This window comes from Pan paniscus, chromosome 7 (genome assembly GCF_029289425.2).
Source record: "Pan paniscus chromosome 7, NHGRI_mPanPan1-v2.0_pri, whole genome shotgun sequence".
NCBI lineage: Eukaryota > Metazoa > Chordata > Mammalia > Primates > Hominidae > Pan > Pan paniscus.
In genome coordinates, this window is record NC_073256.2 from 55,934,032 (window position 1) to 56,078,210 (window position 144,179).

The 144,179-nt window shown below is 43.3% G+C and overlaps 2 long non-coding RNA genes across 4 annotated transcripts in view; both read right to left on the bottom strand.

Annotated features, from left to right (window-relative positions):
• Positions 1 to 25,944: 25,944 nt before the first annotated feature.
• Positions 25,945 to 116,067, bottom strand: LOC103783680 (uncharacterized). 3 transcript variants are annotated; one of them, XR_010112926.1, is made up of 6 exons: positions 115,626 to 116,067; positions 98,090 to 98,260; positions 43,572 to 43,800; positions 34,789 to 34,915; positions 28,846 to 29,169; positions 25,945 to 28,150 (listed from the first exon to the last, which is right to left on the bottom strand). It is a non-coding gene; the product is annotated as an uncharacterized LOC103783680 (long non-coding RNA). The 3 variants fall into 3 exon arrangements; XR_010112925.1 differs by lacking the exon at positions 34,789 to 34,915 and adding an exon at positions 95,316 to 95,451 and having other exon boundaries at positions 28,846 to 29,182; XR_010112924.1 differs by lacking the exon at positions 34,789 to 34,915 and adding an exon at positions 95,316 to 95,451 and having other exon boundaries at positions 28,846 to 29,240.
• A 24,297-nt stretch (positions 116,068 to 140,364) lies between these two features.
• The window catches only part of LOC103783679 (uncharacterized), a 5,223-nt gene continuing 1,408 nt past the window's right edge, over positions 140,365 to 144,179 (bottom strand). Inside the window, exons 2-3 of the long non-coding RNA XR_008626375.3 lie at positions 140,762 to 140,915; positions 140,365 to 140,659 (exon numbers count right to left, since the gene is read on the bottom strand). This is a non-coding gene — a long non-coding RNA (uncharacterized LOC103783679). The remainder of the gene's footprint in view (positions 140,660 to 140,761; positions 140,916 to 144,179) is intronic.

The following is a 144,179-nucleotide window of genomic DNA, read 5'->3' on the forward strand; positions in this document are numbered from 1 at the left end:
TGATCTGCTTACGGACTGATTTGCTGTACTTTTTCTTCTTTCTCTGGGGTTCTTTCCCAGAGGGTGGCTCAGTCACAGGAAACACAAAAACGACAAACCTCACCCAATGACATGCCCCACCTTGTTAGCCAAAGGCTACTTCTCTGGGCCTCTACTTTCCAATCTCCTTCTAGCCAAGACAGCAAAGAGCAATGTGAAACCTGTTCGTAAGTATCATGTGGCTGGGGCAGTGGAACCACTTTGACATGACAGCATTAAGCACCTAGAACATGGCACCTTGCAAAACTCCTGGGCTTCATGCTGTTCATCATCACTTCGGATGGCCTCTACCTGTGCTGCGGGGGGCATAAGAAGAGGGCCCAGGGCAGGGCAGGATCACATCAGAGCCTGAGGGTACAAACATGCTCCACCTGAGTATCAAGAAATTGATTGTTTAGTAAGTTCCTATGTCATAAAAATAATTCTTGAGGATCAAGAGAAGGAGCCTAGTATTTGCATCAGATAGATCCTGTTCTTAAACCCAGCCCCATCACTTACTGGCTCAGTGAACTTGGGCTTTTATTTTATGTCTCAGAGCCTTAGTGTCCTCATAGGTAAAGTGAGAATTACAACAAATAATGTTTGTACGGTGCAGGCCAGACTAGGCCTCGATAAGGTGAATTCCCTTCTTTCCCTGCAGCTACGTGTGTTGAATACTCTACTTTATATGTGTAAATTGTCTCTATTTTCTCATGGGATGGAGTAGGTAGAAGAGACAATGGCCACCTGGAGAATAGCTCATCAACATGTAACTGACTCTCCCTGCCATGGTGCAGTGATGGATTTCCTGGAACCATTGTATGTAAACTGGGTTGTGGAGAACTGAACTGCATTTCACAAGTTTGCCATGTCAGTGAGCCTTGTGCCATATCATTCCCTAAACACGGAAGCAGACAGCACTTCTTATATCTTGGATGCTGTATTAGTCAGGGTTCTCCAGACAGACAGAACCAATGGAATCTATATATATGTGGAAGGGAGTTTATTAGGGAGAATTGACTCACACGATTACAAGGCGAAGTCCCATGATAGGCCATCTGCAAGCTGGGGAAAGAGAAAAGCTGGTAGTGTCTCAGTCCAAGTCCTAAAGCTTCAAAACCAGGGAAGCCAACAGTGCAGCTTTTAGTCTATGGCTGAAGGCTCAAGAGCCACTGGTGCAAGTCCCAGAGTCCAAAGGCCAAAGAACCTGGAGTCTGATGTCCAAGGGCAGGAGGGGAGGAAGCATCCAGCCCAGGGAGAAGAGAGCCAGAAGACCCAGCAAGCCAGCTTATCCAAACTGCTTCCACCTGCCTTGTTCCAGCCATGCTAGCGACTGACTGGATGGTGCCCACCCACACTGAGAGTGGGCCCTCCTCTCCCAGTCCACCGACCCAGATGTAATCTCCTCTGCCAGCACCCTCACAGACATACCCAAAAACAGTCCTTCACCAGCCATCCAGGCATCTCTCAGTCCAATCAAGTTGCCACCTAATATTCACCATCACTGATGCAAATTTTTCTTGTGTACCTGAAAACTGAAGATGTGGTCCATGAAAAGAGAGTTCAACACTGATCACAGTGGGTTCTGCTCAGAAATTTCCTCCAGGAGACCCCTTCTCCACTGCTGAGCTCAAGGAGGGCCTAAAGGGCATTTGCTCTAAGAGGCTTATGGCCACCTGGAGTAGGGTGCAGCGCCACCCCAAGTAGACCACGCTCCCGTTCATCCTCACAGCCCCTGCTCCTGACCAGCTCCCTTCCCCTGAAGGCCTGGACTGGCCTCCTTCCTGCCTGATCTCTGGTTTCCAGTTTACTCCCACACCTCTCCACCCTATGCCTTCCACCACATCCCTGCTTCCAAAGGATTTCCTGTAAGCACAGGTCTGATGGTGACATGCAAGGCTCAAAATATACTCGATGCCCCATTGCCTACAGGATAAACACGAGCTCCTTAGGAAACATTGAAGAGTTTTCTCCACTTATCCCCAGGTGACCCCTATAGCTCAGCTTCATGTCTCTCCCCTAAACCCACCCACATCAGCCATGTCACACTCATATCGCTATCATTTCACTCTGCTGTGTGCTCTGCCTCCACCCCCTTCCTACCTTGCCCATGTTCACAGCTCCTTGTCTGCAGAGCTTCCCACATGCCCAGAAGGAAGTGATCACCTTCCTTCTGAACTCCGCAGGTTCATTTATTCTTCTCTGGTGATACCTAGACCATTAGTAACTTGTCTGTGTGGCTTTTCTCCTCGACTAGTCTATAAACTCCGGAAGGGCAGGGACCAAGTTATATTCATGTTTGTTTCCCCCTCAATACTCAGCAGGCTGGGGAGAGATGAAGTTTGTGAGCTCATGTATAAAGCAGAACCCCAGAAGACGAACAGAAATTTTGGTCCTTTGAGATCTAAATGACTTAGAGAGGCAAAGAAAGGAATAACAGTGTCTGAGTCACACAGGAGAACACAGGGATTCTAGGGAGCTGGCAGAGCTGAGAGAAGCCCCGCCCAGCCCAAGGAAGGGAGCCTGGATTTGGATCTAAGAAGCAGGAATCCATTTGGGGAGAGCAAGTGAGATGAAAGGGTGATAAAATAGACCCTGGGCTGGGCATGCTGGCCACATGCCTATAATCCCAGAGGCTCAGATTCAGGAGTCCGAGGGAGGAAGATCCCTTGAGCCCAAGAGTTCAAGACCAGCCTGGGCAACAAAGCAAAACCTTGTCTCTACAAAAATAAAATTAGCCAGGAGCGGTGGTGCATGCCTGTAGTCCCAGCTACTCAGGAGGCTGGGGCAGGAAGACTACTTGAACCCAGGAGTTTAAGGCTGCAGCAAGCTAGGATCGTGCCACTGCACTCCAGCCTGGGTGACAGAGTGAAATCTTGTCTCAAAACAAAACAAAACAAATAAACCCAGGCATCTGATTCATCCTAGATATTTATAGACTAGCTCCTCTAAAATGAAGAAACAGTATGTAATCTCCCCAGCTCCCCACTCGTGCTCCTTCTGAGAGGCCACAAGTGAAAGGTCCTCAAGCAAGTCCACGCTCTCCCCGGCCTTTACCTATATCTCCCTCTCTTTCCTCAAATCTCTTTCTGTTTCTAGGCAACGGAGCTGCTGTCTGGTCTTTCTGCAAAAAGTCCATAATGCAGGTGCTGGACTGGGTGTGTCACGTTCCACCAGCACCGTGACACTGGAGCACAAGCAGAAGCAGCCCCTGAGGACCAGGAAGCCTCTCCATGGGCCTCCTGCAGCTCAGGACCCCCGCCCTGTTCTTGGGGAGACCGTCTCTCACTTGTTCTTTTCTCTTCCTCTTGAGCCCCTCTTTTTTCTCCCCACCCTTTTTCCACCTTTCACCAAACAGATGTAACTATTTATTCCTTATGTCCTAGTTTTCCTGTAATTTCATAAAGTGCAAATTTGCTGTCCTGCTCCCAAATGCCGAGTCGGTGGTTTGTCATAACAGTCATCAGTAACTGTCGCTTTCTGCCGCGGGCTTAATTAACCCACTCTCTCATTAGCATGTCCGTGCACTTGTAAGGAATGAAAGCCTGATTATTTTCTACAACAGTCGCAGCCAATTACTGCATCCAAATGGAACCACATTAATCAAATCTTTAGTACGGTGGCAAATTCAGAGATATCAGATTGCAAAAGACTGCAAAACTAATATGTCACTGTCAGCGGGGCTGCGCAGGCATTTAGCGAATTGCATTAAATAGATGGCTTCGCTGAAGCCGCATGAATTTAATATGTGATGGGATCTGGAAGCTATTAGTGTGACATGGCAAAGGAGTGGGAGCTTTGGCAGCTCTGGACTTTATCCATGAACTCAGGAAACTAATATGAAAACTTCTGTGTATGTGTGTGTGTGCACGTGTCTGTGCATGCATGTGTGTGTGTGTGTAGGCGCACGCCCCAGCTTCAGTGCACGCATGCGCTTCCTGGGGTGTGTGCAACAAATAAGAAGTCTTATAGGTTGTAGAACAGCAACCACTGTTTTATTTGCTCAAGCTCAAATTAAAACAGAAGAAATGTAGAAGAGGACTGAGGTGACAGCAAGTATGGCCCTGATGAAGTACTTTCAACATCACTTGCAAAGCGGCGTCTCAGAAGTTCAGACCACAGGCTGCTGAGTCCCAGGGCAAGAGCATAGACTAGAAGCCAAGACTCCTGGTGTGGTCCTCGTTACTGCCAGGCATAGGGCCATGGGACCCTGGGCTGCCACTGAACAGGCCTCAATTGTTCTATCTGTAAAAGTGAAGAAAGGTCATTAGGATATAGCATACAGCTATATTAGTATTCAGCATATAGTATATAGTCCATAATATATAGTATATAGCTGTTGACGGAAAGCAGCATTATTCTCAGAAAGCAGGAACTTTCTAAAGTGTCAATCAGCGTGGATTCATTCACCTCCCTCTCTCCATCAGCTTAGTGCCTCCCCGGACTTCCCAGCCACTGTGCTCATTGAAGTATTCACTCACCAGCACAGTGCCCACACTGCTGTAGAACTCTTACTGCGGAGATCAGGAAATACCAAGACACAAAGGATACCTCCTCCCCAATACAACTAAAAATAGTAGACTTGGGTTAGCTTTTAAGAAGGTCCTGCCCTAAATACACAACAAAAGAAAGGGATCTCTCTGTAAGGCTATTGAACTTGGGTTAATAAAGAAAGTGACTCTCCTGTAAGAAATAAATCCACTTATTTAGTAAGTAATGCTGATCATCAGAAAAGTTACGTCCACCTCAATGACTTGAGCTGCTCCCAAGAACCGTGACAGCCATAGCACTCAATCTTACATCAAGTACCTATGCACTTCTTAGGTGTCAGAAGGACTCACTTCACAGGTAAGAAGATAAAGGCAATTCCCTCACTATAATCACCACAACTTCATCATATATTTGTCCATCTTACTAGTATTTACAATTACACACAGTATGGTATAAGAGGTGGACTCATATACTTTATCTTGGAGTGGATTTGGAAAGGTTAGTAGTTGTTGTTGCTTTTAAAGGAAGAGAAGGGCCAGGTATGGTGGCTCATGCCTATAATCCCAGCACTTTGGGAGGCCAAGGAGGGAGATCTCTTGAAGCCAGGAGTTGGAGACCAGCCGGGACAACAGAGTGAGACCCTCTCTACAAAAAATATAAAACTTAGACAGGCTTGGTGGTGTACACCTGTAGTCCTAGCTATTCAGTGAGCTTAGGTGGATGACGGCTTGAGCTCCAGAGGTCAAGGTTGCTGTGAGCTATGATCACATCATTGTACTCCAGCCTAGGTGACAGAGAGAGACCCTGTCTCTAAAAAACAAATTAAATTAAAAACTGAAAAACAAAGGAAGGGAGGTAGAGTGGGGGTGTACAATGAGACTTTATTTAGTGTGTACCTGAGTGCGTGTGTGTGTGTGTGTCTGTGTATGTGTATATGAGTGCATGTGTGTCTATGTGTGTACGTGAATGCATGTGTTTCTGTGTGTCTGTGTCTATGCGTGTGTGTGTGTGTGTGTGTGTGTGTGTGTGTGTGTGTAAAGGGAATCAAAGAGGAGCAAAACCACAAAATTGAGTCAAACACTGGAGGGGAGAATTCAAGACTAGTAAAGAATGGCTTTTTAGACACCAACCCTTGTCACTGTATATACCAGTAACATGTATATCGTTAATGTTGTGTCTAGATCAGAGAACTGGAAGCTGAAAAGGCCTGAAGGCCACGTGAGTCTTCACACACTGCCTCCTGCACCTGCCAGCTCCCAGAGGCATGGGCACACCGTGGTTTCCAGGGAGGAGCTCTTGTGGGTTTTTTTTTATTTTTATGGATACATAATAGTTGTACATATATATGGGGTACACGTGATACTTGGATGTGAGTATACAATGTGTAATGATCCAGTCTTGGTAATTGGGATATCCATCACCTCAAATATTGATCATTTCTTTGTATTGGGTACATTCCAAATCTACTCTTTGAGTTATTTTGAAATATACAGTAAATTACTGTTAACTATAGTCTCCCTATTGTGTGGCTGATCACTAGATCTTACTGCTTCTGTTTTTGCACCCGTTGATTGAGATGTTTACCAAAGATGAGTGGTGGTCAAGAAGGGTACCTCCCACTTTTGCTACCACTTGCTCTAGGAAGGCTCTCACTCTCCGTGGCTCCAAAGGCACATTGGAGAGGTAATGTCTAGGCCAGGTCATTCAGCAAATAGAAGACAAGCAAAAACAACAGACCTTATCAGCGCCTCTCCTAACTCCCCTGGCCTGGGAAGCTCTGCCTCTGAGGCTCAGTGAGCCTGGATTTGCATGGAGGAAGGAGGAAGGGAAGGGAGGGAGCCACAAGGAGCCCAGGGCAGCTTGCCTGCTGCACAGGCAGCCAGGGAGAAAGCGACAACAGAGACAGATGAGCCCGGCAGCTATGGCCTGCTCTTACACAAACTGCCTTCATCAGTAACTTGCCGCTACCATCAGTCAATCCTCTTGCAAAGGTACATTTGTACATTTCCTTTCCCAGTAACCTAATCTACCATCTCCTTTATGCATACATGCTCTGAGATTTTTTAGGGGATGGCACTGGAGGTGGTGTACTCACCGGGAACCAATCTACCCAGCTATGTACTACAGCTGAATTTAAATATAGGAGGATTCCTTGCATTAGACACAGTGAAAGAACACCAGCCAATCCTTCCCTCTCATCCCCTCTCTTGTGTAAAAAAAAAAAAAAAAGAGGATCAGCAATACAAGGAATTAAATGGACTCAAAATTAGATATAGGTGGATATGTAGATAGAGACAGCCTATTATTAGAAATAATATGTAATTAATTAAGACATATACAGTTTTTCTGCAACTGTATAATCTCTAGATAATTTACCCAATTCATTTTAGTTCCAACAGAAATAGAACCAGAAGGGTTGTGGGGTGAAAGACATCTCTCTATTTATAACCTGCCTCCAAACACACAGCACACAACACACACACACACACACACACACACACACACCTCTTACTAAATGTTTTTGGAATAGGTCCGATCCTGCTAACTTGCATTTTAAAAAAAAACTATTTGGTGATAATATTTTCTAATAATGAAAATCTTTTTCTGTTCCCAGACTACAAAGACAGATTTTTGAAGCTGACTGAGACAGGCATATTGGCAAAAACATGAACACAACACTCATTCATACAAACACAGACCTCCACACTCCCACGCAGCCACCCACCCAGCCCCACGTGCTCCATGTGCCCAAACAGAAACAAAAAGATACAAACATGCTGACATCACCAAAAAGACTAGGATGTGTTTCCTACAGTGTTAACTGCTGTGTCCTGAATGTTTCCAATCTTGGAATTTTCTAGCATCCTTGGGCAGATGAAGAATTTCTGTGGGATTTCTCTGCTGACCAGGGGAAAGTAAGCATAGTTAGGTACGAAGAACTGAAATGGGAAGGGCAGATTGACTGTGGCCCACCCTCCTCCTGTAGCCCAAATTCCCTGCAAAACACATCTGTCCTGAGCCCCATTCCCTCAGAACCCTGTGTTAGCTGACTGATTGCCTACCTAAACATGGTGAAACCCCATCTCTACTAAAAACACAAAAATTAGCCTGCATGGTGGCATGCTCCTGTAAACCCAGCTACTCGGGAGGCTGAGATAGGAGAATCCTTCGAAGCTGGGAGGTGGAGGTTGCAGTGAGCCAAGATTGTGCCATTGCACTCCAGCCTGGGCAACAAGAGCGAAACTCCATCTTAAAGAAAAAAAAAGAAAAGAAAAAAGAAAAAAAGAGTTAAGAAGCTGTGCATAAGCATCCTACTGAACACAAGGGCCTTATGCAGAGAGTGTTTTAATGCAAAAAGGAAATTTTCATACCAGAGATTTTAAACCACATCAAAGGTCTTTGGGAGGAGATATTTTTGGTGGATGCTGCATCTCCTTCTGCATCTGTGGTCTCCACCATATAACTTCGCAGTGTTCTTCCCCGCTTTGGATCCTATTTTTCCACTTCTTGGCTTGGCCATGTAATTTGCTTTGGCCAATAAACCATTAATATTTCCATTTGTTGTACCCTTGCTCTTTGGGCACTGCCATGAGAAGGACATGTCCAAGCTAGTCCACTAGTCGCAGGAGGAAGATAAGAGATGTTAGAGCAGAACCGAGGAGGCCTAGCCCCAGCTAACCCCAGAACTGCAGTGTGGTGACAATAAGTGATGGTTCTATTAAGCCACTCATTTGGGGTGTTTATTGCACAATGTTTTTTGGCATTGGCTGACCATGGCAAGAGCCTTCTGGTATCTTTCAAAACATACCCCAAAGGTGGAGTTCACTATCCTACAAGCACGATCAGCCTCAAAGAGCCCACCTCCTTCCGCAGTGGCATTCCACAGTGGAAAGAGACAGCAGGTAGCCAGCAGGCCCTGGGCATCCAGAGAGAGAGGGAGCTGCAGCAGGAGGATTTAACACAAGACAACTTTTGCATCTATATTTCTTGCTACAACCCTTACCCATGACCCACATGTAGCCAGAATCTAGGAACCTCATGTACCCGTCTCCCCAACCCCCATTTACATGCATGGCTCCTGGAAACCATGCAAAACTGAGTCCAGGCCAGGTGAGTCACCCTTCTCACCACACCCCTCAGTGTATACCAGGAGCTAGGATCTTTCATCACTGGGTCCTGTTGTACCAGACCACACCTGCCTGTCCCTCAACACTACCCGCCTCGAGATAGAGACAGGACTAGGGCCAAGAAGAAAGAGAAGCTCAAGTTACAAAACCAAAATCTGACCTGAGATAAATCCCCTGGCCAGCCCTCCCTTAGGGGCATGGTGGAGGTGAATTGCCCCCAATTCCATCCAGAATTGTGCAGAAATCCATCCAAGGTAACATCCTTGTGAAAGGCACACAGTGGGTTTCCTATAGCAGCAGTGGGATGCCCAGGAGAGGAGGGCCCTGTGGCACCTGGAGCACCAGCCCTGTCTTCCAGACTCAGCTCTCAGGGCATGCATCTGGCCTCAAACTCTTTTTCCTCAACACTTAGGGCCCCATCTGCACACACCAGCAGGGCAAGGGCAAGTCTTCACTAGGGACACCGGAGACCCAAGATGGTTTGTCTTCTCTGCTCTTTTAACTTAATCTAACAATGTGATGGCAAAAGAGGGATAAGGGGGCTAGGGGTCCATGTTGGAGGGAAGAGGAGTCATTGCCAAGCTCCTTTCAGCTGGAGCCCTTCTCGGTAGGCTAACCCCAGGGGCTAGCAGGTGCAGGGAGGCTGGCTCCTTCTTTCTACCCCACCCTCCTGGGCCACCATGAAAGGGATAAGGATTTTCTTTCTGGTGACTGAAGCCAGCTTCCCACCTTTCCCAAAGGGATGCAGCCACATCAGCGGTCAGCTTGGCACAAGACAAGCAGGGGCCATTCAAAAGATCAGGGCATTATTTGAGATGAGTCAGTCAAAATTGGACTCCAATTAGCAGGGCAAGCCCAAGAATGGAAAGAAAGTGGCATTCAAAGGGACTTCAGAGGGACTGTTCCCCCTACTTATAGACTGAATGCTTGGATTCCCCCACAAAATGCATTTGTTGAACCTCCACTGTGGCTATATTAGGAGACGGGGTCTCTAAGGAAATAACTAAGGTTCAAAGATGTTAAAAGGGTGGGCACTGATCAAATAGAATTAGTGTCCTCATAAGAAGAGACATGGAAGAGCTCACTCTCTCCCCCATAGGAGAAGCCAGCAAGAAGGCAGCCATCCACAAGCCAGGAAGAGAGCCCTCACCAGGAACCCCATTTGCCCACACCTTGATCTTGGACATCCAGCCTTCAGAACTGTGAGAAACAAGTGTCTGTTGTTTAAGCCACCCAGTCTGAGGTATTTTGTTATGACAGCCTGAGCTGACTAATACACCCACACACCCCCAAATTCCATGTTTTGCTTTTTCTTTGCGCTATCTCAACACCTGAATCCTTTAGCCCTTTGAGTTCCTTGTTTTGACCAGACCAAAAAAGCTCCAGCAGCTCCCCTGCAAACTGCTTACAGGACCTTCAGAAATGGGATTTGTCCAATCTTAAATGAAAAAGCTAGAGGAAAACCTTGAAAATGAGTATGAGATTCTTAATGACAAAACAAAGGGTGTGCTCTGGCAGAAGATATTGCAAGTTTGTCTAAAGACTGGCCAGACAGCACTTTCTAGAGCAATGAACACACCAGAGAGAAAGTTTCTTTAGAACAAATACTTGGAGAGAAACAGTCAGCATGGCCAAACCTGGCCAGAAACTCATCTGCAGTCTGTCTTGTGGGAAAAGTGTCAACTTGTCTTCAACAGAGTATGGTTTTGGTCTTTCTGTATGCTCCAAGATACAAGTGTCTTTAGATGACTCAACTAAATGAAGCCTTTTTTTCCCAAAAAAAAAAAAAAAAAAAGTAATGAGTATTTACATGGCTTACAAGAGATGGATTTTGTGTTTTAATTTATACACTAGATTTTGTAACAAGGACATAACAATATTTTATAAACCAAAAGATACAAACTACTATCCACAGGCCAAGACCATTCCACTGTCAGTTTTTGCATGACCCGTGAACTGAAAAATAGTTTTCCTATTTTTAAGTGGTTGGGAAAAATCAAAATAATACACTTTGTGACACGCAAAAATTATGTGAAAGTCACATTTCACTGTCTATAAATAAAGGTTTATTGGAACATAGCCCTGTTAGTTCATTTGTGCTTTGGCTATGATTGTTTTTGCACTATCATGCAGTAATTGAATAGCTATGAGAAACACCGAGTATGAATAATCCTTTTCTAAGGTGAACAACTCTAGTTCACTTTGGCTCTTGCATTCTGTTAAAATAAGGTATCCCTGTATTTGTGACTCATTTCCCATCCACAGTGACTGGATAGAGTTTGGCTCTAACCTATTGGGAAAGAAGCTTGGGTGCAAAATCATTGTGTCTACCATCTTTGCAGTAAAGATCAGCCCTGCGTTCCAGGTAGGGAGTGGAGAGGGAGTTCCTGGGTGGTCATTCACAAGAGCAGTAGTTGTTAAGTGAAATGCACCACCCATGCCTGCCTTCTTGAATGTCAAGAAAAGGAGTAACATCTGTTGAGACTGTTTGGAAATTCATCATGGTAGAATGGAAAACACACCTGCTCTGTAGTCAAGCACATCTAAGTGCCTCTTCCGTCACTTACTGTCTGCATGACCATAAGTCAGTCTGTCTGAGCCTCAGTTTTCTCATCCACCAAATGAAAGTAACACGTGACTCATGGAGTTGTCCTGCTGATGATATAATGAGATGAGGTATGTGAATGAAGCACATGGTTTATTAAATGTGTCATGGCAGTTTCATTGTCTTGGGTGGTATGGGAAGGTAGATGAGAGTCCAGGCTCCAGGACAGACAGAATGGGTTCAGCTCTGCCACTTACCGGTTGTATGACCTCAGGCAAGCCACCCTGCCTGTCTGTGCTGTAGTTTCTTTCTTGGTGAAATGAACATGATAATGGATCTACTCTCTAAGTTGACTGTAAAGATTTAGTGAAGCAATTAGGAAGTGGTAGGCCCAGAAAAAGTGTTCAATAAATATCAGTTGTGATCATGACCTTTTGCTGGGGTTGCGTAGATGATGCTCTGGTTAGCAGGAATACACTGGCCCTGAGTGGAGACTTCCAGCTCCCCCGACCCTGATACATCAAAACAAACTCACTTATCCAAAGGGATACTGCCCACCTTGACCACAAACCCTCAGGGTCTCCTTCAGGAGGTCAGACATTCACAAGACCTTCTTCTGGAACTAATGAATTGGCAGATAGGTAAGACTCAATAGAACTTCCTATTCTGTCTGCTCCTTGGACCCTTGGATTTGAAGAACAAGGTCTAGGCAACTGAGCAGCTAGAGATTTACTGGTATTTAACTCAACTTCTGCCTGCCTGTGACCTTACCTAAGAGCAAATAAGAGAATATTTTGACCCTTATGCCATCAGGACCAGTTTGACTTTCCCATACACTAAGTCATTCAGCTCTCTCTTTGTTCATGCTGTGCCACCTGCCAGAAATGTCATCCCCCATCTTCTACACCTGAGACAAAATGCTATTCATCTTTCAATCCTCAGCTTAAATAGTATCCTGCCCTAGAAACCTTCCCTCTTTCTTCTATAAGGCATCTCCTCCTCTCCTACAGAATTTTGTTCGGACTTTGATCCTACAGTAGTTTTCACATTGTGCTAAAGTTAAGGGAGTTTGTGTCTGTGTCCTTCATCTACTCAATGCGCCTTAAGAGCAGGACCAATTTGTTCTTTGTTATCAATCTCAGCACCTAGCATAATGCCTGGCACATAATAAAGATGCATCAAACATTTGATGATTAAATGAACCTATGCATGAACAAAACATTTATTAGCAAGCAACTGGGAAGAATGTGAAGGCAATTTTTTTAAATTCAGTATGACCGAACATCTCTTGGGTACCACACAGGGATCAATCTGGTTTTAACATGCTTCCTTGAAACCTCATGCCTTCAAGATGGGTGTGTTGGCTGTTTGGTTTTTGCTTCAGGTCCTCATTATCGGCTGCCCAAGTCACCTGGCACTTCCAACTTAGACCTGGAGCGTTTCCCCATCATGCTCCCGTTAATGTAAATGATCTGTCTTCTTGACCAGCAAGGTTAAAGCAAGGTACCTGCTAAAAGAAGGATATGAAGAACCACAGAGTAGCATGGAGAGTTCAAGTACAATTGTTTTATATGAGAGGTCATGTTCACCTTGTGTCGGGCACTTGGGCTAACAGTTACCGATTAAAAGAGACAATACCATAAATTGTGCTAGCTTTTAAACTCCTGTTATGCCTCCCACTCCCCACCCCCTTTGATCTTAAAAACTTATCTAGACCTCTGAGAATGTGGACTCCTTTGCAATTTCTTCTTTTGCCACACAGCACACACTGTGTTGGGTGTTCTTTCTGATTCTGCCAAGTGCTTCCCTAATAAGGTTCATCTGCAGACAGCAGCCTGGGTCCACCCCAAAGGTGATGCGGTTTTGTTGTTGTTTTTGTTTTGCATTTCCTATCTTGAGAATAGAAAAAAAAAAAAAAAAAAAAAAAAAAGCAACATAGCTGCAGTGTGCCTCTGGGCCAGAAGGGGGAGGCTGAAGGAAGTGGATTCCTGTAGGTCTGCAAAAGAAGTACATTATGGCGGGAGAAGGCGATGGTGAGGGGAGAGGGGTGGTTAGAAATGCAAAGGGGAGAAGAGAGAGGTGGTGAAATCAAAATAATTATAATAAAATAATAATTGCAGCTATCATTTTAGTGTGCTCAGTGCTTTACATATGTAGCTGCATTTAATCCTCACAACAACTCCAGGAGGTAGGTACTAACATCCCCATTTTTCAGATGAGGAAATCAAAATGATAAAAAGGAAACCCTTCAAACTTCCAATTTGTACACTAATTTTCAGGCAGTTGGATTGCTGGGCTATAACCAAGTCAGTTCATAAGTAAATACTGGCGGCTTGAGTTTTTTTTTTTTTTTTTTTAATATTCACTATTCCGGGCCCCAGGTCAGTAACCGAATATGTGGGAAGCCTTTAAAAATACCAATGAGAGCATTTGAAATAGCACAGCTGAAAACCACTACTTTTCACACTGGGCTCCATTCAGAGTTCAAGGTTGGACATTTCTCTCCCACACAAATTCAACAGAACAAGAAACCACAAGAATTGAGTGTTTTCCAAGTCAGAACTGGGGAATATGAACTTCAGAAAAAGGCATGAAGATAAATTTATTTGAAAGCACTTCTCTGAATACGTTTGCACCTCAGTTTCCTGGCTTCAAGGCCCTTGGATAGCCCAAGATATTTAACATAGACCAAATCACTGATGACATTCAGTAAATATTCAACAATATGCAGATTGTGGTCAATTTCCTGGTGGGGTCTAACACTTGTTAGAATTTTCCAGATGGGCTGGGTGCGATGGCTCATGCCTGTAATCCCAGCACTTTGGGAGGCCGAGGCAGACAGATCATCTGAGGTCGGGAGTTCGAGACCAGCCTGACAAACATGAAGAAACCCCGTCTCTCCTAAAAATACAAAATTAGCCGGGCATGGTGGTGCATGCCTGTAATTCCAGCTACTCAGAAAGGCTGAAGCAGGAGAATTGCTTGAACCAGGGAGGCAGAGGTTGTGGCGAGCCAAGATCGCGCCATTGCAATCCAGCCTGGGCAAAAAGAGTGAAACTCCGTCTCAAAAAAAAAAAAGAATTTTCCAGATGACTCACTTCTGTTTTATCCAGATTCCATACCATCACCAACTCCATATCTGCCTTCCCAGTGAACTCCATGGATATTAGCTGATAGGTTAAACTTTCTTAGAATGTCCCAAACTGTAGTCATTTTTCAGTCTGATATATCTCTACTACCCGATTGCATGTACCCCTCCATCCAAGGTGTGTCCGACAAAGATTCTCATATGGTAAGGATGTATTCAGTGTTGCTGAAAGAAAAAAATAAATGAACTTCAGCAAACTGTCTATCTCTGTATTTAGATTTGCTTTCAGCAGGAGGATTCGGGATTTTTTTTGGAGAGGGGGGATAGGAGTTTTTATCCTTTTTTCCCATTATATTTCCAATGAATTTGTCAAGAGGCTTAGAGTTTTATTTTTCCAACATGAATCATTGATGATCTAACAAATTAATTACCCATCCATCCTGCCTTAGTGGGTGAGGTCATGGGAGAACGGATGGGTTCAGCTGACCTCCCCTGGACTGTAGTGTCATGGCCCCCATTTAAGAACTTGAGTTCAATGCCAAAATTGCCAGTTTAGGTTAGATTCAGACCTAAATGTATCTTATTATACACAGAGGCACACAAATGCAATATGTCATCTTTAATGGTTCAGAACAAAGCCTAAAAAAAATAGTGTCCTAGCACAGATGAATTTTATAACCTTTGATATATGGGTTTCATTATTAACAATAATTTCTGTAACTGCATCCAAATTCGGGAAGACACCCAATGAATATTAATTTTATTTTTGATTTATTTTCTCCTCCTGGTTGTTCCCTCTAGGGCAGACCTGCCTTCCCAGCGTCCCTTTGGCCCTGTGATCTTACATCCTCCAGAGTGAAATTCTCATAGTTCTGGGGACAGCCTGATTCCAGGAATATTGCACTTGAGGTTTTGCTATTCTGCTGGAAAATAAGGATTTTTTTCCCCATTGCATTTTCTTACCTCTTTATATTTTACAAAGATTTCCCCCACACACCCTTTGTCATTATATTTAAACCTAATTGCAAGACAACTCTCCTCACCTAAGTCATCAACAAAGCCCAATTATTTCTAATGCATGCAGAAGGGGGAAAAGTGCCAAACAATAAAAAGGCATGCAGTAACCTAAGCCTTTTTCACAGTCAGGCTTCAAGTTCACATGTGAATTTATGCCAGTTTTGACATTAGCCGAAAAAATTAACAGTTCTCAAAAATGAAACTCTCACAAAAGGGGTTTTGTGTTTCAAGCAGAATAAATTATAGTGTGATGTTATTAAAACACTTAGTTGTTAAGTTGCCAAGAAAATCCAGTATATTCACACAGACTCGAGGACCTGTCTCCATGCAAAGTAATTAAATTAGATTTATGGGCTGCATTACATCAGTGTTTGATAGTTCATTTTTCCTTTCTTCATATTTTGCCCTGCTTTGTTAGAGCATGTGACAGATGGTAAAAATAGTGTGAAGTTTCTTGGCCCTGTGCTAAATCCCCTTTCGGTAGTATATCTCTCTTCTGTCAGTTCTCCCCAGCGATGATAAATTAACCTCTCTCTTTGTATCCCAAGTGTGGCAGTAAAGCTCTCTTTGACACAGCACTATCACTTTATCTTAATCTGTGCTGTTTCGAGGGGAGAGGGAGATGATGCAATCGCTACCCTGAGTTTAAAGAGAAGATTTATTGTGTCAGAAAAAGAGAGGATGATTAATATAATATGCATCATTATATTTTTCATTTTGTCTCATTTGTCGTCTTCTTCTCTTGGAAGGCAAGGAGTTCGCCAGGGTGGGCCAACCTCTGCACCGCCTTTCACCTGGAGCCAGCTGAACCCGGGGGCTGGTAGGCTGGGGGAGGTCGGTTCCTTCTCTCTACCCCACCCCGCCCACCCCACCCCTGGGCCACCATGGGAGGGGTGGGGTTTTTCTTTCTGGTGACTGAAGCCAGCTTCCCACCCTTCCCAAAGGGAGGCAGCCACACATGGATGGGGTCAGCTTGGCATGGGACTCCCCTTTGGATGGAAGATATTCAAAAGGTCTCAGGGCACGATTTGAGGTGGGTCAGTCAAAATATGCCCTAAATCTAAATAGAACTTGGGGTCATCCAGCCCGCAAGAGACACTGTTGGCAGGACCAGAAGTAGTGCCATATATGATGTTTCTGCAGGAAGGGACATATTACTATGATTATTTCCCTCATTTATAATAAAGCTATATTCTCCTTAAGCTGCTCCTTGGCTATGAATTTCTTATATCTGGGAACTGACTTTATTCATTCTGCTCAATAAGCATTCATTAGTATCAATACGTAGCAGGCATCAGATGGATATAACGGTGTCTAGAGGACCTATCCCTGCCCTCAGAAAGCTCACATTCCAACCAGCAGGCAGCCACTGGCCAACTGCGATGAGCATCTCTCCCTCCTGGGTCCTCCCAGCATGGAGGGTGCCGGGCCTGCGTTGGGCCTTGGGTTGGGCCCAGGGTGGGATCCTGGATCCCACTAAAGGAAGGTCCCCAAATTAAGGGTGCATTACAGGTAAGATGGGCATAATTAGAAACCTAATGGGAAAGCGTCACTGAGAGTTGAAAGGGATTGTGGTATATCTGTTTCACGAAGTGAGTAGTCACAAGCCAGTTTCTCTGCTTTCAAAATTGGGATTTTTCAAGAGTTACCGAAAGTGGGATACCCTATAGAATCCAAACAACTGGAGTCTTTTCACCCAGTTTTCCTCACAGACTCTGAAAGAAGCAAATGGCAGGTGGCCTGTCCTAGCCATTCTCACTCACCTGTTGAATTCACTCTTTTTCTCCTTTCCTAGGACTGACCCCAACTCCCTCGCCACTCCAACCCTCCCACCCAGGAGGGGCACCAGCAGGCATGTCTGTGCTTACACAGTGCAACCCCACAGGTTCTCTCTCTCCTAGGAATTTGGAATTGAGGTGGAATAACAGCCAGTAGACTGGAAAATGAATGAGAGCACTCAAGATGCTGCGGGCAACTGAAGAAGTTAGCTCTGCAGAGGAATGAAGACAAGAGATGCTGTGAGAACTTCCTGGATCCAGATGCAATTTTCCATGCACCACTGTCCTTGAGGCCCATGACATCCCTTTATATCCTTCAAATAAATTCCCCTTTTTTCTTAAAATAGATCAGATTGGTTTTTTTGCTCCCTACAACCAAAAGAGTCTTAAAACACCTCTACTTTCTACAACTCCGTAACACAGTGCTTCTATTGAAGTCAAGCTAATTTCTTTTGCTGTCCTGCAACCATGAGCCTTGCTCATTTCTACATTGTTACATTTGCTCCAGTTGATTCTTTCACCTGAGATGCCCTCTCGATTCCCGTGACCTATCCTCCCCCCAACACAAGTGCCTCCTTCATCATGAAAACTGCTCCAGCCCTTCTGATAATCTCTCCCTTGGGTTTCTCCTTATATTCTCTGCCAAAAAATTTAGCAATCAATTGTATTTTGTCATGTACGCAACACTGTAATGCTAATCTTATCTCCGCAAAGAGATTGTGAGCTCCTTGCGGGCAACAACATGACTTCTAAGACTTTCTCGTATCTCTTAGTACCAGCACTTGGTTTAACTGAAGCACCTTTCCCCAGATGAACCCATGACCATCCAGCAAAGCTGAAGAGACGGACTGAAAGAAGAGGAGAACCTAAGTTTAGACAGAGCCAGAAGTGTTTCTTGGTTGCTGCTTCTCCCCAGCATGGTAGAGGTTCTTCACCGTCTTGGACAGGGGATGGGACCCCATTTTCAGCAGGCTGAGAGAGGAAAAATACTGCCCTGGGATGTAGAAAAGGTGATGCCATTTGCAGGACAGCCAAATTTACTGCTGCCAGAAAAAGTAGGGTCAACTAGCAGAGATATGGGATGATGTGTATCAACCCAAACTTTGGATGAACTAAGCATCCTTTCAACTTAATTTTGGAAATCTAAATATATGGAATGCATTAGCTGATTTTATTTTTGGCAGCAGACTTAACCATTCTAATCATGTTTTGCTCTAGCGAATTTTAAAATTAGTTTGCATTTCCTAAGCACACATCAGCTGGGTGAGGGCTGAGGGAGGGAAAAGAGGGAGAGGGAGATGCTAGGAGAAAGCTTGGTTAGGATTAAAACTTTCCTGGCAGATGCTTCATTAAGTGGATAATCCACATGCAGATACATGAAAGCTGACTAACATTGAGTCCTGGGGCCTAGGAGAATGTGGGAGCACAAACAGGCACCTGCCCACCAAGCAAAGATAATTATAAATATGATGCAGGAGGTAAAAAAAAAAAAAGAAAAAAGGAAAGAAAGAAAGAAAGAAAGAAAGAAAGAAAGAAAGAAAGAAAGAAAGAAAGAAAGAAAGAAAAAGAAAAGAGCTATTTATTTACTGTTTGCATATTTTCTGGGAGAAGAACATAGCTGCAAAAACAAAATTTCTGAGTGATAGTAAATTTTCTCTACTATTTGTAGAGTTGGTCAATATGTTATTAACCAACATGGTGGCAATATTAAATGACAGTGAAATCCTGGCATCCTCTCAGGGTTCAGTGTGCTTTGCAAGCATCCTTTCTTTCTTTATCCTCAGCTGGATGTGGGAGGTGACTATGGTCTCCACTTCTTAGGAAAGGTGTACAAAGGCTTTTCCAAAATTCGCCCTCACCCTCAAAGATATAATCATCATAGTGATTACAATTTGTGGGATCCCCTACTATGTGCTAGAAAATTACACATGATATATGACATCTTCACCACAACCCTGCAAGTTTGGTTGAATAGATATTCCCACTTCACAGATGAGAAACAGAGTCACAACATGGTTAAATAAATTGGATGTACTCACACAGCCAGAAAGTGGCTCAGCTGAAATTGCAACCCAAGGTTCTGTTCCCAGAACCTGCGTTTATTTGACAATGCCACCTCTCAAGAAATACAAGACCATGCTTCAGACTGAAGAGTGAATCAGTAACAGCTCACTGTCCAATCCCCTTCTAGGTGAGGTGGGGGTTGAAGAATGCTGGGGATGGCACACCACCCAGGGCTCCTGGGACTTTTGTACTAGTCTTAGCCAAACTGCCCTGGGTTGTCAAAAAATACTGCCCTCGATGGGCCACTGTCCCTTGATGGGAGCACAGCTCTCTGGGATCCAACAAAGGGCTGATGGAGTCCAGGCATGCACAGAGCTGTTCTGGCCTTGAGCCTGAGAGCCACCACTGCCCTTGCTCAGTAGCCAGTTTGGAGGGAAAAAAGGAAATATGCAAGCGAAGACACTCTGGCCCTTGTCTCCATTAGATTCTGCCTTAACAGATAGGCTTTGGGAATCTGTAAGCCAATGGTGGGCAGAAGTTGCTGGAGGACTGAGAAAAGATAGTCAAAGTGGCTCATAAAGACAGAAGATCCTATAAAGAAATTATACATGATAAAACCAACATTAAATTAAGGACTATTTAAAAGAAAAAGGCAGTAGCTGTATCAGTCAGATTCTCCAGAAAAACAGAACCAACAGAAGGTAAGGGTGTGTGTGTGTGTGTGTGTGTGTGTGTGTGTGTGTGTAACTAATATATACATATACATATGAAATAAAGATGTTTATTTTAAGGAACTGGCTCACACAATTCCAAAATCCAAAGACAGCCCAGGAGGCTGCAGCAGGAGCTGATGCTGTAGTCTTTGAAAAAAAATTTTAGATTCAGGGAGTACATGTGCAGGTTTGTTACAAGAGTATACTGCCTGATGCTGAAGTTTGGGCTTCTATTGGTCCCATCACTCAGATAGTGAACAGAGTACCCAATAGGAAGTTTTTCAACCCTTGTCCCCCTCCCTTCTTCCCCCTTTTGGAGTCCTATCTTTATGTCCATGTGTACTCAATGTTTAGCTCTCACTTATAGGTGAGAATATGTGATATTTTGTTTTCTGTTTCTGCATTAATTCACTTAGGAAAACGGCCTTCATCTGCATCCATGTCAATGCAAAAGACATGGTTTCATTCTTTTTTATGGCTGTGTAGTATTTTATGGTGTATATGTACCAAATTTTCTTTATCCAATCCACCATTGGTAGGCACCTGGGTTCATTCTATGTCTTTACTATCGTGACTAGTGCTGATGCTACAGCCTTGAGGGAGAATTTCTTATTCAGGAAACCTCAGTGTCTTCCCTTAAGGCCTTCCAGCTAATTGGATGAGGCCCACCCCTATTACCCAGGGACCTCTCCTTTACATAAGATCAACTGATGGAAGATGTCAACCACATCTACAAAATACCTGCACAGCGACATCTACATTAATGTTTAACTAAATCATTGGCCAAGTTGAAATAAAACTGAATATCATATTAGGATTACCCTAACACAATTATTTTCACTCTTTTGTGTTCTCTACTACTAATTACGTATTTTACATAGTTATAAAAACTATATTACAAGAATTTACTACTTTTATTATACATATAATACATGTTCATTATAGAAAATTTGTATACATAAAAATTTGCCATTCTAATTTCTTAGGTAAGTTGTAAACCCTTTTTCATGTTTATAAGGCTATCTCCTCCATGGGATTACAGGAACCATAAGAACAGAGGCCAAGGTCCCATCTGTGTTTTTATGCCTGTCATTAATTATGGTGCCTGGCATATGTTAGGTGCTCAATATATGTTGTTTAAAAGAATGGGTTTTCTTTTTTTAAATATATTTTCCACCTTTTATTTCCGTCAGTATCATCCATTTAAAAAGAATAACAGGAAGATTCCCATCAGTCTAAACTGGACCACCCATGCTTTATGAAAAAGTTGGAGCATTTCAGCCGGCCCCACATGACCCACCCTGCCTTCAGTTAGAGGAGCTTCTAGTGCCTTCTGGAAGGGAGGAAAAGTCTCAGATCCACCTGGCACTCAATCCACTCAGCACTTGGCTGCTGCTGCCGTCCTGGGGCCGGAGGGAACTCCCACTGAATGCACTTCTACAGAGGAGTGTGTGGTGCCGTGAGGACAGTTACTGCTGGAGCCAATACACAGTGAACTACATACTTTTAGAAAGAGCCTCTGTCACATAGATAGAACCAAAAGAAAACCCAGAAAAAACCTTGAGAAAATATATTTAAATCTCTGATAGGTCTTTTAGCTAGCAGTGAGTTCAGTATGACAGCATAGAGTCTAAAAATATTAATTAAAAATAATTTGCTTTGGTTAGCATTTAATCCTTCCCCAAGAATGGGTTTTCTTACATAACACCAACACTAATTATTTGTGATAAATACATAAGAGTCTAAGTAATATACTAAAATTATCCCAGTTCATCACCTATTATTAAACATTCAGGTTCTTTTCAGGTGTGGTTTTGGGGGTTTTTTTTCTATGACAAGTTTTACTGCTAGAGACTTCTTTTTCAAATAGAATTTTCTCTTATTTGAATAATTCAAAAAAACTTATTTACACGTTTTCCCTTGGGGCATGTTGGCCTTAAATGATCACACTGATTAGTCAAACTACTAATTAATTTAGAAGACAGTATAAGTCAAAATGATTGTTTGGCAGGTCCATTAAGACTTGAACAATAGCCTCATAATAATAGCTAGTAATATGTAGCTCTTTACAAAACTGCCCCAAGCCAAAACTGAGCTTTGTTAAGCATGGTCCCATAACTTCCCTCTATAATAATGGGGCTGGAAGTCTGAAAACTACATTTCCCAGGTCTCTTTGGCAGTTGGCTTCCAGTTAAGTTTTGTCTAACTGGCAGGAAAATCAAGACAAGAGAGGAAGGGAGATGTCTTTGTTTTTCTCTCTCTCTCTCTCTCTCTCTCTCTTTCTCTCTCTGTCTCTGTCTCTCTTCTCCTGCTTCTCTCCTTTCTTCTTCCGATAGTGTTTCTTCCATCATCTCAGCTTTTTACTTCTTTTGAGACAGGGTCTTGGTCTATCACTCAGGCTGGAGTGCAGTGGTGTGATCATGGCTCACTGAAGCCTCAACCTCTCCAGGCTCTAGTGATCTTCCTATCTCCGCCTCCCAAGTAGCTGGCACTACAGGCACATATCACCACCATCATGCTTTTGAGGCTGTAATCCACTTTCTGTGCTCTTAGGTTCTGGAAACCCCATCACCATTCTTTTGTTCCTCCAGCCCTAGATAATATCTGATTTACCTTAATTTCCCCTTTTTTGCTCTTTGACTGCCTAAGATCTTTGTAGCCTATTTCCTGTATTAAATATCCTCTGTATGAAATACATAGGTTGGTTTCTTTTTCTGACTAGACTGTGATTGATACAATAAAAACAAAATTTTTTAATGAGGAATTGCTCATCTTACTTGGTTTTTGCCCACTTTGGTCTCCAAAATCTAGACTTTTGAAGTCAATCAGGGTACACTCATCCAAAATATCCCTATATCACTGTATTGATTGTGTTTTTGTATTTTTTACATTTTATGATGTTTTGACATCTTAAAAAGCTTTCTGACCAAGGGGAGACTGTTCCTTCCTGGCCAGTCCCTTCTTAGTCTCAGTAAAAGACTCAGCAAGGAGTATGTTTCGTATGTACAAACAAACCAATCCCACATCTCTAGCCTCAACCACCTCCTTCTCTAACTGTCACATATCAAGCCAATATTTCCTCTGTCTTAAATCATCCCAGCGCCAGGTACCAGGCAACTAGAGACCACTGCTATAGCTCAAAGCCCACCAGAATTATTCAAACTAGTCAACCCTAACCTGTCCACTCTGCCCTGCCTTGCGTTTCCGCAGAAACCCCAGCTCTATCTCAGGCTCTCCCCGCACTCTTGTCTTCTGCCACCTGACCCAAACCTGGTGCTTCTCCTGTGGCCCAGTATGGCATGTGGCGAATTCCTCTCTGGGATCTGTGAGTATAATCAACTTTTTCTTTTCAAGCTTTATTCTCATTCCCTCTTGTGGTCATGCCAACTTTACCACACCATAGCCCAAATGAACATTCTTAGAATAATAACAGTGTTTCCTAAGCTTTATTCCTCATATTATTTGTGTCCAGAAGGATTTTAATAGATGCTCATTAAAAAAAAAGATTTCATAGTTAGGCCGGGCACGGTGGCTCACGCCTGTAATCCCAACACCTTGGGAGGCCAAGGAGGGTGGATCACTTAAGGTCAGGAGTTCAAGACCAGCCTGGCCAACATGGTGAAACCCCGTCTCTACTAAAAATACAAAAATTAGCTGGTCATGGTGGCAGGCGGCTATAATCCCAGCTACTTTGGAGGCTGAGGCAGGAGAATCACTTGAACCCAGGAGGCAGATGTTGCAGTGAGCCAAGATCGCACCACTGCACTCCAGCATGGGAGACAGTAGTTAAATGAATTTGGGGCATGCTGGGTTAAAGTTCAACAAGCTTCTTCACTGAAGGACTTCTCAGAGCCTTTAATATACAAATGTGCATTTTGAATCTCCAAGAGTGTTTCCCAATTTTTTTAACCAACTAGTCTTTTATCACACAAAGTACAGTTATATATCTAGAGATGATAGTCTTTCAAGGAACACTATTTGGGAAGTGCTAGTCTACAGTAATATTTCAAAAATTATTTTAGTGTCTTTATGAAGAAGATATTAAGAGGTTAAGAATGGCTAAAGTCATATTTTGTATAAAAATCAAAGAGTACCAAAATATTGATATGCATCTGACTATACAGGTTACAGAATTATTATATGTCTTCAGCTGCTCTTCTTTAGGGATGTGGCAATAACCTTTATTCTACCAGCTAAGGGAATGGTTATGGTCCAGGAAAAATGTTCTTCTGCTTTTATTCCTTGCTGTCAGGCTAGAATGTCAAGCCTCTTATTACAAGAACACTGTTACTAAATCTCAGCCTTTGCTTATTCCCTGTGAATATGGCAGTCTTTAAGTAGAAAATAGTTATCATTCTACTTCGTTTTCTTTCTTTTCTCAGGAGATTAAAAAGGGATTAGCTGTAAGAATATAAGCGGAACCTTAAAAGGAAGTTCATGGAAACCCACAAAGTAGAACACTAGCTCAGCAAGGCCTCATAGGAACTGGAATAGAGAACTCAAAGGCATCGTGAACTAAGTGTGTGCCCTCTTCTCCTCCTTCTCTCTGTCTCTGTCTCTATCTTCCTCTGTGCCTCTCTCCCTCCCTCCTCATGCCATATCTACTTCTTTCAGATGTTACTGCCTTGTTTTCCCCTCCCCACTGCCTGGGCTCTGTTTAACCTCAGCATGAACATGGATCACAGGGGCTGTCCCTGTCTCAACTGGCACAATTGCCACCTGCGGTCCCCAGGGGCCCCATCTCTCAGTTTTATCACTGCATGATTTCTATGGGCAGTTTCACTTCCTCCTGTGCTCAGCAAAATGCTGACTGTGAGCTGTGTGATAATAAAACTCTCCTTCTCAAACCTGAAGTTTGCATTTTCTCTCTGAGGAAAAGTATTCTGAATATTGGATAATGGGAGGAGGGTTTTAAATCTCTTTTTGCAAAAAGAGAATTTTCCTTCCTTCCTAACAAAAGTTGGCTTAAAGTCCAAAATTATAAAGGCTTCTTGTTGACATGATCTGTCCCTGCTTCACCCCTTCCCCAACCTCAGACTCTCTAAGGCACCCCTCAGTCTTTCTGGCCCACCTACCACAGCCTTGCTGCATTCTCTTAGATTTGCACATTTACATATTCTGCCCTTTCTACCTGGAACTCACTCTCCCTTTTCACCTGGTTAATTCCGACTCATCCTTGAGATCTCAACTCTATTGTCACTCCCCTAGGGAAGCTCTGCCTGACCCCCCTAATCATCTCATCATCACACCCAGTCTGAAATTGGTTGGTGTGGTTATTGTACAAATTCCTTTCTTACTTATTAGTATGTGAGTCCAGAGGCCATGTCTGGTTTTGCCCATTATTGTATCCCCTGCATCAGATAGCAGAGAGCACCTGGTGGGCTTTAATAGAAATTTGACTGAATCCATTCTGTTCCTTAGTAATCATATGGTTCATCTTTAAGCTCTTTAACTAGTCTCATATAAAACAATTTTGGGCTGGGTACAGTGGCTCATGCCTGTAATCCCAGCACTTTGGGAGGCCGAGGCAGAAAGATCACTTGAAACCAGAAGTTTAAGACCAGCATGGGCAGCATAGCAAGATCCTATTTCTACACACACACACACACATACACAATGTTAATTAGCTGAGCATCATAGCATGTGCCTGTACTCCTAGCTCTTTGGGAAGCTGAGGTGGGAGGATTGTCCAGGAGTTCAAGGCTGCAGTGATCTATGATCACGCCATTCACTGCACTCCACACTAAGCAACAGAGTGAGACCCTATCAAAAAAAAAAAAAAAAACTGTCCTTGTTTTATAATTTCCTATTCTTGTTTCATGCACATAATGCCCTCTTTTATCTATTTAAAGATATTAAATATAATTGCCTTTCTTTTAAAGGCCTGTGCTGATGGCTCTATTATCTATGTTTCCTTGATTATAAGAACTTGTCTTGTTTATTTCATTTTAATGGGTTTCCTCAGATGTTTGGCAATTTTTCATTGAGTGTTCATGTTCTCTGGCGGAAGATTTTCACATGTGGCCTGAGAGGCAGCTTTCCACTGTAGTCTCAGGACAGAGTCACTGTTTACTCACTTCACGCTTAAAATTTTGTAACATTTTTTTCTGACACGCTTTACTTCAATTTGTCTTGACAAAAACTCTAGATGGTAGACAGAGCATGTAATATCATTATCTTTATTTTACAACTAAATAAAATTCTGAGAAATTGTGTCTTCCCCAAAATGATGCAGTTGATATAATATCAGAGCCAAACTCAGACTCAACCATCTGATTGCCTATCCCAGCATCATCACACCACACCACAGCTGCCCCTCACGTGGGTCTGCTCAGAGGTCAGCATTATAGTCAGCGTTTCCAGTTCCAAGCGACAAAAACCCAGCCCACGCTGTTCACTTGTGTTTAGGAACTTGTTTTTTTTGTTTATTTCATTTTGATGGCTTTCCTCAGATGTTTGGTGATTTTTCATTGAGTGTTCATCTAACAGAAGCAAGCAAGCAAGAAAGGTAAAAAACTTAAGGACGGTAGAACTAGGCCTTGACAATGGCTGGACCCAGTGACCTTCAGGCTCTCAGGATTCTCCTTCTCCATCTCCTAACTCTGCTTCTCTGTGTGCTGGCTCCCTTCTCTCCTTCCGCAGGATGTATTCTTTACATGGTGGAGGACAAGCCTTCCAGGATCCCTGGATCCACATCCCAACAGCTCTGCCTACCCACCACCTTCATCCTGTTCCCCAGAAGAAAAGAGAGAATTTTTCTCTCCTACCTTCAGTTTCTAAAATCCTCAAGAAGGACTCAGGTTGGGCCAGCTTACCTGCCTGACCCTCCCCGCTGGACCAGCCACTACAGTCATGGAGATAATCATCATTGGCCTGATCTAGGTTATGGGATCCCCTCCGGGGCTGGAGAGCAGGGCCTAAATGTCAGCCCACCAACAAAATTACAAATAACTTCTCAAAAGGAGAGTACTACTGTTCTACCCTTATTACAGGAAGCCATCTAGTACGGCTTGTGGTGAATGGCTGCCCTGTAAGGTATGCACACACAAGAACATTGGTTAGCAAAAGATATGGAGACATAGTTGTATGTTATGAACACTGGCCATGCTTCAACCTAATGTGGTGAACAGCATCTGGACTTAGGAGTCAGATAGATTCCAGGTTCAAATCCCGGAGCTGTTGTTTAAGAGCTGTGTGACCTTAGACAATATACTTAACAAGAATACTAGAATATTTGTTATTCCCTTGGGCAATATATTTAAGTTGGCAGATAATAAGCACTCAGTGGTTGCAACTATATCTCTCTAACAGCTGTACTAAGTGTGTTTCCTTCTCAACTGTCCAGAAAGCAGGGATTCTCAGCCAGGATTTTGTAGAAGCTCCAGGAAAATCTTCACTTACTTCAAAATTTGTCACAAGCATCTCAAAATAATTTTTAATAAAAATCAGTTTTGTTCCTTTCACTTAGAAAGTAATTCTATTCATGAAGTTCTTTAGGAAAAGGAAGGCATGACACCAAATAAACAGAATCAAGCAACCAAAAAGGGATTTTATGGGCTGAACTGGATTGCCCCAAAATTTATATGTTGAAGCCCTAATCCACAGTACCTCAGGATGTGACTGTATTTGGAGTTAGGGCCTTACAATATGTAATTAAGTTTAAATGAGGTCGTATGGGTACACTTCAATCCAATAGAACTAGTGTCATTATAAGATAAGGAAGAGTCCCCAGGGGCACACATGCAGAGGGACAGTCACGTGAAGAGACAGCAAGAGGACGCCCATTTGAAAACCAAGGAGAGAGGCTTCAGAGGAAGCCCAACTCTGTCGTCACCTTGATCTTGGACTTCCAGGCTCCAGAATTACAGGAAAATGAATTTCTGTTGTTTAAGCCAACCAATGTGTGGTATTTTGTTATGATAGCCCAAGCTGACTAACTCATGGGTATCATAACTCTACAAAAAAAAAATGTACGAGTCACTACCTTTGCTCAAGAAGGCCATCTCTATGCAAACTCTGTCACCTTGAAGCCAGATTCTGCCCTTCGCTACCCACCAAACCCATTTTGAATTCTTCAGTTGCAGAAAAAATTACAATAGCAGGCTACCTAAGCTACATGTGGCTTCCTCCATCCACAGCCAGGTGGCTTCAGAACAGCTCCTTTTCAACTCTTCTTGTCCTCGCCTTGTCTTTTCAACACCCATAGAGGTCTTTCCCTACAATGTCATGGCCAAGGAATTGCCCTTCAGGTACCAGGCCCAAGTCTCTTTACCAAGCTCTAGCAAGCTGCTGCTGTGCCATCAAGAGCCCCGGTGTCTTGAGAAATGTAACTCAGGGTTGCCGCTCTTCCGTTTGCTCATTCAATTCTCCTAGAGGTGAGTAATTTGAAAACAATGCAATTACTTGGTGTTTCTGTGTGTGTTTTACATCCATTCAACTTGAGTGACATGAACTGAATTGGCAGCTTCTGCCGGGTACATAGAGATGAGTGGTGCACCCTCTCACCGTGCACCCCAGCCCTTGGGCGGGGGCAAAGCAGATTTGCTCCCCTGTCACATCCTACTTTCATTAGGATGGAACTCTGAAGTGTGAGCTTCTGTTTACAAATCTGTAAAATGGGGATAATAGTATTTCTTTTAGGCCGGGTGCAGTAGCGCATACCTTTAATCCCAATACTTTGGAAGTCCAAGGCAGGAGGATCACTTGAGCCCGGGAGTTCAAGACCAGCCTGGGCAACATAGCGAGACCCATCTTTACAAATAAATAAATGAATAAATAATATTTATTTTATACAATTGTTATGAGGACTAAATAAATATGTGAGAGACCTAGCAAACCTAATGTTTAATACAAACCAATTCACTTCCCATCGGTTTCTTCATCTGACAAAAAAAAAAAGAAGAAAACAAAAAGAAAAAGAATAAACCCCCCACCATTGCAAAACGATCCAATGACGTCATATGTGGGAGATATGTATATGCATAATATCATCTGCATGGAAAGTTTAACGGTGATCACTTTTATTTATGTAATCAATAGACAGCACTTACCACATAGCACTTACCATGTGCCAAACGCTGTTCAAAGCACTTTATAAACATGAATTAATTTAATTCCCACAACAACCTTGAGGTGGCTCCTAATCTTAGACCGTTTTTACAGATGAGGAATCCTGCATGGAGAAGTCAAGTGATTTTCCCAAGGTCACATGGCTAGTAAAAGGCAAAGCCAGGATCCAAGCGCAGTCCCAGAAAGTTTCCACGTGCAGACATGTGACTGCCTAACCCCATTGTCTAAGTCCCGCTGGGAGGTCTGGAGGTGAAGGCTGCTTCTTTGAGGAGGGTCTTCTGCTTCCTCTCCTGGTCTTCTCCAGGCACTGCTGAGGAATCTGCAAGGAGAAACTGTGACCCTGTCAGTGTCCTCAGCTGGGCTGCCATGAAACCACAGCAAGATGGGCTACTAGGGCCGCAGCAGGGGAGAACAGGAGAGGGAAAAGTTGGGTGTGCCACCTGCCAACGCTGCCATCAGTCAGAGACCCTTTCCCTCTTCCCTTCTCAACCCAAGCTCAGCTTTCAGGCACCCACTGGGGCCTCTCAGCCCCGAACCACAACTAAACAGCACCACATTTGTCACAGGCAGGGAGATCATTGCTTCTTGTTGTTGCTCAAGACTGTTTTCCCCAGGCCTTTGTTCTACCAGTCAGCATGCAAGAAAGAAGGGCAGAGTGGGAATAGCTGCTGTTATTCCACGTACTACTTCCCTCCCTCTGTGCAAAGGTGTGAGCACCCATATGCACAGAGGGCTTCACATCTGCAAGAAGAGAAACGAACACAAGAGGAGCACCAGGGCAGCACAACTGAAAGGGTGCTGGAGTTGAAGTCCAATTTCTTTTACTGGTTTGTTTATTCATTCACTCTGCAAAGATCTACTGAGTCTATGTAGTGCCAGGCCCTCCTCTCAACCTTACAAGTGTGGCAGTCAACAAGATACAGCCCTTGCCTTCCTAGAGTTTATCATTCTTAAACAAATAAGGGAATCTCAGAGAGCAATGAGCACTACAGAGAAAATAAAGCAGGCCAGGTGTGAGTGGTGTCTCATGCCTGTAATCCCAGCTACTTAGGAGGCTGAGGCAGGAGGATCAATTGAACCCAGGAGTTCAAGGCCAGCCTAAGCAATACAGCAAGACCTCATCTCTAAAAGTAAAGTCTGTGTGTGTGTGTGTGTGTGCGTGTGTGTGTTTGTTTTGTTTTTTGTTATTTTTTTTTAAAGGAAAGAAAAGAAAGTAGAGCATTGGCTAGGTGCGGTAGCTCATGCCTGTAATCCCAGCTCTTTGGGAGGCTGAGGCTGGTGGATCACTTGAGGTCAGGAGTTCAAAAGCCAGCCTGGCCAACATGGCAAAACCCTGTCTTTACTAAAATTACAAAAATAATTAGCCCGGCATGGTGATGGGTGCCTGTAATCCCAGCTACCCGGAAAGCTGAGACAGGAGAACTGTTTGAACCCGGGAGGCAGAGGTTGCAGGGAGCCAAGATCATGCCACTGTACTCCAGCCTGGGCAACAGAGCAAGACTCCTACAAAAAAAAAAAAAAAAAAAAAAAAAACAGAAAGCAGAGCATTGAGACAGAGAGTGACTGAGGAGTTGCCAGGTGCAGCCACCTGAAGACCTAGAAAGAAGAGTGTGTCAGGCAGAGGTAACTCCAAGTGCAAAGACCCTGGGCTGGAAGCGCTAAGTATGTTCGAGAGATACTGTGGTTAGTGTAATTGTAGTTTAATAAACAACGGGGAAAGTCCTAGGAGATGAGGTCAAATGTCCATCTATAGAAGGCATCGAAGGCCTTTTGGTCTATAGGTGTTTGCCAGTTGGTAAATTATTTACATTGAAAAATAATAGAAAACTGTTGTCCCCAGTCCTGGAGCCAGTGTGGTGGAGTGGGAAGAATTCCACACTGGGAGTCAGGAGGCTTCTAGTTAGTTATCTGGTCAGATCAATTAACATCATGAGCCTTCATCTTCTCATCAGAAAGTGGAAAAAGGACCCTGCTTTAGAGGTGCTGGTGAGAATCAACTGCAGCAGTGGCCAGGCGCAGTGGCTCATGCCTGTAATCCTACCACTTTGGGAGGCCAAAGCGGGTGGATTACCTGAGGTCAGGAATTCAAGACCAGCCTGGCCAACATGGTGAAACCCTATCTCTACTAAAAATGCAAAAATTAGTTGGGCATGGTGGTGCAAGCCTGTAATTCCAGCTACTCAGGAGGCTGAGGCAGGAGAATCACTAGAACCTGGGAGGTGGAGGTTGCAGTGAGCTGAGATCCAACACTGCACTCCAGCCTGGGTGACAGAGTGAGACTCCATCTCAAAAAAAGAAAAAGAAAAAAATGCAGCAGTGTACACAAACAGTGGCAGCATATTATTTGGCACATGAGGTGGTCAAAAACTGAGGGGTGTTGGTATTTCTAGCCTGAGCATTATGGGACCTTGGGCAAGTTTCTTAAGAAAAAAAGGACCGATATCATCTATTGAGTAGCTACAAGGGGCAGGCCCCTGCACTGGGCAGTGTTCATGGGTTACACCTCCTTCCCGATTTATGCTGTGAGGGGGCAGGGCCCGGTGATACCCAAGATTCCATAAGCTTAGACATTTTCCATGCGACCACCAATCCAGGAGAGACAAAGGATGTCATTCCAAGGAGAACCAGGACAAGAGCAGTGCCAGGCAAGGCCTGAGGAACAGGGATCTGCAAGAGTTTCCAGAAGTCCACAGGGCCTCCATGCTGGTTAATATGAGGTGCTGGCTTGACTGGATTGAGGGATGCCTAGATGGCCGGTGAGGCATCGTTTCCAGGCACCTCTGTGAGGGTGTTTGGGAGGAGATTGGTGGGCGAGTCAGTGGACTGAGAGACAAAGACCTGCCCTCAGTGTGGGGGGCAGCATCCCATAGGCTGTGGGTCCCAGCTGGTAGATCGCAGGTGAAAGAGAGGGAATACTCAGCTCCCTCTTGCTTCCTCTCTGTGTCTCAGAGCAGGATGTCTTTTTCTCCTCCTGCCTTTGGACATCACACTCCAGGTTCTCAAGGGGATTCAGTGCATCCTGAGCTTAGGACAAGAAAAGACCTTCACCTTCCCCTCCTAGCAAAATGTTTTCTTGTTTGTGAAAAAAATGTTACAAACTCAGCCCAAGTCATTAGCCTTCATTCTGTCTTTGTCTTTCCCGCTGAAGACAATGCTCCTGCCCCTGCTGGAAGTCCTGAAACTTTCTCACCAGAAGAAATCATTCCCTTCTTTCTTCCCCGCCTCTTTCCTTCTTCTTTCCCTCCCTCCCTCTCTTTCTTTCTTCCTCCCAGGCTCCCTCCGTGTCCTCCCCCCGCCGGAACTCTCCTTGGCTTCATCTCTACAGGAAACCTGGAGGTTTCCTGCAGGGAAATTCTTCCAGCGGCTCTGCTCTCCTCAAACCTGGGGAGACTGATTTTCCTCCTCACCCCTCGAGGGCTTCTCTCCTGCTCTGGCACTTCCCCAGCCTTCACAAAAGAGGCTGCGGGTGAGGGTTTTTCCATTTAATTTCATTTTTCATCATTTTTACCCTTTTTGGATGGTTCACATTTGAGGGTCTCGGTGGATTAACTGGCCAATCAGATTTCATTATGAGCCCAAGTAGTTCTTATCATTAAACCTGTAATTTATTTCTTCTGTGTTTCATAAAATGTGAAATATTACCATTCTCCAGGAGCTTGAAGAGTGCAGAGATGCTCCATTAAGTTCAACACTGCTCCTCCATAAGAGGCTGTAATTATATGCGGATTTTTTTTTAACAGCTAAGTTTCTACTTGCAGATGCTAACAAAAGAAATAAGCTTTTAATCCAAACATAATTAATATGAATTACCTCCCTGGTACACCCTGGCTTTGCACTATTAAACTTAATTTTTGTTTTGCATGATAATTGTGTTATCATTACCGTTTATAGGAGAACTCAGGGACCCTCACTTTGTTTTCAGTCAAGACCAATGGGACTGGGAATGACTTCCCTCCCCTCTGCCAGCCAGACGCCTGTCCACCAGCCTTCCTGAGCCATCCCTCCCAGCCCCTGTGGCCTAGGGAGGCTGGGGTCACGGGCTGCATTGCCAGCCAGAGACCTTACTCCAATGAAAAAAGGAAACAGATTCCTACTTACACATTGGAGGATTTGCCACCCTAGAGACAGGCTCAGCCAGAGCTGCTGCTTAATCATCAGCATCAGCAGCATCATCATCATCATCATCATCATTATTATCATAATTGCTATTATTGTTCCTAACAGTAATGAGTACTACACAATTTCTCTGCAGCATGCTCCAGCTACCCTGCTAGTGGTTATTTCTCACAACTATCTGGGGATCCTGGACTCTGGATTAGTTAAGCAAAGCCCCAGAAAATCTTAGATTGAGCTCCAAACCCTGGGTCTTATTAAGGATTCTGTTCAGGACTCTGTTCAAGACCAGTTGATTCTCTCTCACCTCTGTGTGCCTCAGTCTACCTCTTTGCCTCCCACTCCATGAAAAACATTTATGGTTTTTGAATCTGAGAAGGAAACTGAAAATGATACTCTTTCTTTAATCAAAGAGTTATTAAATACCTATGGACTAGACAGTAGGTAGATAGATGGATAAATAGATAGATAATAGATATAGATAGATAGGTGATAGATAGACGATAGACAGACAGATGATAGATTAAAGATTGATAGATAGCTATAGATAGATAGACATCCCATGACCCCTGTCATCTAGGAATTTACAATCTAGTCGAAGGAGGAATATAGACACTCAAATGTTTAAGAAAAAGAGGAATTAAATGACAACACAAAACAATACCAATAATGACAAATGGAGTGCCTGAGAGTGTGAGCACTCATGGAAGAGGAGATTGCAAAAGTGCTCAGGGAAGACTTGGAATAGGAGCAAGAGCTTGGGCTGGACTCTGTGCACGGGGAGAATTTATGGAGGTGACTCCGTGGAGCAGAAGCTGCGGGGAGGGTGAGCACAGGCCTGGAAGAGAGAACACTCTGGGCACAGCCTTGAGGGAACCAACCCGGCTACAGCAAGATCTCCCCGCAGAGGCACAGGAGATGGGCTGGAAAGGTAACCTGGAGTCAGAACATGAAGAGCGCTGAGTGCCAGACCAGGTCATGGAGAGACATGGAATAATCTCAGATGACAGGGAGGCCTTCGTGGAAGTGGTGTCATCCACTGGTCAGCCTGGGGCACGTGGCAGGTGGGTTAGACAAGGAAGAGGCCTAGGCTAGGAAGGCAGGAAACCATGGCAACCGTGGGCAGCAATGAGGGCTCAACTTGTGTGGGAGAAGAGGACTAAAAAAAAGAAATAGCTAAAAGAGAGTCCATGGTACTTACCAAGGGAAAGGAAAGAGAGAACAGAGGATGGAATGCCTGGTAACTCACATTATTTAACAGAAATGATCACTCTAGGTGCTCTGTGGTACAGAGCACTCAAAACATAACACTAGGTGCCTAACACAAAGTTAGCACTCATGACTACTGGCTCCTGCTACCTGTTAGTATTAGTATTAGTATTAATGATAATTAGTATTAATTTGTATTATAATAATTCAAATGCTATACTATTTCGTCCTCCCAGTGTCTCTGCACAATTGTCCAGGATACTGTCTTACATACATTATATAGTTGGGTAAAGGAAATTCACTAAGAAATTAAGGAATTATCAAAATGTGATTTATTTTTCAGTGGCCAAGCGACAACCATGGGTCTTCAGATTCTTTCCTCAACAATGTCACTTAAAAAATTAGATGATAATAATAAGCAGTGCCCAGCCCAGGCCCCCACATCAGTCACAAAGCCAAGAGAGTTCTCCTACATGGGAATTACATCACTCAAGGGCCCTTTGTTCACAACCCTCTCTCCCTCCTCTAGGGGGTGAAAGGAGGAATTAAAATATTTATCATTTTTCAAGCACGCTGGACCCTGAGGAGCTGAAGGCTACTGTTGAAGATCCTTTACCATGATATTGGCCCCATTTTTCCGGTCAATCTAGCCTCCAGCAGCTTGAATAGTGTATTGCTTGAAGAGAGGTTTTGCTGTAGCAAAGACTCTTCTATGAAATCCAGTCTCACCAATGACCCAGAAACTGTAAATAGGGAATAAATTTTAATTAGAAGATCAACTCGGCAAACTGGGCTCTTGGTCCAAAATAGACCAAATGAAATTTAGTGATACAATCAGTATAAAGTTTTAACCCATGAGGAAGGGAGATATGATACCATTAAGTAAATGGATAAGAATAAAAAAGTAGAAAAGCATGAAAGAATAAAATCTAACAGGAAGAGACCCACAAAGGCAGAGTGAATCACAAGGTAAACATGAAGGAGCAGGAAGAGCCAAATGCTTTGCAGTGTGGTGGGACTGTGCCTGCTATGTGTTGTGTCTTTTGAAAACAGTCAGCATGAGGGTAGAATGAGAAACTATGGGCAGGCAACACAACAGAGACCCAGCAAGGAACCATCCCATGAGATTCGAGAGTTGGCCCCAACTCGGCACTGCACCCTCTGTGGAGCCAAACAGCTAACTTGGAAATGTGAATGGAGAAGTGATACAAAGAGTTGGAGAGGAGGGCCTATGAAACAACTGCAGGGCCCAGAATTATTTAGTCCAGAGTGGGAAAGTCTAGGAGAGAGGCTGAATTGATTTAACTGTAGGCTTCAAGCCAATGGTAGGCTGTCTTGACCCCCAAGAATGGTGCCAACTGGTCCTCTCCAAGTCACTTGAGGATAAAAGAGCAAGGAATGGACATGCCAGCCCCAGATTTATCTCTTTGTAATCCTTGGCTTTAAAACCTATGATGGTGGATGATGGGAGATTGCTTGGTGGGTACCATGTGCGTTGCTCCAGTGATGGAGGCACTGAAGGCCCTGACTTTACCACAATGCAACATACGTGTTATGGTTTGGATGTGTGTCCCCTCCAAATCTCATGTTGAAATGTGACCTCCAATGTTGCATTGAAGAAGAGTGGGCTTAGCAGGAGGTGGGCCTAGTGGGAGGTGTTTGGTTCTCGGGGGCAGATTCCCCATGAATGGCTTGGTGTCCTCCCCATGGTAATGAGTGGTAATGGATGATTGATGAGTTCACAGGGGTGCTGGTTGTTTAAGAGAGGCTGGGACCTCCCTCCCCTCTCTCTTGCTCCCTGACTCACCATGTGACACGTCCACTCCCCCTTCACCTTCTGCCTTGAGTAAAAGCATCCTGAGGCTTCCCTGGAAGTCAAGCAGATGCTGGTGCCCTGCTTCCTGTACAGCCTGCAGAACTGTGAGCCAAATAAACCTCTTTTCTGTGTAAATTACCCAGCCTCAGGTATTTCTTTATAGCAGCACAAGAACAGACTAACACAATATCAGTGTAGCAAAGTTGCAGTTGTACCCAATAAAGATATACTAATTTTAAAAAAGAAAAAACAAAATAAAATAAAACCTATGAAGAGCAGCTTCTTTGCTCCTGTTTCCTTAGCCTTCCTGCCTCTGTCTCTCACACCCAGGAGTAGCCCATTTCTAGATGGTAATTTGGCTAGCCACATTCTTCCGACACCTGATATCCAAAACATCCCAGAGTACAGAGGATGGAAGTGACCTTGAGTGGCCCTTTAGCTCATCCTCTGCCTCTGGGTACCTCAAGTGTATAAGCAGGTTTCTAAACTTACTTGATATTACCAGGTAGGCATCACAGCCCATCTAAAGTATAATCTGGTCCAAAAACATCATTGTGAAAGACACCCTACAATGGCCTCTTATAACAACCTCTTAAAGAAAAATTTAAAACTAAAAGGTGTATAAAGAAACATTTAAAAAAAAGAAAAAAGAAGATGTTCTGGAAGAAATATACAGAATTTCTCACCAGAGTCCACAGAAACAGCTAGAGAAGCAAGGCTACCTCTTGGGCCCTTGGAGGCCAGAAGTGGGACTCATACCCCATCCTCCTCTAGTCTGCACCCTCTTTACCTTCTCGCCTACTAGAAGATATGGCCAGAGGACATGAGGGGCCTGTGTGGTTCCAGCTTACCAACCCCAGAGGAAAGGGTTCTGTCACTCTCACAGGCAAGAATGGTTTGGGATCTAGGTTAAATCAGCAGCTGTGAAATCCTGCCTGCTGATGTGGTGGAATCACTGGCTCCCTAAGTAGGAGGCAGCACTGGGTACTCATCAGAATCTGGTCTCTAGAGATGGAGGACTTGGAACTGAGCATGTCACCTAACCTCTCTGTGGCTAAGTTTACTCATCTGTAAAATGACAGTGATCATACTACCTACCTACCTCATGCAGTTGCTGAGAGGATTAAATAAGTTAATGTGTATAAAGTGATCTGAATAGTGCCTGGCACACCTTTAACTATTAGCTGTTTACTAGTTCTTAAAAGACTCTTTCTTTTTGGTTGTCATGGAGTAGGCTGTTCCCAAGTCCAAATTCACACTCTGAAATTGTCATCACGGTAGAATAAATACTATTATTTATTACATAGTATTAACAGGCCATCAGACTCTTATCAAATATCCTACTGGGTTATATGGATATTTTATCCATTAGGCAGAAAGCGCAAATTCTGAAACTTATACGTTATAAACTGCATAAAAATACAAACTTATTTAGACCAAGACCTTTATAAAATTATTTAATAAAATAATCTATGCATAACAAATAATTTCTGGCAGATGCATGAAAAAAGAAAGATTTATTAAATAATCTTTTTACGTCATTGCTACCCATGGTCTCTACTTGAATTTTGTTATATTTTTCTTCCAGCTATTTCTCTATATTCTAGTGGAATTTTAACCTAATTATAACCATTCTATGTGTCATCATTTCCCAAAACTTTCTCCCGCAGAACACCAGTGTTCAAGGATGGTAATAGATGTTGGTTGGATAAAGGACTCCAGAGTGAAACAAGTTCAAGAAGCAATAGGTTAAGCCACAACACTTCTCAGAACCTTCAGTGCTGATGAGCATCATGAAGTCTTGAGAGGGGCGTGTGAAACCAAGTATTTCCAAATATATTTGACATGGGAATAGTGTTCCAAAAAACATGCTTGGAAAAATGCTACTCTACAATTTTGTATTCTTCTTATCACAAACATTTCTATATTTTTTCATAAACTTCCTTCACTTCTATATTAGTCCATTCTCAAGCTGCTAATAAAGACATATTCAAGACTGGGTACTTTATAAAGGAAAGAGGTTTAATTGACTCACAATTCAGTATGGCTGGGGAGGCTTCAGGAAACTTACAATCATGGTGGAAGGGGAGGCAAACACATCCTTCTTCATATGGAGGCAAGAAGGAGAAGTGCCGAGCAAAGAGGGAAAAGCCCCTTATAAAATCGTTAGACCTTGTGAGAACTCACTCAGTATCTGGAGAACAGCAGCATGGGGGTAACCACTTGTATGATTTAATTACCTCCCACCGAGTCCCTCCCACGACAAGTGGGGATTATGGGAACTACAATCCAAGATGAGATTTGGGTGGGGACACAGCCAAACTGTATCAACATCCTTTTAAATCACTGCATAATAATCTACTAAGAAGATATGCCATTAGTTATTTAACCATTCTGCTATACGTAGACATTTCAATTAATTTCAACTTTTGGCTAATATAAATAAAACTACAGCTAACATCTTTTGGCATTGTAGGTTTAAAAAAAATAGACACGTGTTTAGGTTTGATTTCTTAAGACAGACTCCCAGAAGGAGAATTACTGGGTCAAAGGGTACAAATGTTTTAAGTTCATGGAACATAATTCCAATTTGTTTTTCAGCAGGTCCATATCCATTTTCACTACCCGGCAGCAGGTGACAGAGCCCACATGACACACCCAGAGCAAGGCAAGTGGCCAGAAGGCTAAGAGTGGGGCCCCTGATGGCTACTTTCAGCAGCCTGTGCAGCTGTCAGAGCAAGTGCCAACCCTCTCCTCTCTTTCACCTGTGTCTCTCTCCCTCAGTTCTTAAAACACAGACTCATCAGGGGCTCCAGTTTGTGAAATTTCTGAGCTAATCCCACAGAGTAAAGCACACACCAGTGTCCCTTGTCACTAAATCTACAGGCCACAAAAAGAGGTCCTGCTCCCAGTGGAGCACTGGTAAATGTTTAACACCCAGCAACTCAAGGGGAAAAACACCCTGATTTGTAGCATTTGCCACTTCCTGTGGTGTAAATACTCTCATCACAGCTGGTTTCTAGCTAACAACTTACCAGCATAATGTCACAGAACTTGGAACTGGACAGACATGTGCATAACAGGCTCTTGTAAGCTAGTGGGGCCAGCCTCAGACATCACTGCCTGTTTGTCTCCGGACCATTGAATTTTTCTCTCTTCTCCTCCATACTTGACTCCCCCCACCCCCCATATGGATTCTCCTCCGCATCTGACCACATGCAAGATCCAGAATAGCAGAGGCCTGCTCTGGGTGCTCCCATATCCCTGAACCACAATACTGTCACACTCATACGACACTTTTGCTTCAGCTCGATTCACTAGAGAGGTCAGTGGGATTGAAATGCCAAGTACCCTCACCCACAGACAACTTAACCCCGTGGCATCAACTAAGGCTGCCCTGCTGTGCAGCTGTTCCCCCTCCTCCAGCCTCTCTGTTCTCACTACAGAGTCTTAGACTGTCTTTCTTCACACCCCTGCTCGCTGGCTTCTCACCTTCCACTCCACTTTGAGATTTACCAAGCTCCTGATCTTTCCTTTGCCTCCAGTTTCCCAGCCAGCATTCACCCCATGGATCTGACGACAAATTCCATTTTCACATGAGTGAACAAAATCGGGTGAGATTTTAAAATTACTCTTTTTCTCTCTGGCTATTCCAGAAACTCCCTTTGCCAACCCCCTGAAACCCCATGAACATGTATTCACCCACGGAGGATTGAACAGACCCTCCACTCTGTGAGTGAGTGGACTCTGGTACCCTGTCAGCCCCCAACCCCAATACCAGATACTATTCACTGCATCCTCCACTGAGTATGGTCAGAGATTCTTCACTTCCAGACTTGAGTCTATCAGATGCCCAAACTGAACTCTTGGTTGGAACATCTTGCTGTGTGTTCCATCCATCTGACTCGATCACCCATGCCACCTATTCCAAAATCACAGCTGGGAATCACTCTGGCCCCTTGGGAAATCCCAGCTGTCACCCAAGCCATGTCCTGTGGGACAGGTGGAGCCTGCCATTCCTAGTGTCAGGAATCTCCATGAGAAAGCACCCTCCGCACTGCATACACACAATGTTGTCCTGAGTGCAGCTTATCTGTCCCTACTGCTTCCTTTCCCTCTCACAGTCAGTAGGGACAGCCTTATTGTTCTCTTGTGTCAGTCTCAGCTGGGAAGAGGAAGCTGGGATTGCAGAAGAGGGCAGAAGCGAAAAATGCAACAGGAAAAGGAAAAGGAGAAAATGCTATGGCCAAATGGAAAGGAACCATCGAAGGTACTGGGATGATGGAATGTGCTATGGTCTCCAACATTCCATTGGGAGTTGCGGACCCTAAAGAACATAAATGATGTCTTTTACCTAAAAACAGAGAAATCAACAGATCACTTTTAAGATCCCTACCAGGATCTTAAGATTCCATTCCAGCTAAGAGTGTTGTTGCCCCATCCAAACACATGTATGAAATAGTTAACAGCAGTATTCTCGAGTTAAATCAGGGAGGATGCCTCACAGTGTTACAGGGAAGCATATGGATCCCCATATTTTTTACCCAAGGCATTCTATTCTAAGCTTGGGCTCAATCTGGAAGTTACTCTTCCCCCAAAATGAGTCTAGCTCAAACACCTTCACCCTATCAGAGTGTAGGGCACTGTGGTGAATATGGGGCAGCTGTCAGGGAGTAGGCATCAAGAAACAGAAAGCCAGGATCATTCAAATCCAAATCCCTGGAAAGTAAAGCTGGCAGTCGGGATTTGACTGATCAGATTAGAGGAAGCCCTTTCCTACGTATCCCAGGTAAAGATTCTTTACTTCAAGAAACCTAGAGGATTTACTTAAACACAGATAACTTTCTGTGGTTAGTAAGGAGGACCTTGATGCAAGGAACGCCATATCCCAACCAGAACCACTGGAGGAACAAATACATCTTGCTCATCCTGTGCACAAAGCACAGGAGAAAAAAACAGCCTAATGTGGAAGAAGAAAAATACAGAGTAAATCATAATAAAAACGACCCCCTCCTCCTCCTCCTCACCCCAGCCACACATGGTTTGGTTAATTCCTTAATGAGGATGGAGTGTAATTAATATCGGAACTCCACAGTATAATTACTGCATGTAATTATGCTGGAGTTAACTGTAAAGCAAATCATATATAGTTTGCATTCTGTAAGTTTTCAGTTCATCTTTTTGGGGGGAAGCTGGGGGGGATTTTATAATATTCTTCAATAAAGAACACCTCTAGGAATAGATATATCAGATGAATCCCTTTGGACATTTCATTCTAGACTGAGATGCCCAGAATTGCCTAATCTAGCAGCTGCACAACCTACAGAATTCTGCCTTTAAAGGCTTATTCCTGCCTGGTAGACCAGCCCAGGGAATGAGCAGCTCACAGGGACACATAAGCGACGACAGGCTAATCGGAACCTGCCTCAGAATTAAGGTCCCCTCATGGTGGCCCGGCTGCTGAGTTCTTGTGTGGCCTCTGCAGGCTGTGTCTGTGTATCCCTGGCCCTTCACCTCAAAACAGTGCATGTCCTCAACCTGGGTGTTTCTCTGTTGTCCCAGGCTCTCCACCCATCCCCAAGGACCTGAACGCTCTTTCTACTCCCTTCCTGGTTCTCAGAGTATAATCTATTACATTCAATAGAGGAAGGAATACAGCCCTCCAACTGCTCTAAAATGCAAACCACATGTGGTTAATGAAACTAGGCCTCCGTATGATGCACTTTTCGTTTTGTGCAAGCGAGTGAGAGAGACAGAGAGACGAAGAGACCTGGATGGTGGTCTATAGAAGAATCCTAGAGAATTTGGGATGGAGAGAGTTAGCCAAATTGCAGGAGACATTTTCCCCGGCTCCCACTTTCTTCCCACTAACCACCCCCGCCACGCAGGTGCTTCTTATGTGGGCCCTTTCCACAGTCTTGGAATATCTGCTCACTCCACCAGGTGCTGCTCTCACTCCCAGCACCACCCACCCCTCATCCCCACATTCCATTCCCTGGAGTGGCTGCAAGAATCTTTTCCAGGAGCATAAGCCTTTATCTCAGGTGAGAAGACTGCTTGAAAGCTAAACTAATTAATTAATGTTGAAGAAACCTCTAATTCTCCCTTATCAACTCAACTCAATGTCTGAGGGCCCTTCCTTTCTTTGCCCTCGGAAGTGCCTCTCCCCTGTCCATCATTGGACCCTTCATCCATGAGCTTTCTTGCCCCAAATCCCTCCCTCCACTCCTGGGCTTCCTACAGCACTGGGTCTGAGTGGCTGAGCCTTTAAGCTCAGATGTCCAGGCCTGCATCTTCTGCTGCTGATCAGGAACCCAAGCAGTGAACTCCTGACACCTTCCCTCTAGCCTCCTCACCTCTAGAACAGGGTCTAAAGATTTGACCTCCTTCAAGAATCTCTCAGGCAAGCAGTGCCCCCTCCCACACCTCAAACTCTGCAGGGAGTCAAGAGGGCTTAGAGGGCAGCCAGGTGCACTGCTCACCTATGCAGCCACCACTCCCTCCCCTCCAGCAACCCCTAGCACCTCCACGAGGACTTACCAGATCCAGAGAAAGGGACAGAACCATCCCCATATGCCCCGCAGTCCCCCCGCCTCCTGTCCCCGCAGTCAGCCTTCAAAGGCCACCCTTAGCCAGAGTAAGTGACACTAAAAACAATGATCCCCCAGCTTCCACACGCCCCCCTCCCCCGCCTGCCCACTGATAATAATGGGCCAAGACACTTTTATTATCATTATTAATTAGCACTTTCAAGCAATGGAATTAAATCAATATGGTGGACTGAAACTAATTTTAACAAGCCATTGAGATCAATCATTGGGACTTTTATCTACATAAATGCCACTAAACTCAGCTCGTTAGTGTAACATTAGCTGGGAAGAAAAAGAAGGGAGACTGGCGGGGTTTTAATTAGGAAGACATAAACTGAGCCACAATTTTTCTTCTTTGATTTGCTTTTAATCTCGTCTGCAAAGCTCTTCTGGTGCTGCCCAGGCTGATTCTCAGTCCCAGGCCACTTGGGCAGAAAGAGGAGGGGATGAAGTGATGAGAGTTGAGGGGTGAGTGGCTGGGAACACTGAAGATGCCCTGTTCCCCAGGGGCACCCCAACATGAGTGGGGCTATCACCCTGCTGACCCTGAGCCCTGGATCCTCACAGTCAGCGCTGACCACTGCTTCCTTTATATTCACCTTTGTTTAGCATTTATTCATTTATGCATTACATGAAATTTATTTATGTTTATTGATTCATTCAATGAACAACAGACAAGCACTTAATATGTGCCAGCCACCCGCTCACTGTTCTCAGAGAATTAAAGTTAAAATGAGCAAGACGTGGTTCTACTCCCACAAAAAACCTGCAGTCTAGTCTTATTTGCTCCTAGATTGACAGGCTGGAGAGCAAGGACAATGACTCATCTGTCTGTGTGCCCCTCCCCATCTGGCTCTGCAGAAGCCCAGAAATGCTTGGGGTGTGTGGTTAAGAAACCTCCTTCCCTCCCCACCCTTCATTTCTCTCTGTGCCCAGCACCCTGCTCCCTGCTGCCACACCTTCCCTGTTTTGTGGGTACCCAAGCCTACCTACCTCTGGTCTTACTCAGTCTCATAACATTTTTCCAGCCTGATTCCCTGACAAGCTGTGGCTTCTTATTCTTCAAGACTCCATTCTAGGGCCACGATGTGGAGGGAGCTGGGTGGCTGGCTGCATGGGCTTCCTCCCGGCTGCTCATTTCTGCCTGTGGGACAGCCATCCCCATGTGTCGCTGTGGTCTTCTGTCTGGTCCTGCTGGCCTCCTGGACCAAGCTGCAAGCACCTGGAAGGCAGGGACTGAACGTGAGCCACATTTCTGTCCTCAACATCTCCTAGGATGCCTGGTGCAGAGCTGGTACTCAATTCAGACCTGTAGACAAGCATGACACCATCTATGTTTACCAAAGACTGGGATAAAACCCCAACTCAGCATCTGAGGTCCACCCTGAGCACTGGAGGTTCTCCAAGTACTTCCTCCCTCTGCCTCTCAGTACAGATCACGTCTTCTAGGTGTGCTATGCACATTTCATCACCCACCTTCTGGCTCATCGCACTTGCTCTGCTTCCGGTGAGTCTCACCTTCCGAAATCCTACTCATGCATCCAGGCCTATCTCAAGCCTTCCTCATCCACTAATGCAGACTTCTCTGATTCCGTGAGCCTTTCCTGCCCTCTTCTTGCTTGGCCACCCATAGGGGCCTTATCACAAACTACTTTCTGCCGCTAGCTATATGCTGCACCCTGACTTTTCCCTCTGAATTTGGAATCGAAATCTTCCCATGTGGTGCTGCCTATGGGAAGCAAATCAACCCTCAGTGGAGCAGAGTGCCTGGGGTCAAATTCCAGCTCTACTGCTTATTACATTCACCGCCTTGGGTAAGTTGCTTAACCTTGCTATATCTCCGTTTCCTCACCCGTAACATGGGAACAAAACAGTACCTGCTAGGATTACTGTAGAAATTAGATGCAATAGTTCACATAAATCATTATGCCTGGCACTTAGTAGTTGGTCAGTGTGTTGGTCATTACTACTATCAGGGCTGTAATTGTTACTACTATTACCAATTCGTGTGCTCTGATTTCATCTCCATCAAGCAAGCTATTGATTATAATTTGGCTTCCCTACAAGAAAAGACCCTGCTGATCTGTTAAAAGGAGGTTCAATCTACTTATTAGATGTTTCTCATTATAAATTCATAAATTGACATCCTAGATTGCATCTATCAGTCTCTTATAAGTTAGATTTAGATTAAATTAACTCATAAGTCCAGTTCACACTTGTGTATACTAGCAATCAAATTTCTGAGGCTGAGGTCCTAGATCTTGGCAACCAAACCAAGGTACCGCCAACTTGGGGCTTTGTCTGTGCAGCCAGTGTGGCTTCAGGGGCCATATGTCCTTTAGTCTCATTGTTTCACCTCTGTAAGCAAGTTACTGAAAACCTCCAAGCTTCAGTTTCCTCATCTGTAAAACATAGAAAATAGAAAAACATCTGCATCCAATGGATGCAGGTAACGGTTAGACAAACCAATGAATGGAAAGCACTTGACCATTGCCTTCACAGCTAGGTGCTCAATAAGCATGAACTCTAGGCACACTTAATTATCCTACTGCCTCACCATACATTTTTTATGCTTACAGTTTAAACAGTACTTTCTATTTACAAAGCCCTTTCACAGGTGTTATCCTACTTCTCACGACAACCACTCCCACCTAATAATAGAGAAGGAACTAGGAACAAACTAAGTCACTTTCCTGAATGGTGGCTGCCAGGGACTGGGGGCAGGGGAAGGGGAGATGTTGGTCAAAAGGTACAGAATTTCAGTTAGATAGGGTAAGTTCTGGAGATCTATTGTACAGCATTGTGACTATAGTTAATAATAATATAGTGTATACTTGAAAATCCCTAAGAGAGTAGATCTTAAATATTCACACCAAAAAACAAAAATAACTATATGAGGTGTTAGGTATGTAAATTAGCTTGATTGCAGTAATCATTTTACTATGTACACATACATGAAAGCAACATGTTATACATTATAAATACATAAAATTTTTATTTGTCAATTATACCACAATAAAGCCAGAAAAAATTGAATAAAGTCACTTTGTTAAGATCACAGTTTGTAAGTTATGAGACCAGGACTCACACCCAGCTCTTCCAGGTCTTCTTCCCCTGTCTAGTGTCCTCTCTTTATAAAATATCTGCCTATTCAATAAATGAACAACAACAAAACCCCTCTGTTTTGTTTAATTACACTTTAAAACTAGTTTGAAATTTTGGCATTACTCTAAAGTCCCTTCCGTGTCCTGGCATCTGTGGCCTTATTAGTCATACTAACAAGCTACCCTAGTTCTAGAGGCCCTGGACAAAAAAAAAAAAAAAAAAAAAACTAACTGATTCACTTGCACTGTGATGACTATGAAATGTGGGCCATGAATCTGAGAACAGACCAGATTTTCTACATCCTTTGGGCATTTTGCTGGGTGCCTCGCCTTGGGGTCATCCATCACTACAGCATCTCCTGACGAACAGCGAGACAGGTTGTGGGAGAACAGAGGAGCCCCAGGCCCCAAAGGGAGCATCTGGGATGCCTCCCTTTGTCTTTGCGGCTGCTTGTCTGTCTCGTGTAGTTAGACAAGTTCTCCAGCCACAGAAGCTTGGGGGAAAGCAAGTTTACTTCATATTTCATAGTCACAGATCTGGTAGCCTATGTACTGTGAAGTAGCTTAAACTAGAGAATTTCCTTTCTGGAGAGTCCCTACATCTGGCAGCCCCCGAAAACACATGGTGGAAGGTGCAGGCCTTGATGGTAGAATCCTTGAGACAGGTGGGACTGCAGCCCCCCAGTGCTCCAGCAAGCTGTCCAGGCACACAGATCCATGGGAAGTCCCATCACTGCCTTGCAGTTCCAACTTTCATCCCAGCACTGTATTTTTACTTAGAAACTAGACGTTTCAATTGCCCTCAAGACTCAAGACTTCTTCTTGAACCAAATTTCTCACCATCCCAATCCCTCATCATCTCCCGGCCCCAAACAAAAATGTCCTGACTTCTTAGTGTCTAACAATGAAACCACCATTCTCAGGGTCTCTCAGACTCAAGACCCTGCCATTGTTTTTTTAAATTCCTTCACCATAATTCTCTAAACTCAAAAAAATAGCTGTAGATGTAGACTAGGTACTAGGTATAGACCTCAGTCACGGCTCTTCTCATCTCAGATTTGGAAATCTACAGCAGTTCCCAAATTTGTCTCCTCAATAATAGGGTCCTCCCTGATCAGTTCTACTAAATCAGGGGATGGCAAACTTCTGGAAAGGGAAAGATAGTAAATATTTTAGGCTTTGTGTCTGTACTACAAATATTACAGGCTCTGTTGCAACTACTCGGTCAGGTGTTGCAGTATAATAGCAGCCAGAGACATAAATGAATGTGTGTGGCTGTAGTATAATAAAGCTTTATTTACAAAAACAGGTGGCAGGCTGGATTTAGCCCAGGGGTTATTATATGCCAACTTCTGTTCTATATTATTCTCATATTAATCTTAAACACCATAGTCACTATCATTTTGTAGTGTTTGCATAAGTGTAATTAGGTCAAGAAATAAGACACAAACTCCAGTCTATAGCAGACATTGTTGACACCTTGCCTCATAGTCCTTAGTCCACTGCTGAGTTTACCTGTAGCCTCGGGGTGCAGCTCCCAGGAGTACTGAGAGCTTCTGAGCTATACCCACACTCTCTGTTTCACTGCCTGAGGGCTTTCTCTAATACCTTGGAAACTGCTCAGCTCCTGTGCAAGGCAGGCCAGAAATAACCAGGAATTCAACACCATCAAGAACACCCCTCACCAATAGGAAATGTGAACTGGTGTATACATATTACACTTCCCCATCCCTTAGGAAGACAATTCTACTTTTTAAATTTTTTTAGTTTATTTATTTATTTATATATATATATTTATTTATTTATTTATTTTTGAGATGGAGTCTCGCTCTGTCACCCAGGCTGGAGTCAGTGGCGCAATCTCAGCTCACTGCAACCTCTGCCTCCCGGGTTCAAGCAATTCTCCTGCCTCAGCCTCCTGAGTAGCTGGGACTACAAGCATGTGCCACCATGCCCGGCTAATTTTTTTGTATTTTTAGTAGAGACAGTGTTTCATCATATTGGCCAGGCTGGTCTCAAGCTCCTGACCTCGTGATCCACCCGCCTTGGCCTCCCAAAGTGCTGGGATTACAGCTATGAGCCACCGTGCCCGGCCCAAGGAAGACAATTCTGAGGCACATTCTAGATGGATCCACAGAGAGTCCCAGCAGGGTTGAGAATCAATCCCAAAGCAGAAACCTGTTGGTTCAGGTATCCTCCTCAGCTTCTCTTCCACAGCTGTCACATTTTCTCACCCCCTCACATGCTTCCTAACAACGAAACCATCATTCTCAGGGTCTCTAGGAGATTTGTCTCTGGGTCTGAATTCAGGGTAACTAAACTAAGACCTCTTCTGACTGTTAATCCAGGACTCCTTTTTTCCCTGTTAACTTCCTTCAAAGAGTCTACAATGGCACTTTTACTTCTGATAATATAGCAGGCTGAGCATTCTGAAAATATCTTCTGATCCTAACATTTAGGTACTAGATAAATCATGCAAACACTTTTAAATACATTTCTGTGTTTTCAAGGAAGTAAGGAAAGTCAACAAGGGCCACATACTTACATACACAAGCAAAGAGTGAGTGGAAACAGGAGTGGTAAGTGATACCCTGGAAGCAAATGTCAAAAACCCAGAGTTTTGGAGATTAATGTGTGTGATGGTTAGTGCCGAGTGTCAACTTGATTGGATTGAAGGCTGCAAAGTATTGTTCCTGGGTAGGTCTGTGAGGATGTTGCCAAAGGAGATTAACATTTGAGTCAGTAGACTGGGAAAGGCAGACCCACCCTCAATCTGGGTGGGCACAATCTACTCAGCTGCCACCATGGCCAGAATAAAAGCAGGCAAAAGAACGTGGAAAGAGTAGACTGGCTAAGTCTTCTGGCCTCTGTCTTTCTTTTGTGCTGGATGCCTCCTGACCTCAAACATCAGACTTCAAGCTCTTCAGCTTTTGGACTCTTGGACCTACACCAGTGGTTTGCCAGGGGCTTTCAGGCCTTTGGCCACAGACTGAAGGCTGCACTGTCAGCTTCCCTACTTCCGAGGTTTTGGGACTTGGACTGACTTCCTTGCTCCTCAGCCTGCAGACGACCTGTTGTGGGACTTCACCTTGTGATCGTGTGAGTCAATACTCCTTAATAAACTCCCTTTCATATACACATCTATCCTATTCGTCCTGTCCCTCTAGAGAACCCTAATACAATGTGGCTTTGATGTGAATGGGAAATGGGAGGCCAGGCTTTGGCCTCATGCAAGGTCAAGGAACTAAACTTACTAAGTCCTCCGCATAAATATATATCCTCATTGAAAGGGTTAACTGAAAAAAAGCAGCCTTCTAACAAAGGAAAACTGTCTCTGTGGTAGCTCTAGATAGAAATATATATAAATAGTCTTCCCTTATAATGTGTAACCTAGATCTGTTCTCACTGGGACATCAGAAGTTTGAATTTGTACTGCTCATAAGGAAAAAAATGCCAATCTGAGAAATTGAAGTCTACCTGGTTTAATAGTGCTCCAAATTTCAAACAGAAGCAGATTTTTTGAGGGGAAAAATAAAAACCACAAAGTCCTCAAATCAGATCCCACAAATTACATTCAATCAAACAAGAGCCCAAGTAAAAACTTAAGAAATGAAAAAAGTAAAAAGCTAACAGAAGCCAGCATCAGTAGAAATGGAAAAGATTAAAGTTATGCCCACCAACAGATTTGAATACTGGGTTATCAGAGAGTGAATACAACTAATTATTAAATTATTTAAAGAAAAGAGAGAAAATTGGGAAAATGGACAAAGTGCCAGAGAGTATCAAAACATGGCAAGACAAATTTTTTAATTAAAATGAAAGATACAATCATTGAAATTAAAAACTCCAAGAAAGGTTTTAACATCATTTTAGACACCCTTGAGAAATAAATTTATGAAGTGGAAAAGAGCTGACAAGTTATATAGAACTCAGCATACAGAGGTAGGGGGTAGAAAATAGGAAGGAAGGTGAAGTCAAGAAACATGAAGGATAGAATTAGAATTTATATAACACATATGTAACTGAAGTTACAGAAATAGTCAATGGGATAGAGGCAATATTCAAAGGAATAATTGAAAGAAAAATAATAAGAAATTTCCAAAATTTGTGAAAGATATACATTCATATAAAAAACAAAATTATATGAAGTAGTATAAATAAAATATAATGCACTCCTATAAACTTTGTAGTTAAACTGCAGAAGAGCAAAGAAAATAAAAATATTTTTAAACACACAAAAGACTGATTGCCAAAAATAAAAATGCAAAAAAGAAATCAATAACTAGACTAACAACAGACTTCTCACTTGTGACAATGGAAGTCAGAATATAATGGAATAATATCTTCGATGTGCCAGGAAAAAGGAACTGTCAACTATGGACAGTCTATCCAGAAAACCCACATTTCAAGTTCCTATCAGATTAAAAAATAAAATAATAGTTTACCACAAAGATATCCTCACTAAGGAATTTAGCAGAAGGTTAGCAATGCAGGAAGAAACTATGAACAATGAAAATGTAACATGTATATAAATCTAACAAATATTGACAAAGTAAAACAAAAGTAATAATATCTATTTTGTGTATTTAAAAACAAAATAACTGGACAATGCTGAAGAGGACAGGGGTAATACAAAATAAAGCATTCCAAGATCCTTGTACTTGAGAAAATTGTAGTTGATTCTAATAGATTTTAGACTGTTAAAGTGCACATAATAAAATGTAAATGTTTATCTTTAAATAAATATTAATGGAGTGAATAATTTCCAAGCCAGTAAAAGGAAACCAAAATGAACAACAAACAACCCCAAAGAAGGCAAGAAGGGTGGCGGAGAAATAAAACATAGAAAAAGTAAGGTTAATAGCCTGAAACAACAGGGAGAAATTAATCTATATATAATTTAAAATTATATGAAACTTAATATATACATAGTAAAATTAAACCCAAAGGCAAGAGAATAATGAATATATAATTCAGAATAATGATCACTCTTGGGGAATAGGAAACACAGAATTGGAAACATATGGAAGAGGAACACAAAAGGAATTCAAAAGTATTGGCTATGTTCTAATTCTTAAGTGGAATAGAGAGCACACAGGTGTTTGTTTTATTCTTCATTTGTTATATTCACATATATATGTATGTTTGCATAAATGAAATATTTCATTAGAAGGTTTTACATTTTAAACAATATCTGCAGTATTTCCATGTTGCCCTATGAAGCTTAAACTCATGGGCCTGGCATTTTAAGTCCTCCACCAGCTGGGCACACCTTCTTGCTCACTTCTGCCCAGCACGGAATGTTCCCTCTCACAGGAATTCTTTGTTGTCATTTCTTTGCTCTGCATTTCCACTACCAGACTCACTCACATTTCCAATATTTTATTCATTCTGTTCCCCTCATCTTTCCTTCAATCTACAAAGCAAACGCTATAGTTCCTAGAAGGAAAAAAATAATAAAACATTATTCTCTCTTGGATGAAGACTACCTGAGTTTACCTCAGGGCACAGTTATGTCACAATGATGTGAAATATTCCCAGGACTAGTGAACTCAGTCAGCTACTGGTGTTCACTGTAGGAGGTGTTCATTGCAGGGGGAGAGGGAGAGTCTTGTCCCTCAACTAGGCAATAAGCTCTTCGAGAACAAAGGCAGTGTCTAAGCTTCTCTTTATCTCTCACTACCTCTTTCCTAGCACCGAAGTCATAAAATGCACTCAAACAACAGCCACTGAAGAAAGGATGGCATGAGAAGAATTCTAAATTCTCATGAACAGACCTTGAGAACCTGGATCTTGAGTCTTTCAGTTGTATCCAGCCATGCATACCTTTCCTACTTAAGCCATTTTTCTTCTTAAGCCTGTTCAAATTGCTTCCTGCTACTTTTTAGCCATACAGTTCTCATTAAGAAATGTGTATCCGAGACTCAAGGCAGCTCAAATTCAAGCCTCAACAAAAATGACAAATTATATCACACACCATGCACCTTCAAAGTTGTTCACAAACAATAAATCTGTGAATGGCAAAGATGTACTGGGTTGAATTAGGTACTCAAGACCCACAGTTAGATCTCTGCATGGTCAAAACTGGGATCTAAGTCTCTTGACACTCCAGGGTTCTTCTCACTCCCCTACATGCTCAGGGATGTTGCTATATAGAGGTTATAAGGTTATCTTCTCTGCTGGAACCTCATAAAGAGGTTCCTGATAACATAGAAAGAGTTTACACAGAACATGGTGGGAAGAGGCTGTTGTCCTAAAACACCAAATTGGTGGGAACTGAAAAGAAGAAGGTGAGTGTGAACTTGAGGTGGAGGAAGATCTAAAAATTCTTACCATGGCCCACTCCAAGGAGAAAGTGGGAATTATTCTCTGCTAACTCTAGATGTCCATGTGGTCCTAATGACCAGATTATCCATTAACCAATACCTTTTGCCAATAGATAGCTGGAAACCATGGCATTCGATGAAAATTTATTGAGTGTCTACTATGTGTCAGGCATTGTCCTAGGTACTAGGGTCATATCAGTAAACAAAACAGACAAAATCTGCCCTTATAGGGTTTACATTCTAGTAAGGAGATACTTGACAATGAAGTAAACAGGTCAAATGTGTGTTTTTTATTTGCTTGTTTGTTTTCTATTTTTTGGGGGGTTTTTTTGAGACAGAGTCTCATTCTCTCACCCATGCTGGAGTGCAGTGGTGTGATCTTGGCTCACTGCAACCTCCGCCTCCTGGGTTCAAGTGATTCTCCTGCCTCAGACTCCCAGGTAGCTGGGATTACAAGTGTGCACCACTTCGCCTGGCTAATTTTTGTTAGCCAACAAGGTTTCACCATGTTGGCCAGGCTGGTCTTGAACTCCTGACCTCAGGTGATTCACCCACCTCAGCCTCCCAAAGTGCTGGGATTATAGGCATGAACCACCGCACCCAGCCCAAATGTGTTTTATATCAAAAGTTGATACATGCTATGGAGAAGAATATGGAAGAAAGGACATTAGGAGTGTTAGGAGGTCAGGGTAGACAAATAAGCCTTCCTTAATAAGACAATACTTGAGCACAGGCTGAAATAAAAGAAACAATAAAGAACAAATGCAAAGCAAGTTTCCAGTAGCTCCTAGACGGCCCTCCACACCTGATTTGTTGAGCTTTTCCTTAAACCAAGAAGATAACAAAAATGAAGAGCTGGCAAGGCTCTCTACCAAGGCAAAGTCACAGGACTGGCAGAACCTGGCATTAGCAGGCTAAAATGGTAGCTAACAAATCCTGCCTCTCAGGAAGGATAAAGGCCTCCAGGGCCAGAACTCCCCACTTTTAGAGCAGAACTTGAAATTCCTTTGATTCTTTCTTTCTCATATAGATATCACACACTACATAACACACACACACGCACCCCAGTTTTTAATGGAATAACTGACAACAAAACACTCCCTCACTCCTTTTGGAAGCTTGGAGGCAAACTCTTAGAATGTCTATGATTTCACCAAGTTACTCATGGGATAAATCTATCAAAGCCAAAGAAATTGGTTGGAAAGTGAAGGTTTGAACATAAGCAGTATAACACTCTCTTCTACTGAAACAAAAGGTTAAAAAAATAGTCCCATCAAATTAGCTAGCCATTCTCAGAGTTAAGTCTGTTTCTGGAAGTAAGCCAGATCCCTGTGATGCCCTTAGGAAGTTCGAGACACTAATGTGACTGTGATATCTCACCTCTCATTCATCCTCTGAATCAACATGGGCCTCCTCTTGTATGTTCTATGGAAATAGCAAGGGGTTTTGGGGTTAGATATGGGTTCTGGGTTCAAATTATCCCAGCTCTGTATTTTACAGAAACTTGCTTTTTGGCTTAATTTTCTTATTTTTTCTTTCTTCACTCACAATCTCCCCCACCTAGTGCATATCCCCAAGAAAAGATCTGTTTTTCTTGGATGTATTATTCTATTAACCTCCTCATGAGACCTCCAAGGGACATTCTGGAGTAACAGTGGATGGGCCCACACTGTTTTATAAGAGCTTCCTGTTCCTCTGTCTACCCTTCCTTTACACAGCTTTTAAAACCCCGTCCTCCCACGAAATTCAGCTCTGCCTCAACTTGTATAGCATGTTCAGCAAAACAGAAGACTCAATAATTCTACTTCCATATCCTAGCTAATGACGTCCACTCTCCAGGCCATCTCAGGATCCAAGACAGCTGTGGAGCTCAAGCCATCACATCTGTATTCTAGGCCAGGAAGAGAAGAGGCAGCAAGACAAGAAGAGTGCCTCCAAGCTGACCCACCTCCCTTCAAGAAGCCTGCCCAGAAGCCCCACACAATATTTCCACTTACATTTCACTGGCTAACACTTAGTAACAAGACCACACATGGCTGCAAGAGAGACAACAAAAGTGCCTTGTAAAACATGAGGACCTGTTATTACAAAGGAAGGCAAGAACAGATGTTTTGGTGGGCCACAAATGGTCTCTACCAAAAGAGTATAACAAAGAGAACAGGCATGGACATGGGAGATCATCCAGATGTGGATCCCACACAGAATGAGGATCTCACCCCTTCCTGCTGTCATGGCTTTTCACCTTTGCCCATGCCCACCACCAGCCTGGAGGCTCTTCTGCTCTTCTTTATACTTTTTTTTAAGATGCAACTAATATGACAACTCCAGGAAATCATCCTTCACCATCACCCAGTGCCCTACCCCTCAAACCTCTGTGTTTTTGCATATTATTGTGCTTTTCTCACTTCTTATAATTAGGTCTTTACTGATTTATCAGAATAAGATCTAGAATAAGACTACATCCTTGCACTTTATTAAGTGCTACTCATTTATTCCTATTATTTCTCTTTTTTTCCTTTGTCTTTCTTACTGTCACTTTTCCATATTTTTCTTTCTCTCATTCCCTCACCTGTTCATTGGACCTAACAGGAACATTTAAGGTAGGTCACCATTGAGCTCCACTGATGGTCTATAAAGTCAAAGAGGATTCTGATCTTGAATCTATTATATTAAAGGTTCAAAGTTAAATGGGTCGTTTAGGTCCATTAGACCTAAAAAGTCAATACTGCTCCAAGCTGTCTTAAGATACTCTTAGGAAATAGTTAATGCTCTAGGAGAATCTGGTCCAAATTAAGCCATTTCAGTGTCCTTGACCCTAAGAAATGACAGAGCTCCCCTTATAGAATACTACGACAAAGAGTGTGGCAAGGCACAAAAACATCTTTTGCAGGGTGTGTGTAGATTTATGTGAGTTGTGTGAGTTCTCGAGTTACATTAAGATAGCTTTTCCTAACCGAGTCTTCGAGATCACACCCCCATGGTTGGGGAAGATTGAGGAACTGGGAAGACCCTAGTCAGGAGGGAGCAGGTGGGATGCAGGCTTCCTTTCCATAAGCCCTTTGTATCCAAAGGTCCCTGCTTGTCTCTCAGCTTCATATCTTGGAGGTGGGCTACAACAGGGATTGTGGCAGAGGTGGTAAATGCATGGATGAGCTTTCTAGGAGATGGGAGCTAGCTTCAGGCATTCCACAAAAAGGGCCAAGAAGCATGAGGGAGAAATTCCCGAAGAGCAAGGCCTAAAGCCATGGAGTGCAAGCCATTTCTTACAAAGCAAATTATCAAATTTCTTATAAACTTTTAGATTGATCTCCTTTTTATGATCTTCTGTTTTTTAGTAAAGACATGTTTAAATGTCCCATATGTACCTTTATGGGCTACACAGTATAAAGAGAGACATCGCAGGTCAACACTTGCCCCAGGGGTTAAAAAGAAAAAAATTTCTTCTTCCTCCTTTTCATCCTTCCTGTTCTCAGTAGTAGCTGAAATTATAATTGCCAAAGAGACAAAAATAATTTACTTTTTCTATGAAAAGGTAATATTTAAAGTATAAGAAAAATTTTTAAATTTCCTGCCAAAAAAAAAACTAACCAGGGCAAAATGGGAAACATCTAACATTTCGGGCTTGGACTCCTGTTCTGCCAAATACTGAGTGACCCCAAACCAGCCACTTAATGTTCCCAAACCTCAGTTTCCTCAGCTATAAAAGAGAGATCTTAAAATTTACTTCACAGTAATGTCATGAAGATTGAAGATTTTAGACTATAAATATAAATTGCATGTCTTGCATTAAGAGTAGATATCAATAAATGCTTTTCTGAATTTGGCAGACCCTAGAAGGCAAATATCAGAGATTTATGTTTCTTTCCCACAGCCAGATACCTTTCCCTCTATCTAAAAGAGCAGTCTGTCTTCCACTCACCCCACAAGTTAGTTACTTCTCCTAAATGCTTCAAGAAATTGGCATGGTTCACAAAATTACTACCAATAAATTTGTATTGAATAACTAATACTAAAGCACTCCCCCAAAGGTTAGGGAAAAATGGAGTCAGCTAAGTGAGGTTTACCATTCTCTGGAGCTTCCAGTTTATTTGAGGAGACAAGACTAAACCACAGAGATGGTTGGCAAACAATAGCCCTCATTCCAAGTCACTGGATATATCTATGCCATTTATATATTCTGGAGCTGGTTGGGGAAGGACTACAGGGAGGGTCTATGGATCCACTGAGTCCTGTAGGAGATGAATTTGTTCCAACACTTCATTTATCACCTGATCACCAGAAGTTCCCACTTTGATTAGTGGCTCACAGCAGCATTTGGGGTCCCTAATGTCAATTCAGAGCCAATTCAGTATCTAGTAAATCCCTGAAAAGTCTGAAGATTTCCTTTCCCCCAGTGCACAGTAACCCTAGTAAATAGCTAAAGGCACCTTTGGGGAAGACTCGAAGGAATATTTACAGAATATAGTTATAGCAGTGTTGCACGTTCTTACTCAAGGGAGCCAGCCTCCCCTTCAATCAAGGGCCTCAGGTCTATGATCTGGCTTATGCCTGGACATTAATTAGGAAGCTAAGACACTCCACTGTGTCCACTCAAATTAAGATCCTAGACATCAGACCTAGAGTATTTCTGTCATGCAAAAGAAGTAATATTGTAATAGGCTGCATATTTATTTCATTCCCAATAATACAGTAATCAATTAGGCACTGCCAAAGATCCCAGCAGGTCATTCCACTTACCTCTTCATCCTTGCTGTCCATTACAGTAATTGTGTTGACCTTGCCTCTAGTGGTAAAGAACTACTCTTAGCCACTAACTTTCCAGGATCCCCATGGAAATCAGGAAGCACAACTAGTAGCTGCGTCTCTCTGTGTGTATAAAGGAAGTCACCATAATGCTTTTCAAAGATGTTGATGATCCCTAATATGGTTTGACTCTATGTCCCCACCCAAATCTCATCTTGAATTGTACTCCCATAATTCCCATATGTTGTGGGAAGGACCCAGTGAAAGATAATTTGAATCATGGAGGTGGTTTCCCCCATACTGTTCTCATAGTAGTGAATAAGTTTCACATCTGATGGGTTTATCAGGGGATTCCACTTTTGCTTCTTCCTCATTTTCTCTTGCTGCCACCATGAAAGAAGTGCCTTTCACCTTCTGCCATGATTCTGAGGTCTCCCCAGCCATGTGGAACTGTAAGTCCAATTAAACCTCTTTTTCTTCCCAATCTTGGGTATATCTTTATCAACAGCAGGAAATGGACTAATATACTCCCATCACTAATACATACTATTTCCCAATTTTTCCTCTTAAAAAAGGTACTATGTTCTAGGGCTTTTTGGTGTATATAAAGGGGATGGGGAAGAAGGGTATACAATTTGCATATGATAATTCCATCCCAATATTCCTATCTTGTCAAGTCTTGGAGTTAATCTTGAACATTGTGCCTCAACCTCACTGAATTCATGAATTCAGGCCATGTGGAGTCCAAGTTTCAATCAAGCAACCAGGCAAACTAATTTTCAGAACCACTTCTAGCATTAGATCCACCATCTCTGGTAAGTACACATACAAAATCAGCTTGGCTCGATCCAGTTTTATATTCTGTCCTTTTTGTTCTAACAGCCTTAGAATCCAATCCCACACGTTTCCCCCATATTTGTGCTGAAAAAAATTAGCAACATCTTGCATTTATTTTGAAGTATAAACTTTTTTTTATTCAGGTCAGACAGAGACAACCAAGGATGGGGACTTAGAAGCTTGAGAAAAATAGGCATCCCTTCACAAGGGAGCTGGTCTAGGTGGGGTTGTTACTGGGAAATAACAGAAAGAGAAAACTAATATCATCAGTTAGAGGGGTTGCTTCCTCTAGCAAGGGAGGCTTTAGGCTTTGGAGTTCAAGATGCTCAGTTTCAAACAAGTCAAGGTGAAGATGTGGTATGTCTGTGAATTTAAATTGTTGTCATTCTGCAACCCACACACTTAATTCCAGGTTTAATTTTCTTTTTTAATTTTTTACTTTTAATTTCTGTGGGTACATAGTAGGTGTATATATTTATGGGGTACATGAGATGTTTTGATACAGATATGCAATGCATAATAATCACATTATGGAAATGGGGTATCCATCCCCTCAAGCATTTATCCCTTATGTTACAAACAATCTAATTATCCTCTTTTAGTTATTTTTTAAATGTACAATTAAATTATTATTGACTATAGTCACCCTATTGTGCTATCATATACTAGATCTTATTCATTCTTTGTAACTTTTTTGGTACCCATTAAGCAACCCCACCTCTTCCCCATCCCCACCCCCACTACCCTTCCCAGCATTTGGTAACAATCCTTCTGCTATTTCCATGAGTTCAATTGTTTCTGATTTTTAGATCCCACAAATAAGTGAGAACATGTGATATTTTTCTTTCTATGCCTGACTTATTTCACTTAGCATAATGACCTCCAGTTCCATCCATGTTGTTGCAAATGACAAGATCTTATTCTTTTTTATGGCCAAATAGTCCTCCATTGTGTATAAGAACTATATTTTCTTTATCCATTTCTCTGTTGATAGACACTTAGGTTGCTTCCAAATCTTGGTTATTGTGAACAATGCTGCAAAAAACATGAGGGTGCAGATATCTCTTCAATATACTGATTTCCTTTCTCTTGGGTACTACCCAGCAGTGGGATTGCTGGATCAAATGGTAGCTTATTTTTAGTTTTTTGAGGAACCTCCAAACTGTTCTCCATAGTGGTTGTACTAATTTATATTCCCACCAACAGTGTAAAAGGGTTCCCTTTTCTCCACATACTTACTAGTATTTGCTATTGCCTGTCTTTTGAATATAAGCCATTTTAACTGGAGTGAGACATCTCAATCTCATTGTAGTTTGGTTTGCATTTCTCTAATGATCAATGATGTTGAGCACCTGTTCATATGCCTGTCTGCCATTTGTATGTCTTCTTTTGAGAAATGTCTATGCAAATCTTTTGTCCATTTTTTTAATTGGATTATTAGATTTTTCCTATAGAGTTCCTTGAGCTCCTTATGTATTCTCGTTATTAATCTCTTGTTGGATGAGTAGTTTGCAAATATTTTCTCCAACAACTAATTTTGTTGATTGTTTTCTTTGCTGTGAAGAAGCTTTTTAACTTGATATGATCCCATTTGTTCATATTTGCTTTGATTGCCAGTGCTTATGGGGTATTACTCAAGAAATTTTTGCCCAGCCAGTGTCCTGGAGAATTTCCTTGAAGTATTTTTTGTAGTAGTTTCATAGTTCGAGGTCTTAGATTTAAGTCTTTAATCCATTTTAGTTTGATTTTTTTATATGGCGAGAGGTAGGGGTCTGCTTTCATTCTTCTACACATGGATATCCAATTTTCCCAGAACCATTTGTTAAAGAGACTGTCTTTTCCCCAGTGTATGTTCTTAGCACCTTTGCTGAAAATGAGTTTACTATAGGTGTGTGAATTTGTTTCTGCATTCTCTATTCTATACCATTGGTCTATGTGTCTGTTTTTATGACAGTACTATGCTGTTTTGGTTATTATAGCTCTGTAGTATAATTTGAAGTCAGGTAATGTGATTCCTCCAGTTTTGTTCTTTTTGCTTAGAATGGCTTTGGCTATTCTGGGTCTTTTGTGGTTCCATGTCAATTTTGGGATTGTTTTTTCTATTTCTGTGAAGAATCTCATTAGTATTTTGATAGGAATTGCATTGAATCTGTAGATTATTTTGGGTAGTATGGACGTTATAATGATATTGATTCTTCCAGTCAATGAACATCATCTTATATTAGGATGTTGAATTTTATCATGCTTTTTCAGCATCAATTTAAGTGATCATATGGTTTTTGTCCTTCATTCTATTGATATGATGTATCACACTGATTAATTTGTGTATGTTAAACCGTCCTTGCATCCCAGGGATAAATCCCACTTGGTCATGATGAATGATCTTTTAAATGTATCATTGAATTTGGTTTGCTATTAATAGTATTTTGTCAAGAATTTTTGCACCAATATTCATCAAGGATATTGACCTATAGTTTTCTTTTTTTTAATGTGTCTTTGTCTCTTTTTAGTTTCAAGGTAATGCTGGCCTCATAGAATAAGTTTGGAATATTCCCACTTCCTCTATTTTTCAGAATAATTTGGGTAGGATTGGTATTAGTTCTTCTTTAAATGTTTGGTAGAATGCAGCAGTGTATCTACCATCAAGTCCTGGGCTTTTCTCTCCAGGGAGACTTTTATCATGGCTTTCATCTTTTTACTTGTTATTGGTCTGTGCACGTTTTGGATTTCTTTATGGTCAATCTTGGTAAGTTGTATGTGCCCAGGAATTTGTCCATTTCTTCTAGATTTTCCAATTTATTGGCATATAGTTGTTCATGGCAGCCACTAATGAGCCTTTGAATTTCTGCAGTATCAGGTGTAATGTCTCCTTTTTCATCTCTGATTTTATTTATCTGGATCTTTTCTCTTTTTTTCTTAGTCTGCCTAAAGGTTTGTCAATCTTGTTTAACTTTTCAAAAAACCAACTTTTTGTTTCATTAATCTTTGCATTGTTTTCTTCTTTTCAATTTATTTATTCTCTAGTCTCTATTATTTCTTTTCTTCCGCTAATTTTGAGTTTGGCTTGCTCTTGCTTTTCTAGTCTTTAAGGTGCATTATTAGGTTATTTATTTGAAGTTTTTAATTTTTTTTGATGTAGGCACTTATAGCTATAAGCTTTTCTCTTAGTACTGCTTTTACTGTATCACATAGGTTTTGGTATGTTGCATTTTCTATTATTATTTGTTCCAAGAAATTTTTCAATTTCCTTCTTAATTTCTTCATTGACCCACTGGTCATTCAGGAGTATATTGTTTAATTTCCATGTGTTTGTATAGTTTCCAAAATTATTCTTATTATTGATTTCTAGTTTTATTCCATCGTGGTCAGAGAAGATGCTGGATATTATTGCAAATTTTTTAAATGTTTTAAAACTTGTTTTGTGACCTAACATATGGTCTATCCTTGAGCATGATCTCTATGTGCTGAGAAAAAGAATGTTTATTCTGCAGCTGTTGAATGAAATGTTCTGTATAATATCTATTAGGTCTACTTTGTATATAATGCAGATTAAATCTCATATTTCTTTGTTGATTTTCTGTCTAGAAGATCTGTCCAATGCTGAAAGTGGAGTGTGAAAGTCTCCAGCTATTATTGTATTAGAGTCTGTCTCTCTCTTTAGCTCTAATAATATTTGCTTTATATATCTAGGTGCTCCAGTGTTGGGTGCATATATATTTTAAATTATTATATCCTCTTACTGAATTGACCCCTTTATCATTATATAGTTACCTTCTTTGTCTCTTCTTATAGTTTCCATCTAGAAAGCTATTTTGTCTGATATAAGTAAGTATAGCAACTCATGCTCTTTTTCGTTGCCATTGGCATGGAATACTTTTTTCCATCCCTTTATTTGCAGTCTGTGTGTTTTTATAGGTGAAGTGTGTTTCTTGCAGGCAACAGATCAATGGGTCTTGGGTTTTTTGCTGGTGGTGGTGGGTTTTTTTGTTTTGTTTTTTGGGTTTTTGTTTTTTGTTTTTGTCCATTCAGCCACCCTATATCTTTTGATTGGAGTATTTAGACTATTTACATTCAATGTTATTATTGATAAGTAAGGACTTAGTCCTGCCATCTTGTTATTTGTTTTCTGGCTATTTTGTGGTCTTCTCTTCCTTCTTTCTGTCATTCCTGGCTTCCTTTTAGTGAAGGTAATTTTCTCTGCTGATATGATTTAGTTTCTTGTATTTTTTATTTTTATCTGTTGTATGTTTTTTTGTTTGAGGGTAACTTGAGGCTTGTAAATACTATCTTATAGCCCATTATTTTAGGCTGATAACAACTTAACACTGCTTGCATAAACAAACGAACAAACTAATAAAGATGCTATGCCTTAACTTTGTCTCACCCCCCACTTTTTTAACTTGTTATTGCTTCTATTTATGTCTTATTGCACTGTCTATGTCTTGAAAAGTCATTGTAGTTAATATCTTTAATTGGTTCATCATTTAGCCTTTCTACTTAAGATGAGAACAGTTTACACATCACAGTTACAATGTTATAATATTGTGTTTTTCTATGTACTTACTATTACCAGTGAGTTTTATACCTTCAGATGATTTCTTACTGTTCATTAATGTCCTTTTCTTTTCGATTGAAGTACTCCCCTTAGCATTTCTTGTAGCACAGTTCTGGTGTTGATGAAATCCCTCAGCTTTTGTTTGTCTGGGAAAGTATTTCTCCTTCATATTTGAAGGATATTTCCATTGAATATACTGTTCTAGGGTGAAATATTTTTGCCTTCAGCACTTTAAATATGTCATACCACTTTCTCCTGGCCTGTATGGTTTCCACTGAAAACTCTGCTGCCAGACATATTGGATCATCATTACATGTTATTCGTTTCTTTTCTCTTGCTGATTTTGGGACATTTTATTTATCCTTGACCTTTAGGAGTTTAATTATTAAATGCTTTGAGGTGGTCTCCTTTGGGTTAAATCTGCTTGGTGTTCTATAACCTTCTTGTACCTGGATATTGATAACTTCCTCTAGGTTTCGGAAGTTCTCTGTTGTTACCTCTTTGAATAAATTTTCTACCCCCATATCTTTCTCTACCTCTTTTTTAAGGCCAATAACTCTTAGATTTGTCCTTTTGAGACTATTTTCTATATCCTGTAGGCATGCTTCATTGTTTTTTATGATTTGTTCTTTTGTCTCCTCTGACTGTGTATTTTCAAATAACTTGTCTTCAAGCTCACTAATTCTTCCTTATGCTTGATCAATTCTGCTATTTAAAAAACTCTGATGCATTCTTTGGTGTTCTAATTGCATTTTTCGGCTTGAGAATTTATGCTTGATTCTTTTCAATTATTTTAATCTCTTTATTAAATGTATCTGATAGAATTCTGAATTCCTTCTCTGTGTTATCTCAAATTTCTTTGAGTTTCCTCAAAGCAGTTGTTTTAATTTTTTTCTGTCTGAAAAGTCTGTTATCTCTTTTTTTCTAGGATTGATCCCTGGTGCCTTATTTAGTTCATTTTGTGAGCTCACATTTTCCTGGAAGGTCTTGATACCTGTAGCTGTCCATCTTTGTCTGGGCATTGAAGATTTAGATATTTATTGTAGTCTTTGCAGCCTGGGTTTGTTTGTACCCATCCTTCTTGGGAAAGTTTAGATACTTGGAAGGACTTGGGTGTTGTCATCTGAGCTGTGTCTGCTTTAGGGGACACCCTAAGCCCAGTAATACTGTGATTCTTTCAGCCTCATAGAGATACTGCCATGATGGTCTTAGACAAGATCTGGAAGAGTTCTAGTTTGAACCAGTTTTGCTTTCTGCTACAGTAGGGCAGCACTGGGTTCAATGCCTCATAATTGCTGCACTCTCCCTCTCCCCGGCACATAGAAATGCTCTCTACACCACACCACTGCTGCCTGGGGATGGGGGAGGGGTGGCATCTGTGATTCAAGCCTGTTTTTCTGACCTCTTTAGTGCCTCTTTCAGTGAATGAAGTTAAAACCATGTACTGTGAATGCTTACCTGATTTTTGGTTTTTATGAAGTTGCTTTTTTTGTGTAGATAGCTGTTAAATTGGTGTCCTTCTGGGACAGAAAATTGGTTGAGGCTTCTGTTCTACCATCTTGCTCTGCCCCCTCCTTCCAGATTTAATCTTTATCAAGATTGTTCCCGTACATTGAAAGAGATTCTTCTAAGGTCTCTGTAGAAGCACCTTAGTCGTCTGAACATTGAGATGAAAGTTTAAAGACTTGATCTCATTGTCATCTGTTTCAAGTTCTCCAGTGTATTTAGAAGCAGCCATTGCACACCAGGATTCTTGTAGACATTACTATTATTGCCATATTCATCAACTACCGTAGCTATTTGGTTCCCAAAGCATTGGTACAATAAGTAGTTACCACAAGCAATCATAGGTGACAATTTGTCATGTTACCACTGCATGCTATGAATTAGCAGTAGCTCATTTGCCATTGGCAAGGAGTTCAGCATTATGTTCAAGGGTCCAAAGAAAACTAAACTAAGTCCATACAGTTTTGAGGGTCTTTTTCCTGTGACTACTTCCATTCTCAAGTATTGTACCAGTCAATGTCCAATCAGGAAAATAGACCATGGTAGGTATATCAGCAGAAAAAGATACAGACCATTGGTTATACAAGTATTGAAGGGCTAATGAAGAAAAAAAACAGTGAACTATCATAGAGATAATAACTATAGAAAAACAGCTACTACAGCAAGAGCTGAAGGAAAAAGAGAAGAGTTTAAGGTTACCAGAACTAAAAGCTTAAAGTATAAATCTCAAGATGCAGGGCTTATACTATGGAGGACAGGGCATACTTGATTGCTGCTAGTTCCTTAAGAGTTCATAAGAGGAAGCCCAGAGAGCTGAGACTTATGCCTCAGAAAAGGGGTCATTTCCTAGCTGCTGGTGGTACCTCTGATGGGTCATAATGAGCTGGTTTAGGGATGCTGAAAGAAGCTGAAGGATAGAACTAATTGCTGCATCCAGGGTGAAATATTCTCAATGAGCATTATGGATAAGTACAGAAGCAAATAAGAAAGCAGAAGTACCTTCTTCCCTCCTGTCTTCCATCTCCTTCTAGAGTCCCCAACTGCAGAACCCACCAGGAGGCCAGACAATAAAGGAGAAAGATTGTTTGCAGACTCCCAGCACTGGCAGCACAGAGCAGAAGCTACAAGGATGTACTTGAAAATAAAAGGCAAGAGCCTAATAACCAGTACAAATATGTCTTACAAAAACTGAAACAAGAAAGGTAGAAAATGTATGTTTTGATCATTAAATTTTTCATGAAAGAGGACTCAAAAATCTTTCTCCAGCCTAGGCACGGTGGATCACACCTGCAATCCCAGCACTTTGGTAGGCTGAGGAGGACAGATTGCTTGAGCCCAGGAGTTTCAGACCACCCTGAAAGTATGGTGAAACCCTGTCTCTATAATAAATACAAAAAATTAGCCAGGCGTGGTGGCGCGCCTGTGGTCCCAGCTACCTGGGAGACTAAAATGGGAGGATCATCTGAGCCCTGGAAGTTGAGGCTACAGTGAGCTGTGGTTGTGCCACTGCACTCCAGCCTGGGTGACAATGCAAGAGCCTTTCAAAAAAAAAAAAAAAAACAGTGCCTCACCTCACACCTGTAATCCCAGGACTTCAGAAGACTGAGGTGGGCAGATCAAGAGGTCAGGAGTTCAAGACCAGCCTGACCAATATGCTGAAACCCCGTCTTTACTGAAAATACAAAAATTAGCCTGGCATGGTGGTGTGCACCTGGAGTCCCAGCTACTCTGGAGGCTGAGGCAGGAGAATTGCTCAAACCTGGGAGGCGGAGGTTGCAGTGAGCCAAGATTGCACCACTGCACTCCAGCCTGGGCGACAGAGCAAGACTCCATTTCAAGAAAAAAAAAACTTTCACCATCACAGCCTATCAAAGACAAATGGCTTCTCCAAGAGGTTCTACCAATTATTCAAGAGGGAGAAAATAATTTCAATCATACACAACCTCTACCTAACACACAACATGAGGTTAGCATTACCTTTATATCAAACTCAACAAGGATAGATATTCTAATCCCACTCATAAACATAGATGCAAAAATCGTAAACAAAATACTAGCAAAATGAATGCAGCAATATGTAAAAAAGGATAATAAATCTTACCAAATTGGATTTATTGCAAGAATGTAAAGTTGATTGCACGTTAGTAAATAAATTGTTGTAATCTTACATACTAAGATATTAGAGAAAACAACATTTGAACATTTCAATACATGAAGAAAAAAGCTTGATATAATTTAATATCCATTCGTATATTTTTAAAAAATACTTTTAGTGCTAAGAAATAGAAGTAATTTACCTAGCATGATAAATTTTATCTATTTAAAAAATTATAGAAAATATAATATTCAATAAACTTTGAAAGCTTTCCTTCTGAGACATGAAACAAATCTACCACCATTTCTTCTCAACCCTTTACTAGAGATGCCAGTCCATGCAGTAAGACAAAACACAGAAATAAAAGGGATATTGAATGAAAAAGAAGAAATAATACTGTCATTATACACCAATAATATAATTGTACACATTAAAAATCTAGAGGAATCTACAAGTGAATTATTTGAATTTGTAAAAACATTTCAAGATACATAGACAGATATACTAAGTACCACTCTATGATAAGACAGAGTAATCTGTATTGAGCTAACACTCTCACAGATAATATGTATAATATGTATATTTTTTAAACAACTATTTGGAAGTACTGAAGATCAACAAAAAGCAGTCAGAAACTGGTGAAGAGTCAAATATGAAAGAAAGAAACTGTCCTGGATATGTTTTTGCCCAAGGATACTCTATGGCGCACATGGCATGAGTCAGCTAGAACTCAAACAGAAAGGTTATGGCTTACTAGCTTAAGGAGTCAAAAAAATGGGCAGTCAAAAATAACTAGAGCAGCTGCGTAGTAAGAGGTGAAATCCTGGAGAAGAGTAAGTAATGAAGAGGGCCCCCGAATTGATGTATAATTTCACCCAAAACCCTGACCAACTCCTGAACTGCACATATGTCAGGGAGATCCTAAGGAGAACAATGGGAAACAACAACCATAAGACTAGGCTGAAAGAACAAGCAAGGATTTAAACTATTGCCTATTCCAGGAAGATGGTTTAAAGCTGAGCCCAGCCAAGTTAACTACTTGCTGAAATAGAAATTAACATTCTTCAGAAAAAGATAACAAAATCCAGAATCTCTATGTCTTATCAACAATGTCTGGTATACGTAAAATATTATTATATATGGGGGATAATTTTAAAAATGTAACCTAGAGTCAAGAAAAAAAAATTTAATGTTGTCTATAGAAACCAACCACCAGATGACCCAGATGTTAGCATTAGCAGACAAGAACTTAAAGAAACCGTTAAAAATAAGTTCAAGGACTTTAAGAAATTAATGTCATAATGAACAAATAGATAGGAATCTCAACAGAGAAATGAAAACTATAGAAAAGGTCCAAATGAGAATTTTAGAATTGAAAATTGCAATATCTGAAATGAAAAGATGATCAGATAGACTTAAAAGCACATTGGAGACAATGAAAGATGAGGCCAGCAAGCTTGTTGGTAACTCATTAGAAACTATCCAATCTGGACAAAAAGAAGGAAAAGTCTTCTAAGGAAGGAACAGAACCTCAATCACCTGCAGGACAATATTAAGATATCTAACATATGGATAATTAGAGTTCCAGAAGGCAAGGAGAGAAAGAATGGGGAAACATAAATATTCAAAGACATATGGTAAAATTTTTCCAAATTTATGTGAAAAACATAAGGATCTAAGGAGTTCAGCAAACCTTGGAAGGTTAGTTACTATGAAAACCACATGTTGACAAGTTATAATAAAACTGTTGAAAACTGATGATAAATAGATAATATTGAAAGCAGTCAGAGGAAAATGATATATTACATACAGAGAACCAACAATAGAAATTACGGCTGAGCGTCATGTAAAAAAAAAAAAAAAAAAAAAACAGTGAAAGCCAGAAGACAGTGGAAAGATATATTTAAAGCTCCAAAAGGAAAAGAAAAACTATCATCCCAGAATTCTATATCAAATGAAAATATATTTCAAAAATGATGGTTTGGATCAAAGAAAACTTCCACATATATGCACATTTAATATATGATAGAGGTGTCACTGCAGATTAATGAGAAAGCGATATATTTGTCAATAAATGATCTGAAGTAACTACATATACATTTGGTGGAAAAAAAGAAATTGTATCCCTAACTCATACCATACACAAAAACCAATTCAGGATGGATTAAAGACCTAAGTACAAAAAGCAAAGCAATAGAGAGTTTCACACAGGATATAAAACCATCAGTCCCAAACTACTCACTGAGGTTCCCCCAGGACATTGTGTTGAACTCACAGCGGTGCCATGGGATATTTTAAATTTTTGAAGAAAACACAGGGATCCTTGACCCCTGTCAGACACTGAATAAATGATTAGCTCTAGACAGTTTCAATATTAAATTGAGCAACGGTCCCCTCAATGGCATTAAGTCTTTGCAAAATTAGGCTTTCAGCAGTTGCTATAATAAGAAACAAACATCCCACAAAAATCAATAGGAAATAGGAAATCAGAATGGTAATATCCAGTCATATTCTAAAACTTGAGAAGTTGTACATCCCCTTAGTAAGTAAATGCAATCATTTAAGGATGAAAAAATTCATTGTTTTTCTTTCAATCAATTTGTATTATTTTTTCAAATGACTACCAAGTTGTTAGAAGATAAATGCTTATTAAGTTGCTTGGAACTAACTACCTAATAAATGGAAATTTTGGGTATTTCTTTTGGCCTAGGCATTCCATGAAAAACTAACTGACACACAAGGGTATCATGAACTGAGAAAGTTGAGAAGCTCTGATATTGGAGAATATATATGTGACTTCAGGGTGGGAAAGAATTTCTTAAACAGGAGACAGAAAGTACTAATCATGAAAGAATTAAACATAAATTCAAATTCCTTAAAATTAAGAACTTCTATTCACTAAATGACATCATGAAGATATTAAAAAGGCAAGTCGCAGAGTGGGAAAAAATATAAATCATGAATAAAACTGACAAAAGACTCTCTCCAGAATACATAACAATTCCCAAAAATCAGTAAGGGAAAGAAAACTTTACAGAAAACGGGCAAAAGGCTTAGACACATCATAAAATAGGAAATCTATATGACAAATAAACATGAAAAGTGCTCCTTTTCATCAGAAATCAGGAAAATACAAATTCAAACCACAATAAGAAATATAAAACTATAAAATTTCTAGAAGAAAACATATGAAAAAGTCTTCATAATTTGGGGTAAGTGAATAACTTTTAGATAAGGCACAAAAAACTCAAAGCATAAAAAAATGATAAATTGGTCTTTATCAAAATTTAAAACTTTTTTTTTCTTTTCTTTCTTTTTTTTTTTTTTTTTTTGGTAGAGACGGGGCTTCACCATGTTGCCCAGGTTGGTCTCAAACTCCTGGCCTCAAGAAATTCTCCTGCCTCAGTATCCCAAAATGCTGGGATTATAGACATGAGCCATCATGTAAGGGAAAAACTTCTCTTCAAAAGACACTCTTAAGAAAATAAAAATACAAGCCATGGACTGGAAGAAACTATTTGCAAAATACATATCTGATAAAGAATTTGTATCCAGAATATATAAAGAATTTTTATCAATTCTAAGTAAACAATTCAATTTAAAAATGGGTGAAAGATTTAAACAGATACTTTACCAAAGAAGACATAAAAATGGCCAATAAGCAAATGAAAAGATGCTCGACATCATTAGCCACCATTTTGCATTATTTAAATGTAAATTAAAATATGAGCTACCACTGCACAAAGGCACACACACACAAGAATAGCTAAAAATTTAAAAGACTGACAATACCAAGCATTGGAAAGAATGTGAAGCAACCAGAACCCTCACAGACTGCTGATATGTAAAATTTAAAATGATAAAATTAAAAAAAACACTTTGGAAAATCGCTGGTGATTTCTTATTAAGTTAAAATTACACCCTATGACCCAGCAATGCCACTCCTACACATTTATTAAAGAGTAATGAAAAATATATCAACAAAAAGACTCATTGTATGCTTTAGAAGCTTTGTTCATCATTACCCAAAACTGGAAACATTCCAAAAGCCCAACAACAAGAGAATGGATAAACTGATTTGTGTATGCAATGGAATACAACTCTGCAATGAAAAGGAACAAACTGCCAATCCATGCAGCAATATGGATGCATCTCAAAAGCAGTCCGCTAAGTGAAAGAAACCAGACACAGAAGAGTGTGTTCTAGTTGGTTCCACCAGAAGAAAAGGCAAAGCTATAGTGACAGAAAGCAGATCAGTGACAGGAGCAGGGGACTGTCTGCCAAGAGGCATGAAGGAACTTTTTGGGCTGATATAAATGCATCTGATTATGGTGGTGACTGTATGACAGCATACAGTTGTCAAAACTCATCCAACTGTGCACTTCAAAAGGGGGATTATTTTACTGTTTTTCGTCTATACCTCAATAATTGTAAAGGTTTAAAATATTTAATTAAGGATTTAATTTTTAATTAAGGAAAAAACCACAATGAGCTACCCTTAAATACCCACCAGATTAGCGATACATTTTTAAAGCCTGTTGATATCAAACGCTGGCAAGGATAAAGAGTCCAGTAACCGTTGCAGTTTGAGTTCCCAGGAAGCAAGCTCTGAGACAGAATTTGGTGTAGGAAGTGTTTATTAGGGATCAGCTCCTATGAAAGGAGGGGAGGAGCAGGAAGAGGCAGAGGAGCCCAGATAGACCACACTCCGGAGCCAGTGCTGCCCATCAGAATCATCCCACAGTGGTACACAGTGGCCAAGCCTTCCCACCTCCACCCCACACAGCCATGACAATGACAATTCGAATATGTATGTCTTAGAAGCTTTGTTCATCATTACCAAAAACTGGAAACAGTCCAAAAGCCGATCAACAAGAGAATGGATAAACTGTGATTTGTGTATGCAATGGAATACTACTTCAATGAAAAGGAACAAATTGTCAGGCTGTCCCAGGCAGGGCAAGACCCTGGGAAAGGCTGCTCTGCAGTGGAGGTAGGCTCTGCAGGAGCTGAGCTGGGCAGCAAGTCTTTCTGGAAGGGAAATCTGCACAGCACACCTTTGGGTGTACCACGGAAACATGCCTACTCTGCTGATGGCACTGTAATGTAACACAAGCATTTTGGACCCCAGTTTGGTAAAGGTGAGGATGCATGTGACCTATTACTCAGCATTCTGCTCCTAGGTATGCATCCTAGTGAAATGCAAGCCCATGTACACTGAGATAAATATTCATCACAGTACTGTCCATAAGGGCCCCAAACTGGAAACAGCTCAAAAGTTCATCAGTGATAGAACACATTACATAAATTATGGTACATTTATATCATGGAATAATCAATAAAGAAGCACAGATCAATAAAAATACATCTACATATACATATAAAATGTATAAAACTTTATGGATCAGTAAAAAATGAACTAGCTACACCAGTAAGCAAAAACATGGATAAATCACATTAACATAACATTGAGCAAAAAAAAAAAAAAATGGCACAAAAGTGTACATATAGGATGATGTCACCCATGTACAGATTTAAACTGGGCAAACCATATGGTTTGGAAATGAATATATAAATTAGAAATCTATGAGGAAAAGCAATGGAATGATTTGCACAGAAATCAGAAGAGTGGTTACTTTGGAGGGAGTGGGTGTTCTGATTCGGGTCATAGCTCCAGGTAAAACCACCCATTTTAGCCATCCCTGGGTGTTCACTTTCTGAATATGAATCAAGCCACCTATATGGGTTTGGAGTATTTTTATTTTCATTTGTTTCCCAAAAAGAAGGAGACATGTCACATATGTAATTGTTAGAGGAACTGGGCATGTTTAGCCTGAAAAAAGAGAAGGCTTAGGGGCCATATAACGGTTGTCAATTACCTAGAGAAAAGAAAGTAAACTTACCACCTGCTTCTCCACAGGGCACAGCTCAAACCTTGGAGAGAGAATTTTTTGTTGTTGTTTTGGTTTTATGTTTGTAGAGATGGGATCTCGCTATGTTGCCCAGGCTTGTCTCAAACTCCTGGTCTCAAGCTATCCTCCCACCTCAGCCTCCCAAAGTGCTGGGATTACAGGTGTGAGCCATCGCACCCACTCATTTTTTTTAAAAGTGTCTGATGATCCAAATACAGGAAATGGTACTCCAAGCTCAGAAGTCCATCCACTGGCCTGTTTCATCTGAGGCTGAAGTTAAATTTAGTGGCTTCAACCTCTCTTCCAGTTCTGCAGCCTCAAGGTACAAAGAACTAGCTTGGAAGAGGATGGGCTGATGGGAGTCAGGAAGCCGTTCCACATATAAGAGCAAAGAATGAAGGAGGACATGTTTTTGTTTTTGGATTTTGGAGGTTTTCTTTAGACAGAGTCTTGCTCTGTCGCCCAGGCTGGAGTGCAGTGGCTTGATCTCGGCTCACTGCAACCTCTGCCTCCCAGGTTCTTCTGCCTCAGCCTCCCGAGTAGCTGAGACAGATGCATGTCACCACCCCTGGCTAACTTTTGTATTTTTTGTAGAGGTGGGGTTTCACCATGTTGCCCAGGCTGGTCTTGAATTCCTGACCTCAAGTGATCCACCCACCTCAGCCTCCCAAATTGCTGGGATTACAGGCATGTTTATTTTTTTAAATAAATGTCAGTTAATGAACCCTTACTGTGTGAGCTCCACCTACCTGGCCATTTCTATCTGGGAAACTCCTGTTGCATTCAGTTAGGCAGTGTGCAGCTCCCAGTTGAACATGTTCTGCTACAGTCCTTCAGGCCAGGCCCTCAGGAGGCCCAGCAGCTCCCTCAGAATAAGAACAGTCCTGGGGCTGCTGACTGTGGTTCCCAGCCACCCTGAAGTCCACCAGAGACAGTGCAGGGTCTTGTCTTCCAAGAACTGCCCAGGTGGATGCCCTCCCGGAAAGATGAAGAGCATTGACGTAAGGCAGGGGGTGCCAGTGCCACCGCTCCCGATGGTCACAAGGACAGGCCATGGGTTCACGGGCGTTGTCTCTTTTTTGGTTGTTTCGTGTGCCAGTGCTTTATTAGGGAATGCCGTCTCAGGAAAGCAGGAGTGGGAGAAAAGGAAGGAGCTGGGAAGAAGGGAGATTCAGGAGAAGAGGGGCCCCTGGCTGAGTGGGGCACGGCTTTATGGAAACTGATTGCTTGGTGTCAAAGGATATCTTCAAAGAGGCCAAGGGAAGCCACTCCATCTTCAAAGAGTCCACGCAGGGGAGAAAAGGAGAACAATTTACCCACTGGTGGCCGTCTCCTATTGGTCAAAGTATGTCCCCCGCCCAGGGTGTTAACCCCAGTGTGCTTCAAGGATGCACGTGCCCAAGTGCTAAGTGGGAGCCGCAGTGTTCACTTCATGCCTAAACAGCAACAGAAAACTCCAGGGTAAGAGGCAAAGGACAAGATGCATGGGCAAGAGCAAGGCATGTGTGCATCTGTTGTACTCAGGGACCCTGTGAGGAACTAGAAGAAGCCACGACAGCAGGCTCCTCGGGCAGCTGTGGCTCCAGCAGCAGCAGCAGAAGCAGCAATGGAAGCCAGCTCCAGGCTTCAAAGATCAGCACAGGCATTTTCCAGGGCCCCTGTGGCAGGACAAGTGTTCCCTCCCACTGTGATGCAGAGACAGCAGGAACTGCATGCAGCCCACAGCCCAAGCCAGGAGTCCCCCTTGACTTTCTCCTTTCCGGGCTCCACATCCTTTAGCGTCTACATTATCTCATTTAAACAATCAAGCTCAATTTAAGCCTTCAACCCACATTGCTACAGTCACCATGACTCAGAAGATTAATCCACCCACGTTTACCATTAGCAATGAGAGACTGTTCTGGCAGAAGGTGAGCTCACCTCAGTTTGGACAGGCTGCAGGGTGTGGGTACAAGTGATCAGGTTCTTATTCCAGACTAAGTGGAGGAGCCTGCTGTCTCCCACTGCCAGTCACCTTTCATTTCTTTGTCTGCCATCTCCCTTGCTTATAAATGATAACCTTTCCCACTGATCCCCAGGTAATAAGTAGCATTAAATTTGCCTCTCCTATGGATGAGACATGGAACTGGAAGTTTTGCCGACTTATTTAATTTATTCATCTTATCACCGTTTTACTGATAAGCAAAGCAAAGCTCGGAGTATTGAGGTAGACTACAGAAGGTCACACAGCTGTTTAGTAAAAAAGAGCAAGAAAGAACTCATACCACCTCAGATAACCAACTGAGTTCTCCTCCAACCTTCCACTTTTATGCCAAGCCCTTCCTCCATGGAGAAGCGGACTTGCTACTTCCTCAAGAAAAGGCCCACCTGACCGTCCAGGTCTAACTTCTTGCCTATTAAGACCCATTGCCCTCCCCAAGTTCCTCAATAAAACCAAGAGTTTTTCTCCATTATACCCCAAAACAAATACTTCTTACATGTTGAAAAATGTAAGTCACTCCATCCTCCCTACTCTTTTTTCTGCTTAATTTTTGTGACGCCCTCGCTGGTAACAGAGTATGAGGCTCAATCCGTCCTTATTTATGTATTTGCCGAGGAAGCACTGGATAGAGCTTGGTGGCTGAAGGTTTTGCGGGTGAAATCCATAAAAACTCAGCAAGTCTGATGACTTGGGAAAAGACTATTTTCGAGAGGGCATGATGTTCTGGACTTTTCAGCTCCAAGGAACCGGGTCAGCGTGCAAGCAAAGGACACAGGTCAGCTGCACGCACTCGGGGTGTAGCCCACCAGGCTCTCTCAGGCTGGGGACATAATCCCACCAGGGCCCACTGAGCATGCCCCATCCCCAGGCCCCCTCCAGAAGCACAAGTTCATATTCACCGAGATTGCCACCGCACCAGTCAAGCCCTGAATCACGCGTGTGACTCACTTGTCAGCCGATTTCTCTGCAGAAAGCTCTTAGCAGTTAATTTCTGGCTAATTTATTATCCTTCAGCTTAGCCCTACAGCGCCATTAGCTAGGAGCCTGCCACGACTGAGTGAAATATTGTCTAATTTATTATCTTATTACTCCTCTGGAACAGGATCAATTAATTACCCATTAAAGTATTTCAACTGCGGAGATTTATTAGGGGCCCTCTGCATTTTAACAGATGATTAGTTATACATGTTTGTTTGCTTGAAGAGCAGAGACTAGCAAATGAATAGAGGCAATGGAGAGAAAGAGAGAGGGAGCGAGGGAGAGAGGGAGACGGTGCGGCAGGGGGCGGCTAATGGATCTCCTCTAACTCCGTGAAAATGGAGCAGTCAATGACAAGAATTATCGACTCATTCACTTGCGGTTTTGAGATAACCATATGTACAGGGGAAGGGGAGGAGGGGGAGAAAAACCCTCACTCAACTGCTTTTTCCATTCAATAAATTCGCTTCAGAATATATTGGATTGGGGTTTGATGGCTATTTCGTGTTTTGCAGAGTGCTGACACTGGTATGATTCAGTAATTATTGTTTCTTTTAAGTTATTGCTGTAATTTTGCTCTCTAAGATCCCAATCAATTTCTGCCTCTCAAGGGCACGCTTGAAAAGCGATATTTGAAAACAGCCCTCTGATAGATTGTGCTGCTAGACAGTGGCTGAGACAAATAGCCTAATCTGGCACAAATTAGCTTGGCTTCCACAGATAGTTTTATACAGCAATGTAAATTATATTGTCAGGCCGAGTCACTTTCCTGCTTAGAGAGCAGCTAACAAGAAACCATGGAGACGTTATTGGTGCTGCCGTGCACTCCCAGGGCCGCTGCAAAGCCATTTGTAAGGAGAGGGGGAGACGAGAGGAGAGAGAGAGAGACTTTGAGTAACCAAAGCAAGGTAGTCAAGCAGAAGTGAGTTAGAACAAGGAGGCGTGGATCAGGTTCTCCAGTTCTCTTGGTTGGACTGAACTAAGCCCTGGGAAGGGGAGGCTGCTGAGTGTGCGACGGGCCAGTCCATGCCATAGGGGACCGCACGCTCCACTTGCAGGGCTGAAAGCAGGAGAGGCAGTGCTCTGAAAGCAGCCGTGAAGAGATGATCTGAACCCAAAACTCCTCTCTGCCTGGAGAATTGGTTTGCACTGGACTGAGCCGGGGGAGGGATGAGGAGATGTGCTAAGCTCAGCAGAAGTAACAACGCGCTGAGAAGAGCTGGAGGAAAACCAGCTGAGCAGAATGTGCTGGCTGGGCTGCACTGCCCATCCTTGGAAGGGCCTGGCAGGGTGCTCCGACCAACCCGGAGCAGGCTCCTTGTGCGGGGACGAGGCCCCAAAACCCACGCGGGCACTCAGCAGCGCCTGCATCCTCCACTGCTGGCTCCTCCTTCCTCTGGCAGTGGAGAGATCTCCCCTTCTCTGTGCTTCTTGACTTCCGCCCTCTCTTCAAACCCTGCCTCAGCCCCTGCTGCTGGGCCCACTCTTGAGGAACACTGCCTTGGGGCTATGTGACAGCCGCCTAATCAGATTCCAAGTTCTCAGAGGCCTGCCCTGAGCACCATTGTGCTGGCAGGCCCAGCCCCCAGGGCAGAAAACATTGCTAACCTACCCAGGGGCCACAGAACCCGCTCTGGGTATCTGCCTAGGCTGGCCTGATGACACAAACCCAAGGAAGAGTCAGTGTTAGGTGGCAACAAGGTACCAGAGGTGAGCAAAGAGACGTCCCATCCACCCATCCCAAGGCCTTGCCTGGTGGGCTACGGGGAAGGTGCTTTCTTACTGCCCTGAGCCCTTGGACCTACGTGATTGCTGGGTTTGGTTTTTTGGAGATGGTCACACAGTCCTTCATCCTTTCAGTTCCAAGCCTGCCCTGAAGCTGTAATTGATGGTCAAAGACCCATCTTTGTCAGTGACTGAATATACACTTCTAACTGAATGTGTCACATGCGTTTTAAGTAAGGACACTCAACAGAAAGATTTCTTAAGGGAAAACAGCTTCTCCTCAAACTCCTTGTCTGATAATGGTCCAACAACATTTGCTCCTTTCAAGAAAGATTTTGTTTTGAGTTTCATTTAGTCTCACCTGCCCCATCCAGTTATCATCTGATGTTTCTGGAATACTCTCAGCCACAGCTTTCACATTCCTGCTGAGTAGTCACTTATTTCTCAATGACTCTAGGAGGGCGATTGGTATTACTACCTCTGCTTGGCTTATTTGGGAAATGAGAGTCGCATGTGTAGATGACAAAAATACAACATAAGCATGAATGATGTCAACTCCTCATCCAATCTGATAAAAATATCCTCGTCAGGCAGAAGGGCACTTTTATTTATTTAACCCTGCCATGTGACAGATAACACGCCAGATGCTTTACGTAACTTGTGCTTTCTAAATGAACAGGGTAACGCTGTAAAAAAAAAACCCCAAAATGTATGACAGCTCTAGCACAATAGAAATGCATTTGTCACTCATGCTTATTCTAAAACGGCATCTGTAGGAGTGGGGTAGCTCTGCTCCAGGTAATAACTAAGGGCCCCAGCAGCCTTGAACCTTGTGGCTCTACCATCTCCAACACGTGGCTTCCAAGCTTGTTGTGCTCTTGCTGTGTGCCAGGTCTGAAGGGGAAAGAACACGGAGGTTTGTCCAGGAAAGGGCTTTGTGGGGAGGGGGCTGCCCCGTAAGTGGACTGCATCAGCTTCTGCTCATGTTGGATTGATGAGAATTAATCATGGACACACTCCCAGATGCAATTCCTTGGCACTAGCTGAGCAGCTTCCAGAAACTATAGAAGAGAAGCAAGACTCTTTGGTGGACAGCTGGTCCTCTGTGCCATACAATCTAAGCATTATTATCCCCGTGAGATAGAGGAGAAAACTGAAGTGTACTATCCAAGGTCACATACCTAGCGAGTCCAGAGCTAGAATTTAAACCACAGCCTATGCGTATTCCACTCTATCAAATTAAATCCTACAGGAAAACAAAATTGAATCAAGAACATAAACTTCAAAGTAAATGTCTTCAGTCATTCTGCCCAAGACTCAAGTTGGAGAATTGGTTTCAGAACACCTACTTCTACGTGATTTTAAAGTATTGCATGTGGACCCCTGAGCCAAATTGACCTTGGAACCCAGGAAACAGATCTAGATTTATCTCTTTTAAGAGCAATGGCAGAGATTACTAGCCGGTTTTGCAATTGATGAAACTGAGGCTCAGAGAGTGTAAGTGAATTGTGTAAAGTCACGCAGCTGAGCGAGCAGTAGGTAGGACTGGAACCTCGTCTTCTCACTCTGAGTCAAGGGCATAAACCTCAGCCTTCCAAACCTCCCATCTCATTGAGACCTTTCCCACTACAGCTAGAAAAGAAATCAGAGAACATCATCCTCTCCATGTAGAAAGTCTGCTTAGAGCACCTATTACCTGAAGCTAGAAAGATGGGTGTTTTTGAGGCTCCCACTAACTCTTTCCCTAAATGGCCCCCAAAATGACAAGATTGAGGACTCCACCAGTGCAGAAGTCAGAAGAGTCTTCAGCAATTTATGCGGGAGAAGGACAAAGTTCCTCGAAGGCAAGGATTATGTGCTATTTTATTTATATCCTCAAAGCCTAGTACAGTGTCTGAAAATCTCAACACTGTGCAATAAATATCTATTGGATGGATACACATCTGAATGAATAGATGAAGGCATTCTTCAGTTTCCACTGACAACTAGTAATCAAGATGACTTTCAGACAGAGAGGGACAGGGAAAAATAAATCTCTTCTATGCATCTGTTGGCTTTTCTATAACTCATTGCATTATTTTTGTTTGTTTTATCTAGTGATTATCATATACACTCTTAACTTTTCACAATCGACTAGAATTACTATTTTGCCTTTTCATGTGAAATATAAAAAGACCATGACTCTATAGGTCTGTTTCCCATCTCTGCCATCCTTTCTGCTGTTGCTGTCACTTGTGTCACAACTACTGTTATAAACCCCATAAGTTGATGCAATATTTTATGCTTTAAATGTGTCACATACATTTTAAGGAAATAAATAAAAAAGGAGTATTTTACATTTACCTTTCTTTTTTTTTTTTTTCTTTTGAGACAGTGTCTCACTGTGTCACCCAGGCTGGAGTGCAGTGGCACAATCACGGCTCACTGCAGCCTCAACCTCCCCAGCCTCAAGTAATCCTCCCACTTCAGTCTCAGAATAGCTGGGACTACAGGTGTGCACCATCACGCCCAGCTAAATTTTTTTGTATTTTTTGTAGAGACGGAGTTTCACCATGTTGCCCAGGCTGGTCTCAAACTCCTGGGCTCAAGAGATCCACCCACCTCAGCCTCCCAAAATGCTGGGATTACAGGTGTGAGCCACCATGCCCAGCTGTATTGCACAATTTTTATGCTCTTCATCCTTCCTGAAGATCCACTTTTCCATCTGATATCACTTCCTTTGAGCCTAAAGAACTTTCTTTAGCATTTTTTGTAGTGTGGGTCTGATGAACTCAGCTAGTTTTCTTTTATCTAAAAATGTCTCTTTTTTACTTGTATTCTTAAATAATATTTTCACTTGGATATAAATTCTGGGTGAGCAAGTCTTTTTCTTCTTTTATAATTTCAAAGGTGGTCCTTTATTATTTTCTGTCCTCCATTGACTCATTGTCCTCCTGTATATACTGTGTCCTTTCTCTTGAGAATTTTTTTCATCTTTTAGGTTTTCAGCAGTTTGACTGTGATGTGCCAAAGAATGATTTTCTTCATATTTATCCTGCTTGAGGCTTGCTAAGATTCTTGAATGTGTAAATTTATGTCTTTCATCACCTTTGGGAAATCAGTGAAGACTAATCTCTACTTGGTCAATATATTTCATATTTTTTATATTTTATATTTTCATATTTTTCAGTATACTTTTGCTGATTATTTCTTCAAATTATTTTTTCCTACTCCATTCTCTCTCCTGTTTTGGAACTCTGTTAAACATATGTTAGATATTTCTATTTTGTCTCACAGGTATCTGAGATTCTATTCATTTGTTATTTGTTTGGGATTTTTTGTTGTTGTTGTTCTATTCTTAGGATTGCATACTTCTTATTGCTCTATCTTCAAGTTTACTGAGTCTTTCTGCTTCATCTCCATTCTGCTTTTAAATCCGTTAAGTGAATCTTCACTTCAGATATTCTACTTATCAGCTCTATTTGTTTTTTTAATAGTGTCTCTACTGAGATTTTTTTAAATTTATTTCAATCATATTTTCTCTGATGTTAATGAGTACATATAATAACTACTTTGAAATCTTATCTATGTATTCCAACATTCAGACCAAGTAGGGATCAGTCTTCAGTGATAGTGTTTTCTGTTGAAAATAGCTCACATTTTCCTGGATCTTTCTGTGTTGAATATTTTTGGATTATATTCTGGACATTGTGAATGTTGTGTTGTGGTTACTCCGGATTCTGTTATATTTCACAGAAGAGTGTTGAGTTGTTGTTGTTGTTGTTGTTGTTATAGTGGGTAATTAACTTCGTTAGACTCAGATTGCAAACTGTCTCTTGGGTGTCAACTCAAATCTTAGTTCAATTCTTCTATCTTTAGCTGAGCTTCTTGGATTCTACTCCATACATGCTTGATTCAGGGTCACCAGAGATCTGCGTGAAGTTTATATTTAGCAGCTGTGGTTGCCCGAATCTCTCATCTGGTTCTTCTGGCCAGAAAGACTGCAGGTTTTCTATAGAAGTTTTTAACTTTCCTATGTGGTGCTGACTGCAGCCAAAGGCCTCAGTAAGGGGAAAACTTATCCCATACTCTTCCTTCTTCCAAATATCAATATCCCTGGAGAATCTGCTCACCTTTGTTAACTCTCCAGTGCCTTTGGGTAGCTGATATTTTAAACTTTTTCCCTAGAGTTTAAAGTTATTGACTGTTTGTAGAGGGTTGGTCTGATAAGAGTCTGCTTAGCCATACAGAAATTGAATTATCTCAATATATTTTGAGATGGGGCCAAAAAAGTCAGCTATTTCAACAAGACCTCTTCTCATAATTCCTTGTCCTACTGTGTTTCACAAAACTTTCACAGGTGAAAGAGCTGTATGTGGTGGGGGTGCAAAAGGACAGACTCCAACTATAAATTCAGACATTACTTGACCTTTAATATGGATCATTGCAACGTCTTTAATACATTAAGAAGCACTTATCGAGTGTCCACTATATGCCAACCAGCGGGCCTAATGGATAGTACATGTCAAAGCTCTTCCAACTCTGGTTAATATGAATATATAGATTGTCCTGTACCACCTAAGGCACAATTAATAGTGATAGCTACTATTTTGAATGCCAAATGTGTGCTATGTGCTGACTCTAATCATCACAACAATTCAGCATTTTTGTCATCTCTATTTCACATAAGCAGTGTTATGAAGTGGAAAATAACCAGGTGTTGGAATCAGACAGACCTGGATTTAGCTCTAGCTTTGACATTAGCTAAATGACCACATCCTAAGGCAAATCACTAATGTCTCTGAGCCTCAGTTACCTTACCTATAAACTTGAGCATTCAAAGCTGCTATAATGCTAAGAAATAACAGGAATACAAGACCTAATAGAGAACCTCACTCAAAATGGCTACTGTTATTTTCATGGCTGGAAATAACTTAAGATTAGAATGTTTAACTTGCTAATGATCGGGAAGCTATGTTGCCACCTAATAAGTGTCAAAACTGGGTTTCAACCCATGTCCATGCACTTTCTTTATAGTTGGCTACATTATCTTCATAATTATAACCAATTATTGAGCATCTATTCATATTATGTTCAACAAATATACTAGGTGCTTTACATACCTGTAGCTAACCTTGAAACTAACCAAGAAAATTAAAAATGCAAGACCCTCAGATCAGGCAAATTTTCCCCTCTTAGAATCACCAGAATGGTAGGTCTTTAAGATAATTCTTACCATCCCAGAGTTAAGGTCTCCCCTTGGGGGAAGCAATGTTATTGATGGAGGTGCTGTCTACCCCAAAATACCCCACCCAGAGAAGGATATGCTATCTACCCCAAAATGCCCCACCCAGAGAAGGATATGCTATCTACCCCCAAATACCCCACCCAGAGAAGGATACACTGGCTGTTCTGGAGAAGCTCTGTAGATGGCCACCTGGTACCCACTTTAGTCAAGAACACATTCCAATGCTCAGATGAGGTTAGAGAGAAAATGAAGTTTCGACAGAAGAATATTTAAGCCTTCCCAAGCCAGTGACAGAGACAGCAGCCTTCTGTTTCTTCCTGTGCATAGGGGAAAGTCAAACTGGGTATTATTCACACATTTTACACCTTGCATTTCAATCAAGTCCCAAGTTAAAATAAAACCTCCTTTGTCAAGCCCATCATCAGTGGTTTCGAGATTATTGAGATGTAGATATAGACCTCCCACACCCACATAGTTATTTAAAGTGATCTTTGAACTCACTTAAGAGCAATTACCTAGTCTGTTGGCCAGATTCCATCTCTCTCCTGTATAGTATAATGTATTTTATTATTTCTGTTTATTACTCCATAATTGTTGACTTACATGTTGGTATAACATCGCAGTAATATTGTCAGATCTACTGGTATATCTATTTGTACATATATTTGTTCAACAAGTAATTATCAAATGCCTGCCTGTATCAGACACAGAAGCTAGAGATATGCATAGTTGTATTTCATATTCCCTGTCAGGCCTGACACAGTAGACAGGACTCTGGCTCTGAACTCAAGAGATCTGGACTCATGCTCTGGCTTCTTTGTTGATTAAGTCAAGGACTTTGGTTAAATCTCTTAACTTCACCAAGCCTCAGTTTTTACACCTGTAAAGTGGAAATAATTCACCTGACATTTCTGACAGAGTCTCATGAGGATCAATAAAGTTATATAAGTAGGAAGGGCAGCCAAGATGGCCGAATAGGAACAGCTCTGGTCTACAGCTCCCAGCATGAGCGACGCAGAAGACGGGTGATTTCTGCATTTCCATCTGAGGTACCGGGTCCATCTCACTAGGGAGTGCCAGAGAGTGGGTGCAGGACAGTGGGTGCGGCGCACCGTGCATGAGCTGAAGCAGGGCGAGGCATTACCTCACTCGGGAAGCACAAGGGGTCAGGGAGTTCCCTTTCCTAGTCAAAGAAAGGGGTGACAGACGGCACCTGGAAAACTGGGTCACTCCCACCCTAATACTGTGCTTTTCCAACAGGCTTAAAAAATGGCACACCAGGAGATTATATCCCACACCTGGCTCAGAGGGTCCTACACCTACGGAGTCTCACTGCTTGCTAGCACAGCAGTCTGAGATCAAACTGCAAGGCGGCGGTGAGGCTGGGGGAGGGGTGCTGGCCATTGCCCAGGCTTGCTTCGGTAAACAAAGCAGCCGGGAAGCTCGAACTGGGTGGAGCCCACCACAGCTCAAGGAGGCCTGCCTGCCTCTGTAGGCTCCACCTCTGGGGGCAGGGTGCAGACAAACAAAAAGACAGCGGTAACCTCTGCAGACTTAAATGTCCCTGTCTAACAGCTTTGAAGTGAGCAGTGGTTCTCCCAGCATGCAGCTAGAGATCTAAGAAAAGGCAGACTGCCTCCTCAAGTGGGTCCCTGACCCCTGACCCCCGAGTAGCCTAACTGGGAGGCACCCCCCAGTAGGGGCAGACTGACACCTCACACAGCCAGGTACTCCTCTGAGACAAAACTTCCAGAGAAACGATCAGACAGCAGCATTCGCAGTTCACGAAAATCCGCTGTTCTGCAGCCACCGCTGCTGGTACCCAGGCAAACAGGGTCTGGAGTGGACCTCTAGCAAACTCCAACAGACCTGCAGCTGAGGGTCCTGTCTGTTAGAAGGAAAACTAACAAACAGAAAGGACATCCACACCAAAAACCCATCTCTACATCACAGTCATCAAAGACCAAAAGTAGATAAAACCACAAAGATGGGGAAAAAACAGAGCAGAAAAACTGGAAACTCTAAAAAGCAGAGCGACTCTCCTCCTCCAAAGGAACGCAGTTCCTCACCAGCAATGGAACAAAGCTGGACGGAGAATGACTTTGACGAGTTGAGAGAAGAAGACTTCAGACGATCAAACTACTCTGAGCTACAGGAGGAAATTCAAACCAAAGGCAAAGAAGTTAAAAACTTTGAAAAAAATTTAGACGAATGTATAACTAGAATAACTAATACAGAGAAGTGCTTAAAGGAGCTGATGGAGCTGAAAGCCAAGGCTTGAGAACTACGTGAAGAATGCAGAAGCCTCAGGAGCCGATGCAATCAACTGGAAGAAAGGGTATCAGTGATGGAAGATGAAATGAATGAAATGAAGCAAGAAGAGAAGTTTAGAGAAAAAAGAATAAAAAGAAATGAACAAAGCCTCCAAGAAATATGCGACTATGTGAAAAGACCAAATCTATGTCTGACTGGTGTACCTGAAAGTGACGGGGAGAATGGAACCAAGTTGGAAAACACTCTGCAGGATATTATCCAGGAGAACTTCCCCAATCTAGCAAGGCAGGCCAACATTCAGATTCAGGAAATACAGAGAACACCACAAAGATACTCCTCGAGAAGAGCAACTCCAAGACACATAATTGTCAGATTCACCAAAGTTGAAATGAAGGAAAAAATGTTAAGGGCAGAGAGAAAGTTCGGGTTACCCACAAAGGGAAGCCCATCAGACTAACGGCGGATCTCTCGGCAGAAACTCTACAAGCCAGAAGAGAGTGGGGGCCAATATTCAACATTTTTAAAGAAAAGAATTTTCAACCCAGAATTTCATATCCAGCCAAACTCAGCTTCATAAGTGAAGGAGAAATAAAATACTTTACAGACAAGCAAATGCTGAGAGATTTTGTCACCACCAGGCCTGCCCTAAAAGAGCTCCTGAAGGAAACACTAAACATGGAAAGGAACAACCAGTACCAGCCACTGCAAAATCATGCCAAATTGTAAAGACCATCGAGGCTAGGAAGAAACTGCATCAACTAACGAGCAAAATCACCAGCTAACATCCTGTCATAATGACAGGATCAAATTCACACATAACAATATTAACTTTAAATGTAAATGGACTAAATGCTCCAATTAAAAGACACAGACTGGCAAATTGGATAAAGAGTCAAGACCCATCAGTGTGCTGTATTCAGGAAACCCATCTCACATGCAGAGCTAAGCAAATGGAAAACAAAAAAAGGCAGGGGTTGCAATCCTAGTCTCTGATAAAACAGACTTTAAACCAACAAAGATCAAAAGAGACAAAGAAGGCCATTACATAATGGTAAAGGGATCAATTCAACAAGAAGAGCTAACTATCCTAAATATATATGCACCAAATACAGGAGCACTCAGATTCATAAAGCAAGTCCTGAGTGACCTACAAAGAGACTTAGACTCCCACACATTAATAATGGGAGACTTTAACACCCCACTGTCAACATTAGACAGATCAACGAGACAGAAAGTCAACAAGGATACCCAGGAATTGAACTCAGCTCTGCACCAAGTGGACCTAATAGACATCTACAGAACTCTCCACCCCAAATCAACAGAATACACATTTTTTTCAGCACCACACCACACCTATTCCAAAATTGACCACATAGTTGGAAGTAAAGCTCTTCTCAGCAAATGTAAAAGAACAGAATTATAACAAACTGTCTCTCAGACCACGGTGCAATCAAACTAGAACTCAGGATTAAGAAACTCACTCAAAACTGCTCAACTACATGGAAACTGAACAACCTGCTCCTGAATGACTACTGGGTACATAACGAAATGAAGGCAGAAATAAAGATGTTCTTTGAAACCAAAGAGAACGAAGACACAACATACCAGAATCTCTGGGACACATTCAAAGCAGTGTGTAGAGGGAAATTTATAGCACTAAATGCCCACAAGAGAAAGCAGGAAAGATCCAAAATTGACACCTTAACATCACAATTAAAAGAACTAGAAAAGCAAGAGCAAATACATTCAAAAGCTAGCAGAAGGCAAGAAATAACTAAAATCAGAGCAGAACTGAAGGAAATAGAGACACAAAATACCCTTCAAAAAATTATTGAATCCAGGAGCTGGTTTTTTGAAAGGATCAACAAAATTCATAGACCGCTAGCAAGACTAATAAAGAAGAAAAGAGAGAAGAATCAAATAGATGCAATAAAAAATGATAAAGGGGATATCACCACCGATCCCACAGAAATACAAACTACCATCAAAGAATACTACAAACACCTCTACGCAAATAAACTAGAAAATCTAGAAGAAATGGATAAATTCCTCGACACATGCACCCTCCCAAGACTAAACCAGGAAGAAGTTGAATCTCTGAATAGACCAATAACAGGCTCTGAAATTGCGGCAATAATCCATAGCTTACCAACCAAAAAGAGTCCAGGACCAGATGGATTCACAGCCAAATTCTACCAGAGGTACAAGGAGGAACTCGTACCATTCCTTCTGAAACTACTCCAATCAATAGAAAAAGAGGGAATTCTCCCTAACTCATCTTATGAGGCCAGCATCATCCTGATACCAAAGCCTGGCAGAGACACAACCAAAAAAGAGAATTTTAGACCAATATCCTTGATGAACATTGATGCAAAAATCCTCAATAAAATACTGGCACACCGAATCCAGCAGCACATCAAAAAGCTTATCCACCATGATCAAGTGGGCTTCATTCCTGGGATGCAAGGCTGGTTCAACATACGCAAATCAATAAATGTAATCCAGCATATAAATAGAACCAAAGACAAAAACCACATGATTATCTCAATAGATGCAGAAAAGGCCTTTGACAAAATTCAACAACCCTTCATGCTAAAAACTCTCAATAAATTAGGTATTGATAGGACGTATCTCAAAATAATAAGAGCTATCTATGACAAACCCACAGCCAATATCATACTGAATGGGCAAAAACTGGAAGCATTCCCTTTGAAAACTGGCACAAGACAGGGATGCCCTCTCTCACCACTCCTATTCAACATAGTGTTGGAAGTTCTGGCCAGGGCAATAAAGCAGGAGAAGGAAATAAAGGGTATTCAATTAGGAAAAGAGGAAGTCAAATTGTCCCTGTTTGCAGATGACATGATAGTATATCTAGAAAACCCCATTGTCTCAACCCAAAATCTCCTTAAGCTGATAAGCAACTTCAGCAAAGTCTCAGGATACAAAATCAATGTACAAAAATCGCAAGCATTCTTATACACCAATAACAGACAGAGAGCCAAATCATGAGTGAACTCCCATTCACAATTGCTTCAAGGAGAATAAAATACCTAGGAATCCAACTTACAAGGGACGTGAAGGACCTCTTCAAGGAGAACTACAAACCACTGCTCAATGAAATAAAAGAGGATACAAAGAAATGGAAGAACATTCCATGCTCATGGGTAGGAAGAATCAATATGGTGAAAATGGCCATACTGCCCAAGGTAACTTATAGATTCAATGCCATCCCCATCAAGCTACCAATGACTTTCTTCACAGAATTGGAAAAAACTACTTTAAAGTTCATATGGAACCAAAAAAGAGCCCACATTGCCAAGTCAATCCTAAGCCAAAAGAACAAAGCTGGAGGCATCACACTACCTGACTTCAAACTATACTACAAGGCTACAGTAACCAAAACAGCATGGTACTGGTACCAAAACAGAGATATAGATCAATGGAACAGAACACAGCCCTCAGAAATAACGCCACATATCTACAACTATCTGATCTTTGACAAACCTGAGAAAAACAAGCAATGGGGAAAGGATTTCCTATTTAATAAATGGTGCTGGGGAAACTGGCTAGCAATATTTAGAAAGCTGAAACTGGATCCCTTCCGTACACCTTATACAAAAATTAATTCAAGATGGATTAAAGACTTAAACGTTAGACCTAAAACCATAAAAACCCTAGAAGAAAACCTAGGCATTACCATTCAGGACATAGGCATGGGCAAGGACTTCATGTCTAAAACATCAAAAGCAATGGCAACAAAAGACAAAATTGACAAATGGGATCTAATTAAACTAAAGACCTTCTGCACAGCAAAAGAAACTACCATCAGAGTGAACAGGCAACCTACAAAATGGGAGAAAATTTTCGCAACCTACTCACCTGACAAAGGGCTAATATCCAGAATCTACAATGAACTCAAACAAATTTACAAGAAAAAAACAAACAACCCCATCAAAAAGTGGGCAAAGGACATGAACAGACACTTCTCAAAAGAAGACATTTATGCAGCCAAAAAACATGAAAAAATGCTCACCATCACTGGCCATCAGAGAAATGCAAATCAAAACCACAATGAGATACCATCTCACACCAGTTAGAATGGCAATCATTAAAAAGTCAGGAAACAACAGGTGCTGGAGAGGATGTGGAGAAATAGGAACACTTTTACACTGTTGGTGGGACTGTAAACTAGTTCAACCATTGTGGAAGTCAGTGTGGCGATTCCTCAGGGATCTAGAACTAGAAATATCATTTGACCCAGCCATCCCATTACTGGGTATATACCCAAAGGGCTATAAATCATGCTGCTATAAAGACACATGCACACGTATGTTTATTGCGGCACTATTCACAATAGCAAAGACTTGGAACCAACCCAAATGTCCAACAATGATAGACTGGATTAAGAAAATGTGGCACATATACACCATGGAATACTATGCAGCCATGAAAAATGATGAGTTCACGTCCTTTGTAGGGACATGGATGAAATTGGAAATGATCATTCTCAGTAAACTATCACAAGAACAAAAAACCAAACACCGCATATTCTCACTCATAGGTGGGAATTGAACAATGAGAACACATGGACACAGGAAGGGGAACATCATACTCTGGCGACTGTTGTGGGGTGTGGGGAGAGGGGAGGGATAGCATTAGGAGATATACCTAATGCTAAATGATGAGTTAATGGGTGCAGCACACCAGCATGGCACATGTATACACATGTAACTAACCTGCACATTGTGCACATGTACCCTAAAACTTGAAGTATAATAATAATAAAATAAAATTTAAAAAAAGTTATGTAAGTAAAAGCATCACAATTATAAAATAGTATATATAAATGTGAGCTACTATTACAATTAAGTATTATATATCATTTCTGTTTATTACTAATTGTTTCTTTCACTGTACATTTGTAATAATTTTAGGAACAGAAGCTGCTATTGTTATAATTGTAATACGTAAGCCATACATCATTATACAAAGACTTTGCTTAACGTAACAGTGGGTAAATAAATAAAGAAATTATTTGAAGGTAGCATGTTTTTACATATCTTATTAATCAAATAAAGAAGGTAACCCAGCCTTCTTGGAGCTTACAATACAGTCACAAATACAGATCCCCGTCATTGAATTATTGGCTAGATCAGTGTTAGTAAAGATGAATGACAAGGGGCAGTAGGAGCACAGACCAAGGAGACGGCCCCAGCAGGAAGGAGGAAGGTCTCATTGAGAAAATCATCCCTAAACTCAGCTTTTAAATTAAATAGTAGTTAACAAGCAAGAGAGCGAGACAAGAAGAGTGCTCCAAAAGAGAGAGTAGTATGTTTGACAGACCAGAATCAAGTGCTAACATTACTGACTATAGGAACTGCAATCAATCCAGAGTGTTAGGACTGGAGAGAACCAAGGTCAGGGAGGCATGAGATAACCCTGGAGAGACTGGTAGAGGCCAGATCATGCGAGGTCCTCTAGAGCACATGAAGAATTTGAGGTTAAGGAAAAGCCACTGAAGGATATGAAGCAGGAGGAATATGATCGCATTTCCATTTTTATAATGGAACTTTGACAATGAAATGGAAAATAGATGTGAAGGGTCAAGACTAAGTGTAGGAAGGTCAGTTAAGAACTTTTGCAATGATCCAAAAAACAGGAATGATGTCTTGGACTAAGCTGGTAACAACGAGGTAGACAGAAGTGTGTGAATCTACAAATATTTAAGACCAGGTGCAGTGGCACCCACCTGTAATCCCAGGACTTTGAGAGGCTGAGGCTAGAGGATCACTTCAGCCCAGAAGTTTGAGGCTGCAGTAAGCCATGATCACACCACTGCACTCCAGCCTGGGTGACAGAGTGAGACCCTGTCTCAAAAAATAAATAAATAGAATAAAAAAAATTTCAGAGGTATGAGTGACTAGGGTTGGAGAAAGATTGGATATGCAGCAGTGAGGGAAAGAGAGAACTCAAGAATGATTCCAAGTTTCTGGTTTGAGCGACTGGGTATATGATGAGGATACTTACTGAGAGTATGATCGAATCATAGAAGCAGCAGGTTTGAGGGGGAAAATAATGAGGTGAGTCTTGGAGATGTTAAGCGTGAGGTGCCTGTGGCAGAGGAAGCTAACCGTCCTCCCAATAATCATTCTGAGGGACTGCGGGTTATATGTGCTGTAGACACTCAGCTCACCTGAGTCTCTGTCTCCAACTTTCTATTAGGCAGTGCCACGTGGTTGCTTTGCAATACCAGAGACAATACACAATATAATGGCTCAAATAAGACTGAAGTGTATTTCTCTTGCACAGCACAGTCCTGAGTTTCTGGCCATGCCAGGGAGAGCAGGTGAGAAGGTGCAAAGAACCTTGGCCTTACAAGCCAGTCAGACAAACTTCATCCCTGTCATTTTCCTTGGGTCATTTTAATAGATTTACTTAATTTCTTATTATTCTATCATTGGGTTGATAACGCCTAGGGCCTTCTATTTTTCATTTTCAAGATAGAACATCCCAGGTTTTAACTGACTACTCAGTCACCCAGGTAATACCACATTGCCTAACTTAGCTGTTGCCTAACTCAGCTGTTGGCCAGGCTGGTCTCGAACTCCTGACCTCAGGTGATCCACCCGCCTCAGCCTCCCAAAGTGCTGGGATTACAGGCATGAGCCACCACGCCCAGCCTACTGAGTCACTTTCTTAAGAGGAAGCGGATTGCCTTCAGCTTCCTCTCCCACTTTGAACATGCTGGAAACAGTGCATTCAAGACATCTTTCTCTACGTGGAAAAGTATAATACTTTAAATGGTGAAGTCACAAGACAAAAAAAAAAACTAAATCTCTGGGCAACTTCATGGACCCACTTGGTCTCCCTGGAAAGCCCAGGAATTCTGGACTACGATGTGAAAGAAAACTAAACTAGTCTTAATTTGAACCATTGTACTGTGTATTCTCTTTGGTACGACAAAGGAGTCAAGAAGAGCTGCCTAGTAGAAAGTTGGAGGAGAGGCTCATGAGAGTTGGAGAGTCTGCAGCCTTCAAAAGGCCATTGAAGTTGTGGCATGTAGACACATTGTCTAGACAAGGGGAAAAATAGAGAAAGGAGAGACTTGGTCAAAACCTTAAGGACTCCAACAAGGTGTCAGGGACCAAACCCCAAGCTAAAGAAGTAAACTGACAAGTGAACCAAAAGGCGAGCAGACCCCAGGAGAAAGTGATGTTCCAGAAGAGAGTGATCACATGCTAGCAAGGGGGCCCACAAGATGAGCACCTGTAAGATTTAGTGTCTTGCAGCTCTTTGGTGACCCTGGGGAACAATTTCAGAGACATTGGTAAAGGACAGAAGCCACATCCAAGTGGACTGCAAAGTACCTGCAGTGATGACTATGACACGGTCATTGAGAAAGTGTGGCTGGAAACAGATAGAAAGAGGTAGTAAATCTAGAGATTATGGCAGGAACATCGTTTTTAAGATGGGAGCAGTTTGGCCATGTTTAAGTGCTAATGAGAAAGGAGAGCATGCATGCAATCTGTAGTTCCAGATCACAAGGCGGTGAGAAAGAATGGGATGATCTAGTGATCCAAAGTGGAGGAACTGGCCACAGAGAGGGTAAAAAAGATCACTTCTATCTTAACAGAGGGGAAGGAGTTTATCCAACTACGTATCCACTCCTCTAATCTGAGTGCAGATTAACAACTTCTTTTTTTAACTTTTATTTTAGGTTTAGGAGTACACATGCGGATTGATTATATAGGTAAATTGCGTGTCACAGCAGTTTGGTGTACAATTATTTCATCAACTAGGTAATAAGAATAGTACCCAATAGGGCTTTTTCAAACCATACCCTCCTTCCGCCTTCCACCCTACAGCAGCCCCCAGTGTCTGTCATTCTCTTATTTGTGTCCATGTGTGTACTCAACGTTTAGCCCCCACTTATAAGTGAGAACATGCAGGATTTGGTTTTCCGCTCTTGCATTAGTTCTCTTAGGATAATGGTCTCCAGCCACATCCATGTTGCTGCAAAGGACATGATCTCATTCTTTTTTATGGCTGCATAGTATTCCATAGTGTATATATACCACATTTTCTTTATCCAGTCTACCATGGACGGGCATTTAGGTTCATTCTATGTCTTTGCTATTATGAATAGTGCTGTGATAAACATACACATGCATGTGTCTTTATGGTAGAACTATTTATATTCCTTTGAGTATATATCCAGTAATGGGATTGCTGAGTTGAATGGTAATTCTGTTTTAAGTTATTTGAGAAATTGCCATACTGCTTTTCACAATGGCTGAAGTAATTTACATTCCTAACAGCAGTGTATAAGCAACAACCTTTTTTTTAATCTTCACTTTAGACAAGCTAGTTACCAAATCAGTCAAGTGGGACTAATAAGAGTTTTTGAACAAACATTTATAATAGTAAACTCTCTCTTATAGAATTTTGAAAACACTCTAATCAGTGGATGCTGGATGCTGAAACTGTCCACATTTTATTATCTATATTAATGTGTATATGCAAAATGCTTGCCATTCCCAATTCGACATTTAGATTAAGAGCCTCTTGAAGGCAAGAATGTGATAGTTTTTATCTGACTCCCGAGTACTTCATAGGTGCTCAATAAACATTTCAGGATTCAGTTAAAAACTAGAGACTTTACAAAGCTTTTTTATTTATTTATTTATTTATTTATTTATTTATTTTAGATGTAGTTTCACTCTTGTCACCCAGGCTGGAGTGCCAAGGCACGATCTCAGCTCACTGCAACCTCTACCTCCCAGGTTCAAGTGATTCTCCTGCCTCAGCCTCCCAAGTAGCTGGGATTACAGGCACGTGCCACCATGACCAGCTAATTTTTATATTTTTAGTAGAGACAGGGTTTCGCCATGTTGGCCAGGCTGGTCTCAACTCCTGACCACAGGTGATCCACCCGCCTCAGCCTCCCAAAGTGCTGGGATTACAGACGTGAGCCACCGAGCCCAGCCAATTATTTTTCTTTGCCGAATTCATCACTGGGTACCTTCAAATAGTCAGCAATCCTGGTGCATTTAAAATTTAATATAAACTTACATTCAAATTTGGGATATCAACTTGACATTTTGAATTGTTAGCATTTGAATTCTATGAATTATTACCATAGAATCCAGCCACTCTGATGTTTTAGGGGTATATCTATTAAGTAAAATCAAGAACCCAGAGCCTTTGTAGTCAGTGATAAGAGGTATAGGATTGAAAAAGATAGCAGTCAAAGAAATATTTCTGAAATTTCCAAAGCTAGGGATGGAGGGAAGATGCAAAGAACCCCAACCTGACCAGCCAGTTGGATAAGCCTTATCCCTGTGCCTCGAGTCATTTTAATAGATTCTTTTAATTTCTTATCATTCTATTGTGGGTTGAAAAAGTCCAGGGCCCACCTATTTGTCTTGCCCCTGGAGTGAGTTTCTTTTTGAGGCCAAGAAGTGATTATGGGAAGGAAATATGCAGCTATGCATGCTCTGGTGCCAGTTTTTACTTAAGCTCTAAAAATCACCCTGCCATGCCTTTGGTTTCTGAATTATTAGTCTATTCACACTTTTTGCCCCCTGTCAGGAGATGGAACTAAGACACACTGACAGTTCCTGGAGAGCCGTGTTTCTCTCTTCTGGGTCACTGCAAGTCACCCTCAAGAACACAGCTCGGACGATGTGGTTGATGGGAACCCCAGTCTTCTGTCTTTATCTGCCTTCGGGAACAGAATAGGCAAGTGGCTGGGAGCATTAAAACATCACTTCTAGAGAATCACCATCCAGTCCAGTCCCATCATTTTGTAAACAAGGACACTGTGCCCCAAGATGGGGAAGCAATTTGCCCAAGGTCATGCAGCCACGTCAGCAGCAGGCTGAGGCTGGGATCTGAACTCCTGACTCCTGGGCCAAGGTTTCCCCTGGAGATCTCCAAATTAACACATTAACCCCTTTTCAAGTATTTGGTTCCAGCCATTTCTACCTTTCCTACATGTCTCTAAGAGGAGAAGAATGTACACATTCCTATCCACAGGCTCTATGTTTTTCTAAGATAAGTATTCAGTTGGGGCAGAATCTGTCCCTGAGTGACATGTACTTTCCATTTTTCCATCTTACTGTTTTCTACAAAGCCCCCAGGAGGTCACGGAGACTGGAGAACTCGCCTTAGTGCTCTGCCTTCCTTATTAGCGTCTTCACAGCACCCCTACTCCCTCTCCAAAACATTATTCCCAAATATCCAACCTGCCTGGCTCCTTTCCCATTTTGCAATGTCATCCTCTCAAAGCAAGGCATCTAGGCCTGTGAAGTCTTCACAGTCCAAAGGCACACACTGGCCAGGGAGTCAAGACAGTCCTTGAAAGTAGCCTCTGAACTTGGAAGCAGAAGTCACACCTTTAGAGCTCCTTTGTGTCTTTCAGGCCCTTTCAAACGTGCATACACAGATAAATATGCACATACATACATAAACAAGCATGCATGTATGCAAACTCACACTTGAAAATGTGTATATACACAAAAGCATGCACACATGTATGCAACACACACACACACACACACACACACACACACACACACGGGACAGCTAAAAAGCCAAAACCAAACAAAACGAAACAAAAAAAGGCCCATGCAGGAGAGGAGAAAATGTCCCCTTTCTATCTTCAGGCTGCCTCCAGCGAAAGCATTCCTAAATACGATAGGTTAAATATATTGCTGCCATTACACTCTACAAGAAACACATTCCATAAAAACGAAGGTGCTGTAAATTATACAAATATGATGCTAACAAGCCAGGAAACGCGCTGCTAATGAGGTCAGCTACAGAACTCCCGCAGCGCTGCAAATCATATGCCAATCCTGCATATGAGGTACAAGAACGGCATTGGGTCAGCATTTTCTGAGTGTGTTTGTAACCTGCTGTTTGGTGTATGGTTACACAGGTAGATAAAAAGCCTCCACTTCTCCCCCCAGTGGCACCCCCACAACTTTGTTTATGTGTCAAATATCCAAGTCACCAGACGAGCACACTCTGCATTAATGTACCTGACTATTATGCCTATTGTTCTTCTGCTCAGAGTAGAGAATTAGTCACTCAGATGTGTAAATATTGGTTACAGTTTTGAAGCGTGCAAGCTTTGTGTTCCTATCAGCCCCATTCCTGGAGGAATTATGCATGCTGTTGGCACTGGGTTTTGTACACATTGTATTTGCTAAAGCTCTAAAAATCAAATAAACATGTTCTCGGCTCCTGAATTATTAGTCCATTCACCATCTTTCCCCGTTAGGGGGGGAAACAATAAACACACCAAAATATGGCATTTAGGAACTGCAACAAGATTTCTGCTTGGCATTTACAAGTTGGAGAACAATCGAAACACCCTTCCTCTGCCTTTGTCATGCAGCCTTCAGCACAGAGAGCCGAGACAGCTTTGAAGTCCCTCCTGACCTCTTAGCAAATGAGATCTTTACCTAGGGTCAATGTGCAGGCTCCATTTCCAGACAGGTGTCAGACATGAGGTTCAGTGCTGCTCCCAGGGATGAGCCAGGGAGGGACTCAAGAATCTAGGCATTATTACCAGCTGGGCCATATAGCAAGACTCCATCTCTACAAAAGAATTTAAAAACAGTATTAGCCAGGAGTGGTGGTACACACCTACAGTCCCCGCTATTCAAGAGGCTAAGGCAGGATTGTTTGAGCCAAGGAGTTCAAGGCTGCAGTGAATTATGATCATGCCACTGCAATCCAGCCTGGGTGACAGAGCAAGACTCTGTCTCTTAAAAAAAAAAAAAGGAAAAGTAAAAGAATCTAGGCATCAAAGAAACCCACTCCACCCAAATTCAGAGGCTAGAGCCACATCTACCAAGAGCAGCCTGACTCCCCCGTCTTAGAGTTCTCTAACTCTGTACTCCCTGCCTGAGGTTGGGATTAGCAAAGTCACATGATACAGTTTAAAAGGCATTGTTCAAAATGGTTAGATTCACCCCATAAACCAAAGAACCCCCAGACTGGCAACTATTTGGAAGAAAAGAGGGCTGCCAGTTTCATAGGCCAATCCCATTGTTTCTTGGCACATTTTTTTCCAACACTAAGATCCAGGGCAGTTAAGGTTTAAAGCCATTGAGGCTGAGTGAATAGAAAAATTGCGAAGTTTATAGTGAGATGCTCAAAAGGATACAAGCGAACATTTAGCAGATAAATACGATCACAAAAATATCTCCTACCTCCCCCAATGCTAAGCAAGGTATTTATGGTAGAGCTTAAGTTTAGAGCCAACATCAGGGGTGGGGGGTATTTTTCTGAACTGCCTGGCCTAGCCCTAGTCTCAGACACCTGTTTATACTCCATCTCAAAGGTTTTATTGAGTCTGTGTTCTCCCCAGTCTAGAGGCCCTGCCGTGGATCTATTTGTATACACACATCACAGGTTTTGGAAATAACTTCAGCACATAAATGCCATTATTTCCAACACAGTTGGTGTAAACCATATTTACTACCCAAACACTCAGCTAAAAATTGAGCTGCAAGGAAACAGTTGCAGCCACAGCAACAACAACAACAAAAAAGAAATCAGTGACAGCTACAAACCACAACCACAAATCAAACACATTTGTACAGTGGCCTTGAGGTGGGAAGCACAAAACAAAGGCGTAGCAAGATGGCAGGCAGCGGCGGCGGAGCTCCACACACTGGAAGGAAAATTCGATTAGTAATTCCCTACTCTAAATTAAATACAGACTGCGTGTGGGGAGCACACAGGGATGTAAAAAGGAGTGGGATAGGTGCAGAGGGAGGGGGACACAGTAAGAGAAGCACTAGTTTTTTCTCACTACCATAAAATCTCAACAGTCTATGTGGTTACTACAAGGAAATCTCAGGGTCTATACAGAAAGTGCTGGGACTGTCACTGACATTCAACAGCCACCTAATATCCAGCATCGTCCAAACAAGAGGGGACATCCAACAGGCAGCATCTCTGCAAGTCAAGGCTAGCCCCGTGCCCTGGAAGTGGGAATTGTCTTGCTTGTTACTCCAATGAAGAAAGAGAAGGCCACAACATCAAAGCCACACCCACACCCCAAGTGGGAATTTTCATTCATTCCTTTTTTTTTTTTTTTTTTTTTTGTCAAGCATTCACTAAGCACCTGTTTTGTAAACAGTAAAAATGATGTGTTTGGCACTGTAAAGGACAGAAATATAGGTAAGACCTTATAGTCTAATAGAGAAATAAGAAACATTCATAAGCTCAGCACAGTGACTCACACCTGTAGCCCCAGCACTTTGGAAGGCCAAGATGGGAGGATGGTTTGGGCCCAAGAGTTCAAGACCAGCCTGGGCAACATAGCAAGACCCATCTCTACAAAAGTACAAAATAATCAGCTGGGTATAGTGGCATGCACCTGTAGTCCTGGCTACTTGGGAGGCTGAGGTGGGAGGATCACTTGAGCCCAGGAGGTCGAGGCTACAGTGAGCAGGGATCACGCCACTGCACTCCAGCCTGATCAACAGAGTGAGACCCCATCTCAAAAAATAAATTAATTAAATTAAATTAAAATAAAGGAAAATTATTTTAAGCAAAAAAGAAAATGACGGTTAAGTAGAAAAAAATGATAATAGCTTTTTTTAAACTGTCAAAAAAGCAGTATATGATTGACAACCCAGGAAGAGAATGATGTGAGCTGTAACTCCTGACTGAGTCCCAGGTAAAGAGAGAGTACTACAGGCTGGGGGCAATCCAGGAAGGTTTCAGGAGGAAGTGGACCTTGAAAGTAGACTGAACTGAGCTGGACAGAACAGAGTCAGGAGGAGCAGACTCAATGCAGGAAAATTACAGGTGTGAACAGCCAGGAGATGGGAACAAACGTAGGCTGTCTGGGAAGTCTAAAGCAACCGTTTTGAAGGATGTGCAGATTTGTAAAGGGGAAGGGAGGCAGATAAAGTTGGAAAGGTTGTTTGTTTCTGCTGAACATTAACCAAGCTAATAACGTTGGAGATTTGATCATAGTTGAAAATTACCTGTAATAAACACTAGGCAGGCTTCAGTAGAAGATAACCCTTATTCCTATATTCCTCATGTGTTTCCACAGAGGCAGAGGGAGTCACTGCAGAAGCAGGCACAGGACTGTGTGCAGGAGGATGGAGGCGTCTGTCTCCAGCCTGTGTGAGTCCGTTGTGAACACTTGAGCACTGGGGTCTTTCACGCCACCTCCCTTCTGGAAAGCACTAAGCCAGCTTAGTATACTTACCAACTGCCTCTGCCTCCTGTCAGGCAAAATGCATGTTCAGGGGAAGGCAGGTGAGGGCCAGTGGAAGAGGGAGACAGAGAGATATTGTTCTTCCAGGCCAGGCAGAAGGTACTTGAACTCGGTAGGAAGGTCGGCTGTTTGTAACGGGAATGAGTTGAAAATCGCCATCACCTAGAACAGACAAAGTGTGAAATATGCATTTTTCTCTTTTGTTTTACACCATTTTTATGAGACCTCTGTGTAGATGCAGCAAGCAAGCCCTTGGCTCGAGCCCTGCAGGGTTGGCAGATTTATTACTGAAGAAGAAAAAAAATGAAAACAGTTCAGCTGTCTGGCCAGGTAGAAGGGATTATCTCCACTTGAAAGAAATAGACAAAAAAAGACTTGCTGGGGTGGTGAGAAGGACCCTCGCCCTGTCCAAAGCTGTGCACCCTCCACTGCAGCTAAAATCTGCCACTAATTCTTCAAATGGTTCTTATTTCCACCTCCAACCTGGCTACGAAAACCAAACTGCCTCTCCTGCAAGTCCCCTCACTGGCTCTCTTTGTACCAAACCCTCTTGGTGCCTGTCCCAGCATGGTGGAGTTGTCAGCCTGATGCGGATGTTGATTCTTCTACCACTACCAAGGGGGTGGGCCCAGACCCGGAAAGTGCTCCCCAGCTGGGGCACCTGGTGGGACCTGGGTCTAGAGCAGCAAATCACCACAAATTCCAGCTCCTGGAGAGGCCTCCAGTCAGGAACTTGGAGCACCTCCTCTACCTCCTCTGGCCTTTTCCGGGGCCCTACCCTACCCAGGGCTCAGCCCAGAATCAGTTCAGCCTTGGGTCAAATACCCCATCTTATTTTCAGAAATAGTAAGACCGTCAGAGTACCAAAAATGGCTGTTACAATTTACAAAATGCCCTTTCACTCACATTATCACATTCAACCAACTTTTCATTTTAACAAACTTCATTCTTACCATGTGCTAGGTACCATGCTAGGTACCAGGCATAGAAAGGGGTCATGACGACACAGCTCCAGCCCTCAGGACTCTCACAGACCAGTGGGCTGGCGTCTTAGTCCTCAGGCTGCTATAGCAAAATACCTTAGACTGGGTGCCTTATAAATAACAGAAATTTACTGCTCACAGTTTAGAGGCTGGGAAGTCCAAGATCAAGGTGTTGGCAGATTCAGTGTCTACCGAGGTTTTCCACTGCTTCATAGATGGTGCCTTCTTTCTATCTTCATGCAGCAGAAGGGGCAGAAGGGCTCCTTCAAGCCTCTTCCGTAAGGACATTGATCCTAGGCATGAGAGCTCTGCCACCTTCCAAAAAATCCTCACCTCCTAATACTATTGTACCAGGATTAGGTGTCAGCATACAAATTTGGGGATGGGAGGGGGGACATAAACATTCAGACCCTAGCAGCTGGCTTCTCCCAGCCCCCATTCAGGTAGGTGTGATTTTCATGCCTACTGCTTCCTGCTTCCTGTCCTCCCTTTCCGTCTCCAGCCCCTGCTTCCTGTCCTCCCTTCCCCTCTCCAGCCATCCTTGGAAGACACTTTTCCATCAGTTCTCTTCTCCCAGGAGCTCTATTGCTGCTCACCGTTATCAAAGGCCACACTCACCCAGAGGAGAAGAGGTAGAGAAGAGAAAAGACACTTCCTACATCCCAGGACCTGAGCCTGGTGCCTTGTCCCTGGCTTCTTACTACTAGCTTTGTCTGGTCATGGAGAACTGGTTGGCTCTCCCCACTTCTGACTATACCTCCCAGTCCCCCAACCCTTGTCTGACCCCTAGAAACTGAGATCTTGAAGTCCCAGCTGGGGTTCCTTATCTGAGACCATTGCAGACAAGGGAGGCTCAAGCCCTCACCCTCCCTCTTATCCATCAGCCTCACCCCCAGCACTGGCCTCTCCTGCACCACTGTCCTGCCAGACTCCATCTCCTTGCCCCACACCCCTACCCTCTCTCCAGCCCCCAAAGAAGTGAGGGATGAGTGTTTGCAAAGTGCTGTGAGGAGAAAGAAGCCAAGTACTTCCCATCCACAAGAAGAAAGCAATTTTAATTGAAAAATGGAATCGCAGATTACATGCAAATCTTTGTTGGCAAATTTCAATTACCGCCAAATTAAATGCATAGCTAAGCTAAGCATCTTCGGGACACTCCATTTAATGTTTTCCCGGGATGTGTCCACAGCAATCAGAGGCAGCATGATAGGTGTCCTTCCAAAGAATGAGCCCCCAGGGAAGAACTCCAGGATGCTCAAGCTCTAGCTGCATGGCGCCCACATTTGGACCTTCAACAAGGTTATCTCAGCTGGGAAGTGGCCCAGGAGGGAAGAAAAGAGAAGAGTTCTTCCTGGCTTTACCCCTCCAGCCTCCTGTCCTTCAAACAAAAGCAGGCACCAGCAAGGGAAAAAAGAGGAAGTATTCTAATAGCAATAATACTAAAAATTACCCTCCAAAAAATTGCCTTGTCTTTGCCTATTGTTTTACAAATGAGAAAACAGAGGCTAGAGCATGCCTTGAGCAAGCTCAGGCAGCTCGCCGCAGGGCCAGGACAGGAGCACAGGTTATCCATGCCCAGAAAAGGATTTCATTCCTAGATCACCCAGTTAACCCTAAAGAACAAGGCGCACACTCTGCTATGGCCTGGGGATGATGATGCTGTTTTTATTCGGCTGTTTTTCATTTCACTCTCATACTCTACTTTGTATTGGCAACTGTATCAGGCACTTTGCTCCCTGCCACATGTCCCTCAATACAGTTCAACACACATACACTGGGTGCTTCGACACACCAGGCACGGTGCTAGGTACTGGGACTACAAGACCAGAAACCCAACCACTCGTGCATCCCACAAAGCTGTAGGTCATATCCTGCAAGCACTGTGTCTTGCTGTGAGAGTGAACACTACAATCACCACATCTGAGACTTTGGTTTTAAGCTAGGCTCTCCAAGCAGATTGTAAATGCCTTAAGGAAACAACTGTGATCGTTGATCTAAGCAACTCTACCCTCTAGGTCCAGCACCCTTTAGAACCTCCCATACCGTGCACTCACAGAAAGTAATACATATTGGAAAGAAATCTGTAAGATCATGGTAGTTGCTGCTCAAAAAACATGGGGATAGACATGTGAAGTATCACCCTGCATTAAGAGGTGCCCCTTGATGCCTTCCATCCAAACAGCAAGTTACTTATCACTACGAGATTGTTTGAAGCTGGCCAATACTCATGTCTCTAGAACACACCAAGGAGCATTCACTTTGGCAATAGTCATGCCCATCACAGCACCTGTCTTGGCCTAGGGTACCCCTGCTCTGGCCTGGTGACAGACCCCAGGACCTTTTGGACACCTGGGTGTAGACAATGTGAGAAGGAGGTGATCTGTAGGCCTGGCCCCAGAGTGGGAAGCCACATGGTTCAGGGAGCTGGAGCAGCTGCCCTCTCCAGGGCCCCCATCCTCAGTCTGATGAGATAAGCCAGGAAGAGTCTGACAGGCCAGGCTGCTGGAGAGAAAGAGAGTCCCCCTCAACAGGGCCTGGGGCTACCCAGCTAGGGCCGCCTCTCACTCTGACTCCGCCTCTGCAGAGCATGTGGGTTCTCATGGCCTTATCTGCCAGATGGCTCCCGGAGGGGATGATTTATTAGGTGCAGAAAGCTCGCTGATAAATTTTACTGCAAGTCCCCGGCAGAAGACTGGAGGTAGCAACAGCCTGGCACAGGCAGCTCTAATGGAAAGTGCCGTCACCAAAGAGCAAAGCATTATTTATGACTGTCTGTAATGCCGTTCGGGGGAAATTCATCATCGCCTCCCTGCTCCTTGCACGCAGGGACAGCAGCACTGTGGGGGTGGCGGGGGGAGCACAGGACAGGTGGGGAACAGTCAGAGCTTCTCTGGGAATCTGCCAGTGGAGAGCAAGGCCATATTTTCCCTGGGTGACCCAACTCCCCTTGTCAAGTATTGACCTACAATTCCCTTTACCTCCCCTCTTTTCTCCCCTACACTATTCTCAACCCCCGCCCCACTTCCACCACCAAAACACAGAGAAGAGAGAAAAAGAATAATGTTTCGCTGTTCTGCATATGGAGTGCAGATTCCTGCATGTCAGCACGGGTGAGGGCAGTCCTGCCCAGAAGCAGAGATCTAGACCAAATGACCACCCAGTTCCCTTTAAGCTCCGAGCAAGAAAGGGGATGTTCTCCCATTTTGCAGTGGCTAAAGAAGGCAAAACAGTGACCCAGCTACGCTCTCCCGCAGTCAGAGGCAAGGAGCTCACGAGGCTGGAGTACCAACTGGACCGAGAAGCGTGTTCCCTGCACCTTCAGCTGGATGGAGACATTTGGAGGGATGCCCCGCCCTAGCCCACCTCACTCTCACCATGTCAACAGGTGAGGTCTTAATCCCTGTACTCCCTTGTAGCACATATAGAGTAGTCATGGATTGCTATCTGCCTTGCATTGGAATTATTTATGTCTAAGTCTGTCTTTATTATCAAATTAAGTGCTCCTTGAGGGCAGGGGCTGTATCTTACTACTCATTTTTATATTCATCTCAGCAGTAAACAAAGCTCCTGCATGCACATGGTAGCCTTGATAAATGCGTGATAATAAAATTACACTGACAGGCTTAGGACATTCTGGGGCTGTGGCCTCATGTGTTCGCAGTCATCTGTCACCATGCTGGTATTCACAGCAATTTAAAGGAGTTCATCCCCTCTCGCCTGTCAATCAGCATGGTATAATGGAAAGATCACTGGATTAAGAGTCAGGAGGAATGGGTTCTAGTGTTCAGTAACCCCAGACATTTTTTTAATACATAACATGGGCCAAGTCAGATTTTGCCACTAGCGCATGATTAAACGTGGGCAGCTCAGCTTACTCCTGTATGGGTTGGCGTTCTGCAGAGTAAAGGATGATAAAATCTGCTCATTCTAACTCATAGGACTTCTATGGAAATATGCGTATGATGAGAAGCAGATCTGAGTTCTAGAAAGGGAGGGAACAGCTTGTATCAAATGGTTCTCTATGCCAAGAAATGTGCTAAAGGGCTCTGTGTGTGCCGTCTCATTTAAATACCTTCACAATAATTCTGTTGGGGTAGATTTTATTATTATGCTTACAATATAAATTTGAAAATGGGGTGTCAACTGCTTCACTAACTGGCTGGGTATCCTTGAGTTGAGTCATTTTCCCTCTTGGGGCTTCTTTCTCATCTGTGCAATAAAGTTGTTGGACTAGATGCTTGATAAGATCCCTTCAGGTTCAAATTCCTGTGAATCATCTAGTGATACTGTTGCCCAAGCAGCCCAGGCTGTTCTAGCCCATGGGAAGGGTGGGGTGTGATGGGTCACCAGCATTTCCAAAAGCTATGAGCTATGTATGAAGGGGTCTACTTAACTTTTTGCTTGAAGATTTCACCCCAACAAGAAATATCAAAGAATGTAGTACTACAATCCACTATAACTGTCTCCCGAGAAGAAAAGAATGTAACAACCTCAGGCCAGAAAGGAGGCAGGCCAGAGGTCAGGGGACAGTAGGCATCTCCGGTCTGGGTTGCCCACCCTCTGACCATTCTGACCTGGTGAGGACATTGACAACAGTGCCACTGATGAGGCCCCATCGGTCTCTTTGCCAGCTCCCTGGCTAACGTTTTTTTCAAGAGTCATGACATATTAGATCAAGTAAATAACTTTATGGCCTCTAGTCCAAAAGATTTGCATGGAAACGGAGGCCTTCTAACTCACAGGACTTCTGTAGAAACATGAATATGGTGAGAAGAAGATCTGAGTTCTAGAAAGCGGGGAAACAGCTTGTGTCAGACAGTTCTCCAAGAAATATGCTAAAGGGCTCTGTGTGTGCCGTCACACACAGAGATCATTTTGTCTTGGGTAAAATGACTTGCTCAAGATAACAGAGTTACTGAGTGGCAGAGCTACCAAGAAACCAAACCTCCTGACTACTCATCAGAGTTCCTTCCTTCCTTTCTTTCTTTCTTTCTTTTTCTTTCTTCCTTTCTTTCTTTCATTCTTTTTTCAGACAAAGTCATGCTCAGTCATCCATGCTGGAGTGCAGTGGCACAATCTCAGCACCCTGCAACCTCCGCCTTCTCTGTTCCAGCGATTCTCGTGCCTCAGCCTCCCAGGCACACCACCACGCCTGGCTAATTTTTGTATTTTTGATAGAGATGGGGGTTTCGCCATGTTGCCGAGGCTGGTCTCGAACTCCTGGCCTCAAGCAATCTGCCAAACTCGGCCTCCCAAAGTGCTGGGATTACAGGCATGAGCCACCGCATCTGGCCTAGCACTCTTTCATACACTGGACGATCATTCAGTCTAGTGGGCACCAGATGGGTCCTTTTCCAGGTACGCTTCCCAGAATCCACTCTACAGGAGGAGTGGCCAGGTTGTTCCATGGAAACATGTTCGGTGGAACATGTGTTGCTCATACACATGGAAAGCCACATGTGTAAGAACCACATTGGTTGTTTTGGGGGCTTTTTTAACAACAGGGTAAGGAAGAGCCTTTAACTTTGCCAAAATATAAATTTGAGGACTGAAATTAATCCTAACACAGTTTAACATACTTTATACATTAAAAAGTAGACAAATAATAGGCCTAGTGCTAAACTTGATGAAATTCTATGAAGTCAATGAGAACACCAGAATTGAACAGACCACTACTACTATATCTAGTAAGCGTCCTTCTCAGTTATGTCTTGAAGTTTGCAACTAATTATGGAGCTTGATTTTGGTCCCAGCAATGTCACTAAACAGCATATTTCTTGGAAACAGAATTTAGAATGTAGTAAATAAGAATAAACATTTTGGAGTCAGACAATTTTAAAGAATCACATCCATATCCTGTGTCTTTCAAGGAAAGTTACTTAAATTTTCTGAACCCAAATTTCCTCTTCTGGAAATAATGATCATTTCTTCATAGGATTATTTTAAAAACTGCTTTAGACAATGTATATCTTGTCCTAGTGAAGTGTCCAGTGCAGAATAGATGTACAATATATGATACTTATTAGTATGACTCTAACTTTCCGAAAGTCAAGTGAACTCAAATATTGACCACATAACCACTTCTATGGTTTGAATGTTTTTGTCCTCTCTCAAACTTACGTTGAAGCTTAGTCCCCAGTCCAGTACTATTGGAAGGTGGGGCCTAATGAGAAGTGCTTAGGTCATAAGGACTCCACCCTCATGAATGGATTCGTGCCACTATAAAAAGGGCTTGCAGGAGTGAGTTCACTTTCTTTTTCCCTTCTGCCATGTGAGGCCACAATGTTCAGCCCCACATGCCCTTCTACTGTCTGCCATATGAGGATGCAGCAAGAGAGGCCTCACCAGACACAAGATGCTGGTGTCATGATCTTGGACTTCCCAGACTCCGGAACTGTGAGAAATAAATCATATTTTTTATAAATTACCCAGCCTCAGGTATTCTGTTATAGCAGCACAAAATGAACGGAGACAACGAGAAATTTCAGGATAATTTATCTTCCTGGTCAACATAAACTACTTTTCTCTCTTCTTTAATTCTTAAAACCAAGCCCAAACAATATGGATGCAAGATAATTCAGACACATCCTAAACATTGATCTCCATGAAGCATGACTTATGTTCATCCAAATGGCCAATCTCTTTGGAAATTGCAAACTCATTTCCAATATGCAAATGAATGCAGTTTTTCAGTACCTGGAACACCATGGAATGTAAGGTAGCTCAGCCATGGGAAATGAATATGGCATTTTTGGCCAACCATCCAAAGACGTAAACAAGGGCTGAAATATTTCTGTCATTTAAGTCTCTGGTTCCCAAACATAGGTTATTGGCTGGTCTCAGGAATAGTGCAGAAGAATTACTTAAGATGTTTGGTAAATATGGTGTTTCCAAGCTCCAAGACCAGAAATTCTGATTTAGTCTAAACTGGGGCCCAGGAATCTGCATTTTAAACAAGTGAGCAATTCAGATGTACATCCAGGTTGAGAACTGTTGATCTAAGCCAATGATTATTTTTCTGTGTGTATTTTATATTTCTTCACATATCTCCTGCCTCTTTCAACCTCATATTTATACTATTAAATCACAGGGAGGACAGGAGAGTGAGAACATCTTTATATTAGTCTTAGAGCCCCCTCAGCAACTTCCATTTATATTTAGAAATTCTCAAGGTGCTAGATGATACAAAATTTCTCCCTGCTTTAAGTCTCTGTATTTCATGAGAAAGCTACTTGGTATTTCAGATAGTAGTAAAGTTTTAAGACTTTAAACAGAAAATGGCAAAGAGGCTTCATCTGGTATAATACAACTGGCTGAATAGCAGGGACTGCCTGGAATATCTCAGGGCACTCTGTCTGACAAGAGGCCCAGCTCAGGGGGAAAGCATGCTGGGTTCAATTAGTGATGTCTGGCATGGGCAAGGACAAAGTCAGGAAAACATCACTTCCTTCCAGCTCCACTTCAAAGCACATTACCTTCAAAAGAGGAAGAGTATGAAAATTAATTTTTAAATGATATTTACATTTAAGGTTTCCAATCATCCTTCAGTTGAGCACTTCTTTTCCATTCTTATAATTTTTCTAGCTAAACTGAATGTGCATTTCAGAATCTGTATACTCTTGGTCCAGAGAAAGTAGGCAATAATGTGCAATGAGACCAGAAACCTCTAAGAGGTGCTGGGCCCTTTGGACAAGTGAACACCAAGCAGCACTTCCCTCCTCCCACCCCAGAATGCTTTGCAGGAAGCTGGCTTTTGTAGTTTATCTGTGTATGTGTTAACAAGGATGGACTTCAATGTGAATAAAGGAATCTTTCCCCTCTCGCTGCCTTCCCTTGAACTATTTCTTCTATCTTAAATGCCTTCCCCATCCTCTAATGTGTTTTTATTGCAACTATACCAATCATCTAAGGTCCAAATCAAGACCTAGCTATCTCCTAACAAAGATTTGATGAAAACTCTTTTCCAGTTGGAAGTATTCTCCCATCATATTTAGGGACTTTATAAAAGCACCCCTGACCATCTGCCTTGTTATCTTAGTTAATTATATGTTTGTCTACCTCTCCTCCTAGATGGTGAGCCCCATTGAGTAGAGATAGGGACACAGTCATATTCATTGTGATAGCCTCACAGTGCTCAGTGTGGTGAGTTGCCTTTGTTAGCACTCAATTGAATTGAACTCAAAAGGCAGCTAGACTTTGTTTTGTTTCATAAAACTATAAAGGAAAATAAGGTATGGGTGAATTGTGCAAGGGAAAGTCTTCTTTGTGTTGTGTGTTCTTCCTGATTTGTCTGTGTACAGGGAAGCCTGCATGAGGATATGCCCTAACTATTCACCCTCCAAGACTTTCCCTCTGCTTCTTGGAATAATGCAAAAGGAACACCAGCATTGGACTGCCCCTAGCTGAGGGCATGTTCAAGGAGATTTGGTTCCTCAGAAGACTTTACCAATCTGTATAGTGCACAGACTCTACTGCAAAGGATAACTTGGAGGGATTAGCAAAGTAGCTAATGACACACTTTCCCAAGACAGTGCTAGCCTGGAGATGTGGTCAGCAGAGCAGCCAGGGGGCTGTTCAGGGACATGAGGATGGGGAGATTAAAACTTCAGACTAAGGAAAGACAATGGAGGTAGCATGAGGCATATTAAAGGGAAACAGAACTCCAAGGGTTCTGGGGGAAATTAAGAACTGGGCAAGGGGAGGGCAGAACCCCATCTCAGGTCCAAGCAGCAGTTGGTTCACCACCATCCCATCTTCAGTTTGGGCAATGGAATGGAAGTGGAGTGATATGGTTTGGCTGTGTCCCCACCCAAAGACTTGGAATCAACCCAAATGTCCATCAATGATAGACTGGATTAAGAAAATGTGGCACATATACACCATGGAATACTATGCAGCCATAAAAAAAGATGAGTTCATGTCCTTTGTAGGGACATGTATGAAGCTGGAAACTATCATTCTCAGCAAACTATCACAAGGACAAAAAACCAAACACCTCATGTTCTCACTCATAGGTGGGAATTGAACAATGAGAACACTTGGACACAGGAAGGGAAACATCACACACTGGGGCCTGTTGTGGGGTGGGGGGAGGGGGGAGGGATAGCATTAGGAGATATACCTAATGTAATGACAAGTTAATGGGTGCAGCACACCAACATGGCGCATGTATACATATGCAACTAACCTGCACGTTGTGCACATGTACCCTAGAACTTAAAGTATAATAAAAAAATTAAAATTAAAAAAAAAGAAACCCAATTTATTACTGTAAGGTAATAAACTTCCAAAATGGAAGTTCCATATATTAAATTCAATACTACAGTGCTCTTCTGGGGCTGTAGGGTGTGAATTTGGGTTTCTGATGCTTCTCCCTTAGTCTCCTCTCCCATTTTTTAACCAAATTAAATCAGTTGCCCTCAATTCTTTGTTATTATTGCATTTGCACTGATCTTTTTTTAGTAAGATGTCTTTATTGTAATGAAAATAAAGTATTATTCTTACGACTTTTGGAATTGAAAAAATATATATATACTAATTATGAGTCACTAGCTTTTCCTCAATACAGTATAGGTAAGAAAATACATGATTTCTGACAAGACAATGACTAAAAAGATAAACCTATCCAAATTGTGTTATTTTCCCTCTTAGTTCTCAAAGTCATGCTGGACAGAGAGTTTAGGTTTTACCAGAATAGAAAAATTAAATGAAGAAATTGAATGAACGTCTGTTGCATAACTATGTCCCATCCATTATGCCGGGCACATTTATATAGGTTATCCCATTTAGTCCTCACAAAATCCCAGAAAGGAGGATCAATTTCCCTTCTGTTCTAAAGGAGGAAATGAAGCTTCAGATGTTAAGAGACTGGCCCAAGAAGCAAATCTAACAAGTGGTAGAACCGGGATTTGAACTAGATCTTCTGATTCCCAGCCAGCATCTTTGCACTCTTTCATGGTGCCACTCTCTTGTAGGAATTTTGGCCTCTTGGGACCAAGGCAAGACAAAAGGGCAAGTCAGGGGCCAGTTAGTCAGGGTGATTTCCAAGAGCCATTCCCCTGTTCCACTGGCAGTGTCCTCTGCTCTACCCTGAGCCAAGCCTTTTAAGGGCTCCAGCCTCCGGGTGGCTGTAACTTACCCTGGAGCAATCTCCCTCTGCCTTATATTGACAGAGGGGAATATATAGAAGAGGGGGACAGAGGGCTTCCTCCTGGCCACACCCCAAAGGAGGATTTACTTACAGAGGCACAGAGAGGAGAGGTCTCCACTCAGTGTTGTTCTAATGGGGCCCCCTCCCTTCCTTACAAGGATGCTATGAGGACAAATGAAGTAATATACCTGAAGTGTTCTGAGAGCTTCCTAAGTGCTACATAAATATAACAATGGAGTTGCTGATGCTGATCACAATAATAACTACAGTGATGATGAGCCTATACCCACAGTCATTATTTAAGGGAATATTTCAAATGAGAAAACCCCACCAAAATCAATCCACTGAAGTTTATTTAGAAGAGAGGCTGCTAATAAAAATGTTATGGGAATGTGAGCTCTTGGGAAATAATGATGATTTTCTTCTATTAAAAGACTCATCAGATCCATTTCCAAAGTACAGCTCAGTTATTTGTGGGTCCTTTGCTGCTCCGCAGAAGAAGTTCTCGTTTAAAGAGAAAGAGGAAGCTGCTCTCACTGAAGCTCCAGAGTTTGGAGATACAACTGGCCTGTGTTTCTAGAGCCACTGCCAGCTATGCCCATTTACAGAGGAGCCTGCACCAGCAAAGCATCTGTTTTTGATTTTCTTCTTTCTTCTCTCATCTCCCATCCCCATCAGCAGCTGCTAAATAGCTTGAGTTTAGAGTCATTACTAATGGAACAATAATGGGCTGGTGCTGTCTTTTTCAGAGCTGGGTAAGGTTACACTCCAAAGATAAATCTACCCACGTATGAAAACCCAGCATGGAGTGAACATGGAGTTACCCATTGCAGCAGCTGTCCGCTCCCACACAGTATGGGTCTGATCCCTGCTCGCTTGCATTACCCTGTTTAGAGACATAAGGATGGGGATATTAAAACTTCAGACTAAAGAAAGACAATGGAGGTAGCATGAGGCATATTAAAGGGAAACAGAACTCCAAGGGTTCTGAGGAAAATGAAGAACTGGGCAAGGGGAGGGCAGAATCCCATCTCAGGCCCAAGCAGCAGTTGGTTCACCACCATCCCATCTTCAGTTTGGGCAATGGAATGGAAGCGGAGTTATATGGTTTTGCTGTGTCCCCACCCAAATCTCATCTTGAATTGTAGCTCCCATAATTCCCAGGTGTTGTGGGTGGGACCTCATGGGAAATAATTGAATCATGGGGACAGTCCCCCTATACTGTTCTCATGGTAGTGAATAAATCTCACAAGATCTGATTATTTTATAAGGGATTTCCCCTTTGGCTTGGCTCTCATTCTCTGTTGTCTGCCGCCATATAAGACGTGCCTTTCACCTTCTGCCATGATTGTGTGTCCTCCCCAGCCATGTGGAACTGTGAGTCCATTAAACCTCTTTTTCTTTATAAATTACTCAGCAGTGTGAAAACGGGCTAATACATGGAGAGAAGACTATTCTAATGCCATTTCAATCCTGGACTTCTGAATCCCCCTGACCATGAGGCATCACCAGGAGAGAAAAAGATAACCATCAGCAGCATTTTGGAACTCAGTGATGAGTCTTGCTTCTGATTCCTTGCAAATGTCTCCAAAAAACACCATGAAGAAGTGGACTACAGGATAGGTGAGAGCTGAGATCGGCTGCAGAAGGAAACTTGCCACCATTATTTTCCTTCAAAGATGGAATTCGCCACTGAAAAAAGCTAGATAAGAAAGCCACATGGAGTGATGCTAGGCTATTTGTATTGTAGTGCCCACACTCTGGGGTTTACACAGTTGTGGGCTAAGGTGACCCAGCTTGGCCCTGGAATAAACACAAGGCAGTTTCCTGCTCACAGGAGAGGCCAAACCATGACAGGCAGACCTGGATCTTCACCAAGGCTCTGTGCACCTTGAATGTGCCATCTCCTGGTATTTGCAGCAAGAAAGGGAGAATTTTCAGGACATCTCTCCTTAGTTATCACCCTGACTCAATTCAAAAATTAGTGAAAAATGGTTGCCATTTTATTGATTCTCAGAAAGCAAAGAGACCTGCCCAATAACACCTCCTGCTCTTCTAAATTCAGCGTTCCAAGGTGGATTCAGTGCAGAACTGGATTTTTTCCCTTCAACTGAGCAAGCTAAGAAATATACATATACCATTATGTGTTTCCTGATGGTAATTTAAAACTTTTTTTATATTAAAATACAGATGTGTGATGATAGAGCATATAAAACATGGAAGAATTTTTAGCATTAAACACTAAACTTCAAACATTTAACACCTACACTGAGATGTTTCAGGCCAGGGATTCCCTGGGGACTAGTGTCCACCCCCTCTGCCCTCACTTGAGTGAAAAGGTTTCAGAAGCACTGTGCTGAGTTGAGTTCCCTGCTGCCTGTCCACTCTCTAGCTAAGGGATTCAATTTCATTATCTGTAGATGAAGCTGTAAAATCTTTAAAGTGTGGACATATTCTGTGGAGATTTGGTTCTGGAGCTTTTTCCCCAGAAGCCTTCAAGGAGAGAGGAGGCACACTTCGTTTAGAATGATTGAACCATGGTCTGTATATCGCAGGAGGGAAAAAAAAAACAAAAACCTGATTTCCAAAAGGCTCTTAACCTTGTTAATTCACAATGTTTCCCTTGCCCTATGCAAGACTTTCTCTACCTAGAAGGGTGCAATGATCGGTAGGTCCATCCCCTTCCCTTTTCCCTGTTCTCTTCATCTAAATGATGCTTTTCACTTCCACTCTCATCCCGTCTTAACAAGATATTAGGATTTCCTTCCCGAAGAAAATGAGGCCACTGTCTCTCCAGCTTCATTGTCACAGAAACCAAGCTCTTTACAAAGGCATCCACATGCAGGCACTATCACCCTCATCTTGCCAATGGGGACCCTGCCACCTTACTCTATGCTCCAAGTCCCCAAACTAGTGAATCCAGATGTCCAAGTCTGTCATGGAGTCAGAAAGACAGGGAGCCACTGGCCTGGAACTGGAACCTGATAACCAAAGAGAATCCTCCCATCCCCCATCCAGGCAGAATACAAGATGCCTGCATTGGGCAAATGCTGCTCACACTCGAAATATTTCGGAATGACTGCGGGAGGGGCCTTGTATTTCCTTAGCACTTGGGACTTTCCTAAATGCAGTGGCTAGTCTAAAATCATGTGCCTGGCTCTGCACAGTGGCACATGTTGATAATCCTAGCAGTTTGGCAGGCCGAGGCAGCAGGATCACTTGAGATCAGGTGTTGGAGACCAGTCTAGAAACATAGCAAGACCCCCATCTCTACAAAAAAATATGAAAAATTAGCTGGGTGTGGTGCCTTGTACCTGTACTTCCAGCTACTTGGGAGGCTGAAGTGGAAAGATGGCTTGAGCCCAGGAGTTCAAGGTTGCGGTGATCATGCCACTGTGCTCCAGCCTGGGCAACAGAGCAAGACCCTGTCTCAACAAATAAATCATATATATATATATATATATATATATACACACATATATATATATATACACACTTATATATATATATACACACATATATATATGTGTGTGTCCCCAAAACCACTTCATCTCTACTTATTCAAGCCTATACCAGAGTGACCATTTGTTTAGCTAAGGGGAGTTTGGGTTTGCAGAGCAGAACATGACCTAAGTGCCATCCCTGGCTGGTGTTCAGCCCATCAGACTTTCACTGGGATTCTGATCTCATTCTGAGCTGGCCAAGTCATTCTCAAAAGAAATGGAGACTTCTCACTTATCTTTGACCCAACATCCTGGACTCAGAAACAATTTTGAACAAAAGAGAGGGAAGCTTTAAAAAGAAGCTTCAATAATGTTGGCATGCAGTGCAAATTGCCGTGTAGATGGCTTGTGCAAAGGGAATTCAATCTCATTTCCAACACTCTCAGATTAACACTGCTATGATTTATTCCTGAGCCCTAATATTATGTGTGAGGTGCTAAAGCATTTCGGTTGGGTGTCACATCCTGTCACCAGAAAGCTTAACTATTTTCAGGATAGTTCTTGAACCACAGACATGACTGTACTCAACCTTGCCCACAAAGTATGTATCCATACAATTCCATTGTCCTCAAGACAATGGAAAGAAAACATAAGATAAAGTTTTTTAAAAAACTTTTATTCACTCATTTATTTAAAAATTCTCGCTGAGCTTATATTATCTGCAGACACTCGGCCTAAGATCTTTGGTCCCAGTGTGGGTCAGCAGAATGACCAGTAAAATATGCGTTTCTTATGTGAGACTTCAACTGCATTTTTTTTGTTGTTGTTTTTGAGACAGGGTTTCACTCTGTCACCCAGGCTGGAGTGTGGTGGCATGATCTCAGCTCACTGCAACCTCTGCCTCCTAGGTCCAACCGATTCTCTCCCACCTCAGCCTCCCAAGTAGCTGGGACTACAGGCACACATGACCACGCCCAGCTAATTTTTGTATTTTTAGTAGAGACAGGGCTTTGCCATGTTGGCCAGGCTGGTCTTGAACTCCTGACCTCAAGTAAGCCGCCCACCTCGGCCTCCCAAAATGCTGGGATTATAGGCATGAGCCACAGCGCCTGGCCGAGACTTCAGTTGAAGATGCACTGGGGCAATACACTGGAGTGACACCTTTGTTTCCTCCATCACTTTCACCATCTCCATCACCCCACCCCCCTTAAACTAGACCTTACCCTTTACTCCCAGGGAAAGGACAACAGAATAGGAATGCTGACAAAAACAAACAAGAATTCTTCATTTTCCAGTTTCCAGGAGCAGCCCCTGCAATATAAGACTTCTCTGAAATACTTTTGACTTGACTGAATGCATCCCTCCAAGGTCTCGCTCTGTCACCCAGGTTGAAATGCAGTGGTGCGATCATAGCTCACTGTAACCTCAAACTCCTGGGCTCAAGCGATCCTCCCATCTCGGCCTCCCAAGTGTCTGGCATCACAGATGTGCGCCACCATACCTGGCTAATTTTCTACTTTTTTGTAGAGACAGGGTCTTGCTATGTTGCCCAGGCCAGTCTCAAACTCCTGGGCTCAAGCGAGCCTCTTGCCTCTCCACTGATTTTAGAAGGCAACACCTCAGTGAAATGGGACCTCACTGTATCTCCAGAAAGAGTTACTCTCTATAAACTACCCCAGGCTGAAAATCTAAGTGCAGAACCCCTACCTTCCCACTGGTACGCACTACCCTTATCCTCCTAAATGTGGCAAGGAGACCACATGGGAGCCTCTCCACTCACTTCCTTAAGCACAACCAGTAGAAGTCATTTTAAATGTTTAGCACCTAATCCTAGTCACACCTATAGTTAGGATAATGATTGCCTTTAGATGCAGTGGTTCCTCGGCAAGGCAGCTGTTCCCTTTCCATGAACCCCCTTTCCCAGTGAAAGAAATTTTCACCCTTCTGGCTGGAGGGTCTCAGATTCAAGCTTTTTAACCCACTCCCCCAAACGCTATTACCCATAAGAATAGTAATCACATAACCACAAAGTGTCTAGGAGATACTTTAGGACCCAAGAAGCTTCTGTTTCTAGGTGGTAAATCTATTTACTTTCAGCTAAGAGTCAGGTCACTCCCATATCTTCCATATACTCTGTCAGGGTATGGGGTATCTTAGACCTCAGTCTTCCCCTCTGCCAAATGGGTCGTGCAGCATAAATGGTATCCACGAGGAGACCCAGAGAGGCGAATCACAGTCTCAGAGAAGTGACCGGATGCCAGAAGTGATGATGTGCTTTGGCGATCATTAAACAGAAGGGAGCCCCAGAGAGGGGAAGGAACTCCCCCAAGTCACAGGCAGATCAGAACATAACCTAAATGCCATCCCTGGCTGGTGTTCAGCCCATTCAGACTTTCACTGGGATTCTGATCTCATTCTGAGCTGGCCAAGTCATTCTCGAAAGAAGTGGGGACTTCTCACTTCTCTTTGACCCAACATCCTGGACTCAGAAACAATTTTGAATAAAAGAGAGGGAAGCTCCTAGTTCTTCCCTGAGGGAACTAGGAGCCCCGCCCCACCCCCTCCCGCAGTTACTAGATTCCCTGACCAGGGCTCTTTCCCCGACACAAAAACTCTTCAATACACAAATGCCTTCTAGTCCCATCAGGACCTGGGGATGAGAGTCCAGGGAGCCAGCACCGTCTTGCCCCGTGCGGGGAGAGGGGTGATGACACTTTCAGTCCGCGGCCCGCAGCCACTGGGGAGGCCCGGCTCCAGCATGCCCCTCCGTCCCCTGCCTGGGTAGAGGCTTCCACTCCGCGTGTGTAACTCAGAGCCACATGACACTGAAATGCTAAGTGAAGAGCAATTAACTTTTGCTTCTGAAAACCCACTTTAGCTTTCCATAACTCTTCGGGGGCCATTTCAGCTCAGCCAAACCTCCCGCACATTCTCCCTAAGCAATAAATTACCTTCCTGGCTTTAATTAGCTGCTGGCGCGCAAGCGGGGCTGGGTGCTGACGTGCTGCTTTCCCACAGGTCCCATTCTGTCACACAGACTCCAGGAGAAGGCGGCGGCGGGGGGCGCTGGGCCCCCTCTGCGAGACCAGGCCTGTAGCAGACGCCTCACCTGCCCGCGGTGTGAGGGAGGAAGCCTGAAAGTCCAAGCCTCATGGAGGTTAAAGTCTAATGTAGACCAAGTCCAAGTTCGATGGAGAGCCTTAGACTCCCCCTTTAGGCCTCTTGACCCCTTAGCGATGTGCCCTCAGACCCATGTTCCCTCTCTCCAGCCTTCTCTTCCTTCAGTCGGCCCCCAAAACACACACGCATGCAGACACACCAGCCCTCAGATACCCGAGTTCTTCATCTCCCTCATTCTTGCTAGGGGAGAAATTACTGACAGAGCTTAACATATAAACCCTCCCAGGAGACTTTGCTGTATAATTGTGAGCTAAGCTTGAGTCAGAATGAATAAATCTCTAAGTAGGGGGTTTAGTCACATCTGTGGGCCGAAATGTATTGGCTGGGGAAGAAAGAAGTAAAACAGCACCTTCAGAATCCCAGACACCATTCTAAGCCCAAGATTAAGATTTGGGGTGCAGCCAACCCTATCTCTAACTAGAAATGGGTCCCTCAGCAAGTCCCCTCCCTTCTTCAGTCCAGGTGCCCATGAGAAAGCTGTGATGGGTGAACCCAAGTGCCTCGGGGCCCTGCCGTACTGTGATTCCGGAGGTCGGGCATGTGCACACAAGAGTGTGAGTGTGAGCGTGTGTGGGGGTTGGTGTATGAATGTGTGTGTCAGAGAGTAAGTGTGTGTGACTGTGAGTGTATGTGTGTGTCAGTGTGGGTGTGTGAATGTGTGTGTCAGAGAGTGTGAGCGTATGTCAGAGTGAGTGTGTCCAAGAGTGTGTGACTGTGTGTGTGTGTGCAGTTGTGTGAGTGTGTGTGAGAGACTGTACGTGTGTGAGTGTGTGGGTGGGCATGTGAATGTGTGTGTGTGTTAGGATATGTGAGTGTGAGCTTGTGTGTGTGTGAGTGTGTCAGAGTGTGTGTAGTGTGTGTGCGTGTGATAGTGTCCGTGTGTGTGAAACTGTGTGTGTGTGCGTGTGAGTGTGTGTGAGTGTGTATAGGGGAGTGAGCAGGAAAGATGCATCCTAAAGCAGACCTTAGTGCATCCCTCCTGCTTTCTTCTAGAGACTGCAGCATCTGGGCTGAGGGGGCAGCACTCCTGGGGGCCTGATTTCCAGGGGGCGGCCAGGCCAGCAGGAGCACCACCCGTGACAGCCGGCAGCCAAGGCACCCACACTCTTCAACCCGGAGGCTCTCCCTGACCAGGAAGGGCCTGGGAGAAGTAAGCCTCTTTCTTGGTCTCCTACAGACATTTATGCTAATAGTGCTTCTCCTCCGGGCCTAGCTTTCACCTCCTCTGACAGGTAATGAACTCCCCAAGTCCAATTACAGGCCACCTCTTCCATCCTTCTTTTCTCAAGGAAAAAAAAAATTGAACATAAAAAGTCCAAACACAGAAGGCCCACAGCCAGGCCCTGCATGTCAGGCCAGTGACAGGCAGGCTGGGCACAGCCTCCCTCTGATTAAGAGGATGAGCACCAAGCAGGCCTAGGAGCCCCAGCAAGTCCTCACTGCAACTTCTCTCCACACCTCTCAATGAACAGGCAGCTTGTCAGGAACAAGGAGACGCCGGGCAGGCAGTGGGGCAAGATTGCAGGCAGGTACCCAGGCTGTCACCACCGCCAGACAGGGCCCGTGTCACCCCACCCTGCCTGCCAGCGCCTGCCCCTGCCGTCTACATCTTCCCCAGCCTTTCACACACCCCACATGGTGACAAGTGAGCACTTCCTTCAGCCAAAGAGAGTGCAAGGACTGGGTGGCTTGTGCAACTTCCCTTCATCCTGCCCTGGAGTGGTCTGGTGCTAGAGGTGACCTGGAGTCCACCTTCCTCATCCCGTCTTCCCAAAATCAGTGATGCCCTCAAGAGATTTGTGGCAAGCGAACCCGGAGAGTCGCAGGGGCCTCCTAAATGGCCTGTGAGACAAACTGAGCTTTGGCTGGTACTTTGGGAATCATAGAAAATGAGCAACAGAGGCCTGCTCAGGTGCAGAAATTGACCAGGCTCTTTGAGTCAAATCACCCTGGCGCTCCTTGGACCAATTAACCACACACCTGCTCCTCCCTGCAGAGATTCTAGGCACCAGCAGAGATTCTAGGAGGGCCTCACGATTCCACTCCCACCCCAGCATGATCCCATGCATTGAGATGTCTCACTCCAGGCCCCACAGGTAAGGCCCTTGGTGTCCTCCTGTAGGCTTGGCCTCCCTCAATCACAGGGACCAGGCTCGCTCAGCCACGCCTCCCACAAAAGCCCAAGCCTTGCATGACTGAGTTGATCTCCATAACCACTCCCTACTCGGTGATCTCAGTTAGAAAGCCTCTCCTTGCCAGTTTTCCTGGGAAATGCCCCCACCTGTCACTGACTCCCTGTCTGTCTCAATAGGTGAGTGGTACTAGCTTTAAGACCTCCCACAGGTGGAGAACCCACACACACCACACACAATTCCATGCCTTTTCCAGACCAAATGATGCCTTCTACACAGACAGCCATGTGAATTTTGCCTCTTGGAGTGGGGTAATGTTGTAGCCCCAACTCTTGCCTGACAACCAGGATTAAATTAATACTTATGTGCAACTACTGTGTACTCGGTACCTTTGGAAAAATGCCCCTTATCTTCTCCTGAGATTGGTCTAGAAGGAGACCTACTCTCCTTGGCATAGATTTGTGGCTTTGGCCATATCCAAAGAAGGCTGGGTAGAAGCCTATGTGTCCATCCCAGAGAGAAGTAAATCATCTGGGATGCCTTAAACTCAATGTGAGGTGGGAAGCGAGAAAGTGGACCACATTGACAAAGGCTGAAGGGTGAAGAATGATAGGTGAGGCAGGTTCCATAACTCCTAAAGGGAAGGGACTGCCTTGGTGGTCTTCCTGTTCCTCAAAAAAATATTTGCTGAATGAAGGAGACACAGGAATCAGGTTATATGGTGGCTCTCCTCACGTCTTCAGCACCAGAAAGACTTATTATGTGTCCTCTTTAGGGATCAATTCAACCCTCATCACCCCTAATGATTGCCCCCTAAGGAAAGAAGGCCACAAAGAAGAAAGATGCTGGGGAAATGAGATCAAGAATAAAGGATGGTGAGAGAACGCACTTGGGCCAAATCAAGAAACATGTTACTCCTCTCCACCTTACACCAGGAACTCTGGCCTGCTCAGCAATAGCCAAGCAGCTCTAGGAAGCCATCATGTGTTTCATAAATTGCAAAATTGGTACTAGAAAGAAGGAGAGAGGGAGGAAGAGAAGGAGAGTGAGAAAAATGATCTGCTCCCAACTACTCGCTAAGCTACAGAAGACCTCACAAATATATAACCTTTCATTTGCAATATGGTAGCAACCCCCCTTGGAAAGGGGAATATAAAGTTATGGGGATGTAGATAAACAGAAACTAAATGCCAGCTCCCATCCATGACAAGGAAGAACATATATCAAATTCATTAATTATGATCCAGTTTGTGCTTGCACTGTGAAAGATAATCATTTACCATCAAAGAGATGCCCTTCCCTTATTAAAGCCGCTGAGACTCTCAGGAAGTGCTCAAGGGTTTGAAATTCTGTATTTGAATTTCACACATGCTCTTTACTGCTGGGACCAAAACTCAATCAACACTTGATAGTGCTGACACCAACATTCAAGCCACAGGGGTCTTCACTCCTTTACAACAGACCTACAGATTGGGTCTGGCTAATGCATTTGCTAATTTGTTCTCCTCTGGATTCGTGTGTGTGTGTGTGTGTGTGTGTGTATGCACGCATGTAACATATGCAAAAGCCTATATCTTTTTTCAAATGGAGTTGAGGTAGGAGTAAAAGAACCGAGGCCAAGTTAGAGAAGGGAACAACTAACCTCATCTCTCACATGCCCAAGGCCTGAGAGGAACCTAGCCGCCCAGTAGTGGAATCCATGTCTTCGCTTTCATCTCAAAGCCAAACCAGCGTGAACAGGTTGCTTAGAGACCAGGCTCCTCTTTCAACTCTGGGCCCGAGCCTTTGGTCCATGCCCAGACAGGGCTTGAGTTAGAAGCTGGAGCTCAGAGGTTATTGCTCTTTCCTTCACAAGTTCTTTGGCAGTACCTTAATTCTGATTTGCCTTTTCCAAGCCTGTTTCTTGCTCTAGGATTCAGGCCGATCCAGAGAAAGTCATTGGGTTTCCTGACTCACGACACTAAGTGTTCAATGAAAGCATATTAAATGGTATTGATGCCATAGACGGACTGCAATGGACTGGAACAGATGGAATATAGTTTAGAAAGACCCTACTGCCAGCCAAAGAGACCTTTCCTTTCCTCAAGCTTCCCACTGAAAGCGTAGAGATTTCCACAGCGTCTATAGCATACTATAGCATACAGCACACATAGCCTAACATACACTATAGCATATAACATAGTCTATAGCATATAGCACATGTAACATAGCACATACTATAGCATACGAATGGTCTATAGCATATAGCATACATAGCCTAACATATATTAGGTTGGTGCAAAAGCAATTGCAGTTTTTGCCATTGAAAGTAATGGCAGAATATAATATAGCATATGCTATATTACACATACTATATTGCTGTAGACCATGCTATATGGTATAGTATATGCTATGCTATGTATGCCAAATGCTATCGGCCATGCTATATGCCATAGTAATGGCAAAAACCGCAGTTACTTTTACATCAATCTAATACTATAGAATATAACATAGTCTATAGCATGTAGCACATGCAGCATAGCATATAGTATAGCATATAGCATGGTCTATAGCTGATAAGGTTTGGCTGTGTCCCCACCCAAATCTCATCTTGAATTGTAGTTCCCATAATCCCCACATGTCATGGGAGGGACCCAGTGGGAGGTAATTGAATCGTGGGGGCAGTTTCCCCCATGCTGTTCTCATGTTAGTGAGTAGGTTCTCATGAGAACTGATGGTTTTATAAGTGTCTGGCATTTCCCCCGCTGGCACTCATTCTCTCCCCTGCCACCCTGTGAAGAGGTGCCTTCTACCATGATTGTAAGTTCCCTGAGGTCTCCCCAGGCATGCAGAGCTGTGAGTCAATTAAATCTCTTTCTTTTATAAATTACCTAGTCCCAGGCAGTTCTTTATAGCAGCATGAGAATGGACTATAGCATATAGCACACGTAGCATAGCACATATTATAGCAGCATGAGAATGGACTATAGCATATAGCACACGTAGCATAGCACATACTATAGCACACAACATAGTAACATAGTCTATTGCATACACAGCCTAACATATACTATAGCATACAACATAGTCTATAGCATATAACACATGTAGCATAGCCTATACTTTAGCATGTAGCATGTTCTATAGCATATACCACATGTAGCATAGCACATACTCTAGTATGTAACATAGTCTATAACATAGAGCATTTATAGCATAGCTCATACTACAGCATATAGCATGGTCTATAGCATATAGCATGCATAGCCTAACATATACTATAGCATATAACATAGCCTGTAGTATATAGTGTAAATGGCATAGCATATACTATAGCATATAAAGCATGGTATATACTGTGGCATATAGCATGGTCTATAGCATATAGCACACATACCATAGCATATACTATAGCATATAGCATGGTCAATAGCATATAGAATTGTGATATAGCATAGCTCATACTATAGCATATAGCTTAATGTATAACATATAGCATATAGCATACAGAGCATACTATATACTATAGCATATAACATAGTCTACAGCATATAGTGATATGGTTTGGCTGTGTCCCCACCCAAATCTCACCTTGAATTGTAATAATCTCCACATGTCAAGAGTGGGGCCAGGTAGAGATAACTGAATCATGGGGGTGGTTTCCCCCATATTATTCTCATGGTAGTGAATATGTCTTACAAGATCGGATGGTTTTATAAATGGGAGTTCCCTTGCACAAGCTCTCTTGCCTGCCTCCCTGTAAGTTGTGACTTTGCTCCTCATTTGCCTTCTGCCATGATTGTGAGACCTCCCCAGCCATGTAGAACTGTGAGTCCATTAAACCTCTTTCCATTAATAAATTACCCAGTTTCAGGTATGTCTTTATTAGCAGCATTAGAACAGATTATTACATAGAGCATATATAGCATAGCACATACTATAGCATATAAAGCATAGCATATACTATGGCATATAGTGTGGTCTATAGCATATAGGTTACATAGCGTAAGATATACTATAGCATATAGCATAGTCTACAGCATATAGCATATATAACATATCATAAGATATACTATAGCATATAGCATGGTCTATAGCATTTGGCATACACAGCATAGCATATACTATACCATATAGCATGGTCTATAGCAATATAGCATATATAACATAGCATAAGATATACTATAGCATATAGCATGCTCCATAGCATTTGGCATTCACAGCATACCATGTACTATAGCATATAGCATACTCTATAGAAAACTATAGTCTATAGCCTTTTTGACTGTAGGCTGAGTGAGGTAAATCTACCTTGAAATGAAATTTTTATGCAGTATCAAAGATAATAATAATAATGCTGAATCCTCTCACTGCCTAACGAGGTGCTGTTGTTATCTTCATTTCGCCATAAGAAACTCTGGCCAGAGAGGCGAGGTAACTTGCTCAAGATCATACAGCTAAGAAGGGACAGAGAAGGAATTCAGAGCTGGCCCTCTGTGAATAAACTAGGTGTGGGCAGGCAGAAGGCCTGGCCCTCTGTGTGGAATATTATTTGTGTGGCACATCTTCCCAACCCCAGAGGACCCATAAGAGGCATGAATGCAACACACCCTCTTGAATTACTGACAGAGGGAATTCCTCCCTGCGATTTCTCTTGCTTTGGTATCAAGCACTGAGCTGTCCTTTTAGCTCTCTCGTGAACAGGCGAGGGCAGGTCTGACTGTGTTGAACAGAAGGGAAGGCTGAAGCACAGAGAGGTGCAATACAGTGAGAAGTCCGAAGTCAGGCCCAGATTATAACTTGAGTCATCTGGCCCCATCCCCAGTCACTCCCAGCCCCAGGGCACAGCCCTGCCTCCTCCTCTCCCACCTGTGTCTGTGACCCGCCAGCCTGAGGCACTGGCAGCCTGAGGCATCAGGGATCAAGTCTTTCGGATAGAGTTCTTGACACCAGATGCTTTTGGAGTGGCCAGGCAAGGCAGGAAGGATGACTCTTGTAGGGGAAGGAAGGACACCATTTCCAAAAATAGAGTAAGAAAAGGCCGGAGGAGTAAGCAGTGTGCCCCAGAGACAAGAAGCGCCAGGTCCAGCGGGAGAGAGGGAGCTCAAAATACCACATCCAGAGAGCCTAAGTTTCCACTCGGGATCAACAAGCGCCCACTCCACCCCGAGTGCCAATTACTCACATTTTCCCACACAGCACCCAGATTTCCTCCTCCCGGCTTCATGACCTGGCCCCAAAGGCAATTTTTAAAAGGGGATTTCTATGCCTAGGCTGTGTTGTTATTTCTCCCTTCTCTCAACTCCCATCGAAGCTTCTTTCTGAAACTCTCTAAAGAAGAAAAAGTGAAATGTATAATTTACATATCCTAATGTGTATGATTCTAAAATATGACACTCTCCCTCTGCAGGGCCTCCTTCTAGCAAGCTGGTCCCTGGTCAATACCCTTGCTTGCCTCCCACCCTGAACATCTAACTGCACCTGCTACGTTCCAGACACCAGACTCAGCACTGACAGCAATACAAAGAAGTAGAAAACAAAGTTACTGCCCTAAAGAGAATTGAAGTCTAGGAAATTAAGAGTTCTTTTTCTGCCACTACAAACTCAGGCCAGTGATGACCTGTGCCTCAGTTGTCCCTCTGAGTTCTTTGGCAAACTGTGCTGTCCTCTCTCATAAAGACCAGGTAGCGGGAGCTAGCCACTCTTTCAGGGAATGATGATAGTGGATATTAAGTACCTACTCAGTGCCACGCACTGGGCAAGAAGTTTGACAAACATTCCTTAGGTCCCCAAGTCTACTCTTCAAGAGAGGTACTGTCATCTCCACTAAGAAGTCCTGCCTCTGGGAAGTCAAGCAAACTCTCCACAGTCCCCCAGCGAGTGAGGGCAGAGAGGGGATTTAAATCACACACCCCAGAACATGGTGGAATCACCCCTGAATAGAGTGGGTAGTTGAATCACACTAATAATTGGATAAACTGTCAAGACCAACTTCCACGGCATTTACTGAACACATGCAGAAAAACGCAATGTTTAGATTGATGGCATAAATGAGGACAACCTGGAAAACAAATATAGCAATATCCATCAAACTTCTAAAGGCACAAATCCTACATACCAGAAATTTCATTTATGTGAATTTATCCCACTGTACAAAGATGCTCATTGAAGCACCGTTTGTAATAGAAAAAAAAGCTGGAATCAACCTAAGTGTCTATCAATAGGTAATAGGTTAAACTGGCTCATCCATAAAATGAAAGATTAATACTGTGCATTCATTAAAAAGAATGAGATATGCCTGCTGATACTACCATGAATGCATGTTTAAAAATGTTCTTTAATGAAAAAGCAAGTTTCAATATTATATGTACAGTATGATCCTGCTTACAGTTAAAAGCATTTTAGGCCGGGCAGGTTGGCTCACTCCTGTAATCCTAGCACTTTGGGAGGGTGAGGCGAGCAGATCACCTGAGGTCAGGAGTTCGAGACCAGCCTGGCCAATGTGGTGAAATCACGTCTCTACTAAAAATGCAAAAATTAGCTGGGCGTAGTGGCGGACGCTTGTAATCCCAACTACTCAGGAGGCTGAGGTAGAAGAATTGCTTGAACCCAGGAGACAGAGGTTGCAGTGAGCCGAGACTGCACCACTGCACTCCAGCCTGGGCAACAGAGCGAGACTCCATCTCAGAAAAAAAAAAAAAAAAAAGGCATTTTATATATAACATACATACATACATATACAATATATCACACTTAAAATGCCTAAAACAAGGGTCCCCAACCCCCAGGCCATGGACCAGTACCAGTCCATGGCCTGTTAGGAATTGGGCTGTGCAGCAGGACATGAGCAGCAGGCAAGTGAGCGAAGCTTCCTCTATGTTTGTAGCTGCTCTCCATCGCTCAAATTACTGCCTTAGCTCAGCCTCCTGTCAGATCAACAGTGGCCTTAGATTCTCATTGGAGTGCAAACCCTATTGTGAACTGTGCATTCAAAGGAATCTAGGTTGCACACTCCTTATGAGTATTGAATGCCTGATAATCCATCACTGTCTCCCATAACCCCCAGATGTGACTGTCCAGTTGCAGGAAAACAAGGTCAAGGCTCCCACTGATTCTACATTACAGTGAGTTGTATAATTATTTTATTATATATTATAATGTAATAATAGTGAAAATAAAGTGCACAATAAATGTAATACACTTGAATCATACCAAAACCATCCTCCCACTCTGGTCCACAGAAAAACTGTCTTCCACAAAACCAGTCTCTGGTGCCAAAAAGTTTGGGGACCACTGGCCTAGAAGACACATGGAACTATTAACAATAGCTACTGCTAAAGAGTGGGTGCGGACACTTTCAGAATTATTTGGATTGCTTTTACAGACCCTATATTACTTTTAAAGCTTTTAATGATACTTATAGCAAGCCTGTTAGAAATAACTGCTTCAACATAGGCCATCATCCCTAAAAGCTTCAACATAAACTGTCCTCAATGAACCTACAGCCCTAGACTTTGAGTTCCTCTGCAGGGGCCTTCGTGGTAACACAAGACTGCTAGAGCCACTGACACGTCACTCTTGCCTGGTCTTTTCCTCAGGAGCTGGAGACCTGAAGGAGAATAGAGAGATCATGGTGGGCTCCGACACCAGCAGATGTAGATCCAATCTGTCTTCAGGACACTGTGTGGGTCAGGCATTCTCTGAAGCCCAAGCTTCTTCATCTCTAAAATGGGGGCCATGCTAGAACCCACCACGTAGGACTTCTGGGAGGGTACATTACAATGAGGAATGTTAAAGGACTTTTTAAAGACCAGGTTGGAAATGGACAACAGCAACTTAAGTCATCTTTGATTGGCACCTCTCATTGGAGAGGCTGAGTCATCAGAGGAAGCTGTTCACATCCTAACCCTGACACCACTGTCTCCCTGTCTGCATTAACATGGCAACGTGAGGGAAACTGCCAAGTGTTCACAAACTCCTCAGAGAACGTCGCCCACCCCTCAGGGGCTGGAGGTCTGAGATTGTGAGGCCATGGAAATGACCTCAGTGCAAAGTGCCCTCCAAAACTGAGTCTTGTGCATCAGTTTCCAAATCCCCAAGTAATATCAGTTCATTGACCTATTGGTTAAAATCACCAATGGCATATCTGATGGCTGCCCAGAGACCCAAGGTGCTGAAACAGCAGTGGGTCAACCCAGGAATCCTTCAACAATGAGCCTCAAATGATCCCTAAACTCAGCCCTTCACTCATCCCCTCCCCTTTCCCCTCGTCTCCCTCAATTTCCTACCACTGCCTCCCCACATCCACCGTGAATTAACCCTCCCTACATCAACAGAAATTCACTCCCTTAAAAACACTCCTGGGCTGGAGAAAATATCATTAACTTAATAGGCTGCTATCATTATATTAAATAATGGTGATCATAATCAGAATATAGACTTTGGAAAAAGAAAACTGAGTTGGAATCCTAACTCCACCGCTTATTAGGGAAGTAATCATAGATAACTAAACCTTGGTTGCCTCAGTAAATTGGGGTTGAATATAAAACAACTCACACAGTTGTGAGAAGATAAGTGGAGGAAGCTGCTGCTATATGAAGGTTAGTTGGAAATGTACGTGAGGATTATTAAACTGCCCGATACTAAGGGTTTCCACTGTTAGGTAAGGTGACCCTTTCAACAAGCCCAGGAGGTGTCAAATGAGGAGACAAGAGTCTCCAGGAGACTAAGCCATTTCCCCAAAGTCATTCAACTGGTTCAGGGGACTCGAAGAGAAGTTTTCTGATGCTGAGCCCAGTGTTGCCCCCATCATGTGGGCAGGGCTGGAGGGGCAGGCAAGGTTGAGTGAGAGTGCATGGGTCTTTCAGACTCACCACCAGCCCAGGTAGTATCTCCCAGGAGAAGGCAAGAGGGTGTAAGCCCCAGAAGTATCTGAGGCTGGAGGGCAAGGCTGAGTCACAGAAGCATGACAAGATGAGGAACAGCAAAGGGGCTTCCAACAGCTTACTCAGGGGACAATCCAACGCCAGCCCCACCAACAGGCCTTGGACGCCAGCAAGGCTGAGGGCACTGAAAATTCCTACAGCCTTCTGAGCTCTCAAGCAATGACTCCATCAATCTATGAATACTTGTTGAGCACCTATTCTGGAAAAGGCACAGGATGGAGCCTCAGAGGAGCCAGAAAAATGAGCCTGCTGAGCTCTCACTGTCTTCCGTGTGCTGCTGTGTCTCCTCCTAGGACTGTGTTTTCTCTGTGAGGAATGTGTAATCCCTCTTGTTGGGGAGAGAACATGCAAGTGCATAAAAATGTAATTAAACCCGCAGTAGGAGGGGCTAAGATCCCAGCGGAGTGCCAGGAATATGAGTTTTAGGTGCCCAGAGAGAGGAGGAAGGAGAGAATTCCAAATGGCTGGCAGAGCCAGGGAAGGGCATAACCCTTCGTTCCATGGGGGTTTGAGCACAAAAGCAAAAAAAATTCTCCCTGTCTGCCAGCTATGACAGAGTGGAGTTAAAGCAGGATTTCACACTGGGGGATGTGCCTCAATTAGGGGCGTCATTATCTGAATATTTAATTACATAACAGAAAACATCAGATTGCACCACATGTAGCAAAGGTAAGTCAACACAAAAACACAAGAAAAATGCGTGCATCCACAGATATACGTGTGTGTGTGTATGCTGGGCCACAGCGGAAAATACGTTTCTTGCTGTGGATTATGGTCCAAGTTTGAAATACACTGAACTAGAATGGAGAGGGAAATGGCCCTGGAGAAAGGTACTTCATTTAAGAAGGAAAGGAGTGAGCAAAGGTGAGGGCTAAAGAGGAGAGAGAGCATGGCAACGATTCCTGGTCTCTAGCTCCCCTCCTGCTGGCGTCCTGCCCACATCCCTGGCCAGAGTGTGTTCCCTCCATGCTGGCCTCCCCTGTCATCTCTGCACCCCCAGTCTGAATCCTTCCCTTCCTGCAAACTGGCAGTGATTATCCCATGGCCTTGGCTCCTCAGACCTCCCACATCTCCTAGCACCCCACACCAGGCATCTCATTCTTTAAGTGTTTCATGCGCAAGGCCAGAAAACCCTGGGCCTGGAGTAGCTGTGTGACTTTGGGAAAATCACTGAGCCTCTCTGAGCCTCTTAATCTGGCAGCGATGAATGATAACTGAATGCATCTTGGCTCTTTTATAATACCATAAACATCTCTCAAGGGAGAACCGTATCTTCCACTAATTTGGTAAACCACTGCCCATTGGTGTTGTGAGTAGTGCTAGACATATGTAGATACTTGATATTGTTACTTAACTTGGAAACTGTGCTGAGTAAAAGGAAAAAGAAATTAATTAACAAACACCGACACCATCACCTTCTATACTGGCATGATAGCAACAGCTGACACACACACAGAACAGAAGAGGCAGTTTATAAGCATGCAAGTTATATAGTTACACTGTACTCCCAACACACACTCAGAAATAAACCATGGTCTACTTGTCACCATCTTGAAATTCTTAATAATTTCTGAGCAAGAGACTCATATTTTCACTTTGCACTAAGCTTTGCAAATGCTGCAGTCTGTCTTAACCACACCTACAAAGACACACTAACAAATACATTTTGGGAATGTGTTGACTCCTTTAAAATTCTCCCTTCCAGGAGTTAGAACAGGTGGTGTTGACCTGTAAAGCGTGCATATAAAATTTCTCATCTGGCCAAGGGCAAGATTCCCATGTCAAGCAGTTGATCTCCCCTACAAGGGAGCTGCCAGACACTGGTTTGCGATGACAGGGCTTTAGTCCAACCGTGAAATTCATTTGTGTGCAATGAGTACTGAGCCCTGTCTAGTGGTTCTCACAGTGCCTCCTAGACCCACAGGAAAGCCAGCCTTTGAGATAAAATCTTAACCATCCTGCCCACTAAAAAGAATCTACGCGAAAAGACGAAGGTCGTCCAAATCACTCCTGTTTCTCCCTACAAATACAGTCAAAGCAACACTAGATGAGCAAAAAGCTAAAACACAAAGCTCGGGAGTGTTAAAAAAAAAAAAAAAAGGCTGAGCCTTGGTCCAGTCCTTTGCCCTCCAGAAAAGCCATGCTCAGATGGCTAAATAATACTGTTTAGTGGAGATAAGGACTCTAAGAGCTCAAATAAAAGGCAAATCGCTGCAGGAAAGGCATGGACAGGAGGTGGAACTTCAGCTGTGCATGGAGGCAGCAGCATCAGCAACGGCTCCAAGATGACCCCTGAACCTTGTCTGCAGGGAACACCCAGGAGAGTGGCTGCTGGAGCAGATGGAGCAAACAGAGGTGCTATGTGGGGAGTAGCAAGAAATATAAGGATTCCTCTGGGGGTGCTTCTCATGATGGCCAAGGTGGCTGGACTTGATCTTATGGGTAATGAGAAAACAGATAGACACCAAGCCTGGTTCCACCTAGGGATAGAAAGCCCAAAGAAACCTACTGCAAGGCTGAACTCCCAGCAGAAAGGCCACCTGCTCCAGGAAGCAGCTCCTGCTCACCGTGTGCAGGGAGCCTGGTCCAGATTCACCACCTGAAGCCACACCAAGGGCCACACACATCCCACAGAAGGAGGGAGGCTGGGGGCAGAAAGGCCAGGTCTGCCTGTGAGAGATCCTTGCTCCACCCACCCTGGGCCTCTGCCCCTTCTGCCTGGCTTTCCAGATTCCAGCTGTCCTGCCTGGGAGGCTCCTCCAGCTGTGGCCAAATTAGTCACATCTGCCCTGGCCCCTCATTGGTTTCTCACCACATGTGTATGGTACATTGCAATTTGCAAAGTGCTTGTCACAAAGATTGTCTCATTTAATCCTCAAGAGCCCTGGGAGGCTGGCTGGAGAAATGAGAATCAGAAATCCAGGACTGCAGGCATCTGATTCTAAACCCATATGCCTTTTTCAAGTATAGTGATTTCCCCTTTATTTGGGCTCGTAGAGCCCTTATCTCCACCACAGTGTTATTTAACTATCTAGGCATGGCTTTCGTGGAGGGCAAAAGACTAGACCAAGACTCGGCCTTTTTTTTTAAACACAAAAATCACAAAGAGAATCCTGGTTACTTAACTTCTGTATGCCTATGTCCTTATCTGTAAAGACCTGGGTCACTGTGATTAGAGTACTACGAATACTCTATCAGATTATTTCTTCATGTGGATCCCCACTACCTGTGATCTGGACAGTGATATGAGTCTTTGTCTACCCAGCACCTACCACATGACCCAGCATGGTTGGCCTACACATAGGCTGAGTGATGGGCTTACACCTGACATCCTTGCTCAAAGGTGCAGATGGCATCAATTGCTGTCAGATGAATTTAAAAAGGAGAAAGGGAGGGAGGGAGGGAGGGAGGAAGAAGGAAGGAAGGAAGGAAGGAAGGAAGGAAGGAAGGAAGGAAGGAAGGGAGGGAGGAAGGAAGGGAGGGAGGGAGGGAAGGAAGGGAGGGAAAGAAGGAAGAGAGGGAAAGAAGGAAGTGAGGGAAGGTAGGAGGGAGGGAGGAAGGAAGGAAGGAAAGAAGGAAGGGAGAGAACGTAGGAGAGAGGCAAAAAGAGAGGAAGGAAGAGAGGGAGAGATGGAGAGAGGGAGAGAGGGAGGAGGGAAGGAAGGAAGAAAGAAAAAAGGAAGGGAGGGCGTGAGGGAGGAAGAAAAGAAGGAAGGAAAAGAAGGAAGGAACAAATGAACAAAGGAAGGAATGAATGAAGGAAGGAAAGAAAAGAAGAAGAGAAGAAGGGAGAGAGGGAAGGAGGAAGGAAGGAAGGAAGGAATGAAAAGCGGAAGAGAGAGAGAGGGAGGGAGGGAGCAGACTCCATTTTCTCCTTCGTTCCCTCTTTGCCCCATCCCAGGAGAACACAGTCCTTCTGACTTTCATGTACCCTACGATGGTTATAACAGCAGTTTTACATGCTTCAAGGGACTGTGGTGCAGAGGACACATGAATGGGTGGTGTGATCAAGTACTGTCTTAGCAAAGCACTGTGTGCAAATGAGACACTCAAGACAGCATCATTAGCATATGACAGTGCCATTTCTGGGCCGTGGTCCACAAAACCTTAACAACAAGAACTGCAAGTGTGAGGACTGTGTGCAGAGAGGGTGACTCCCCAGAGGGAGGGCCAAGGGACCTCTTCTGACTTACAGAGCTGTGAAGCCCTAAGACCCCCTCCACACACACACACACACACACACACAAACACTAACATTCTCCCTTCCCATCACCCCAGGTCAACTGCAAGACTGAAAAGTAGTGACAAAGTTCCTGCATAGGTTTCTTTTAATTAAGCTCACACACAAAAAGAACCGCTCTGGGTTTTGTCTGTTGTACTTTTGTTCCCTGGTCTGTTTGTACTTATTCAGAAATTACATAATTTTTAAAAAAATATATTAAGTAAATATGCACATCAGCCTGTCAAGTTACCTGGGCTCACCTTCACTTGGGAACCACACTGACAGCCCCTTTATTTCTCTTACTTGTTTTTAAGCACAAAATATGTCACACCTGGAAGTAATTAGCATAATTTTTACTAATTTATAGCTAATTACACAATTACTTTTCTATGAAAGGTTCTGGAAAGACACTTGAAGTAAGTTTCATGAAATCTAGTGGCAAGAAATTGCTTGAAAACATTCTGTTAGCTTCAAACATTTAGGAGGAGGGAGGGGGAACGCCCAATAAAGTAATTCTCTCCTATTTCAGAGTGTTCAAATATGACAGGGATATAATTTCTCCAGTAATTTACAAAACAGAATGTCTAGATGTCTCTGCTAAGCCAACCTAATCAGAGACTGCTCTAGGGAAAGGCTCCAAAAAGAAGCATTGTCAAGAGCACCCAACACAGAACCTAAAAGGCACTGTGTTTTTTTTGTTTTTTTTTACTGCAATTGGTTTCCCAGTAGAAATAAAATTTGGCAATGACTCTCCCTCCAGGAGTAAACCAACCTCTTGATAGAACGTGACCCCTGGCAGGTGCCTTGCTCAGCTCCTGAGAACAGGTGAGCAGGTAAGCTCAGAAGATCTGTCATGGATTCAAACCTTTGGAGCCAATAGACTCTCAAAGTGAAGTTCCAAGATGTCAAGCCTTAGTGAATACTTTTTAAAGAGTGCAAACAGAAACAAAAAATATTCTCCAATTCAACTCATTCAACTCACATTTTTTTATTTCAATTGAAAATAATGTTTATTTTTTCACATTATTATAGAAATATGTTTTCATTGTAGAAAATTTGGAAAACTGACCATTGGAAAGAAAGAGGAAAACTGGTACAAATCATATTACCAAAAGACTAATGTTGAAGTCCTGTCATATTTTAATCCAGTCCTTTTGTCTATGTGTGTAGATATTCCATATTTTGTTTAATCAACTCCTTACATTTGTATATTCAACTCATTTACTTTTTAAACTTTAATAAATAACAATATGATGAATATTTCTTATACATAAGTATGTGTGCTCAGCTGTGCTAGTTAACCTTTAAAATTAATATTATTTCTGTAATTTTTTGTTTTACTTATTCATTCTGTATTTGTATCATCTATCAATTTCATAGCATTTCTCTATGAAATTATAAATTATCTAGATATTATCTAGATATGTTATTATTTAACAAACATCATATCTGAGATATAGTACATCTTTCCATGACTTGGAAATTAATTTAGATTTGTAAGGCATTTTCATTTGCTGAGTGAGCTAACAGTTATTAAAGGCTTACCATGTGCCAGGCACTGCGCTCCATGCATTACATGTGATTAGTTAATTTATCATCAGTATTAAAGAGTGGTTAAGAGCATAGACCTGGAGGTGGACAGCATGCGTTCCAGTCATAGCTGTGCTACTCATTGGTTTTGGGACCTTGTGAAAATTACTTTATTGTTCTGTAGCTCAAGGATCCCCTCTGTAAATCCATATAGAGTGCTTGAAAAGACTAGCTAAAAAAAATCACAAACCTCCCATAAACACACAAGATCAGCACTCTTATTTCCATTTTATAGATAAGAAAAACAAGGCTTAAAGGTAAGTTGTTAAAGGTTCCATGAGAATAAATAGGAGTAGGCTTTCACCTCAGTGTGATTATAGAGCCCACCTGCTGAACCTCTGTGCTATCCCATCTCTCCATGTCTATGGGGGATCATTAAACTAGGTTCTTTTCTGCCGGTTTTTTTTTCTTTTCTTTCTTTTTTTTTCAGCATCATTTAGCTAGTTAGTAACAGAGCCAGGACCCAAACCCACTTCTTATTACTGAGTATTTTTACTAATGCACTGTTTTATTATTCCTTCTATCATCCCAACAGACCTTCTGTTATGGCTTGTATTGGATTTTTCCTGTTCTTGCTGCTGAAGCTATCTTTCACTAGTTATCTTGCTTTTCCTCACTCATCTCTTTAGATTCATCATTGCCTAAACACTTATTTCATTATTTTCTCCTCTCTTTCACAAAAAATATAAGGTGGCTTATAGAAATATCTACAGGACAATATAAAATAAAATGAAACAGATCAGAGCAAACAAAAAGACAGAAACCTAGTTAAATAATCAGGATAATTCAACCATTATTGGCACTGAAACCAGAGACATATTTCTCCTATGGCCTTTTGTGGCCAAAGGCAGTAAGTGTCCTTAGAGAACAAGTTCAGGGGATTGTATGTTAGCTGGTCACTTCAGAAAAAGCAGATCTACAGTGATGCTGATAGCATGCATCTAGGTATGAAGGTCTTTGAAGCAGCACTGCCCCCTTTGGAGACACTTCCTTGATAATATGCAAGACAGTCAATATACAACTAAGTTTTCCTGCTCAATATGCCAGTGGAGCCTTCTATAAGAAGGCCTGATAAGTAGACCGTGTCCTTCAGGCCACATTCCATATAAATTGCTTTTCTCGATGTAACACAGTCACTTCCAACTGGCAATGATTAGGTGCAGGTCCAGCACTTCATCGGGTGCCTTCTGGCTCACCGTAGTAAGGACTCTTCTGCATGCCATGCTGAAGGATGCCTATTTTTCTAGTTTTTTGGTGGGAAGATGGGGTGGCAGTGGCATTGTGATGCTTCCTCTGAGCACATGTTCTTGCCTACCATGTAGAAAAAAATGCCCTGGAGAAGCTGAGCTGCACACAGCTCCCGCCTAAGCAGTCAGGGCCATAGACAGGAGCTGTTTTCTCCCCAGGATGGGGCTCCAAGTTGTCCCCAAGCCACCGCGGTGCCCCCTCAAGCGGGTCCTGAAGGAACCAGAGCTGCTCTCCTTCTCATTGTGGATGCCATCTCAACTCACATTGTTTAAGCCCCTACTCAGTGCCTGGTACTTAATAAGAATATTTACAAAGGAAACCATTGCTGCTTTCCCTCGTGTGCTAGTCCATTTTGCATTGCTATAAAGAAATACCTGAGACTGGGTAATTTATAAAGAAAAGAGGTGTATTTAGCTCATGGTTCTGCAGACTGTACAAGAAGCATGGTGCAGGCCGGGCACAGTGGCTTACACCTGCAATCCCAGCACTTTGGGAGGCTAAGGTGGGTGGATCATTTGAGGTCAGGAGTTTGAGACCAGCCTGGCCAACATCTCTCCTAAAAGTTCAAACATTAGCCAAGCGTGGTAGCAGATGCCTATAATCCCAGCTAATTCGGAGGCTGAGGTATGAGAATCGCTTGAACCTGGGAGGTAGCGGTTGCAGTGAGCCAAGATTGTGCCATTGCACTCCAGCCTGGATGACAGAGTGAGACTCCATCTCAAAAAAGAAAAAAGAAAAGAAGAAGATGCATGGTGCCAGCACCTGCTCCTGGTGAGGGCCTCAGGGAGCTTCCAATCATGGAGGAAGGGAAAGAGAGAGCCACAGTGTCACATGGGGAGAGAGAGAGTGTATTAGTCCATTTTTACACTGTTATAAAGACATTACCCAAGACTGGGTAGTTTATAAAGGAAAAGGGTTTAATTGGCTCACAGTTCTGCATGGCTGCAGAGGCCTCGGGGAACTTACAATCACGGTAGAAGGGGAAGCGGGCACATCTTACATGGTGGCAGGTGAGAGAGAGCATGTAAAGCGAGAATAGTCCCTTATAAAACCATCAGGTCAAATGAGAACTCACTCACTACCATGAGAACAGCATGGGGAAACCCGTCCTGATGGTCCGATCACCTCCCAACTGTAAATGGGGATTACAATTCAAGATGAGATTTGGGTAGGGACACAGAGCCAAACCATATCAGGGAGCAAGAGAGATGCCAGGCTCTTTTAAACAACCAGCTCCTTTGTGAACACATTACAAAGGGAAGGGCACCAAGCCATTCACAAAATATCTGCCTCCATGACCCAAACACCTCCCACTAGGCCCCACCTCCAACACTGGGGCTTACGTTTCAGCATGAGATTTGAAGAGACAAATATCCAAACCATATCACTTAGTCATGCTGAGAAGACAAAAAGGATGCCAAACAACCAGTGAGTCTTTATTGAACCCTGATTTAGAAAGAGGGGAACACAGGGCAAAAGGGCCAGATGCAGCCCCTGCCTTGAAGAAACTGACAAACTGGAGACCCAAGCCACACCCAGGAAGCACGTGGTCTAGCACAGCCTCAGTCCTCATCCAAGCGGTGTCCACGGGCAGCCTGGGCTCCACGTGCTGCTGACATGGAAAGACGGCACTTGGGAAGCAATAGCCCAGGAAGAGGTGATGGATCCCCAGCTCCGTATGATGGGCTGGGGGTGGGAACATTCGGTCAGGACCACACAAGGACACTGGGGAGGCAGGAAAGGTGACGATGGGTAAAGCGTCCCAAATTCCCTGGCAGGAAAAGGAGATTAGGGAGCCAGTAGCACCCTGAAAGCCATTAGACCCCTGGAAAAGCCCCCTAGAATCCTGAGTTCTAGCCCATATCTGTCCCAGGGCTGGATATTTGGTAATAAGGAATGCACGCCACGAGACCTGTAGGAGAAGTTGTCTGAGGTCCGCAGAATTGGTGGAGAGGGGAGAAAGCACGTGGTACTTGCCTGCGTTCACAACAGGGGTGGTAGCACGCCAACAGGGCGAAAGCTGGTTCTTGGGGGATTTTTAAAAACCTTAGATATTGCAATGATTTGTGAGCCTTGAAAGGACCATGGAACATAGCAGATACATGGGATAGATGTGTTAGTAAGATTTCATATGGGGTGCGATCAGGGAATTGTCTAAATAGTCATCTGCAGAGCCAGCCACAGTGGCTCCCGCCTATAATCCCAGTGCTTTGGGAGGGCAAGGCAGAAGGATCGCTTGAAGTCAGGAGTTTGAGACAAGCCTGGGCAACGTGGTGAGACCTCATCTCTACAATTTAAAAAAAAAAAAAATTAAGTGGTGCACGCATGTGGTCTCAGCTACTTGTGGGGGAAACGCAGGAGGATTGCTTGAGCCCAGGAGTTAGAGGCTGCACGGAGCTATGATTGCAACACTGCACTGCAGCCTGGGCAACAGAGTGAGACCCTGTCTCTAAGAAGAAAAAAAATTCAACTGTAGCAGTTAGGAGGAGGACAGCCAACAACGAAAAGACAAACACAGGTTTCTAGGAAACTTCTCCACCGAGAAGGCGGAGATTCACCTGCCAAGTAATCCTGCTGTCATCTCCCCATCTTCTTAAGGTTCACATTCCTTCCTCTCGATACCTACCCTTGCCTATCCTGTTGCAGGTGTCCTCGTACTAAAATGTATCAGTCTGCAAGTCGGCCTTGCCTCCTGGATTGTGAGTTGGCTGAGGACCGAGGCCGCAGGATACACCTTTGCTCTCCTGCCTCCTGGCACCCATCACACGGAGCAGACCCCCAGTAAACGTGAGCAAAATGGAGCTGAATTGTTCTGCAACTGCGTGTCTTGCTTTGAAGACCCCTGTGTAAGTCGGTGGCAGTGAGGTATTTGGAAGATTTCCAGTTTCTGCCAGGCCCACCTCAAGGCTACTGAGACATTTTGGCAAAGGCACGTCCTCTGCCGCCCACAGGAGAGTAATGTTAATAGTCTGCACTTGGCATATTTCTTTTCACTTTTTCAAATTACTTTCACAGCTGCCGTCATTTGACCCTTGCAAAAACCCTATGAGGCAAGTAGAGGAAGTCATTAACGGCCACTCTTTTTGCAGGTTTCCTCATTCCGTCAACAGGTAGCCTTGAGAGAGCACCTGTGGCCTCGGCATTGAGCTGTTCCAACGCTGGAACGCAGAGGGGAACAGGATGTGAAAGGCCCTTCCCTCACCTTGAGTACAATCTCCGGAGACAAAACACACAAACAGCAAGATAGTTATGATCCTAATAAATGTTAGGGGGAGAAAAGGCAGGGTAGTCGTGGCTCACGCCTGTAATCCTAGCACTTTGGGAGGCTGAGTGCTATTTCCTAGCACTCCTTGAGCCTGGGAGTTCGAGGCTACAATGAGCTATGATTGCACCACTAAACTCCAGCATGGATGACAGAGTGAGACCGCGTCTCAAAAAGAAAAGAAAAAAAGTGCAGAATAATGAGAGAGCAGTGTCATAGACTGTGTGGTCCAGAAACCTCTCCAAAGGCATGAAGTGGATGTGCAGAATGAACATACATGGGTCATGTGAAGAGCTACAGAAAGCCAACCAGGGTACCCAAGGCCAGGCTCACACCTCCAGTCCCAGCACTTTGGGAGCCGAGGCAGGCGGATCTCTTGAGGCCAGGAGTTCGAGACCAGCCTGGGCAAAAAAATGAGACCCCATCTCTACAAAATTAAAAAAAAAAAAAAAAAATCAGCCAGGCCTATTGCTGCATGTCTGTAGTCCTAGCTTCGCAAGAAGCTGAGGTGGGAAGATCATTTGAGCCCAGAAGTTTGAGGCCGCAGTGAGTGGGTTATGATCATGCTGCTGCACTGCAGCCTGAGCGACACAGCCAGACCCTGTTTCTAAAATAAATAAAAGAGAAACCAAGACCCAAGGGGGCTAAATGACTCACCTGGTATCCCACTCCAAGCCTCTCATTTTCTAAGTAGAGACCTGGATTACAAGGGGGGTATGGGAAATGTACACACATGCACACACATACACACAGAGACATACACATGCACACACATACACACAGAGACATACACAGACACATACACACAGAGACACACACAGATACACACACAGACACACACATGCACACACACACATACACAGACACACACGCACACAGACACAGAGATACACACAGATACACAGACACACACAGAGACACACACAGACACTCACATGGACACACACACAGACACACACGCATAGAGACACACACACAGAGACACAGAGACACACACAGACACACACACACACACACCCCACATCTGTCAACTCTAAAGGAAGCACCAGACAGAGAGGCAGGCAGAACTCATCATAGCCAAGGCACCTTAAGGACAACTGGAGAAGGCTGGGCCAACCCCGGTACCTGCTCTCCGGCAGCCCTGCCAGGTGCCTGGGACACAGCCAGGAAACCGCCTCTCTGAGGAGCACCAGGCCTCTTCCCAGGCTGACGTGACCAACTCGTCTGCCCCTGTCAGCAATGTTTATTATTCAACAGGGCATGATGAGACGGTTCTGAGATTTCAGAGTCAGCTGGCGGTTTCATTACAAGCAATCAGGGAAGCTTTGGACAATTAGTGGGAAGGTTTTGACAGAGAGAACGTGCACTAGCCTGGTAGCTCTCACCAGCGCCCAAGTCAAAGCGTTTTTCTTTCCTTTTTTTTTTTTTCCTGCCACAGAAATCTGCATATTCATTCTTCTAAACATCCGCGTCGCTGGTGACTTGGTGGTCAGCCGTTCTCTCCTTCCACTCAACAGATGGTTAATTGATGCTCTAAGTCTCTCTGCCTTAGACATTCTCCTTGATCCTCTACTGGAACACTTCTCCCAACAGCCCACTTGCTGACCCCTACGCCACACAGGCCATCACTGCATAGCCAGCCATCACCCACACTGTGAACTTGACAGTGGCTATGAAAGAAATGTAAGAGGTGGTCCTGGGGAGTCTCTGCATCTCCTAGCCCATACAGTGAGTAAGGGGCTGAATTTTTGGTTTACGGCACACCTACTACATGCATTAGAGCATTCTGGGGACTTAAACACATTCTATATTCCCCACTACAGACCTATAAGCAAGCTATGATATTATAAATCCCCATTTTACAAGTAAAGACACAGAGACTGACAGTGTCTGTATCTAGGAAGTTCCTGCAACCACAAAGTTGCAGAGCTAAGATTCCAAACCCTCATCCATCTGACATGATATCTGGCATCTCCGTGTGACAGGGTGGTGCCTCTGCTCTTCTCAGCCTCCAGGCCTCAGGATGGCAGCCGTGGAAATAAATGCTTCCAGAAGGAATGAATCTCGGCCACTCGAGCAAATGCACAAGGGCAAGGCGAAGGTCTCCTAGAGGTGCAGCAGGGGTCTAGGACCTGGAGGCAGGCAGGAGTGTCTCATCTTGCACAGGAAAGGCTATTTATGTCCAGGGCTTCTGTGCTGGACAGCTGGTGACCATGGCTGAGGCTAAAGCTGTATGCAAGCCGCTGCCAGCCATGATTCACTAAGGAAGCACTCCCTTCTTGATTCCAGAGCAGGGACCCTGAGCCCAAGGCATCACAGCTGGTGGAATGACTCACCCCAGAAAACCACCTGGTTTGAGGGCCCCTCCTGATTATGCTGAGAAAGGCCCTATTCACTCTGGGAAGGAGACTCGGTGCCCTCCAAGACCTTTGCTTCACCAGGATGTGTTTTCCCATAGGTAAGAAAGTTGGTTTCGAGAACCGTCTGATTTTTCCATATGCCGTTGTGTGTACAGAAGAAGATACAATGGATTTTAAATCATGAAACCAGGCTCCCAGTTCCAGCCTTGCACCTAACTGACAGCAACACCTTAGGCAAGTCACTTCTCTCTGGCTCTCATTTCTCCAAGTGGCAAATGGGGGAAGTGGGGCGAAGAGAGTTGCAAGCTTCCAGCTCTGGAATTCTATCACTGCAAGCTGCTCCCGAACAGTGTTTCCCTCCAATACAAACACTGCAGTAGGTTATCAGAGGGCTGGGAGGGGACAGAGAGAGAAACACGGGAGACAGAGAAACAAGGGCACAGCCGGATGGACAGAGACAGATCGAAATAGGGGAGGCTACCTCGCCAGGGAAAGGGAGAACAGCCTGGTGGCGTGGAGAGAAAATTGGAGCCCCTGATGTAAGCAGACTCTTGCCAGAATTGCTGGAAACAAATAGTGACAGATTGCTAACACGTTACAGTGAAAATTACCAACATGATGGGACTTTTGCACCATAACTGGCACCTCTTGTTATCCCATTAACAAAACTGATGAGACCAAATTGCTAATAGGAGAAAACGTTCATGTTGGATTATATCACTCTTGTCCTGCATAAATAACATGACCAAAGCACAGACCAGAGGCACACAGAAACCTCTCAAGAGCCAATTTATTTTAGGCACAATTGGGGAAAGCCCTGGAATGCTCCAGCCTCTTCCATGACATCCAGAAACAACCGCACCCACCACCGGCACCATGCAAGGTGTCTGTTCACATTGCTGAGCTGGGCGAGATCGCCTGTCAGTCATTACATAAAACAGGAGCCAGTGACCTTTGCGAAGTACACAAGGTACGCTGGCAGGGCCAGTGGCAGGAAGGGAGGGACAAGTGGACAGTGGTGTGTCTGAATTGTAGAGTGTTAGATTCCAGGTCATTCCCATCTGCTCCTAGAACAAACGAACACATCAGAACTCGCCACTATTTACATTTTTACCACCCCCATCTGGCCACTTCCCACTATAGCCAGGCCAGAGAGAGCCCCGACTCACAATTCCATCAGCCGCAGAGTTCAAGCTGTCCTCTAAGCCCGGGGAGGTGTAAGGAACAGGCCACATCTGGTTCTTGGAAGTATATGCCCAGGCATTTAAAGCGGATCTTTCCTCTTTGGGCCATGGGTGGATTTCCTGCTCAAGCAACCTTCATCTATAGAGGGCAAGATTAGGAATGTATTTGATGCTCACTTCTCTCTCAGAAAAACCCTCCAGTTGCCCAAACCTCTCAATGTTTTACAGCAGTTTTTTTCTTCCCCCTGGGATAATCACTGACTACCCCAAGCCCCCTGCCACCACCCCCAGAGAATGCGACCGGCTGTGGGCTGTACGCCCCGGTAGTCATTCAGAGATGTAATTGGCCAAAGATTATTCTGAGTAATTGAATGGCAAGGGCTTTTATATACCAAACAGGGACTTGTCTTTGTCAAAAAAAGTCTTTACAAAGTACCCAAGTACTGGGTGTCAGACAGGACAAGTTTTTTAATCATGTTAAAATGATTTATTTAAACGTCAAGCCATGTCACCTCACTTCCTTTCATTTTTCAAACTGTTTGTGTTTTTTCTGGATGATAAATTTATCTTCAGACAGCCTCAATATGACTAATTAACTTTGAAATATAAGAACCAGATGTGTGAGTTGGAGAGTTTTCTGAACTCATGCCAGACGGGCTGATGGGTTTTTTCTTCTCCTCCTTCTTCTTCCCTGCCTTTCACCCCCACGCCCACCCCCCACCCCCGCCGCCACTCCCCCGACTCCGCATTCCCTCTCCCTGCTGGCCGCCCTGAAATTACCAAGCAGAGACACATTCAGGAAATAGAATCACAGGACTCCAGCTAGCCATGAGCACCCACCGTTTCTGCTCTGGTTTTAGCCTTTCAGGGCCCCGTTCTCTCCCTTGGAAAGTAACCCCAGAGTGTAGGCAGCGCTGTCTTAAGAAGAGGGACAGGGAAAAGATCCCTTGCCCTTCCCCCACATAAAAGTCAGTCACGCCAAACCATGGCACACAGCAACTTCTCTTCGAGAAAGTCCTCCCCTGGTACGTGCTCCCCAGATCCGCCAGCTCCCTGCTGCCTTTCGATGAGCTCCACGCACAATGCCCAACTTGTGGGGACAGGAGAGGCAGGACTGAACCCATGGCTGAGCCGTGCAGCTCCTAGGTGGAGCGCTTTTCAGCAGAGGCCAGTTTGGGGGCTAGAAGCTGCAGATGTGCGCCTGCATCTGCATCTGCACACATGTGCATACGTGCGTGTGCCTGTGTGCTTCTGTGTGTATATACGTGTCTATATGTGCATGTGTGTCTGTATCTGTGTGTTTGTGTGTCTTTGTGCCTGTGTGTGTGCATCTGTGTATCTGGGTATATGTGTGCCTGTGTCTGTGTCTGTGTGTGCATCTGTGTGTATGTGTCTGTGTGTGCACAATCTCTGTGTGTCTGTGCGTGCATACGTGTATGTCTGTGTGTGTTTATGTCTGTGTGTCTGTGTGCGTGTGTGTCTGTGTGTTTGTGTCTGTGTGTGCATGTGTGCGTGTCTGTGTGTGTGTGTTTATGTCTGTATGTGTCTGTCTATGCGTGTGTCTGTGTGTTCATGTTTGTGTGTCTGTGTGTGCATGGGTGTCTGTGTGTTTATGTCTGTGTGTCTATGTGTGTGTGTGTGTTCGTGTCTGTGTGTCTGTGTGTGCATGTGTGTGTCTTTGTGTGTGTTTATGTCTGTTTGTGTATATGTGTTTGTTTCAGTTGTGTGTGTTGATGTCTATGTGCATAGGTGTGTGTGTTTGTGTGTCTTTGTATGTGTCTGTGTGTGTCTGTGTGTCTGTGTGTGTGTGTGCGCGCTTCATTCTCAGGGACAGGATGGCAGCTGAAAATAATCCAGCGATGGCAAAAACGAGGATTCATTTTTCCAGGACTCACAGAGCAAAGCAAAAGGGACCGACTGAAAGGCCTGAGCTCAGCGCCTCAGTTTCCCCCCAGACTACTACAGCCTGTCCCACCGGATCTCTCTGCCAGAAGTAGGCTGGGATCATGTGAGATCACCAGTCTGGAAGTTCTTGGAGCCCTTTGAAAGCCCTTTGAAAGCCTTTGAAAGGCATGATCTCCATCCTGAGGGTTATTAGGATAATTGCTGCCGTGATTAGACCCTCGTGACCATTCTCCTTAGCATGCCTCTTAATGGCTGGGATGCCCCACCTGGGATCATCTCACTCACTTTCAAAGTCAGTAGACTTGCTCCCCACTCCAGGCCTCAAACAGGAGCATAAACAGCAGACTCAACTCCTCTCCTCTTGGGAAGAATGCCAACAGAGCGCCCTCCTCGGCTCAGGGAGAAGAAAATCCCCCGCTTCATGCCTAAGACTCCAGGCTGCTGGCGGAAAATGACTCAGCCACCCACGAACACCAAGCACTTGTGTTCTTGGGGGACAGGAGAAGGGGTCTGTGTGGAAGTCCCTTCCCTTCACTGCACAGCCCTCAGGGTCTTTCCACCACCCCTGCCCTCTGCAGTCCCTCCTGCCTCTATGGAGAGCCTGGCTCCCGGCTCTGTGGACGGGGGAAGAGGTGTCGGCAGGCAGGGCTCTTGGAACAGCAGGAGGTGGGCCAGGTTCCCTGGGGCCTCCTGCCCCACCTGCCTGGTAGCAGCCCTGCTTCCTTCCCACAAAATACTTCTCTTGCTTTCAGCAGGGTGTCACCTAATCCCCAGGAAGGAAGGAGTGCCACCCTTCCAAGAGGTATTTGCATTTGAGCAGGAGTTTCTGGAAACCTAGGAGGAAAAGGGACTGGAATAAAGGAGGAAGGGGGCAGGGATGGAGACAGCGAGCTCCACACTTCTCAAATCAAATCCTGCCTCATCCTGATTCCTGCCTCATCCTGATGCTGAGACCCCACATCGCACAGGCAAACAGATGGACCAGCATGGGTGGCCATGGGCACTGAGGTCAGCAGTGGCTCCCAATGCCGTCCTGAGAAAGAGGCAGGGAGGACTGAACTACAGGGGAGGGGCCCTGAGCATTCACATCGGGGCACGCCACTGTCGTCCAGTGTCTGAGTCCTCCACACTGGACACAAACAGTGTTATGCCCCCAGAACCTCTTGGGGAGTGGGAGAGTGAGGTTGTAGGAATATTGAGCCCCACAGCTTTACTTGGCGTCTTCCAGCATCCCCGGGTAGCCACACAGATAGATGAGCAGACACCACCGCAATAAGCTAGTGTAAGCTTCCCCAGCTATCACTGTATCTCCAGTTCTGCAGTACAGTCCCCGCCTCCCAAGAGGGCATCTTCTCAGTACTAAATACCCATGCCACCAGGACACTTGCAGTCTGCCACCTGCAGAAAGTTATATCCGGGGCCCTGGTTGGGGGTCTTTCTCCTGCACTCCCCACCCCAGGGGAGAAATTCAGATAATTTTCTGACCATTAGTAACATT